Source organism: Ylistrum balloti, unplaced genomic scaffold (genome assembly GCF_031769215.1).
Source record: "Ylistrum balloti isolate Yb309-2 unplaced genomic scaffold, AGI_CSIRO_Ybal_v1 Utg369938, whole genome shotgun sequence".
In the NCBI taxonomy this organism is placed as follows: Eukaryota; Metazoa; Mollusca; class Bivalvia; order Pectinida; family Pectinidae; genus Ylistrum; species Ylistrum balloti.
Window position 1 is genome coordinate 370,343 of NW_026782047.1, and position 144,179 is coordinate 514,521.

At 34.8% G+C, this 144,179-nt stretch overlaps 2 protein-coding genes across 2 annotated transcripts; one reads left to right on the forward strand and one right to left on the reverse strand.

The window, feature by feature from the left end:
- Positions 1-53,256: 53,256 nt before the first annotated feature.
- LOC132547211 (vacuolar protein-sorting-associated protein 36-like) lies at positions 53,257-55,603 on the reverse strand. The gene is made up of 3 exons (XM_060210976.1): positions 55,461-55,603; positions 53,708-53,794; positions 53,257-53,626 (listed from the first exon to the last, which is right to left on the reverse strand). The coding sequence occupies exons 1-3, from the start codon at positions 55,601-55,603 to the stop codon at positions 53,257-53,259; spliced, it is 600 nt and encodes a 199-aa protein (XP_060066959.1).
- Positions 55,604-58,169: 2,566 nt separating this feature from the next.
- LOC132547212 (corticotropin-releasing factor receptor 1-like) lies at positions 58,170-115,906 on the forward strand. Its single transcript, XM_060210977.1, is given in 12 exon segments — positions 58,170-58,605; positions 92,378-92,494; positions 105,759-105,868; positions 106,194-106,294; positions 108,672-108,792; positions 109,864-110,017; positions 111,491-111,575; positions 112,501-112,585; positions 112,747-112,832; positions 113,215-113,350; positions 114,022-114,063; positions 115,673-115,906. Coding segments are annotated over 12 exon segments (1,707 nt in total).
- Positions 115,907-144,179: the final 28,273 nt, after the last annotated feature.

The window sequence follows — 144,179 nt, forward strand, 5'->3', positions numbered from 1 at the left end:
ATGAAGATCTAGTGGTTAAGCGACAGTACTCTTCTAATATTAGGCACTGAATGAAGATCTAGTGGTTAAGCGACAGTACTCTTCTAATATTAGGCACTGAATGAAGATCTCATGGTTAAACAGTACTCTTCTAATATTAGGCACTTAATTAATTTCTTGTGGTTAAGCGACAGTGCTCTTCTTATATTAGGCACTGAATGAAGATCTGATGGTTAAGCGACAGTACTCTTCTAATATTAGGCACTGAATGAATATCTAATGGTTAAGCGACAGTACTCTTCTTATATTAGACACTGAATGAAGATCTGATGGTTAAGCGACAGTACTCTTCTTATATTAGGCACTGAATGAAGATCTGATGGTTAAACAGTACTCTTCTAATATTAGGCACTGAATGAAGATCTGTTGGTTAAATGTACTCTGACAATTTTAGGCACTTAATGAATATCTAGTGGTTAAGCGACAGTACTCTTCTAGTGCTCTTCTTATATTAGGCACTGAATGAAGATCTCATGGTTAAGCGACAGTACTCTTCTAATATTAGGCACTGAATGAAGATCTAGTGGTTAAGCGACAGTGCTCTTCTTATATTAGGCACTGAATGAAGATCTCATGGTTAAGCGACAGTACTCTTCTTATATTAGGCACTGAATGAAGATCTGATGGTTAAGCGACAGTGCTCTTCTTATATTAGGCACTGAATGAAGATCTGATGGTTAAAAGTACTCTGACAATATTAGGCACTGAATGAAGATCTAGTGGTTAAGCGACAGTACTCTTCTAATATTAGGCACTGAATGAAGATCTATGGTTAAAAGTACTCTTCTAATATTAGGCACTGAATGAAGATCTAGTGGTTAAGCGACAGTACTCTTCTCATATTAGGCACTGAATGAAGATGGTTAAGCGACAGTACTCTTCTAATATTAGGCACTGAATGAAGATCTAGTGGTTAAGCGACAGTGCTCTTCTTATATTAGACAATGAATGAAGATCTCATGGTTAAGCGACAGTACTCTTCTAATATTAGGCACTGAATGAAGATCTGATGGTTTAAAGTACTCTTCTAATATTAGGCACTGAATGAAGATCTGATGGTTAAAAGTACTCTTCTAATATTAGGCACTGAATGAAGATCTGATGGTTAAAAGTACTCTTCTTACATAAGGAACTGAATGAAGATCTGATGGTTAAAAGTACTCTTCTTATATTAGGCACTGAATGAAGTTCTGGTGATTAAAAGTACTCTGACAATATTAGGCATTGAATGAAGATCTGATGGTTAAAAGTACTCTTCTTATATTAGGCACTGAATGAAGATCTGATGGTTAAAAGTGCTCTTCTTATATTAGACACTGAATGAAGATCTCATGGTTAAAAGTACTCTTCTTAATATTAGGCACTGAATGAAGATCTGATGGTTAAAAGTACTCTTCTTATATTAGGCACTGAATTAAGATCTGTTGGTTAAGCGACAGTACTCTTCTTATATTAGGCACTGAATGAAGATCTGATGGTTAAAAGTACTCTTCTAATATTAGGCACTGAATGAAGATCTGATGGTTAAAAGTACTCTTCTAATATTAGGCACTGAATGAAGATCTGATGGTTAAAAGTACTCTTCTAATATTAGGCACTGAATGAAGATCTGATGGTTTAAAGTACTCTTCTTATTTTAGGCACTGAATGAAGATCTGATGGTTTAAAGTACTCTTCTTATTTTAGGCACTGAATGAAGATCTGATGGTTAAAAGTACTCTGACAATATTAGGCACTGAATGAAGATCTGATGGTTTAAAGTACTCTTCTTATATTAGGCACTGAATGAAGATCTGATGGTTTAAAGTACTCTTCTTATATTAGGCACTGAATGAAGATCTGATGGTTAAAAGTACTCTGACAATATTAGGCACTGAATGAAGATCTGATGGTTAAAAGTACTCTGACAATATTAGGCACTGAATGAAGATCTGATGGTTTAAAGTACTCTTCTTATATAAGGAACTGAATGAAGATCTGATGGTTAAAAGTACTCTTCTTATATAAGGCACTGAATGAAGATCTGATGGTTAAAAGTACTCTGACAATATTAGGCACTGAATGAAGATCTGATGGTTTAAAGTACTCTGACAATATTAGGCACTGAATGAAGATCTGATGGTTTAAAGTACTCTTCTTATATTAGGCACTGAATGAAGATCTGATGGTTTAAAGTACTCTTCTTATATAAGGAACTGAATGAAGATCTGATGGTTAAAAGTACTCTTCTTATATATGGAACTGAATGAAGATCTGATGGTTAAAAGTACTCTGACAATATTAGGCACTGAATGAAGTTCTGATGGTTTAAAGTACTCTGACAATATTAGGCACTGAATGAAGATCTGATGGTTAAACAGTATATATTAGGCACTGAATGAAGATCTGATGGTTAAAAGTACTCTAATATTCTTATATTAAGCAGTGCTCTTCTTATACTGAATGAAGATCTGATGGTTAAAAGTACTCTTCTTATATTAGGCACTGAATGAAGATCTGATGGTTAAAAGTACTCTTCAATATTAGGCACTGAATGAAGATCTGATGGTTAAAAGTACTCTTCTAATATTAGGCACTGAATGAACTGAATGAAGATCTGATGGTTAAAGGCACTGAATATCTGATGGTTTAAAGTACTCTGACAATATTAGGCACTGAATGAAGATCTGATGGTTAAAAGTACTCTGACAATATTAGGCACTGAATGAAGATCTAGTGGTTAAGCGACAGTACTCTTCTAATATTAGGCACTGAATGAAGATCTGATGGTTTAAAGTACTCTTCTTATTTTAGGCACTGAATGAAGATCTGATGGTTAAAAGTACTCTGACAATATTAGGCACTGAATGAAGATCTGATGGTTTAAAGTACTCTTCTTATATAAGGCACTGAATGAAGATCTGATGGTTTAAAGTACTCTTCTTATATAAGGAACTGAATGAAGATCTGATGGTTAAAAGTACTCTTCTTATATAAGGAACTGAATGAAGATCTGATGGTTTAAAGTACTCTTCTTATATTAGGCACTGAATGAAGATCTGATGGTTTAAAGTACTTTTCTAATTTTAGGCACTGAATGAAGTTCTGATGGTTTAAAGTACTCTTCTTATATAAGGAACTGAATGAAGATCTGATGGTTAAAAGTACTCTTCTTATATAAGGCACTGAATGAAGATCTGATGGTTAAAAGTACTCTTCTAATATTAGGCACTGAATGAAGATCTGATGGTTAAAAGTACTCTTCTTATATTAGGCACTGAATGAAGATCTGATGGTTAAAAGTACTCTTCTTATATAAGGAACTGAATGAAGATCTGATGGTTAAAAGTACTCTGACAATATTAGGCACTGAATGAAGTTCTGATGGTTTAAAGTACTCTTCTTATATAAGGAACTGAATGAAGATCTGATGGTTAAAAGTACTCTTCTTATATAAGGCACTGAATGAAGACTGTTAAAAATGACAATATTAGGCACTGAAGATGGTTAAAAGTACTCTTCTTATATAAGGCACTGAATGAAGATCTGATGGTTAAAAGTACTCTGACAATATTAGGCACTGAATGAAGTTCTGATGGTTTAAAGTACTCTTCTTATATAAGGAACTGAATGAAGATCTAGTTGTTAAGCGACAGTACTTTTCTATCATTAGGTTCTAAATTAAGATCTCAGATTTAAACATGAGACCTTTTCAAACAGGTACTGAATGAAGATCTCAGATTTAAACATGAGACCTTTTCAAACAGGTACTGAATGAAGATCTTAGATTTAAACATGAGACCTTTTCAAACGTTAAGTACTGAATGAAGATCTTAGAATGATTTAATTAGGTTCTCAGTCTAGATCTGGAAATTGTACTGCGCCTCTCTGAAACTTTTAGTACGTAACACAATCTGGATGTAACGCGATCCCTCTTGAAACATATTAGGTACTGAATGTAGATCTGGGAGTTACTGGGGAGTTCTTTTCGGAACATTGAATAATTAATGCGGATCTGAAAGGTTCGCCGCAGTTTCCTGAAACTATATCTTTAATTTATATATAAATGTTATACAATCATCCTTCAGAAATACACACTAATATGTTGTAGTTACTCGAAATCACACCAATTAAAACGTACACGATATGACAAATATCATTCGCTGTTCTAATTGTACTATTGGATTTCATGAGCAATATTAATCCACGAAATCAAACGCCAACGAAAATGTACATTTTTGTAAAACTACGAAATTTGAACCCCTCGAAAATGAATGATTTAAGAACATGTGTTTTGTTCGCCGGTATCTAATACATGAATATTGCGCCATGCTCCTGTTGTTATTACTATCTCTATATAAAGATGAATTCTGATCCTAGTCTGGAAAACAAAGACAAAAATGCACTGTCGGGGTATCCTTTCCTTTTGCAGTGTATTTTAGAGATCACGAAACATCATCAAATAACCTTCGCGGGAAAAATTCTAGCGCCACACTTTCTAAACCGCGTGTGAAATCGCCCAAATCGGTGAGCGAGATATAATTTTATAAAGCCCAGTCAGTAATTCGGATATATTGGCCTGGTATGTGAGAAAGCTCTCCAGAAGAATTACCCTAATCGTTTTTTCTCGAGTAAATGAAGGACTCCCCGTAATCAGTATAACCCGTAACTTAATAAAGCCATTTCCTTTCTGTACCTGAAAGAGGTATTTAACATGACAATGTTATGTGCCTCATAATGCCTCAAATGGTTTAAAACCCGTTACTAGTTATTTACGCTATTTATAGTAGTCCTAGCAGACACTGAACTGTTTATAAATAAATATTTATTTGTGTTTATTCAGGGCTATTGATTTGAGATTTTAAGATAGATTGTGTAGGTCGTACTATTGTACAATACAAAATACGCAGTGTTGACGATGCCGTTCTTTATTTGGACCTAACATCTGTTATTGTTCGGATGGACGGATATAACGATGTACTTACGACCATCATCTTATAGCTTCCTAATAAATATCTTCAATTTTGGACACTGACATTATTGTTTTCCAATCTTCTATTTCTAAGAGTTGTTTTCAATAATATGGAGGTAGATGTTGTTGAACACAGGGTTTCAGTTGATGTGAATTTAGGACGACTATGGGAACGCTTAATGGTTGTTATCATCAAGGAATACATTATTCCGGGAAATGTTAGCCCTTGAAAATAATATAAAAATATAATCCACATGGGGCGAATTGAACATGGGACGAATTCATGTATAATGGTAAGGGCGAAAATAACGATGAGGCGAAACTATCCCGATATACAGTAATGTTGGGGTATGATGTATTCATGCCAGTTGGTATATCTAGTACTAGTTAGTATATCTGATGCGAGTTAGTATATCTGGTGCTAGTAAGTATATCTCGTGCTTGTAAGTATATCTGGTGCTAGTAAGTATATCTAACTAGTAAGTATATCTTGTGTTAGAAAGTATATCTGGTGCTAGTAAGTATATCTGGTGCTAGTAAGTATATCTGGTGCTAGTTAGTATATCTGGTGCTAGTAAGTATATCTTGTGCTTGTAAGTATTTCTGGTGCTAGTAAGTATATCTGGTGCTAGTAAGTATATCTTGTGTTAGTAAGTATATCTTGTGTTAGTAAGTATATCTGGTGCTAGTAAGTATATCTGGACTAGTAAGTATATCTTGTGCTAGTAAGTATAGTGCTAGTATATCTGGTGCTAGTATATCTGGTGCTATAGTATATCTGGTGCTAGTTAGTATATCTGGAGAGAGTAATAATATGTGTGATAGTTATAAGTATATCTGGTGCTAGTAAGTATATCTTGTGTTAGTAAGTATATCTTGTGTTAGTTAGTATATCTGGTGCGAATAAGTATATCTTGGTACCAGTTAGTATATCTGGTGCTATGTACTATATCTGGTGCTAGTTAGTATTTCTGGTGCTAGTTAGTATATCTGGTGCTAGTAAGGATATCTGGTGCTAGTTAGTATATCTGGTGCTAGTAAGTATATCTAGTGCTAGTAAGTATATCTGGTGCTAGTAAGTATATCTGACTAGTAAGTATATCTGGTGCTAGTAAGTATATCTGGTGATAGTTAGTATATCTGGTGCTAGTTAGTATTTCTGGTGCTAGTAAGTATATCTGGTGCTAGTAAGTATATCTGGTGCTAGTAAGTATATCTGGTGCTAGTTAGTATATCTGGTGCTAGTAAGTATATCTGGTGCTAGTTAGTATATCTGGTGCTAGTTAGTATATCTGGTGCTAGTTAGTATATCTGGTGCTAGTTAGTATATCTGGTGCTAGTAAGTATATCTCGTGTTTGTAAGTATATCTGACTAGTAAGTATATCTTGTTCTAGTTAGTTTATCTGGTGCTAGTAAGTATATCTGGTGCTAGTTAGTATATCTGACTAGTAAGTATATCTGGTGCTAGTTAGTATATCTGGTGCTAGTTAGTATATCTGGTGCTAGTTAGTATATCTGGTGCTAGTTAGTATATCTGGTGCTAGTTAGTATTTCTGGTGATAGTTAGTAGATATTGTGCTAGTTAGTATATCTGGTGCTAGTAAGTATATCTGGTGCTATTTAGTATATCTGGTGCTAGTTAGTATATCTATTGCTTGTTAGTATATATTGTGCTAGTTAGTATATCTTGTGTTAGTTAGTATTTCTGGTGATAGTTAGTACATTTTTATCTAGTGGTTTCAATGTTGTTAATCTAGTTCTCATTGACGAACGTGACACTGATATCTTGTATTGTCCAAGGTTTTCCTGGCAGGTTTGTTGATGAGAGGTTCTCAGATTTCACCAACCTTTGAGAAAAGGTTAGGAGGTGTGTTAAACCTAAGAATAACACGATGGAAAGCTTCAAAATCTTGCAATGGGATTATCTAATGATAAATGATGTGCTGAAACCTAATCGTAATTAGAGAGAGTTTTGGCTATTTTAATTGTCAGTTGATATTCTCATCCAGATAACCTTTCTCCATTCTTCCACCTGGCCCACTAATGAACTCGGTCATAAAGAAGAACAAAGGATTAACAGATAAAAATGTATCGAAATTGAAATAAATTATGAAAAGACAAAGAGAAAGATAGAAAAAGTTGATTAGGTCAAAATAGAAAAAATGTAGATAACATAAAATATCACTGAAAAATGATTCCCTTTTAATTCTTTCTCTCTATTTTACTTTTGTGATAAAACTAAAGGAATTTAAAATAAAGAAAAACGCACTCGCTAAAAACCAGGAATATATACAGCATTCCATAGATATGATATAATCCTACAGTGCATCATTATTTTCTTAAACATGTTTCTTAAAGGTGTCAATGTATATCGTCAAATATTAGTAACGTTTATCTTTTAAATTAAACAAAGAAAACATTGACACGACACGCTGTGCTGATAACCGATATACTATGTATTTATGTTAGATTTTAACTTGGTTACACAATTCTCTCTGCACCCATGACGACCATACAAAGGTTGTATATTTCTAGTTTAACAATCATATACACTATAGACAGACAATATGAAGAGAAATGGAGTTAGGAGCCACACGTAATACACAATAGGTAAAATATATTCTCCATTAAGCGCCACAGGAGAAAGCAACTGTAGTTTATTCAGTTTAAATCTATGACATAATTTTACTTCAATACTTTTCATTATATCTATTTTTGGTAACGTGTGTCTATACTATGTTCCCATGGCTGTACAACACAAACTGCCTTGTCACCACGCAACCAGTGCTGATTTTCTACAGCATAGTTCACAAGTAAGTAAGTAAATACTCTTACTTTAGATCTATGTCAAATAATCTAACTTAAACCTTGACTTTCAGGATACATTTGTTCAATTTACAATTTTGATAAATTACCAGTATTTAATCACATTCATTAAAGCGAAATGGCCATTGAAATAATTCAAATCTGTGAATTCAATTTTATTTTAATATTCATTTGCATGCCTATTCTACAGTTTCCCTTTCATATTTTTATGTAGTTTTAATGCATGAACAGGCGTTGTGGTGAAAGTTCACCTAATTATGTCAGCCATGTTTGTTTGTTTTCGTCAGATCTATATTTACTCGCTTGTGCGAGAGCAAAATGTGTGAATTGATTCAAGATTAACAGAGTTGTCTCGCTTAGATCGTTCAAGCCATCATTTGAGAATTTAGAAAAATGATCAAAGTTATTTTGAAAAGTATTAAATGAACTAGATAATAAGCTTGCTTAATCTCATTCAGACAAAATTTGTGTATACTTGTTATTTTAATCCACGAATTTAAGAAAAAATATTGAATGTTTAAGCGTTGACATGACTGGATTTTTACAGCGTGGTCGTTGTTGGTGATGTTACAGTAATGGTTTTAACTTATTCGTGAATAAAATGCATTTTATAAGAATAAAAAAGATCGATGTAAACAAGTCTAGAAATTTTAACTTTAATTACGACTGTACGATCTACGGCGGAAGGTATTTACAAATTTACTGGGTATGAAACCCTTTAGATTTTGACGTTTCTTTCGATCACACTTATTTTCCCCTTCAATCGCCTCCCTACTCTTCAAACTTTGGGTCTTTAGCATCAGTGACGAGTCCTAGAAGGAGGGAACAGGTTAAGATAAAAATTATTTCATTGTTCGGCTGTATTTTATCGTACTCTAGATTTGCACTAAAAGCTATACACTTGTATGTCGTTTGTTCATTCATTGAAATGTTTCCGACTGTTGAACTTCGATCAAATTTTCAAAGCTGTACTTTAGTCTGCTTAGAAATTAAAACATTTTGCCATTAGACGCTTTACAATACAGATAAATGTTTACATATGTGTAGGGGTATCTTTGTTTGGTGGTGGTGGTGTGTGCGTGCGTGCGTGCGTGCGTGCGTGTGTGCGTGTGTGTGTGTGTGTGTGTGTGTGCGTGTGTGTGTGTGTGTGTCTGTGTGTGTGTGTGTGTGTGTGTGAGTGTGTGTGTGTGTGAGTGTGTGTGTGTGTGTGTGTGTGTGTGAGTGTGTGTGTGTGTGTGAGTGTGTGTGTGTGTGTGTCTGTCTGTCTGTGTTTGTGTGTGTGTGTGTGTGTGTGTGTGTGTGTGTGTGTGTGTGTGTGTGTGTGTGAGTGTGTGTGTGCGTGCGTATGCGTGTATGTGTGTCTGTCTGTCTGTCTGTGTGTTTGTGCGTGTGCGTATGCGTGTGTGTGTGAGTGTGTGTGTCCCCGCGGTTTATAGTTTAATACGACTTGTCTTTATCAAGTCCTGTTAAAAATGACATTTTGATCTTAGTCCTTATATTTTCCATACAAACACTTGTAGACTATCTAGTGTAATACATCTGTGAATCTACTGGCAATTTTTTCTTTTGGTTTGCGTGTTTCAGTATCCAGTTTTGCTAGGAGATATATATAATTTTCAATTAATGCATTTGTGAAGAAAACAAACTGTAGAACCATCTACATGTAAAAGTGGAGAGTGTGAACCAAGCGAGATAACTCGTAGTCACATAGAGAATTTGTGTTAGGTTTTCTTTACTTCCCAAAATCACGGTCGGTGTCGTGTAGGTGATATCCAAAACTTGTTTTCTATTTCCAAACCACACTAAACTTTAGATATAAAAATCTTTATTCTATAAGTTTTAACATCTCCTGCTACACATATGACATGTGTTATACTAATTCACTGGCACTTACGTTTATACAAGCCTTTGGTCTTGTAACAGAACATTTCAAAAATCAAAATATTTCATTGATTGGAAGCTTTTTCCATTACCTCCAGTAATTCTGACTCTTTAAATCGTCTAATTTTTGACAGTGTACAGTATTTGCCTCTTCTGGTCAATGAATTATCACGAATTACGCTCGCAGATATATATATATATATATATATATATATATATATATATATTTTTGTTTTTTTTTTTTTTTTGTTTTTGGGGGGGGGGGGGGGGGGGTCGTTACTAATATCATAAGTATATTCTTGAAACTGAAAAAATCTGGCTTTGTAATGATTAATATTCAAAATTAGTATTGTTACACATATGAAATATACAATATTTGCAGTATCAATGCAAAGATAAAAATTACGACCTTCTAGTTTTGACTATTCAAAGTGAATTACAATGTCGAGTCAGAGGGTCAATAGATTTTGGCGTCTAGACATACTGGTCCTACGGAGTAGTTTCATGCTTTGTTACTCAAGGTCAGGCAACAACACAATATGTCAAGTGGTTTTGTCATGTCGTTTATAAATTCTGATCACGCCCGCTTGCAAACATTCAGGAAACAAAACAGACCCCGTGAGTTCAATATCGGTTAGAGATAAAAATAAAAAATAAAAAAAAAATAAAATTTTTTTTTTACTGACTGTAAGAGTTTCAATACTACTGTGTTTAATTTTCACTCTGTATTAAAGGTGCTGTTTACCTGTGTGTTTTTGTACTATCCATATATATTATTTTATACAACCCTTTATTTTGTATACATGTGATAACTTTTTACGGTCTTTAATTTATAGACTGTTTTGATATACTGCTGGATATCTCAAGCAGTATAATTCAGTGTGATAACACTACATATTGATCTTTAGTTCAGCACTATAACAAGGTTTATATGAACATATTGCATCCATCAAAAAAACAAAAAAAAAAAAAAAAAAAACACCAAAGCATACCACTTTTCTCGCATACATAGGGAGATTGTCCTTAAATTAAAAATGATTACGATAGGGCGTTAATTAATATAAGATTATGATAAGATTAAAACTTAACTTTGTTACTATTTGAAAGTAAAAAAAGTAAAAATAGAAAATTTGAATGGGATTAAAATTAAAAGGTAGAATAGAAAAACATATTGAAGAAGGTATGAACAAAGGTTAAATGTATATAACGATTGTAAAAAGTACTAAGATAATATGACAATTGGTTTCGGAAGGATAAACGTCTTTTGCTCAATCGACGACAACTGTCGTATACATCTATGGCTATCCATATAAATGCATTGTTCTCAGATAAGAACCATGTGTGAAACAACGAATTGATACCAAACTTCACAACGAATAAGCAAATAAGGTATTTCTCAATGAAGTCAAGAATCAGCCATATTTTCCAACAGTCTTCATCAACCTCCATCTTTCGAACCTCAGATTTTAAGTGTATTGGTGAGCTGGTGACATCCATCACGGCCATCGTGACATCGGAATCGAAATGCGAAATTTACATGTTCTAATTTAATCGATATCGCATTGCAATAATACGGGTAATCACATGTACATACTAGTAGTGTGTAATAGATAAGGTCTTCATAACAATAAAGATTAAAACCGTGATTTGAAGTTAGGAGAATGCCGATGAGTAACGTGGTAGTTTCAAAAGCTTTACAGTTGGTTGGTCAGGTATGACTTTTATTTTAAATCATAAACTTAGGGTAGAATGTAAGCTGATGAAAATTAGCTTAACCTTTAACAGCGAGCACTGACCTTACTTCTTAAATACTGATTGATCATCACAATCGATGGTCAATTGCCCGGCCCCCGGGACATGCGAGAAGAATAGTTTATTTATAACTAATTACGGCAACACTGTAGAGAAGCATTGTAGCAGCCTCGCATAGCTGCGGGACACGTTAGACGACAAGCCGACCTCATAACTAAATACTAAATTATAATCCTTTCCTAGTTAGGTAGAATCTGCCCAATCTATTTCCATTCCATACTGTAGAAGCAACATAGGTTTCCCAATAGAAAAAATGATGTATTGACCTCCCATACAGAAAGTGAAGGGCCCCTCATGGCTAGGTAGCAATTACTTACATTCAGATAACTCTTGTAGAACAATATCAAGACTCTGTTTCCTTGAACAATTATCTTGGCATCATGCGCGGAGAGGAATCGACAATAACACGGCGTGCACGTTAGATCGTTTTCTACTTATCGAAAGATTGACAGTGCTCTAAGGTATGATGTTAAACGTAGGATTTCTAGGAAACAGTAATTGTACATAGTTACCTGAAGCCTTAAACCAATTTCCAAGTACGTCCGAAGTAAGATACGAGCGAAGTAAGATAGGTGTATGTTCGTTTAAGCATTCAGCTCTATTGTTATTGCATCCATGGTCCTTGGTGATAGGAAGATCTTCCCGGCAAACATCATAGAGCACCAGCGCCCAATATGGTACGTTATGTACATGCATGTTTGCCCGCAAAGTTCTGTCTTTATAATGCCCATAAATGCCGTAGCACGAGAGTTACAGTTTATCTATGTTTATACATAGTATATACATTCTCTTTGAATGTTGCTGTCTTCATAAACATATGTATATATGACCTAAACCGAAACCAATCGGTAGTGTAATCAGTCATGTGGAACAGCCATTTTGACGGTGAGCGGTTGCCTTTTCCAGCCTGACATGCAATGGTGATTCGTTGAGCGATATATTATATTAAAGATAAAATAAAATGGTATTCCGTAAAAATACATAGGTGGATTCAACTGCAAAAGAAAGTCACATTTAAAACACCAACAATAATCATTATCCAAACTCAAATTCAATAAATCGAGGACAAAATATGAACTAAAGACTCATGAAAAAGTACATAGAAAATTAGACCAGGTGTTCCCGAAGAGTAAGCGTCATCTGCTTCATCGACGACACGCGCCATATAAATCTTGCTCTATCCAAGTACATAATGTGACGATCTCAAATGAGAATAAGGTATACAAAAACGAACTTATAAGCAAACTAACGAGCATCTAGTTCGACCGTAACATTTCAGAATTTTGACTATAGTTGATACAAAATGATAGCTTACTCATACAGGTAATTTGCGATTCCGAATTAGGCTGAATGATTCTTAAAGCGCGTACACGTAAAATCTTTTCAACGCGTCACGAGGCTTGATATATATTTAGATGAAAGGTGTGCTTTTGAACAGCTTTTGCGATTGTGGCTGACAATAGTCGTGTACCCCAAGGTTTGATGTAGCCTGCGTGTTACGTAATTTTTGATATCATTTCGACCGATTTAGAATTACCTCCTTGGTTTAAAAGACTTAGGTGTTTACGCCCCCATCGTCGTACTTATAATGTTATTGATTATTTGTTAATACTAGATATAGATCTACACAAATAGAAAACTGTCCTGGCGTGCTGTAAACAAACTTATTGTGTGTCGTAAACAAAGAAAATATGTATGAATACATGAGTCTTTGTTTTAGCAGGAAACAGGTGGGGGGAGTGGGGTGGAGGTCGTTCTATTCTATTCCAGTGATGGACACTGATTCAGGGCGCATAACACAGTAGCACAAGTGAAAATAGGGATCAGAAACGTGTGCGATAGACGTTAACAGCACGGTTAAATAGTCTCTAATTTTATAGATGTCAGCTGTCAATAAATAACATCCATCCCATTGGTGATACTGTAATTCTGCCACTTTGTGTTTTCTATGGAATACTTGTTAAACGATTAAGTATACTTCATTTGTTTTAAGTGCAAACATTTTTACAGGGTGGAGTAAAGAAATTGATCCTTTTTTCTCTTAATCTATCTCAATCAATTGATTTATTTTGCAATTTTGCAAGAGACAAATCATTCTCTGTCAGCAAAATTAAATACAGAGAGGTCTTCATTGAACACCATCCTTTATAAAACCAGAGATATGGCCTCACCCAATTCAAAAGGAATTACTACAGTTATAAAAATAACTTAAGGCATAGCCTTGGTAATCTGAGGAGAGCACTATTGTAGCATAACTGCATGGTCAGCTGTATACGTGCATGTATATGTATTCCAAGGCTTCTGATGATCTCATATATAAGTTAGTAAGCTTGGTAAATGAATCATTAAGTAATTATTGAACTCAGTTTTCTTTTTAATTCTGATTAACAGTATTCACATCTCTATTTCTAAACTTCATATAGATGGTAGAAATAGCTTGTACATGTATCTATTGAACTGCACTTTATCAGAGTTGTATATCATTTACTTTCCTCTCTTAGGTTCACATCTAGGGGTACAATATTTTTTCTGTACTTAGCAATATATTTCAAATTATTTCTATATTGTTCAAATAAATATGAATATTGGTTTCAATCAGAGCAATATGTGTTATATATACACAAAAAATACGATAATTATAATAAAAACAGCGACCTCCTTTTCATGGTAGATATCGGTAGGAAAAATGCTCCAGTGTGGATCTGTTGTTTCTGTATGCTTTGTATTGTATTCTGTTTTTGAGATTTACGACTCAGTACAACAGTACTTTGATTATTACTGTACATCGCTTGCTCTCTGAAATACACTCCGAGAGAGTTAGGTCGTACGTACGTCGCTTTAAATAGCCTATTGATGACTTCCAATTTATTTCTGTCCGGTGAACTGGTGCTTATATTACATCTCATGATTAATATAGCCATAAACACTAATTTGAACAGGTTACTCGCAAAACCGCAGATGTTTTTTTTTTTTGTTTTTTTGCGGGGTTTCCTATCTGTATTATACAAGGCACAACCTTTACTCTCCATTATATATATCATTGATTGTCTGACCGACGTCAAACATCGATTATCTTTGTAATAGTTCATCCAAACATTATTATCCTTACTTTGGTGTCGGGATAGATATATATTAAGAAGATTTTTCACTCCTTGTGTCACTAGAGTTTGCTTCACAAGTGTTTACATTTGTAAACAAATATGCCTTCATTTCATCCTTGTTAGCTTTTGTAAGAAAACTGAATAAAAAGAGTTTTCAAATCGATCTGATGTCCGCCGAACAGCTCTAGGTACCGAATACAACATGCTTAATGTAGTAGTAGAGGAACCAAGAGTTTGAATAAAAAAAAATTAAGGTAGTCAGTCAGAGGGAAAATAAAATGTGTTCAGAAAGAGGGGGGAAACGTGTTCAAACGGAAGGAAGATAAAAGGTGTTCATTCAATGGGAAAATAAAAGGTGTTCAGAGAGAGGGAAAATAAAAGGTGTTCAGAGAGAGGGAAAATAAAAGGTGTTCAGAGAGAGGGAAATAAAAGGTGTTTAGAAAGAGGGAAGATAAAAAGTGTTCAGTCAGAGGGAAAATAAAAAGAGGTGTTCAGAAAGAGGGAAAATAAAAGGTGTTCAGAAAGAGGGAAAAATAAAAGGTGTTCAGTCAGAGGGAAAAATAAAAGGTGTTCAGAAAGAGGGAAGATGAAAAGTGTTCAGTCAGAGGGAAAATAAAAGGTGTTCAGAAAGAGGGAAAATAAAAGGTGTTCAGAAAGAGGGAAAATAAAAGGTGTTCAGAAAGAGGGAAAATAAAAGGTGTTCAGAAAGAGGGAAAATAAAAGGTGTTCAGTCAGAGGGAAAATAAAAGGTGTTCAGAAAGAGGGAAGATGAAAAGTGTTCAGTTAGAGGGAAGATAAAAGGTGTTCAGAAAGAGGGAAGATGAAAAGTGTTCAGTTAGAGGGAAAATAAAATGTGTTCAGAAAGAAGGAAGATCAAAGGTGTTCAGTCAATGGGAAAATAAAAGGTGTTAAGTCAGAGGGAAAAATAAAGGTGTTCAGTCAGAGAGAACATTAAAGGTGTTCAGTCAGAGAGAAAATTAAAGGTGTTCAGAAAAAGGGGAAAAAACCCGTGTTCAAATAGAAGGAAGATAAAAGGTGTTCAGAAAGAGGGAAAAATAATAGGTGTTCAGAAAGAGGGAAAATAAAAGGCGTTCAGAGAGAGGGAAAATAAAAGGTGTTCAGAGAGAGGGAAAATAAAAGGTGTTCAATCAGAGGGAAAATAAAAGGTGTTCAGAAAGAGGGAAGATGAAAAGTGTTCAGTCAGAGGGAAAATAAAAGGTGTTCAGAAAGAGGGAAAAATAAAAGGTGTTAAGAAAGAGGGAAGATGAAAAGTGTTCAGTCAGGGGGAAAAATAAAAGGTGTTCAGTCAGAGGGAAAATTAAAGGTGTTCAGAGAGAGGGAAAATAAAAGGTGTTCAGAAAGAGGGAAAATAAAAGGTGTTCAGAGAGAGGGAAAATAAAAGGTGTTCAGAGAGAGGGAAAATAAAAGGTGTTCAGAAAGAGGGAAAATAAAAGGTGTTCAGAAAGAGGGAAAATAAAAGGTGTTCAGTCAGAGGGAAAATAAAAGGTGTTCAGAAAGAGGGAAGATGAAAAGTGTTCAGTCAGAGGGAAAATAAAAGGTGTTCAGAAAGTAGGAAGATCAAAGGTGTTCAGTCAATGGGAAAATAAAAGGTGTTCAGAAAGAGGGAAAATAAAAGGTGTTCAGTCAGAGGGAAAATTAAAGGTGTTCAGTCAGAGAGAACATTCAAGGTGTTCAGAAATAGGGGAAAAACGTGTTCAAACAGAAGGAAGATAAAAGGTGTTCAGAAAGAGGGAAAATAAAAGGTGTTCAGTCAGAGGGAAAATAAAAGGTGTTCAGTCAGAGGGAAAATAAAAGGTGTTCAGAAAGAGGGAAGGAAAAGTGGGCGGGGGAAAAATAAAAGGTGTTCAGTCAGAGGGAAAAAACAGGTGTTCAGAGAGATAAAGGTGTTCAGTCAATGGGAAAATAAAAGGTGTTCAGTCAGAGGGAAAATAAAAGGTGTTCAGAAAGAGGGAAAATAAAAGGTGTTCAGAGATAGGGAAAATAAAAGGTGTTCAGAGAGAGGGAAAATAAAAGGTGTTCAGAAAGAAGGAAGATCAAAGGTGTTCAGTCAATGGGAAAATAAAAAGAGGTGTTCAGAAAGAGGGAAAATAAAAGGTGTTCAGAAAGAGGGAAAATAAAAGGTGTTCAGAAAGAGGGAAAAATAAAAGGTGTTCAGTTAGAGGGAAAATAAAAGGTGTTCAGAAAGAGGGAAAATAAAGGTGTTCAGTCAGAGGGAAAATAAAAGGTGTTCAGAAAGAGGGAAAATAAAAGGTGTTCAATCAGAGGGAAAATTAAAGGTGTTCAGTCAGAGGGAAAATTAAAGGTGTTCAATCAAAGGTATTTTAATGTTTTAGAACTCAATACTGGCCACAGGTCCGTGGAACGCCGGCTTTCCTCAAAGTCAATTAGACAAAGAATTGGTAGATGATGAAATTCTTCATAAAATAACTGCAACGAGTACGGGATGGTTGATGAATTAAATTCAATATCTATTTTTTATTTATTTATTTTTTTTTTTACTTTCTCTTCATAGATTAATAACAATATAAGATGATTCAAATTGTAATCTGAATATTTCTTTTTATTTACAAGTCATAATATATAAACAACTGACTCGAGATCTTATATATTATAGAACCTCAGAAGTTCCTTTAATAACAAATCGATGTAAATGTACAAGATATGGCCCTAGTCTACACTGATCTGGACTTTTGACGTCTAATAGAATATGTCATTACAATTTCATTACGGAGACCTCACGTGGTGCATGCTGAACGTCAAATGATATTGGTAATATGAGTTTAACTATTCTTCCACATTGAAGAGTATTTATCAATTTAGTAAAAAAAAAAAACAGCATGGTATAGGCTCCCCTGGATAGAACTCTTTTGTGTTGTACACAGAAAGGATACTTCCTGTTTCGAATAGCAGCATAATTTGAATTTAACAACAGGGGTACTATCTCGTGGATTGATTACTTACAATACAAAGCGGTGATTAAGTGTCGCGCGTTCGATTCTGTGTTCACCGGATCATCATTCCTTTCAGCTATATAAGAAAAATCTGAATATTTTCAAAATCTATTCAAATATTTTCCATATCTCTCGGACCTTTTTTAAAGAGCATACATTATTTGTCCTAATCATTTCAGCACTTTGGTAGGTATGGGACAGCGCAGAAACAGATCCGTTTTCGACAGATAAACGAAGTTTTATATCATACGATTGGTGTATTTATGCATTAACAAGTTTCATCATGTCAGATCTGAATATCTTGCACTATTGAAATTATCAGGACAGTGATTCCGGTTTTATTGACAAGATATGACTAATAACCACGATAGGAAATATCTAGTGGCGTTTTCTACATGTTACACAACCCTACTAAATGTTTTATAGACATCTGTATAAAAATGTGTATCAGATTTCCCGAACATTGAACTGTTTAGTGTGAAGATAAGGTTCGGAAATATGACAGTTTATTATGGTATTCTCTTAAATATACATGTAACGACCTATTTAGCTCAGTAAGACATAACACCCACCCATATTTATATATAAACATATCACGCTTTGAATATCAACACGGTGTTTTGTTAACAATAAAATCTGTTTCGTGTGCTATATATTGTACAGTACTCTGACCTTCTTGAAGAATTAAATGATAAACCGAATTCATCATTGAAACAAACATTTTCTCGGCTAAAACACTTGTATAACGTTACAAGTTTATCCTCACAGGGGAGAGTTCTCAATCTCCAAACACATCGTTCACACATGATAAAATACGTTTCAATTTTTTAAAATCAGAATAACAATTTTGTATACAGTGTGTATGTATTCCTTAATGTATTGTACGCACCGTCGTTATTCCTAAATACAAACATTTTATAGGTAGAAAATTTTACGATTATGTACACCAATACACAACATAAAAAAGAGGTTTTGCTATCTCGTATTTGAACACCACCGATCCTTATTTCTTATTTTTTCAAGTTTGAAAACTTGAATAATGAAACTTTAATCAACAGGATTCTTAGCACAATGTTGTAGGACAAGATTCCGTTGATGATAGCTGGCTGATGGACACATTAGGACCTGATAACAACCGGTTTAGATTATGATGGCATCATTATACTGTCTGAGTAGCGTGTTAGCACGTTATAGTTAATAGTTCCGATAACCAGCTCTATCATTAAGCGCCGTAATTTACAGTAATTGAATTCGTCTTGAGACAGCGTTGTTTAACGTGCAGTGGAGCTTTTCTTAGTGTTCCAGAAAATCTTACTCTCCACTTTAGACTAACAGACAATATCAGATTGCTTAGATATTTAAAGTTAATTTTATTCGTCGATAAATAGATAGTTTTCTTGATATATAAACTAAATGTTATCCAGTGAGTTTATCTAGCCTACTTATAGACTGCTTTAGCCTGGCACGAATCACGGAAACTATTTTAACAACGTCAACAGTAAGTCGGTGATTACTATTCCGGAGTAGGGTATTGAATAATGTTTACTAATAGCCTGTTTTATGTCTTATTGGGAACTGTATCCAATAGGTCGACGTCAAGGGCAGATGTTCAGGATACGTGGGGGCGCCACGTAAGCTTAGAATTATCACACGGTAAAGGTTAGTTTACGGTATAGGCTGGCTAGTCTAGCTGTTCAACCATACCTTTATACAAAGAACTACCATTCTTAGTAATATCAATTGATGTTAAAATCTTCTAACAGACTATTGGCATATATATGGGAACTAACTGCGCCACTCTGTTGGCTGGCTTGTTTTTGTTTTCATATGAAGTTGAAAAAATATCAAAATAGGTCACAACGGCTTTGCAAAATAGTCGAATACACTTTTAGATATGCTGATGACGTATTTTCTTTTATGAACGAGAAATTTATTGACCACATCCATCGTCTATACCTACAAGAATTGGAAATTAAAGACAAGACAGACTCTTCTACATCAGGTGCTTATCGCGATCTTTTCCTACAACGAAACCAAAATGGACAGTTTGCCACCACGCTGTATGATAAACGTGATGATTTCAATTTCGCTATAGTGAATTTTCTATTTCTGGATAGCAACAACCCTACATTTTCAACCTATGGTGTTTACATGTCGCAGCCACTTCGATATCTGAGAACGTATTCGCATTATCATGATTTTTGCGCAAGAAGTCGTCAACTGACGGACAAACTCGTAACATAGGGTTTCAAAAGATACAGGTTGATGAAAGTAGTGATCTCATTGAGAAATAACTTATTTCTTTTTTGCTGTATAAAGCTGGACGTGTTGATGGTCGTTAGTTTGCCTGTTGGTTCCGTTGTTAAATACATTGCTCTCATTTGAGAACGTGACATTATTCACTTGCATTGAACTTACAGCACTTGAACAAGGAAGGATGCATATAAATTGTCTGTACCTTTTTATAATATCATATTCAAATTTTTGTATTAAAGATAAAAAAAGACACGCTAATGAATCACCTAATCCACATGTTCACGTACAAATACAGTGGCAATATGAGTATATATAATGTTGGTATATAGCGAGGTGTTCCTGACGATAATACTGACCAGTCTTAATGAAGATGTTTACTTCATGCAGTAAAGCGCGTGTAACGTCACATCTTTACACATCACCTTATTGAATTCGATCATAGTATACATATGGCTCTATAGGTGAAAAAACATACAGATTTAATGTTCTGTTTTTCGACGGCATTTGATCGTGTTTGGCACAGAGGTGTGTTATTAAAACTTGATAGATAAGATATCCGAGGTCTATATTTACTTGAAAACTACTTATTACAAAGAATACAGTCCGTTGTTTTGAACAATACTCCATTATCTGAAGCAGATGTGAAATATGGTGTCTCACAGGGTTCTGTCCTTGGGAGCTCCTTTTTCTTTTGTACATAAATGGTATTCTGACACCCTCCTTTCTGCTACGAGACTGTTTGCCGATGATACAACACTATGACATCCATCAGAAAATCTTCTTTATATTAACTGTGTTGTTGATTATGACATTGAAGAGATAAACATTTGGTCTAAAACGTGGCTCCTGAATTGTAATCTTATGAAAACTGAAGCAAAGATTATACCAAACATAGGTTTTCATACAAATCCACATCATAATTTGATAATACTGTAATACTTATTGCCACAAACAATCTGCAAGGTGGAATACTCATAGAGATAAATTACTAGTTAAAATAATTGTTTATTAATAACAGACTAAATCAGTATCAGTCCAGTTTATCGTGTTTTTTTTTTTTTTTTTTTTTTGTTTTTTGATTTTTTGTTTTTGTTTTTTTAGTTAATTAAAATCTGACCATCCTCTAAAAAGAGTCAAACGAAATTATAGCGTTGCTTGTGATCAGAAAAATGAAAATTACGAAATCTATTGCATAATATACCTAGTTCATCCTAGTGCATTTTGTAGAATCACTTCAGAATCTTGTAAAAATGCATCGTTTTACTTAGGCATTGACTTGGAATCAATCATTCGGTAAAATGATTTAGATTTTGTACGATGATAGACCAATACACGATCCCAGAACACTAGTAATCGATAGACTTCAGGACATTAAGCGTTTGCTATCTTAACCTATATCTACTATTTAATACATGTGTGATGCAAGTCTCGTCCCTTATTTCTACCTCACGATACACCTGCCTTTTGATCGAAAACAAACGCGGTAAGACACATGTGATGTGTAAAATGGTGCCTAAAGCGTCAGGAAAGAGTCAAGCTAAATGAAAGAAATGATCGGAAGAAAGAATACTCATCAGGGAAAGTTGCTTATATACCTACATGTGTTTCACGTGTTTTGACGAAGGAAACAGTTCAATTTTGATACTTTAAGATTTCCTCTCAATCGTGATTCTGAAAATTGGTGTCAATATTTGATGAAACTTACGACATTCATAGACATAACGCAGACTTTTTTTGTTCGAATCCTTAAAAGCTGAAAGCCAACAAATTTGATCGTTTTATAAGGACAAGGAAAGGCTCAGTATTTTCTTGATACATATACTTATTATACCATATGATATTACTTCTATTAAATTAATCTTTTTTTTTAATAGAGAAATTTAAGTTCAGCATAACTGTACGATTTCATAGTGTGTATGCTTTGTGACAATGATTGAAGGAAAACAACGTCATAATCAAAACAAACATCAACTTTATATCATGAAACACGCTATCAGAAAATGCAAAATGAAAAAAATGTATGAATTACATTCAAGGCAAATCTCAATGACATGTCCTCCACATGTCTCATTTGCATACAAAACAAGAAAATACAAACATGTAAATAGAATCATAATCTAAACTCATAGGCAATAAATCTAGGGCAAAATATGAATAGAAAAAATATTTATTTGAGACTCTTGAAAAAGCACACGGAAAATAATAAGCGTTTCGGAAGAGTAATCGTCCTTTGCCTCATCGACGACAACCGCAATGTTAAAGCAAGAAATGAATGTCAAGTTCCGAAAAGAGAACAATGTATACAACAACGTAACCAACATCAACTAACGAGCACCAACAGGTTTGACTTCCTACACATAATAATACAAAGCCACGTAGGGTCCAATCAGTGTCTCGGAGCCTTTAACTACTGATCGATGAATATTCCATATTTCTCACAGATAGACCGACGAGTGCCACACACTGAGTTCAGTATATACAAGAACTAGTAATCCTCTGTAAACCAAGACAGGCCTACATTTCCGGTGGCAAAACACTTATCCGAACAGAAATAGAAAGATCTCTTAACAATCGAGAGTTTGTAGAATAATACGCTGTGTGAAGCTAGCTTTTAAATCGACACCGGGTATAACATTTGAAGAATAAGACAATTTTTCGCATTCAATCAGCATTTGCTATGTTTTCTCTTTCCGCAGTTAGAATACAAATATACACAAACAATCTCGAAAGTAAAAATGATGGAGGATCAGTTTTAAAAAAGACTTAAGTATTTTCTTCTTTCTTCATGGTAACCTTCAATGAAGCCTATATTCACCAAATTTACATCGCATGATCATATATATTTGATGATAACTTTCTTCATTTGTAAGTGTTCTATGATGTGCTCAAACAAGTATGTTCACGGCATACTCGCGGGAGACACAGAGCTCTCAGTAACTATTCTTCAGCATACGATACTTCCCCAAGGTTGTACAAATGGCAAACAAGTAAATGGTCTCTTTCAATACACATTAAGAATTAGATACACTAGAGACAAACAATTAATCAAACCTTCATCATACATTTTTACTGCTAGGCAGCATCAATGGAATGCTATAGACATCAATTTTAAAATCCAGGACTTTCTATGAATAGTGCCTACAATATATACTTCATTCTATGGACTTTCTATAAATAGTGACTATAATATATACTTCATTCTATGGACTTTCTATCAATAGTGACTACAATATATGCCTCATTCTATGGACTTTCTATCAATAGTGACTACAATATATGCCTCATTCTATGGACTTTCTATCAATAGTGACTACAATATATGCCTCATTCTATGGACTTTCTATCAATAGTAACTACAATATATGCCTGATTCTATCAATAGACTTTCTATCAATAGTAACTACAATATATGCCTCATTCTATGGACTTTCTATCAATAGTGACTACAATATATGCCTGATTCTATGGACTTTCTATCAATAGTAACTACAATATATGCCTGATTCTATGGACTTTCTATCAATAGTAACTACAATATATGCCTGATTCTATAGACTTTCTATCAATAGTGACTACAATATATGCCTGATTCTATAGACTTTCTATCAATAGTGACTACAATATATGCCTGATTCTATGGACTTTCTATCAATAGTAACTACAATATATGCCTGATTCTATGGACTTTCTATCAATAGTGACGATTATATGTCTCATTGTATGGACTTTTTATCAATAGTGACGATTATATGTCTCATGGTATGGACTTTTTATCAATAGTGACGATTATATGTCTCATTGTATGGACTTTTTATCAATAGTGACGATTATATGTCTCATTGTATGGACTTTTTATCAATAGTGACGATTATATGTCTCATTGTATGGACTTTATGATCTTCACTCCTAACTGGAAATTTGTATTGTAATTGAAAATTGTCTCCAGACGGATTTTATTTCTTTACTAATAAATTGTAACATGAAGTCGTCTTTAATTTGAAATACTCAAATTTATACCTACACCGCATAGTGCGTTTTCCTTTGGGTCTATTCAGTGTTGTAAGAAAATATTGATAGTGGTTTTATAGAACATGTATTCCCTGAAACAATACTATGGGGACACATTCCATTTAGAAACGACCATTAATAGGCTAATTACAAATATTATTACGATCTAAGCGTGTCTAGACTCTTGATCATAAACGTACCAAATTACTGAATACTTACTTTGTAGCTCCTACCACAGGTGTTTTATAGTGAAAATACAACACCATACATTTCTTGACAGAACGAATCCTTCTGTCTGATAATCATCGGTTTTTTTTGTTGATCTCTTTTATCCAAGAAAATGGTATGTGAATACTCATTAAGCCATTTCTCACCTAGGTTGAATATAAGCGACATCATAATTCCATAGGCGGCAACATTTTATATCATTCAAAAATATTCTATTTCTGTACATGTTTAATGGTGTCGTATTACCTTGTTCTTATTTGGGAACGTTACATTATTTATTTTTATTGGCCAGACAGAAAACATTCGAGTACTTTTGTAGATGTCTGTGTATAAATCTGTGTTTTGCTCTTAATTTGATCAGGATTTCGAAAACATGTCGGTATATTCTTTATTGTTTTTGTTCGCTCGTGGGATTTCGAGATATAATTCATCTTTACGAAATCACAATGAATTGTATGTATTTGCTGCAATGAGGTTGGATGGTATTGACGTTATGCATGAGTGACGACGAGACAGTATCCGATTGAATTGTCCATTTTAGGCACTATCAAGTTGTTCTGTGTTATAAATCGTTTCGAAACTTAAGTATGATATTGGATTTGAAGATATCCTGCAATGTACACAGCAACGTTTTGGTGGAAAACTAACACACAACCTTTAGTATATATGATGTTATTTTTTTTTTAAACTGACGTCATTTTTTATTTCCCAACAAACCAATAAAATCGTTGTTAATATCTTCATTGGATAAGTCTTCGTGATTGAAGATCTGTGAACTTAGGGAAGTTGGGAACGTTTCTCTTAGGTTATCGTATCCCTTCTCCTCCATATCCTCATCCAATACCTATCACCTCCCCCCACCCCTCTTTTAATTTACCACCCTCAACCTCCTCCTCTATCAGCTATCACTTCCTCCATCATCAACCACTCCCTTGAAGAATACAGTTTTTCATAGCCTGTCCGTTTTAAGGGGACATTGTTCATACCAAAATACATGTAGCTCTACTACCTATATAGCAACGTATTTCAATCTTGATATTTTTCTTTCCTGACTGTCCTTTGTTATGATTTTTAGTTTTGATGCTAATAACCGTCCTTATTGGACACTTATCGTTACGAGGAAGTTAGCTCGTGTGATAAAACGGACATCTCTGTAAACATGAACTTGTTACCTTCATTTACTAATACGCTATTGACCTTCACCAAGAATGCTTTTGGATATGCGCCGGAAGTGAATGAAAGTGCGAAAAAAAATAGATATACAATTAAAGCAGAACGTCGTGAATGTATGAAACAATCAAATTATACAGGCTTCTAAAACAAATTTCATGTTGATACGAACATAATGTTGATCTCATGTGAAGGATCTGTGAGCCCTTTCTCCCCAATTGGTTGTTTGGTCTATCAATTCATCAATCACTGGGGGCTACGACACACATTCCCTTATCACTAACACCAACTGTCCTTTTACTCAGGAATTGATGGGATTCTCCAGGACGTTTTTCTCACTGATATCCGATCCTATTACATTTTACCTGGTATTGTTTCATTAAGGTTGACAATGCTGCGAGATAGAATGTCATCGCATGATCTACGCTCTGTGAGCCCATTAGCTTTGTGTGCTTACTTTGCGTGTTTGATAGCGAATTCCAACACGGTCTTGCTCCAAATGTTGTGTTTTTTCTTTGTCTTAGTTAATGTACTATTTTTGTAAAGAATTTGAATCGTTTCTTTTTTCTTTCTTTCACATTTAGACTATAAATGCTGTGTTGTGTAGAAAGCTTTTGTAGAATGTGCGCAGATATCAGAGGTCAAGATGGACATATTCCGGCCAAAGATATATTGTAACTCTAAACAATGTATCAATTTTGTGTCTTCACCTTTCTGTACCAAATAGCATAAGTCTTCGAGGCTATTGGTTCGCACAGTCCAAACTAAATTATTTTAGATGTCAATTACTAGAAATAATTAATTTTCATTGAGGATTTATTTTCGTTACTTTTGTGGGAACTTTTAATGCACGAATGTTCACGAACCGATAAGTTGTCTAAAATACATGTAGTTATTGAACTATATGCAGCCATGAAATTAAGTGCCCACGATAAAGAAAATTTATAAAAACACTCTACTTGAGTCCCGCAAAAATATGAATTGACAACATGACATTTCGTTATCGTAACACATTATCACTAGGCCTACATGTACCACCTGTGCATTTGTGTTAAGTTTAAATGTTTTTAGTGCCTACTATTTTTGACTATTCTGTGACTATTGAAGATAAAAGCTAACGAGATAAAACACATCTAGCTTTTATTGTTTGATTTAATTGTAACAGTTAACCTATCACACAAGGGATCATATTCTTTGAGAGGTCCCAGGAAAGCATACATCATGTATTAAAACCCTGTTTATATATTGATGATAAATACGATCACAATGTTAATGACAACAAAGTATTACAATGTTTGTGATATTTTACCTATTTTTTTCCCTTTGATTGTTTTTTGTTTTGATTATGCGAGATTTATTTGTTACAGTAGATATGCAAAGTGGCTACAAACTACAATATTATTGATATCTTCGATCTGTATATATATAGAATAAGTCAATAGTCTACAGGATGGCGATTTTTGTTTTTGTTTTGTTTTGTTTTTTGGGTTTTTTTTTTTTTTTTTTTGTTATTTTTTTTTGTGCTTTTTTTTCTTCTTTTTTCGTTCAAAGTATATATAGATACCAAATATAAGATGCATTCGTTACTTTCATATATATAAAAGTACAGTAAATAGCTTGTGTAAACATCGCAAGAACACTGCTGACATATCCCGCGAGGAGGTATGTACTGCTGACGAGTGCCGGTAAATATTTCCATTACATTAAGTGTCAGTATAAACAAATGGATTAGAATATCCATCACATTGACCAAACACTTACTGATTAATAGGAACTGCTTATTTGTTTGCCTCCGTTTTATCGAATGATGTTGAATAATAAGGACAACATTGAAGTAATTGTGACAAATCCTGAAGCGTAAATAACTTACACACAACTATATGTCATATGTCAATATTATTAATTTTTGTCGTGTTCAATTTTCGTTAATTCCCTGAGAAATCTTAATCGACGCATTCATACGTGCACAAAAAAACATTCTAGAGTACAAATTATCATAGAACCTGTGGATTTGGTGAGTATTAGTTATCATTCGCGAACACATTGCCAACGGAAATATATTTTTGTGAAAAACAACGAAATTTCTGACTTTACGATACTAGTGAGAGCGTAAATAACGGTATTTCGTTCGCACTCGATGTGCACGAAAGTGCCCGAGCTCCGAGATCAGACAAAATGATAGACTGCAGCGTGAGCACCAGCTGATGTTTCCATCAGCCAACGGCTGTTAAAGCGGATAAATTTGATATACCCGCTACAAAGTCGATGCGACGCCCAATTTAACATAGTACAAAACTTTTCTAAACAAAACCTCGGCAATAGCAGTGAAAAGTAATATAATAATACATATATCAACAGGTTTATGTAATTCTTGTTGTACACACTGTCCCCTTCATATAGTTCATAAATTCGAAAATATTTATTCTACAAGTTTATCGTTCATACAAATTTAAATAGTGTTTGTTGCCTGCGCAATTGACAACTTCATAAACATTCAAATTGATATATTACATTTCTTTCAAGTTTCTGAATTGCATGAAAGCAAAATTGATTACTCAAAAAACCTATCAAATGTGTTTTGTTCAAATCATTTCCATACGATGTGATTGATATTCACCAAACATATGTCATGTTTTGGACCTGAAAAAAAATCCCTGCCGTTATCCAGACACTACACACTACGGGGTTATCTCCAGTTGTGTCTTATTAAAAATTTGTCCGAAATTTCTCTCTTACTTGGGAAAACCACCAAAACCATTCTGCTATCAACGCAGAATGATATGTGTATCGTTTGACGTGACACAAACACTGGTTGTGCTGTTTTCTCCAGTTCTCTAGCAAGCTTCGGATAATTGCCAGAGAAAAGATGAATGGCGGAAGTCAGGGAACCCGTAGTTCATTCCAGTCTGTCATTATTCCATAGTTACAGCATCTACTCAATCTGTCACCTTCAACGTCTTTTCTTGTCTATCATCATTTACTGTTCAAAATTGGTTGTCAATGTTGGTATAAGCTTATTGATAATATAACAAACTATACGTCCAGACTTTGACAAGACTTTATCAAGCAAAAAAAACTTCTTTTGGAACGAATTGAAATGGAAAATCAAGGCTGTATTGAAGCAAATTAAAACGGGTTTTTTTTTTCAAGTAACTCTCCACTTTATACATATATGTATATAATCATTGAAGTAATAAAGACAGTACGACAAGCGATTTGTCAAATTTTCCAGGCAACTTGCCCCTTTATCAAAACACAAATATGGTTACATACATTACATCACATACGTTGAACATAAAACAAATACAAAGTTATAAAGTAAACTCGAGAGCGATAGTGTAAATTTAGGTGTGTTAATAAACCCTTCGACCGATGGACGCCGAAGGCCCTTTATAGCGGACAAAATCACCTTAAGTTGTTGTATGTAAGATGGTGATTAAAATATCAAAATGTTTTATATCAATCTCGGTATGTTTTGTACTGCAGAAACTAAGCGTTTATGTGATCGCAACGAAGACAATAGCATGTCACACATATGGTGCATAGATATGTGTAAAACTGTGTGAGGTTTACATCGACGACTCATGCAAAAAAGATAATTCGGAAAAAAACTCGTGAGTTAGAAATAAAGAAATATCGGTTTGTCATCACATAATCAGTTAGAATAAAACCCACGTTTACTTTACTTTAGGACAAAACAAACGAAAACAAATCGCCATTTAGCTGTATCGAAACCGACTTGCTTTCAATTTCATTGTGAATTCCTCATTCTGTACAGTATCATACCTACTTTATTCACTGACGGTTCAAAAATGTCCCATTTGATTTGACATCCAGGAACTCATTCCCAGCACCATAACTTTCTCATAAGTGACACAAAATGGTTGGATGTGAGGGGAAGTTGGGAAAAGTTATGGGCTCCATTCAGTTGTCATTAGCTGAGTGCAGCTGAAATACTTCGGATTTTGACTCATTTCGCTGACACAGAAGACACATACCATTATCGCATATTACGGATTTGCTTATTGTTTGTAGTTTCTTCAAGGTTAACCGTGTAGATCATTCTGTCGTTCATCGATTTTGAAGTACTGTATTGTGTATATGTTGGCATTAAGCAAGGTGACGTTAAGTGTAGTGGTCTTGTTTAAGCTTCATTTAGTAGAATCCAATTTGTAGGAACAGCAACGCTATGTTAAATGTACGTCATCTTGAATAAAACAAACAGCGCGAACTTACCCCTCTTATACATAACCCTTTATAGTGTTCACCTCGTATCTGCTCGTGTAAGATACTCTTAATGTATAAAAAGATTGTGTAAAACAAAATACATGGACTTATGTACTGTAAAATCAATGATTTTCGTGGGGATTTATTTTCGTTGATTTCGGGTTTTTTTTTTCTTTTTTCTAAATGAACGATTTAATACGCCAAACGACTACGTAACCGATGACGCTGTAGTTTTTTATTGGTTGAATGTAATATTGTTTATCCTCATATTCAAAAATCTATGAAAAAACAGCTTTTTGAAAAACCACAAAATAACCTATTTCACAGTATACAATGACGTAAGCGCACAAGGGGTCTAAATATGGCAAGAGATAAGAATATCTAGAGAACATTCACGTAGTCAGGCAGATGGCTAATTACATTGTATTTTTACGTCATACGGGGAATTGAACACCGGTCACCTTGGTGAAAGTTGTGTGCGTTCCAGTGAGCAAATCGAATATCACTACGGGCAGGTTATGTGGCCTGTCTCTTTACGTATAGCAAAACTTACCTTCATAATAATTATCATACCCTTGTTATCCATGTGTTGTACTTTAGAATTTATTTTAAGTTTTCTTCGTTTTTCCTGATGTAGGAACTCGGATGGATAGCTGCTATATTACCCATGGACGTGACGGAGGATATGTTTGCTGAGCGGGAGCCGTACCGGATTGAGTGCGAGCAGCTGATTGCCAATCAGACCAATCAGACACTTGGTAAGTACATCCAACCACCAATCAAACTTGAGCTTATATGTCACACCCCAAACTAAGTGAGTTTATGTTCAGAACCCGTATTTAAACTTCCCTATACAATGTAACTTTTTTTTCCGATACATATAACCTACGTGATTTCGTAAAATAATTTTATGTTGGTAGATAACACTTGTTACAACTATAGCGGTATACACTTCTATACATGTATTTGATAATTCACAATGATAATATATGATAAATATATAGCAAGACTTTAACATGTCGAGAGCAATGTACTCTACGATGTGTATTGTAACGTATTGTCACTCAATTCATACGACATATACTACAGATGTACGTGTAGCCCTATGACACAGAAAGCCAGTTTGCGTGGTCACTGACAGGTTTATCTCATAGATTACATGTTTATGTATAAGTTGTAAGACACACGCTTACTGATACCTTCCCATGATTGTTCATTATTCTTCACCTTTGTCGTTTTGAGATGGCATTCGCTAAAAGATAATGTTTCAAGAATCCTGAAATGGAACTCTTTTAATCTTTCCCGAACAAACATTCACAAAGCTCCCTATTGTGTGAATGTACGATAAAATGGAATCGAGACGTATTTGACACCAGATTAATGTTCAAGCTACGGAATCTTTTCTGTAGTATGACTTGCATTTTAAGTGCATATTAATGCGCTTGCTTGGTTACCCAACTTTCAGTTAATATACAGTAAAAGAACCAATGTGATACCACGGTATTCAAAGGTATACGCAGCTTATGGATGTCATTTTAGACAATGATTTCAAGTTTATCGTAGAAATGTCCGTTTTTATTTAATATTTCTCTGAAAAAAAACCCCTAAATTCGTTTCCATTTGATATGTAATTTATGCAACTCATTACAAATTGTTTCATAAATTCACAAATCAAATGGTAACTCATTTAAGATATTATATATAGCTGGAACCTGTGGCTGAGCGTGATCTAATGGTGAACTGGAAATTCACAGATATGAATTCATTTTGAGATTATTGACTGAAATCAAGTTCCGCAATGCACAATTAGTGTTCTAATTTGAACTTTGTTAAAGGTTCGGCTACATCATTGCATTTGCATTTTGGTTTGACAGGTGTATAACAGTAAGAAAACAATCATTTCCCGAAGTTATTGCGTTAACAAAAGGAGTGTCTCAAAAAGAGCGTTGGGAATTTCCCATGGGAAGTTTACCTGTCTAAGACACTTAGTCGTGGAAGCCATCTGTCTGGTGTATTGTCCCTGTGGCGTGTAATTGTCTCAGTTGTCGTTACCCTGATTCTGGCATCCCTCTGTAACAGGTTGTTGGTGTAATCGATAGTACTGACACAGATCTCCGTGATACCATTAACAATTTCGAGCAACATCCACGCCAAAGGGGTATATGATATCCGTTCGTTATTTTATGCGATAATTTTTATCTGTGGTATAACAAACATTTTGGTATCGCCTTTACAAAAGATATTTATGGAAGGAAATAAATCCATGTTATGGAGTTTATAGATTTTCTTCAGACCTAGACACACAAACATGTGTACAATGGATATGGACGGATCTAACAAGCTGACGTCGAATCTCCCATGATCGGTGAGGATAAGGTCGTTGTCAGTTAGTATGGCATAGTGGGTGGAGTGTCATGTGACCTTGTTTAGGTTTAATTCCTCTAGTATCACGAAATGTTAAAGGTCACCGGTCTTCCATTGGTCTTTACCAAATAAATACCATACCCTCTCCAGTGACAGTTCCAGTGCGATTGAAAGTGTGAATAATTAATAAACTTTATTCATTCTTCAACAATTGCGAAGCAAGTTTTTCCAACTTATATCAATCACTCTTGTTGACTCCGATGGAAGCGCGCGATGGGTCTTAATGTGGGAGGAAATCGGAGTACCAGGGGAAAACCCACGTGGTCGGGCAGGTGACCCCATACCTTTTCACATCCATTCCGGGAAGGTGTGAAAGCAACTTGTACAATGTATCCCACTGCAGTTCCTTATGAAATCATCTTAAAGTGATTTGAATTTAATTCCTGTCCTTAAACAACAAACTAGAATACGTAGGTCCATTCTGTTTCCAAAATCTAAACTTTGTTTGATTCTACCTGACTCTGTATAACTTTTTGGCCTCTGAACTAATATAGCATGGTAAGATATGATTAAGTATATGTCTTGGTTATATTGGAGTGGCTTGTGGTTTTGTGTTACTATTACTTTCGAGCACTTCCTCGCGAAAGTCTGTATCATCATACGTTCGTGAGGACAAACATGATCGAAAGACTTTTGCTCAACATTTCTTCACACTTTCAGCTGTAGGAGCTTTCGCGACGCCCAGTAAACTCGGATATACACCTGGGGTTAAGTATGTCAACGCCCTACCGACTGAGCTTTCGCGACGCCCAGTAAACTCTGATATACACCTGGGGTTCAGTATGTCAACGCCCTACCGACTGAGCTTTCGCGACGCCCAGTAAACTCGGATATACACCTGGGGTTCAGTATGTCAACGCCCTACCGACTGAGCTTTCGCGGCCCCAGTAAACTCGATGTACACCTGGGGTTACGTAGGTGAAATCTGCTGACTGAGCTATCGCGATCCCCCGTAAACTCGGATATACACCTGGGGTTAAGTATGTCAACGCCCTACCGACTGAGCTTTCGCGGCCCCAGTAAACTCGGATGTACACCTCGGGTTACGGATGTCAGATCTCTGCTGACTGAGTCATGGCAACCGCGGTAAAAGCTTACCTTTTAATTCATAATTTAATCTTCGTTGACATATGCTGTATATTTTTGGAATTCCAACAAGCAATGTAAGGGCATATCATAAGATATATATAACATGATGATAGTTCTTACATAGTCTCAGCTTCCTTCAATCTTCTGTACATTCGAAAGGAAACTTGATGAGAGGAAAATTGTATATAAATAGCTAAATTCTCTAGCTTACCAAGTCAATGACTCTTCGGTACACAACAGGTTATTGTTCTACATACTACTGAATGTATATATGGTCTACCATTTCCTACTGTAGGACTCATGGACTGGTGTTTATATATTTAGATGTGGTGTTATTTACCGAAGTTGATCTTTAGATTGAGAATATCGCCAACTGTAACTGTCATCGCCACTATCCACATTCCGACGTTATCGTCAAACTGGCCAGAAGCGGAGAAATGCAAAACATAACCTGTCACAAATATTATCATCCTCAGTCTCTCCACTGCATATGTCGATGACTCATTTGGGTATGTCGTGATAATACATGTATACAATGTCGATGTCGATCTTATTTTCACCCGGAGATGGCCGCCATCTTCGGGCTAGCGTCAGAATTCACGAATATATCAGGGATGATGAAAATTGTCCAATAAAAATGAAATACATAATAATTATTCTAGAATAAGGAATTTGACGGTAAACTTTGATTATTCATACTACTCACATGTTGTCTTAACTTTATTTAAACAGACGTTTCAGTAGTTTCTTTACTGCATATTATCAGGTCGAATGCCGCATTGGTAACGTACTCGTCTTTTACCCAGGCAACCAGGTCTCAGTTGCTCAAAGCTTGGTAAGAATTAATGTGTCTAGTGATTTTTTTTAAAGAACGGACTTTAAAAGCAAAATTGACACTCAGAAATATCAATCTGACTTGTCTCAACATCTCTACAGCTGTGGTATACTAACTTTGTTAATTTTACATGCAAACAAATTACCTAGCTTACGTCACCTCTACTTTAATTTCGAATAGACGCGGCTAGGGTGCAATTACCGGATCGGTCGTTAAAAGTATGAGGTCTATTTTCTTATTACGTGAAATACTAAATTTCAATCTTGAAATACAATTGTAAATAATTTTGAAATGGAATTCCTTTGTAAATGTTTTATTTGTGATTATTTTATTTGTCTTAAAAACATCATTTTCAATGAATAATCAACAATATTTCAAATGTGCAGAATTTTATTAAGGAGGAGATCCATATTGCAGTAAGACAGCATACATCCTTAAGTCTCCATATCAGAATGAGGTAGCTTATACCATTAACTCTCCAGGCACAGTACAGTAAGATGATATACATCCTGAAGTTTTCATGTAACAGTAAGATAGCATACACCCTTAAGTCTTTATGTCACAGTAGAGTAGTATACATTCTTTAGTCTTTCTGACACAGTAAGGTAACAAACACCCTTAAGTTGTCATACCAAATAAGGTAACATACATCCTTAAGTCTTCATGTCACAGTAAGGTAGCATACATCCTTAAGTCTTCATGTCACATTAAGATAGCATACACCCTTAAAACTTTATGGCAGAGTAAGGTAGCAAACATCCTTAAGTCTTCATATCACAGCGTTTACACATATTCTTATGTCAACATGTCGTTTGAAGGCTGAAATTTGTGTTACAGTTTACAAAAATACATGGAAGTAGCGACATTTACGTGCACCACAACGACATACACTGATACTAATTGTAACCTCCAATTACAGAAGTGACATTTCTCTGAATGGTTCCTGTGAGAGAACATCGTTACCTGCATAATGACACTTGATATTTTGTTGATCGTAGGTATGGAAGGTTGAGTTACATATAGACCTAGCTATAATTTTAACACCCCTTAAAAGTTGAAGTTTAATTCCAAACTATCAAGTTTTGTTGTGCTTAAAGGAATGTATCTCTAAATAATCTGACAAAATTACGGTAAATTGCCTTGAAATTTGATAGCTATAAAAGTTCATGTTAAACTATTTAAAGTTAATTTAAATCCACCTAGGTTTATAGGTAACTTACAATATCTGCAAAAAAGTATGGGTTTTTTAATCTGTTATATTTCTGAATTCTTCTTTTGAGATTGCAATTGATATTTCTTTTAATTTATTTTCAATCACAGAGTATGAAACATAAGTAATATTCAATTCAATGAATGAAACGTGTTATATGTTTTTTATTGTTTCCTTTGAAATTAAAGATGTCACTCGCAAAAATAATAATGATAACCAACTAGAAGGTGTATGAGAGATCGCCTCAATATACATGGACACTAACAGCGTTTCTCTGTACAGGACCTGGTTTGTCACCTAAGGACTTGAAAGTTTAATACATCATTTTTATTGAAGCACTCTGTCTGCTGAATCCCCTATGCCCTGTCTTAGAGTACATGGTTATTGTGAGTCTCTTTCGATGCGTGTTATTATCTATAATTGTAAACTACACGTGATATTGTATCATCAGCGCATTGCGTACGCCTTGTTATCACGTGGATGTACTTTGTGGTAAAATATCACTTCTGTAACACGGCGATCCCTGGTCCATGTATAAATATAATGAAACGGTAAGGATTGGAATATCTGAAAAATAAAAGGCTATTCTTACATCAAGATGTCCTGTTGTCTTATCCAGTTATATTTTGAACTCTAAATAATTGGATTCTGTAAAGTTATATTTTGTTGCGGTTTGTAGTTTTTCCTTATTGTTCAAAATTTTTATTCGATTGTACAAAAATTCAACACGTGAATCGTAGTTTCCATTGGAAATTTAAAATCCGACACGGCAGCGCAAGCATGCAAGAACAAAAACCTCAAACTGTCCTTTTGTCCAGCTATGACTCATCACAGGTTTTAAGGACGTTAGATACTGAAACCTAGGAGACGACTCAGGGAAATCAAAATTGGTCGAATAAATAATGAAAAAAAGAGGGACTTCAGATCCGGAATCCATTATTGGATTATTTCAAAGGAGAATAAGGTACGTCTATTTCTTATTAGAATGTTTTCAATCTAATGGACGACAGTTTCAACCAAATAGTTGAACAAAATCTTCACAACCCTGTGGGAACATGTCCTGGTGTAAACACAATAAAATTGATTATTGATTTTAAAAAAAATTAAAAAAAAAAAAACAAAAAACAGAAAACAAGCAAACAAACAAACAAACTTTTGTATGTAGGTTAAGTTGATATATGGATGGACGCTGGAGTTAGATACTGTATTTGGTTGCTCAAACTTTGCATAACATTTAGTAAAGCAGATATTTGACCAACAAATTACATCGTCCAATCTTTTGTCCACATAACTCATGAAAATCAAATGTAAACTTCATAAACAAGATCAAAAATAATATGGAATTATGCAAATTTGATCAATCGGCCCAATGTTAATATAATTTCTTCACTTGATCAGGAATGATAATGTAAACAGATTTATAAGTTTGTTGTTTATTCTAACGCCAGTCTTTGTAACTTTTAAATCTAAAACAAAAACAATTGTCGCAGCACCTGATTACTCACTTTTACTTTACCACCTCTCTGTATTTTTTCTCATTTGAGAGCGTGACATTACTTACTTGGCTTGACCGAGATTTACAATGCGGATGTCGTCGATGAGGGTGACGTTTACTCTTCTAGAACACCTGGTCTTAGCCTCCTTGTTCTTTGCCAGGAGTCTTGGTGTAAATCTCTCTTTTATTCATAGTTTGCCGTTAGTTTGATTGAATTTGAGTTTGAATTACGACGGTGTTGACGTGCTGGTATTTGCTTGTTGTTTAAGTACATTGATTTTAAACTATTATCAAGCATAAGAAAGGAAAAACAGGAAAAGTAGACTGTACTTACGTGTTGGCATTGTATAACTGATGCCATGCTATAGAACTGAACACGACGTATGGTTTACTCGTTACAACCCAGCCGTAAATGAGAATAAATTAATAGCCAGTCTACATCAGAGGGTCTGATAACCAGTCTACATCATTCGGTCTGTTAGCAGGTCTACATCAGACGGTCTGTTAGCCAGTCTACATCAGGCGGTTTGTTAGCCGGTCTACATCAGCCAGTCTGTTAGCAGGTCTACATCAGACGATCTGTTAGCCAGTCTACATCAGGCGGTTTGTTAGCCGGTCTACATCAGCCAGTCTGTTAGCAGGTCTACATCAGACGATCTGTTAGCCAGTCTACATCAGGCGGTTTGTTAGCCGGTCTACATCAGCCAGTCTGTTAGCAGGTCTACATCAGACGATCTGTTAGCCAGTCTACATCAGGCGGTTTGTTAGCAGGTCTACATCAGACGGTCTGTTAGCCAGTCTACATCAGGCGGTTTGTTAGCCGGTCTACATCAGACAGTCTGTTAGCAGGTCTACATCAGACGATCTGTTAGCCAGTCTACATCAGGCGGTTTGTTAGCCGGTCTACATCAGACAGTCTGTTAGCCGGTCTACATCAGCCAGTCTGTTAGCCGGTCTACATCAGGCGGTTTGTTAGCCGGTCTACATCAGACAGTCTGTTAGCCGGTCTACATCAGCCAGTCTGTTAGCCGGTCTACATTAGACAGTCTGTTAGCCGGTCTACATCAGACAGTCTGTTAGCCAGTCTACATCAGGCGGTTTGTTAGCCGGTCTATATCAGACAGTCTGTTAGCCGGTCTACCTCAGACAGTCCGCTAGCCGGTCTACATCAGTCGGTCTGTTAGCCGGTCTACATCAGACGGTCTGCTAGCCGGTCTACATCAGACAGTCCGCTAGCCGGTCTACATCAGTCGGTCTGTTAGCCGGTCTACATCAGACGGTCTGTTAGCCGGTCTACATCAGGCAATCTGTTAGCCGGTATACATCAGACAATCTGTTAGCCGGTCTACATCAGACGGTCTGTTAGCAGGTCTACATCAGACGATCTGTTAGCCAGTCTACATCAGGCTGTTCAGCCAGTCTGTTAGCAGGTCTACATCATCTGTTACAGTCTACATCTGTTAGCCGGTCTACATCAGCCAGTCTGTTAGCAGGTCTACATCAGACGATCTGTTAGCCAGTCTACATCGGTTTGTTAGCCGGTCTACATCAGACAGTCTGTTAGCAGGTCTACATCACAGATCTGTTAGGTCTACATCAGGTGTTGTTAGCCGGTTTGTTAGCCGGTCTGTTAGCCGGTCTACATCAGACAGTCTGTTAGCCGGGTACATCAGACAGTCTGTTAGCCGGTCTACATAGTCTGTTAGCCGGTCTACATCAGACAGTCTGTTAGCCGGTCTACATCAGACAGTCTGTTAGCCGGTCTACATTAGACGGTCTGCTAGCCGGTCTACATCAGACGGTCTGTTAGCCGGTCTACATCAGACGATCTGTTAGCCGGTATACATCAGACAATCTGTTAGCCGGTCTACATTAGACGGTCTGCTAGCCGGTCTACATCAGACGGTCTGTTAGCCGGTCTACATCAGACAATCTGTTAGCCAGTCTACTCCAGACAATCTGTTAGCCTGTTTGCATCACACGGTATGCTTGTCTGTCTACATCAGACAATCTGTTAGCCTGTATACATCAGACAGTCTGTTAGCCGGTCTACATTAGACAGTCTGTTAGTCGGTATACATCACACGGTCTGTTAGCCGGTCTACATCAGTCTGTTAGCCGGTCTACATTAGACGGTCTGTTAGCCGGTATACATCAGACGGTCTGTTAGCCGGTCTACATCAGTCTGTTAGCCGGTCTACATTAGACGGTCTGTTAGCCGGTATACATCAGACGGTCTGTTAGCCGGTCTACATCAGTCAGTCTGTTAGCCGGTATACATCAGACGGTCTGTTAGCCGGTCTACATCAGACGGTCTGTTAGCCGGCCTTCATCAGATTGAAGCGTGGTAGGAGTCTTACTATGGGAGATAATCGGGATATCCGGGGAAACACATGTGGTGAGGCAGATGACACAAAAGTCCATTCCGGAAATCGAACCCCGGACGCCAAAGTGAAAGGCGAGTTCGTTGCCACAGAAGGAGTTGATGTAGAAAAATCTTTGTCGTGATATTTATATAGGAGGGTATATAAATGTATTTAATGTACACGATCAGTGTAGGTTTTAATGTATAATACTAACACTATAGATGGTAAGGTAAAGGGGAATGCCTCCACAAGGTATTTGTTACTTATCCTTATAAGTTCTACGAGGAGTTCAACCTCGGATCTGACGAAGATGTTATCAACTAAAATACCTAGTACAATATCATTACCACATTTTCATGATAGTGAACATATCTCTACATTTCATTTTGGAATGGCGAAGTTTCTCATTTTGATAGTTATCTCATTTTCAGGGACGAGTTGTGCACGTGTTTTTATTTCTATTTAAGCATTAAGCTCAGCTACTTTGAGTTAGATGCACATTTTTCACAATACGATACGTCCGATTTCCTGAAACTTTAAACGTTAAACATCGCTAGAATCTCTACTCCCTATTTATGTGTAGACAAATTGATCCAAATCTCGGAACACAGCTCAACGTTCATAGAAGCGGTCTATTAACATGCACTGATCTCATAATATAGACTGATAAAAAAGATTTTATACCGTTTGTGAAACGGACAGGGCTGTTAACGATTCGGTTCTCGATGTGTGAACACAGACACCAATAGTTTAAAATAAAGGAGTTTACGTGATTTCGAATGCATTAAGATCTGAAGATTTCACATATAAGTTAGCAGAAAAAATTCTAGACTAGACGATGAAATAGATATTGATCTGAGTTAAGGTTTGTTTACAGTGTATTAGATCTCTTCTATTATCTACCAAACTGTAGAAAAAAGCTTATTAAGATTCACATTTCACTCAGTTAAAGTAAATGGTATTACATATATGACGTAAGGAATGCTACTTGGGTTCTGTGACGTTACAAATGCAACGAACGTGAAAATCTCCATTCAGGCAAAAATACGCCTTCTCCAAAATAGCCATACTCACAGCATTCAGCATTTGTGTACGGTTTTTACATGGATTACAATTCGATATGACCTAATTTCTCTGTTGCAGAAAAAAAAAGTACATTGAGAGTGAAAACGTGAGAAGCACAATTATGTCAAATCATTCCGTTTATGATGCCTTTTTGTCTCGTTACTGTTAATCAAATATAAATCTCCATACATATCATGACTTCAACATGTTCTAAATGGCAATTGCAGTATAAGCACTTTAACATTTGCAACGATGCATCTCAGCTGCTATGAACTTCGACAGGCATTTCATTTTCTAAAAAGAACACAGATTCAAGTATATAAAGCCTGAGATTATCACGACGACATGGCTGTTTTTCGTGTCATTAGATAAAATATAGACACTAATTGATTGATGGACCATTACCGATACTGTTCTTTTAATATACTGTAAAAACGATGCTCTTTTTCTTCATTCGAGCATGTCATCAATCGCAAAAAAAGATACCCCAAAAATATCGATAATGAACACAATAGTCTGTTCCATGTTTTCCGCGAAAAAGATATTCGTTTTGCATCCATGTTGGATAAAACCGCGAAAATTTTAATTATCGGAAAATGACATAACATTATGCAAATCTTCTAAACATAATAAACTAGCGAAAGGAAAAGTGTTTTAATTCATTTATTATATGATTCATTTAAGATAAACCTATTCCATTTCATTTGCTTGATGTACCTCTGTAAATGCAGAATTAATCAGTTTCTTTAAAAAAAAAAAACATCGTGTACTGTCTTGATAATGCCGTCATGGCGTATACAAATTGAAATCAAAGAAAAGTGACTCAAAAGTAACAGACTACAGAGCAGCGTATGTTCATTTATCACGGGCACGTTACCGTCGATCAACATACAACATCCAGCCCTGACTTAATGTAAATATCCGTAAAATATATACAAAATGGCCGCAGTGTTAATTCATCAAACGTGTAACATACTCAAGGCGTGTGGTTATCAAATACAGTAGACGCTTGGGAAATTACAAACATCCATGTCATTTTGACCGACATCCAGTTCTTTCACGACCTGTCAGTGCTTGTTGTAAGTGGCCGAAGCCTAGTGGAAAGTACAACTATACTCTCCTTGGGAACAAATGTTGTCATTAATCTGACCTCTCATAATATTACTCGCCTCTGTAGTCTGTGGCGTGTTTGAAAAGGTTTGTCAATCATCTTTGGCTTACTCAGTGTATTTGATAATAATCATGGGTTATGTTCATCCTTCTGTTACAAATGCTTGCACTAAGTCTTCTTAAAGAGGAAAATGCTTTTTTCATAATTGAAACCTTATCGATTGACAAGATTAGTGCATCTGTTCCATTTGGCTTCACATGTCTAGCTGTTTCTCAGAAGTGACATGCGTATCAATGTTTTATTGTTATAAAACAGTTTGCCTTTCTATGTATTAAGTTTGTCTTGGACTTGCCATCTGTTGCAAGCATCGTGTCAATTTCGCTGAATAGGCAGTTTGATGTTCCCGCTATATCTATTCAATTGTATGTTTTAACAGAATAAACATTTAAACACACTGCTGGTCATTTCCTGTTCTTTACGAATACGGGCAGTCTTGTATATCTGCAGATTCCGATAATTGTAAATTATCTGTAGAAAACAATAAGATGTAATCCATATAAGGAAGATACCTCCCACCCATACCGAACCATTCTATTATGCAAAGCTATCTTAATATACTGTAAAATATAATATATTCGCGTGTCTCAATTTTCGCAGAAAAAAAAAACAACAAGAAAATATAAACATGTCAATACAACCATGATGCAAACTTAAATTCAATTAAAGCAGGCCGAAATATGATCAAAAGAAAGGTTTACACCGAGACTCCTGAAGAGAATAAGGCCAAGGGTTCCGGAGGATTAAGCAGTTTTTGCTTCATCGACGACATTTGCCATGTAAACTTTGGTCAATCCAGGTAAGAAATATCATGTTCTCAAATATATAAGGTATACAAAAAATGGAACCAACAGGCAAACTAACGAGCATCAACCACTTTCAGCTTCATATCGCATAAAGAAATAGAACATTTCTCAGTGAGGTCACTATGACGACCGTGAAAACCTACCCGTAATATTATATATACCATTCTTATGAGAGTGGTGAGATTGTTACCATCCGAGGAAACCTGTAACCTACCTTATTTTGCAATTTCTCTCACACTATTGAAGGTTTAGTAAGGCAGTCGAATCCCAGTTGCCTGAGTTAAATGAAAGTGCAGTAACATTGCCCCAAGTGGCCACCATAAATATCTACACACACAATACCTGCACAACGTTTCCCATTTTAACTAACTTTTTTTTTGTAAAAGCACTTCGTAATTCTCCATATAACTTCGACATTGCAATGCTTTTAAGTAAATGACGTTTTTGCAGTTTAAGAATTTACTGGCAAAAGAGTAAATAGTGCCGCGACATTTAAATGAAAAACCTATCCGTTTTGTTTATTGGAAGCGGCGAGCAGTTGAGATGTTATAGACCGCAGCCAGGGATCGGATGTACTCTACAGATAGGAAAGCTTTTTGTAACTCTTAAGTGAATCGTTTTATCATGTCACACAAGGTGATTGATTCGGCTCAAACGAATCATACAATGACATACAGCTCTGTAAACCTAGGTGAACACGTGATATACCAATATGTATATCTACATTGTTTTAATAACTTAGTTCATGATACGTTTGTATATTAATCATACGAACTGCAGTGGTGATATAAGAAATCTTATGCCATCACAGCAATGTCACTTTTCTAAATTTGATCAACCAATGCGGCGTTTTCTATAACTACATTAAAGCATTGTCTGTTTTCCCGTTCTGACGCAAATGAAGGGAAGATTGAGTAAATTGGTTTTTTTTTTCGATCTGTATATTTGCCAAGTAGGGTCCTGCAGGACATGTAATGCAATGGAGGAGAGATGCGTGCTACTCATTGTTGCTAGCGACCACTGACTGAGGACATAACGGTCTCCACTGTGGCACTGTTGACGGTTTTGTCGTCAAGCAGGTTCCAGGTGATAGTGATACAGATAAAGAACGAGTTCTTAAATTCTTCCAATCTTGCTTCTGGAACTTTGTGTCCGCTTTTATTGTTACATAAATGTTGTTTCTATTGTTATTCTATAATCGATGAAAATTATTCGGGTGTACATTTATGATTTTATCAAATTTGGTATAAAAAGGTTTTGTAAGCAATTCTTACCACATGACAGTATAAAAGGTAGAACACAACATAAGGCAGCCTATTCAAAGTGGTGCCGTCTTGCTGTCATGCGAATCATCAAACTGTCTGACGTCCTTGAACTTGTTAATATTCCCCCAACTCTTTTAAACATCCGATTTATTTATTTTTGAATCTGCTTCGTTTTTCATTTGATTTTCCTTTAGAAAAGTAATGAAAAAAATAAACGGTGTTGTGTTAGATATCATTTATATTTCACTGGTATGACAGAATATATCAAGTGCGAAATGGGAAAGCATTAAATGTCCTACATGTATCCTCTGTTTATCTTTACATCAGTACGAAAATCATCAGACATTTGAGAAATTCAATATTTAACACTTTATCAGACTCTTGATATTCGTGTATAACAATATATATCTAAAAATACTTGAACCTAAAGTGGATTTTGCCGTTAACAGATAATAAAATGAATCAGTGATAACATATGTCTTACCTAAGTAAAAATTGAAAGTGGAAAACTCTTTGTTATGAAACATATCCGAGATTGTAAGTAGGAATGCGATAATGGCAAACAACACTCAGTTATTTTTATTTACATTTTATTTTATTATTCTATTTATCTGCCTACCGACGTATCGATTTCTTTTTTTCTACCTCTTTGATTGGTAGAAGATATGAATATATACCAGTAACATTTGCAAGTGAAAGCACAAATGTCTAATGGGCAATGATGTTTTTGTATATAAATTTTCAAAAAAAAAAAAATAAATAAAAATAAGAAAAAACAGACGATTCAATGAATGAATAAAAATATGTCATATATAAAAAGTTTGTGTGACATGTATGTCGCAATACAAAAATTATTCGGAATTTGAATTGAGCTGTTCTGTGCCAACGTGTTTTACGTCATGAATAGGTGCATAATGATATGATCTTTAGTGAAATTCCGCTGACTAATGTACAATTTTAGAAATAAGAAGAGATATTGTAACTTTTTACAAATTATAACAAGATACAGTCTCTTAACAATACTGCATTTACGGTTTAGTTGTTGCATACAAGAAACGTTTAACCCTTTAAAGCATTGACATAGTACATGGACAGGAACACATAACATTGCACAGAGAATAGGACAAATAATCCGTGCAACACTCTCATCTATTCAAACTTCTCACATCGGATTTCGTTCAAGTACGAACACTTGTCCGTTCGGAACTCATCTGTGACTGGCACATGATTTGTTATCTTCGAAGTTAAGCACAAGATGGAAATCAAATATTCATGAACTATTTATCGCGCGTTCATACTTCCGTAAGTACGTGAAGCGTCTTTTCGGTCAAAGTTTATCATGTCAGCAAATCAAAACAGGTTGAAGTAATATTACCATATGTGGTGTAACTAGTACTGTACAACCGTTGGAGTGATTAAACGATACCTTTGATGTTCAATAACACCCACCTATTATGGTAGAAACTTGGTTATCTTAATTGTCAAGGGAAAAATGTATATGGAGATAATGTTACGATGTTAATAAGAATTCGGCGACGTTTGAAAATATAGGTTTGGCGCCAATTGAAGTACATAAAGGTGAAATCTGGCCACTTCATCTTTTCTCAGACAAACATGCAACACTTTATGTTTCCAATAAGGAAATAAAAAATGGAAAACGCTGCCTCACAACACGATACGAAATCACTATCGGCAGCCTGAGATGTTATAGTAAATGATAACATCATATTATCTCATCCAGGATCGGTCCCGAAATAGACATCTGTGTTAACACCTCTTAGATCCAATGTGAATATAAAATTTAAAAAGAATCCATTTAAACCATTTGAATGCAAAAATCAAATCTTTTTCTTGACTTTTCAGTTGGTGTGAAAGAAATAATTTTGTTGTGATAGATGTAGTAATTTTTTTGTAATTCTTTTAACGAAATAGAAACCAGATATATTGTCTCGTGATTTTCATTGCTTCTAAGATTTAGATTTTTTTGAAACATGAAAGAAAATGGAAACAAGAACATATAATTTGAAAAAAAATATAAAATAACTAGTACCACTTAAGTGCCTGTCTGTTTCATTTAACAGTCACATCTTGTAAATCACTGAAGCCTCCTATCCACACGATTTTCATTTCTAGTTTTGATAGTTACAAAGCAAATCAATTTCACAAGATTTATACAAGCCAGAACTGTAGTTTTAATTTGATTAATGACACATGCTTTGGTTAGTAATTGATTTATAGCTGCTAAAGTAAATGTCTGGCGCCGAGCGTTCTTGAATGATTACTCCTGGATCTAATTAAAACTGAAGTGATGGTAGAACAATCTTAGAACATTCTTTACAACGGCTTTGGTTAAGTTTGAAAGCAATAAAATATTTTGCTCGAAGACACTTATTAATATATTTAATATCTTCACTTGTGAGTGACTTGTTTGAAGACAATTTTTTTTGGTCAAATCTAGAAATAAACCAAACCAGGTAAGGCTACCTGATCATCTACAGCATCTTAATATGATTTAAATATAATGTAAGTTTTGAGACACTATGCAAGTTTCTTTAATTTTTCATAGATTTAAGAATCAACTATGTAGATATGACATTGTCGAAAAAATGTTGATTTACGGTATCGCATCGTCGCTATTTGGGATAATCAATACACAAACATTTATCAATATAAACTAAAGCGCGACGTCCATTGTGGATTGATCCTGTGTATGCTACTGAAAGATACAATTAATGATTGTTTTCTACAACTGATAAAAAATGAGAAAATAAAAAAACACATCTTAAGAACGAACGAACTTTTTTAAATGTATTTTTTTTCTCTCTTATTTTCGAAAAGGAAATGCCGAAAGTGATGCATTTGATCAGTTTTATACGTGTTCAAATCAAACAAAAGATATAAAAATCTGCGTTAGTCTTTCATCTAAGATGATAAGACTTGGATTTATCAATAGCTAGCGTTCAGCAGCAGTAACATCTGAAGTAATCGCACACCTTTACTCTTTGTTTTTGTCAAAATGATTCAATTAATTTGATCTGAATAAAACGTGAAAGATTTATCAAATCACAGCCTTGATTTTCCATCACTCTGGCCATTACAACCTCTCTGAAGTCTCTGAATAAGAGCCTTTTGCATAAAGATAAAATATCTTGTGCGATATCAAAATGTAGTTTGAAATAATTACTTTTCACTGGAGGTTTATTTTCATTTCATTCGTGTGCAATCCACGAATTTTTATGTCACTGAAAAGATAAAGAGATATAAGTGGTCATGGCTTATAGTGTTACTGGATTTTGTGAAAAAGATTTAGCCAACGAAAAGTCATATTTCTTAAAAACTATTAAACTATCAAACGGAAATATATGATAATACAATATCACTAAATGTCCGTGTTATAAAAGAAATGTATTAATATAAAACACACATTTATATATATACTTAAATACAACGTATATTAAGTACACGTGATGAAAGAATTAATTTCACCACGCCAGCGTTCTCATGTCGCTTGCATGTTTGATGTTAGGTGATGAAATGACATTGCTTGTGTGATATAGGTGATTACAGATCTACCAATATCATGTCAAACATTCAACTGAAATGAATCGTATGTTTCCAAAACGATTTATCACATAGTTCCGACCAGACTATTGTCCATTTTGGTATTACTCTAAATAACTTGTGCAGGTCGTATACAAACATAAAAACAAAGACTGGAACGCAAAATACGAAATTTGAATAATGGGAGTGAAACTGCCAACTCTCACCGTAAATGAACATATTTTTCATTCTCTTTCGTTCGTTGTACTACTGTTTGTGTCTGAGACGTAATGCATTTTTCTGTCCATCACTTTATTCTAACAGATGATTCAAGAAAGGGTGATTAACTGTGAGAATAAAGAATCTAAAGAAAATAAATTTATATCATGTTTTATTAGTTGATACTGTAATGTCATTAGCTGGTCTAGTTGAATTAATTTATATAAATGTGAAGAGACGCGTCTACACTTTACAATACTGTAGAAGAAAAATGACGTCATTCGTGTCGTCAGTAATTACTCAAACTGGGATACCCGCAAAAAACAAAAATGGCACTTCAGTACCTGGTGTGGGCACCTCTTGCACGAATCCCTGCACGGATTTTCCTGTGCATTGAATTCATGAGAACATTAATTCGCCTTTAGATAATGTTGTTCCATTCTAGTGTTAATGCTGCAATGCGACAGCAGTTTGACTATGACCATCCATCAATATCGCAAAGTGTGGCATTTCGGTCAATGACGAAATAAAAATGCCAACGTAGAAAATTAATATGGCTGAATTTAGAGTATCCGTTGAAATTATTTGTTTGAAAAAATCCAACTTGACTTGGTCACGCCGCATGATTTTGACTTAAGAGGCTCACAAAGTCAGACAATGGCATTGTCTCGCTCAGCTGATCTTAGGGTAGATTGTCAAGAGATTATTCTTGATGTTATACCTGACCAAATATTCCATTATTTCCATATAGCTAAGCTGTACTGCAGGGGTGAACTTTGTGCGTTTCTTTTTGTTGAGTTTATATATAAATGAGTTTAAGGTAGGTCAAAATAAAACTACTTCGTTAACACTTTATTTCGTCGGTAAAAAATACTCAAAAATGTAATTGTACGAAAATTAATATAATTTTAACTGGTCGTCATTACATGTACAGGTAAATTCATAGAGAGAGCGAAATAGAGAGATTTAACAGTAATTGAAAGGAAAGGTACTGGAAGTGAGAATTAATTTTTTTCGGACTTGTGAGGCAGTAATTGATGTTCCGAAGGCATCAGCATATATATAGAGAGATGATATATAATAGTGTCTTCTGTAATAACAAAGCGGGAACCTAGTTTACCTAACAGTACAGTTGATTTTACCCTTAATTCATTATGGTCTCATGGTGAGCGGAAAGCAATAGGCTTAAATGAAATCAGCTCAAAACTTCTTAAACTAACAGGAACAAAGATTGCACCTTCGCTTCTTTAGAATGAAAATGAGTATCCAAAGTGGCAAATTTCCGAGTGATTGGAAGCTTGCAAAAGTTAAACCTTTACATAAAAGTGGTAAAACTTCAAAGTTGTTCAATGGCAGGCCTATTTCCGTCTTACTTGTAATTTTGAAATTATGGGAAAGACATATTCCCTTCATGTGAAAATGTTCTATTGAAGGTTGTAGATCCGTTGGCAGGGGGAATTGATCATGGTAATGTAAGTGTAGTAACCTTCCTTGATTTTTATGAAGGTTTTCGATCTTGTAAACCATGCTGTACTGGGTGAAAAGCTGAAACTTGATCAGTATGATAGTACTGCTCTGTTTTAGTTTACATCTTATATACAATATATATACCAAAAAGTGTGTACAACGGGGCAATCTGTCAGAGGTCAGATAATTTATCCCTTGGGTACCCCAGGGCTCTATACAGGGACCTCTGATGTTTCCTGCTCTCATTAATGATCTGCCATTGAAAGTTGCTTCCAGAACAGATATGTATGCAGATGATTCTACATTGTCTACGTCTGAAACGACGACAGTAAGCATTGTCAGAGAAAAAACTTGGGTATGATTGAAAAATGTAGAGGAGTGGTGTACTGAATATAAAATGATAAATTGAGGTTTAATGGTTAGAAAATTCAACAGGTAAATACTGCGAGAATCTTTGGTGTAGCATAATATAACGTAATATGATATTTTGCTATGTTTCACTAGCAAAACTGTTATAAATCCTATTAACGTACATATGAACAGGTACTTCAAATAAGAAGACCAAGAGCCATGTAGTACACTGAAGTCTAGATAGTTTTCAGATTTTTTTTGGTTTTTTTTTTTTTGTTTTTTTGTTGATAACTTAGTCGCCTCCTAGGCTTAAAACTTTAGGCCCTTAGCATCACTGACGAGTCCTCGAAGGACGAAAGAGCTGTATGATGGTGTTATATTCATTGTATCTGGATCTAAATTATTGAAAGGTGTTTTTATGTATGTAAGATATCTTTGGTGGATTCGATAGCAGGTGTCCACAATGTTTTTCAAAGGGTTGTTTTTCACAAGTTTGCATCGTACATATAAATGTAAAAAAAATATATCGTATATCAATTTTTTTCATGGAGATCACACTTGTCTCCACAAATCATATCCGCATCACATCTATTTTATCATCCTCACGCCTATTTTTTCAAATCATATTAGCATCATATCAGTTTTTGAATATAAGTAGATTCAATAAGTTCTATTTATCCACGAAATAGTAATTTTTTTAAATACGAAAATTAAGACCCACAAAAAATGTGTGATTTTACAATATACGGAAAGGTCTTAAGAACTGTTATCGTCATGATACACATTACCTCCAGGTTCATAGATAATAGAACAGAGAACAGCTCTTTATGATCCCAAGGGAGTGAAACAACATATCGACAACCTCTGCATACATAGGCTTCACCTCAAAATAGTGACATGTATAGCCTTCAACGAATGTTTTCTTTCCGTCTTTTTTCTCTCCGTTATTGGTTAAATGTCTGTTTAAAACATTGTTACGAATGGCCCTGTCATTTCTACTGTTGGAAATCATTTATCAACGTCAGTTAACATTTGGTCGTACACTTAGCGCTGTACTTACTAATTAGATTGCACTGTGAATGCTTCCTTAAACAAATGAAAACATCTTCCTGTTAATGAAAACAAAGGAGGCTAATTTAAAAAGAATTGAGGAGTTTTACTAGTTCTTTCTCTTCTTAAATGTATACATTGCCAATATTCTGGTCCATTTTCTTAGGTAATTTCATGACATTTTATTTAATCATTTATTTTAATTTCTATTTGATCTCACAGATCTAACAAGTGAAGTTGAGAAGATCTGAATTTTTTTCTTTCTGAATGGGTTAAGTCCATTTGGTCCGTAATTCGCAAAATATTTTGCAGCTTGAAGTCGAAAATGAAAACAAAACACGGGTCAGATTTCCTCGGTTCTGTTGTTAAATCCACTAATCATGCTTTGGTATTCCAGTCATTTAGAGTGTCTTTTTTTCACAGGAATACGGACCATAAACTTCACAAAAATCCATAAAAGTCAATGTTTTATTGCTTGCTCGTCTAGGTGTTCAATAATGCCTTTGTCAAAACTACTGGCCACCATACTAATTACAAATCGTGGTTATGGTTATTGTGATACTGTTTATTCAAGAAGCGGGATTAATATTGAGTGGATTTTACAGAACGCAAAAATGCTTTTGAAAAATCCACAACACCCTCTTCTAAAAACATTTGTTTTGTATGATCATTTGATTGTTCCACCCTGTTCACCACCTTACCCCATTCTAAACTGAAGGAAAACCTTCGTTCTCCTGTTAAGGGAGTTTTCTTCTCAAAGAAAGGTGAAAGGCAGTATAGATGTAAGGTTGTGAGCTATACTGAAGCGTATTTCGTTAAAAACAAATACGTCCAAATCAAAGAAGAAATATATGGTGGACGAAAAAATTATCGAGTTTCTGGTTGACAGCATCTTCGTCGAGGTGGTGGTAAGAACTTCCAACATACTATTAGTTTACCTATTGGAACTAACGGGCCCCTCTGTTGGCGGACTTTTTTTGTTTTCAGGCGAAGTTGAATTTATTGAAGAGCTAATTAGAACAGGTCGAACAGATTTGCAAAGTCGTTTAATTGTTTACCCTCAGATATATTGTGGTCTTTAATGACAAGAAATTTATTGATCACGTTCATCGTATATATTCGCCAGAACTGGAAATCAAAGTCAATATTGACTCATCTATATCAACTGCCTTTTTCGATCTTACGACGAAACCAACACGGTCAGCTGTCCACCAAGCTGTATGATAAACGTGATAATTTTCTTTATTGTGAATTTACCAGTTCTGGATGGCAATATCCCTGCATCCCAACACATTTCACAGTAGTTTCAATATTCAAGGAGCTGTTCCCACTATCACAATTTTCGTTAAAGAAGTCGTCAACTGACGAATAAACTCGTGACATAGGGATTCAAATGATGCAGGGATGTTCTGGGGAAATTTTCATGGTCGCCAAAGTGATTGAGATTGAAGCTGGACGTGATTGATGTTTGTTAGTTTGCCTGCTGGTTTCGTTGTTGTATATCTTTTTTTTCAAATTTGAGAATTTGACATTACTTACTTGGATTGACCAAGGTTCACATGGCGGTAGTCGTCGATGAAGCAGAAAACGCTTACTCTTCAGAAACACTTGTCTTATTCTCCTTTTAGCATGTAATTTTTTTTATGGAATTAGAGTTTGGATTATGATTGTGTTGTCTTCATGGTATTTTAGGGATGTATTTTTTCAACAGATCTTGCGAAAATGAATTACAATGTATCTTGTGTCTAATTCTAAGTTTTGTATATAACGGTAATATTCAAGTTATTTTACAATCATCAATTTCAAGTCATGGATTTTTAGTTCTCTGAGGTTTGTAGTAATCAGCAAGCCAGGTTTAGTGACGAGTCTTAGAAGGACGAATTAGCTGTATGATGCAGTTCAATTCATTATGTGGTTCTATTGAGCCTGTACTCCAGTCTGAAAAGAGACAGTGACAGTTCGTTGTTTAAGTTCAGGATAGCTTATCGTTTCACTTGAAACGGTACATACTAGTCAACCCGGTAAATGAAAGGCGACAACTGTCTATTCAATTTTGCAAACATGTTCCAATTGTGCTTACTTGGGATATTGTTTATTAATTCAAATTCATTCTTAGACAAAGTTTGAAAAAAAAAAAATCAAAAATGTAATTCGAAAGATGTTGTGCAAAAAAAAAAAGACGCAAGAAGTCTCGTCATTTTGGTGAACTTGGATAAACAGTTCTTGTAATGAAGACATCCATAGCCACCATAGATCCACGTGTAGTGAAAGCTAAAACGATAATGACAATCTAAAGCACATCCTAGCGGAAATTGATTATGATCATCGATATTCCGTGTCGAAATAGGATTATTACATCCATTGGTTTGACATTTCCCGTAACACAGATATATGTACTGCATTAAGCTGTACAACCTGACAACCAAATCATTGGTTTGAAATATCAAAATCGAAGCAGAAAAAAAAAAATAAACTTCTTCGCTTCTTTATCTTTTTTTTTCTTTCTCAGATGTAGATCAAATCTTCAAATACAAAGGCAAAGTTTCGTGGAGAATTTATTTTCGTATAACAAATGGCCACTAAATCTACGAATGTTCATGTCCACGAAACGAAAAAAAGATAAATGGACATTGATGATAGTACTAGTCGATTCTGTGAGCAAAATTTATATGCGTAATCAGGCGAAAATGTATGTTTTTGGAAATCCTATATGTCTGTGCAGTAGTGGATTTTTTAACAATACAGTATAAAGTGGGTATATGTATATATTGCAGAGTGTTACATTCGTAACGATTCTTTACTGCTTTAAATGTGATCTAACGATCATTTTAAACGTTTGTACTCAAATAACGAAATCTTAAATATATGTTAGTTGGACTTTGAAAAACGTAGATTTGCATCCAAAATCTTAAATCAATATTCTAAATGTTTTCGAGTATCGACCAAATATTCCATGTGCGTAATTAAGTATGTAGTATATATTCCTGGTGAAATAGTTTTTGTGACTCGGTTTACACTTAAAGAACGTTACCTTATTTGGGCTGAAACTGGTTTAAACTGCAGGCGCCGTTAGTGTTGATTGGGTGCTTTCCCTTCCCCTTCCTTCTCCGTATCAATCTGCACTTTATTATATTCTTCCTTTCGGAGAACGATTTTCTTCACAATGTCGGTAATCTGTTTGTGTATTCGCAAAATTGTCGGATTGGAAACCAAACAAAATGCTAACACTATGCAGTACATCATGGTTTTGTTCATGGTCGATACATGTTATGCATTTTATCGATTAATGTCTTCTATGTAGAATTATGCAAATGCATACCTGACAGATTTTTTTTCTCTCGGTTCTTCTATTGATTAGTCGTCATTAAGGGATCGTGTTATCTTCTTTCGCGACCGTTTCCACGTTTTTTCTATATCAAATGTTTCTTAGCTTTTCATAGCTGCTTGTAGTTATTGTTGCTACTGTCGATGCTAATTATTGTTGTGTTGACTTTGTTGATGCTGCTGTTCATGGCGATTGTGATGATTGTTGTGTTGGCTTTGGTGCTGTTGTTGTTGCTGCTGTTGTAGTTTTTGTTGATGCTGCTGTTCATGGTGGTTGTGATGATTGTTGTGTTGGCTTTGGTGCTGCTCCTCTGTTGTTTTTGGTGCTGTTGTTGTTGCTGCTGCTGTTGTCTATTTTGTTGCTGCTGTTCATGGTGGTTGTGATGCTTGTTGTGTTGTTTTTGCTGCTGCTGTTGTTGTTGCCATTTTTGGTGTTGCTGCTGTGTATTGCTTGTGGTGATGTTTGTGTTGTTGCTGTCGCTGGTTTATTATTATTATTATTTATACTGCTGTAGCTGTATGTTGATGATGTTCTGGTGGTGATTGTATTATTGCTTCTACATCTGTTGTTGTTGTTGTTGCTGCTGCTGCTGCTGCTGCTGCCGCTGCTGCTGCGGCGGCGGCGGCGGCGGCGCGGACTGTTTGCGACTGAACCACGTTGATTATTTTACATATATAAGATATATTCCTACAACAAAATAAACATACAGTTTTTTTGTTTTGGATTTTTTTCGCTTGAAAAGCTCTGAGATTTTTAATCTGAATACAAATATCTGGTCCGTTGACTTTATTGAACTGCTGAGTGTTATTCTATGTTTGGGTTTGAGTTATTTTGATTGATCTCGCCTATGTGTGTTTAAGACGCTGTGTACAAACAGATTAAAGGTGACTTTTAAAATGTCACGAGCAGACGCTGTCCGTATTACGACATCAATCACATGTAAGACCAGACCACTTTGTGTCAGGTTTGAATGTAGTCGATAAATTGCTACTGCTGAGCCGGATATCCTATAGTGACAATGAAGCGATTGCGTGTTTACAGACTGATATTATCGATTACTTTTACCTGATTATTCACATCTGAAAGGAGAGTAATGAAAATTGAACAATATTTGAACTGTAAGAACACAGAATGGAAACTAGGTTTTACTTTCATTTTGATAAGAAAATGGGACTGTGACATTCTATTTCGTCGTAAAAAAAAACTGTAAAAACATAATACAGAATCATGACAAAACCGATAACAAAGAGAAATTTTAAAAACACATTGCGCATCGTGTTCATAATTACCTTTCAAGCTGGAAAGACATGAACAAAGTCTAATTCTTATACAAAATCAATGTTTTAGGTGTTGTTTATATATATATGTGATATATTATACCGAATTCTTAAATTATGGCAAATGTCTAAAATGTATTGATCACGAACATGATGTTTTTTTCTGAATTTACCCCTTAATTCAAACGCATGGATATCCACATGTTTCTGAACTTTCCCAAATTTCATTTATTTTTATCCACGCGTTCTATTTACGGTATCTAAATGTCATTTGTTTTTATCCACGCGTTCCATTTACGGTGTCTTAATGTCATTTGTTTTTATCCACGCGTTCCATTTACGGTCGCATTCCATTTACGGTATCTTAATGTCATTTGTTTTTAATCTACACGTTCCCTTGACGGTATCTTAACGTCATTTTGTTAATCTACGCGTTCCCTTGACGATATCTAAATGTCATTGTTTTTATCTACGCATTCCCTTTTCGATATCTTAATGTCATTTGTTTTTATCTACGCGTTCCCTTGACAGTATCTTAACGTCATTTTGTTAATCTACGCGTTCCCTTGACGATATCTAAATGTCATTGTTTTTATCTACGCGTTCCCTTTTCGATATCTTAATGTCATTTGTTTTTATCTACGCGTTCCATTTTCGATATCTATATTTCATTTTTATTAATCCACGCGTTCCATTTACGGTCGCGTTCCATTTACGGTATCTTAATGTCATTTGTTTTTATCTACACGTTCCCTTTTCGATATCTTAATGCCATTAATTTTTTTTCTACGCGTTCGCTTTTCGATATCTTAATGTCATTTGTTTTCATCTACGCGTTCCCTTTTCGATATCTTAATGTCACTTGTATTTATACACGCGTACCATTTGCAGTATCTTAATGCCAGATGTATTAATCTACGCTTTCCTTGTGTGGATTTTAAGTGATATTTGTAAAAATTCATGAGTCCCAAGTAAGGTATCTAAATGTTCTTATGGTGTGTGAACGCTGCCTGCAGCTGAAATGTTCTATTCTGGCGTCTTTGTGCTACTTCCGTTGACCACGTGTGTCTCCTCGTGATCACATGGGTTCTGTATACGCCAGCGTGAAGGCTTCTTCTCAACGTTCTCTTGCTGCCCGTATCTGTTGTATGGCTCGGACAAGTTTCTCATTACAATCATTGTTCGTGGAACTTCAGTTTCCTGTGTGGATGTTCTTGAGTATAATGGGTGACATATATAGGTGTCTGAACACTCGCATAGGATTTCATTCCTTAAAGGTCACCACAATATCCTGATCAAGCATTGCCGCGTACTAGCTTCGGGAAAAAATGCTTTTTTGTCTAATCGCGATGGGATAATACAAAAGTGTAACCAAATCATTTCTGAAGAGTTACTGAATTGGTGGCGTGAGAATGAATGCAGTTACGCGTAAAATGATAATCTTTAATTAAATGTTGGAAAATACATGTAACGTAAGCCTTGTTGCATTTTGTACTGTTCTTTCGTTTAGCTGCACAAGAACTTAATGGTTTTGACCTAACGTTAATCACGTTATATTGTCATAAAGGTTTGATTATACATCAGTGATACAAAATAGATAAATATCATAAGTTACCTTAATCATTTACACACAATAAGCCAGGCCCCGTGCAGTTGTTCTAAAAAAGATTTAACTTTCATCATTAAAGGTCAATGAATTTTATCATGTATATAAAAAACTAGAAACGAGGGAAACCTTTCTACATCTGGTAAATATTTATCAATGTAAAACCATGATACTTATACGTCAATGCTACATTTGTATTAAACCTTATCGAGAAATAAGTATGAATTAATGTGGGAGAATTAATGCATGTCGGTGCATGGAAGTAGGTGACTCTCATGATGGGAAGTCAATGTATCTCGGTGCGGGAAAATTAATGTTTTCCAGTGTGAGAGTGTCAGTGTGTCTAAGAGTGAGAAAAGAAGTTTGCACTTTAAATCTTCAATGACACCTCGTACATCGAGCGGACAACTAGCTAAATCGGCAGGGAGCCATTGTACAGTGTACATATAATCGCCATACAAAGACGGGAATATCTTAAGGCGACAGATAGGGACATGCACAGCTTGTTTTGTAGTTACATGATGATCAGGATCAATATTATTCGTATTTACATATATTTGTATGTAAACCATTGACAATATGTTTAAACCATTATAGGTCTCATGTTGGTTTACCGTGATAACACTGTTATAGGCTGATACATGTACACTACACTTATGTTTCTGAAGAGTTTCAACATCGCTGGCGAGTAGCAATTCTTGAAGACCGGGTAAGAAAAAAAAGAAATGTGAACTCATTTTATGAACGGAAGACCAGTATCTGGATTCGCTCATGTGTGACTGCTGCCGTTGTACTTTTATGAAAAAGAAAAGAATGTTTTTACCAACAATTCAACACCAAAGTTAACATAGATATCACTAGATATGGATGTTTTTAACACTCTTGTAATTTAATCACTAATATTATTTTCATCTTTTTGTTTTCGAAATGTTCACATATAAACACAATCTTAATATACACAGTTAAACATGGAACTGTAATAAAGACGTCCATAGAGGACTAATGAATGTCTCCAAGAAGACAAAAGTCACGTGATTCATCCCAGTGATGCATTACAATAATAGACATGTATGGTCTGGTCATTTGTGTGAATGTCCAGTGATGGTCAAGTTGATGACCATTGATTGTTATTGACCTTTCTGGCTATGTGACAGAAGCTTTCTGACAGGCCTATGTAGCATTAAGGGGAGCGAATTTGGACATTGCGTTAAATCTTACATCTTCAAATAACGGGAGCGAACTTCAAAAATATTGCATATTTTGCAGAACTTATTAACAGGTTACATGTATCAACAATTGATAAAGTTTCGTCCGCAGTATTTCATTTATACAACGCTGTGTTGACTTTCGAATCATGGAGCAACATCGGAGCATTTAATTGTTGTGTAAAAATTTCGAGACACTGACCAGACATTGACCAGACACCTGACAAGAGTGAAAAGGGTGCTTGATTCGGTAGTACGAAGTACTTTTATACAAGAATAGTATGATACCACGTGATCAATATGCAAATGATGACAATTGTAAAAAGGCCGTTATTTGTTTACTTATTTGTCTATATTTACTACAAATTGGTTTTGTTTGTGCAATGACCAGGTGCTTCTAGTGACACCGTTGTACTAACTGGAGCAGGGATTAAAAAGTCAAGATTGTATAAGGATTACGTGTGTGTAGCTCTTACACATTTAATTACATATAAGTATTCGTGATATTAGTTCATCGACAAAGAGGATATCAAGGATTAGGTCACGTACGATAAACTTCGTATACGATTGAAGCGCCCAATCAATAGCTTCTTGTCAAAACCATGCAAATATGACAAACAATGGAATCCTTCAAATCAATAAACAAATGGACATACACAAATGTCTTCTTGGATAATGTACAGAAACACAATCTCGTAAAATCTAGAAGTGATCGATATAAATCAGAAGTGATCGATAGTCGATGAAATCGACCAGATCAATCTGAAATATCGAACAGATAGATTAACCAATATTCCTTACAAAGTTCGCTGGTAAACAGTCAGTTTGAGATGTGTCTGTTGAATGTTTTGAAAACAAACTAAATGTTGGAGGATTTTCATTGGTGGTTTTAAATATCACGTGTCGTTGATTTCAAAATGAATTAAAAAAAATTATGGGATATCACAGCCTCTATAAGAAATATCGTGTACGCCCGTTGAGCCAGTATTGCGGTCGAACTTTGACTGGCGTGGCTCTGATAGCGACAGTTTTCGTTATTTTCACAGGTTATTCTAGATCGCGAACAACGCGGTGCAGCACCGAATCCGATGACTGCATTACTGGTGTAGTGATTAAAGCTGCATGACGTTCGTTAAAGACCGTTGGTACCGAAGATGATACCTACGAAAATAGTGCGTTGGATTTATCTGAATCAGAACATAACTTCCTGGAGTCCTTGTCTGTGAACTTAACAACTAACGACAACGTTGTCGGGGACTTATTGAGATTTAATTCTAGTCACAATTCGGACTTGTGGAATTCTACTCGGAGTTCATTAACCGCGGACAATAACAATATGCCGTGTTTGAACTCCTCAAACGGAACAAGAGGTATGGTATTTATTTAGTGTTACCACTAATCTATCCAAGATGAGTTGATTATTTGAAATATTTTTTTAAAAAAATCAGTGTCATAAAAAGTTCTTCTTTTTATGTATCACCTGTAATATATATTTATTTATTTATTTATTTATTTATCTATTTGTTTTTTTCTATTTGAAAAGGTAGCTTGTTGATAATTGAACTAGTCATACTGTGATTTATGTCGTTTTATCGGTCTGAGTGTACACATCATACTTTAGGTTATAAGTTTACATGTCATAACTAAATATTAAATATGATTTAAAATACAAAGATAATTAACGGATATTGGTTAAAACGCTTGTCAACTTCATCCAATACAGTATAAATTAAAGGATAAAAAATAATAATGAAAACAAGAAACAAAAATCAAAATCAAAATAATGATCATAAAAAAAATCAACCAATCAAAAACAAAAATGCAAAAACAATCCAATAAAAGGCGAAGAAAGAAGAATAGATAAGAAATTATTATCTATTCTACATAACGCATTCATGCATACATAAACGGTATTTACATGTAGCTTGAAAATAGACATTGGACATGTCTCGGACATGAATAATTTACGAGTCTTTCACCACGCGAAATTATTCATTATATAATATTTTATTATATTACATTATGTTATATATTATGTATATCAAAAGTTAGACGAAGGTCAGGTCTAGTGTAGAGAGTCAATTATCTCATGCTAACTACGCGGCAGTTATTTCTATAATAGGATGATCTTCCCAATAATTCAGGTATAGAAAACGAAAGTGATGTTTATATGTATTACATTTAATAACAGAATTTCATACAAGCTGTCAATAGTTGGTTTAGATCCTTACACCACATATTGTAGGGGAGTTATAGTGTCAGAGGGGCGGGGTCCAGAAGATGGGGGAGGGTAAAAAAAGAGGCAGTCAAAGGTATCCAACTGGATATTTTTATAAAATAGTTAGAAGGGATTGGGGTTTTCGTCTTTTGAATCATAGTAAGCATTTAAATATTAAAAGAAACAGGTATTGATTTTCCATCCCACTTTTCCATTTTATACACATTAATCAGTTTTTTATAGCCTACTCTCTGTGGTTGAGCATTAATGTCCTTGACCCTGTGTTCCGAGTCGACTACATCACTTTCATGATAAGGATTTCTGAAGGTGTACATTTCATTTTTATCAACCATATTACTACCAAACATCAATTTCATTTTTATCAACCCTATTACTACCAAATATAAACGTCATTTTTATAAATCAATATTAGTACCAAACATAAATATCGTTTTTATCAACCCTATTACTACCAAACGTAATCGCCGTTTTTGTCAAACAACTTTCGTCATAGACATCACAATAAAAATGTATCAACAATTTGTTGAAGGTAAGAAACGTTCAAGCAAATAAAAAATGTGGGCGAGAGGATTTGAAGTTTTCAGGAATAATGATATATTTATTTTCTTTTGTAAATAGATTATCATATGTTGTAAAATATGCTAAGAAACAAATATCAGCTGGTTACATAATGTTAATAAGTAATAAATGAGAAATTGTGTACGAGGAATGACACTATACTGCTTACAATGTGCGATACTTCACCAGCTCACTAGCTAAGTGTACGTATACGAGTGTTGTTTTGACATTACAATTTGAAGTCGTTTTGTTTTTTCGCATATACAGAGACATCTGTGTATTGTGGTCGTATGACAGGGGTTTTATAGTGTGTGTATTGTGGTCGTATGACAGGGGTTTTATTGTGTGTATATTGTGGTCGTATGACAGGGGTTTTATAGTGTGTATATTGTGGTCGTATGACAGGGGTTTTATAGTGTGTATATTGTGGTCGTATGACAGAGGTTTTATAGTGTGTATATTGTGGTCGTATGACAGGGGTTTTATAGTGTGTATATTGTTGTCGTATGACAGGGGTTTTATAGTGTGTATATTTTGTCGTATGACAGGGGTTTTATAGTGTGTATATTGTGGTCGTATGACAGAGGTTTTATAGTGTGTGTATTTTGGTCGTATGACAGAGGTTTTATTGTGTGTATGTTTTGGTCGTATGACAGGGGTTTTATAGTGTGTATATTGTGGTCGTATGACAGGGGTTTTATAGTGTGTATATTGTGGTCGTATGACAGGGGTTTTATAGTGTGTATACTGTGGTCGTATGACAGGGGTTTTAACAGGGGTTTTATAGTGTGTGTATTGTGGTCGTATGACAGGGGTTTTAACAGGGGTTTTATAGTGTGTATATTTTGTCGTATGACAGAGGTTTTATAGTGTGTATACTGTGGTCGTATGACAGGGGTTTTATAGTGTGTGTGTTGTGGTCGTATGACAGGGGTTTTATAGTGTGTATATTTTGTCGTATGACAGGGGTTTTATAGTGTGTATATTGTGGTCGTATGACAGGGGTTTTATAGTGTGTCAAAGGAAATACCTAAATCATACATGTTGCTATTATATTGGGTATCATGGCATTCTCATTCAGCAAACGTGCTAAACGGTTTGATTATCTCATGAGCATGTTGTCTTAAACCAATTCTGTCACAAGGTTTTATTTGATTGTGCCTATTCTGATTTCCGATATAGATTGTGTTGCATTGCAAGGTGCTTGGCGATGATGACGAAAGAGTTAAAATGGCAAGCTAGTTTTTTTTCTTTCTGTCCAGCCGCGTTGAAATTTGGCTTAATCATTTGTAAACGACGGTAATGTAATTTACCTTAAAACATTTATTGAAAATTCAGATTATCGAAACTCGAACAGTTTGTTGTAAAAGCTGTGTTTTCAGGCGTTGCCTTTATTTACCAGCCACAGGACGTACAATGTACCATCATAATTTCTCCGCATGGATACATATGACACAAACACGTACACACACTCTCACACACAAAAATCGGTGTCTAAATGATCCTTGTGTTATTTCTCACTTGCTGAAAGGTCGAAAGTTTCTTATCAGTGACGGATGCCGTCACAGTCGCAAAGGAAGCATACTGAGTCTCGTTTTGAAAACCGGAAGTTTGCTCATGTTAGTAGAGGTTTAAGGTGTTGTCACAGATTATTTCAAGCCAAGTGGGACAATTCTGGTTTCACATTTAATGTGGTCGCCTTCTGATCGTGACTATGGTTTACATAGGATTGACAATACGATCAGATGATGTGAAAAAATTATTAAACATATTAAATATATCATTTGTCAAATATGTCAAATGAGTGAAGTGTTTAATTACTTGATAATTGGTTAGGGTTGGCATATATACGTTATAGTGAAAACAGTTGACGTCATCGTTAAACCGAGTCAGATATATGTTCTTAGTTATATAATTTAATCTACGTGTTCTTACTATTCTTAACAGAAAACGCATTCTTTTGATACTTAAAAAGCTTTCACACTAAAATGCAATATCCCCTCCTTTCCTGTTGCGCCTAGAATTATTTTTATCTCAAATGCGGTTTTTCCACCAACATTATAGTTAATTTACAAGGACTTAATCCTGGTTTCACAATTTCAGTAAGGGATGAGGAGAGCTTATAGGAGCTAAGTGTTTCTGGCGTTCGAGCGATGCTTTTTATCATCAACATGTGCGAGAAAGTTCGTCTGTACAACAGGGAAAATTTTTCCGGAAGTGGGAAGGTTGGGGTATAGGTTGTCTGTACTAGTCAAAGCTAATGGTATGATGTCACAACATATACACAAGCACATGAAACGTGAAGTCACAATGATTATGCAATCAATCGCTCACTATAGCACCCCTCCTTCTCTCCAATTCCTGAGGTACTGACGAAGTTAACCAAATTTCTTTGTGTTTTATTTGTCTCCGAACAGGAACTGGAGGGATAATATATTTGCGTTGAGTCCTTTTGTCCTACCGTTTGTCCTTCCGCTATCTTGTTCGGGCTCTATCTCCTATACTTGGGGCACGGGTTCACCTTGATAAAACGATGTGTCATATATCAAAAATAGGTCACTGTGATCTATATTTTGACCTTTCACCAATATATCAAAGAAAAATGTTTACTTACTCTGACCTACACTTTCAACTTTAAACTACATTTAAAAAGATGTTCGATTTCTTTCTGGGTTACTCTTACGCGAACTGATGAAAATATCACCATTGCGAATGTGTCGGCTAAGTGGTATTTATTTTTTTATTTAATAATTATTTTCGATATCACTTTTCATATTCCTGTTTCAACTGCTTTCATGTACTATTCGCTTTTCACATACATCTGTCTATATTCCCTGGTATTGAAGTAACTGATCTGGGCTAACTCTCTCTAATAAACGACACGTATAGACTCACAAACGGATACTTTGTTTACAAGGCAAATTGTGGGTAAAAGGCCGGAAGATATTATTTTAAGAATTTTGTTGTAATTGTGCAATAAAAACAACACGTGACAAGGGAAGAAAATTGTGATTGAAGTTAGCATCCCTAGGAAATTTTGCGAGATTTGTATAATGAGAAGTTCCTGCCTTTTCTTATGTTTTCAATCAACAATAAAATGAGTTGGTGTAAGGTGATCAAATCTATAGTTATGACATTGCGTTATCCAATTTATTTCGATATTTGTTTTCTTTTTCAAAATATTTTATTAAATCAAGAAAATCAAACGTGAATTGGACAACAGGCAATGCCTATACCAGCCTTCTCCCTCAATTAGATGTGATGATTTTGTCGAAATTCGATATTATCTGGCTATGAAAACTGTCTCAAAATAGTATATTGCTAGTCTAAAGTTGCTTCAGAACCAGGTCACCAACACAACACTCTACATTTAGCGTATATTTTGCTCAAGCTAAATATGGCTTGACCATTTAGCATGGTTTCCGGTTATAACGCCTCCACTGTACTAAAGTGAGGTTATCATTAGATCTCATTTTCCTAAACGCTTGCCCGAGATTACTACAAAGTACATCATAACCAGGTGATTGACCAAGATTTATCACAAACCCACTGAGAACTCTAGAATATTCTCCATTGCCGAGATAGAATTAAAACTAGCAAGTTGTCCGTTTATAGACGTGTTAAATGTGTCTATTTAGACTGATCCGAGACTAGCTTCGTGTAATCAGAGTTGCTACTAAGTTATTTACCTAAAGTATTCCGGAAATAAATTGTTAAAAAAATAGCTAGTCGATCACTTAGATTCAATCCGAATCTGCAAATCTAAATTTGATGAAGTCGAATGATTTTTTATATGGAACTTCATATCCCATAACTGGTTCTGCGAGACAATAGTTTCATGATAATACAATATGGCGGTATGCATGGCAGAACCTTTTGTATCCTTGCGTCGTACATAAAAGCGAGTGGGTATGCATTATACATGTGTATAGAATGTTATCTGATCACGGCACTAATCTGATATGATAAATTGTCATTGCCAAACAACATACACTTGTGCCATAATTGACATTGGTTAATTGAGACCATGCGTTTTCCATAGACAAATAGAAATAGGCTTAGTCGAGATAAATCAGACACCTGTTGTATTATGAAGTTCGTAATTTAGCCTGTTAATTATACCGAAACAAAACGTAGAAATACTGATACATGTGAAACAGTGGCTATACATATATATGTCTAAACAGCTACAATAACGTCTTGTGTCGTGTGCACATTTTAAGTGTGCTCAGTAACAAGCTCTGCCACGTCTTGTGTCGTATACACATTCTTAGTATGTTCGATATCAAGCTCCGCCACGTCTTGTGTCGTATACACATTCTTAGTGTGTTCGATAACAAGCTCCGCCACGTCTTGTTTCCTATACACATTCTTAGTATGTTCGATAACAAGCTCCGCCACGTCTTGTTTCCTATACACATTCTTAGTGTGTTCGATAACAAGCTCCGCCAGGTCTTGTTTCCTATACACATTCTTAGTGTGTTCGATAACAAGCTCCGCCAGGTCTTGTTTCCTATACACATTCTTAGTGTGTTCGATAACAAGCTCCGCCACGTCTTGTGTCGTATACACATTCTTAGTGTGTTCGATAACAAGCCCCGCCACGTCTTGTGTCGTATACACATTCTTAGTGTGTTCGATAACAAGCTCCGCCAGGTCTTGTTTCCTATACACATTCTTAGTGTGTTCGATAACCAGCTCCGCCACGTCTTGTTTCCTATACACATTCTTAGTGTGTTCGATAACAAGCTCCGCCACGTCTTGTTTCCTATACACATTCTTAGTGTGTTCGATAACCAGCTCCGCCACGTCTTGTTTCCTATACACATTCTTAGTGTGTTCGATAACCAGCTCCGCCACGTCTTGTGTCGTATACACATTCTTAGTGTGTTCGATAACCAGCTCCGCCACGTCTTGTGTCGTATACACATTCTTAGTGTGTTCGATAACCAGCTCCGCCACGTCTTGTGTCGTATACACATTCTTAGTGTGTTCGATAACAAGCTCCGCCAGGTCTTGTTTCCTATACACATTCTTAGTGTGTTCGATAACAAGCTCCGCCAGGTCTTGTTTCCTATACACATTCTTAGTGTGTTCGATAACAAGTCTCACCTCTCGAATCTCGGTGGAAACTTCCGCCCGAATGTAACTGTTTTTGTTTATTTTAATTATTACACCTGGTAAAGTGTGCCATTCTGGTCACCGCATATATACCCCTTCCTGCGATAGAGCTATGTCCGCCTACAACTGTAAATTAATCGTATCAGTTCTTCTCACAGTAATGCTGGTGTGATGAATGATGTTTAGCTCACGACGATATCTCTTCTTGGCGGAACGTCCCTAATCCAATGGAGGTGGCAGCTACTCGACAAGGAGTAGGAAGCATTAAGGCGTTCTTATGATATACCTTGGGAAATGTGGCTAGTGATCAAAGCAATTTGGGTTTCCTTCCCTTTTAGAAAGATAAATATTTAAATTGATAAATACGTTTATAGCATTGATCAGCATTTTCGTTTGTATTCCTGATCAATGACTGTCAACTGGCTAAACCAAATTCAACTTGAAGCGCTATTTCATATTGCACAGGAATGCCCACGAAAAGCGGTTCAATACTTTAGAAATATGCAGTTTGAAGCAGGAAGAATATGAGTCTACGAACAGAAATCAGAAATCAAGGGAAACGTGGTTATTTTTACTGAAATTTTAATAATTGTGCCATCTTAGTCATCTCGAAGATATGTGACACGAAAAAGCGATTCCTTTCTAACTCTGACAATGGGAGATTACGAGTTTACTTTAATCGGCAGTTAGATGATAAAAAGATTAAATTACTCTACACAAATCAGACCTTTCCTCTACGAACCGACAATGGTAGGACTCTAAACAACATGTGTTTCCTCAGTTCATTATTATCTTTATATACCTGAAACTTACTACTCCAATTTCAAACGCATAATTGAATTTATTGAAACCTTATAAACAGGATCTGGTAAATACAGTATTTCATTTAAGGATTAAGTGCACTGTAGCTTATATGGGGAAAATGAAACGTCACCAAGACACTGATGTTTGTTGGTGAGACAAAGTCTTTAAGAAGAGTCGCGTCGACGCAAACCTGTTACCTACCAAACGACCAACCTGGGTCAATGCATGCGGTTAGTACTATTTTATCTCTATCATATACGTATTATAACAAGAAAGTTTGGCAGTGCCAATAAAGCATAAATATTCTTTATATTTCATACGTTTATAAACTATGGCACTGACAGTATAAGTTGTCTTTATTTCTAGGTATCCGCTTCATATCATAAATCTTGATAAAGCAACTTGATTAACCACTTCGATCAACATATCCATTATAGTAACATTTGGCTTGTAGTTGTTGATAAGGTATGATTTAACAGCCACGTATACATGGTACACAAGAAAATCGTTCCTTTAACTACTGACCTGTCTGAATCATATCTTACTTGGTACATGTATTTGTTTGTCATGTGGCATGATTCATGTGTCATGTGACATGGTATGTTTGTCACGTGACATGATACGTCTATCAAATGGCATGGTGTGTTTGTCATATAACTTTTATGTTTGTCATGTGACATGGTACATTTGTCATGTGACATTGTTTATCATATGATATGGAATGTTTGTCATATGACATGGCATGTATATCGTATGACATAGTGTTTGTCATGTGACATGGTACTTTTGTCGTATGACATGATATGTGTGTCACATGACATTTCATATTTGCCATATGACATATTATACATTTGTTATGCATCGTGAGACATGACGTATCTATTATAGAACACAGAAGCTTTCCGGACTTGCAGCTACCAGCCGTTCTTTAAACATACTTAATCAATTATTAGGAAAAGGCCGTTTCATATTCGTATATATGTATATGTGAAGATAACCTGCTTCGTCGATTTCAATTAGGTGTGTTCATATTCTTAGCATAGGGACAAATTTGACCATATATGAGCCCTGTAACCGAGATTGGTATTCGGTTAGTCACGCTTACTTGTAATCCCTATCCGCTGAAACGTAAAAGACCATGACGGCATATATAAAGCTGTCAAACAAATAAGAGTTTTTCATATAAATAACCATGATATTTCTTTGAAATGCGTCAGTTGGTTTCACAGCTATCAGAGCAAATCTCGGCTTCCGAGCTAGTATTATTACAATCTGCTTAGTACAGTTATATTACATTGGAAGAGGATTATGCACTTAAATGTATTGATTTTGAAATGTAGGATAACAATTCAGGCACAAGTCATTGAAACTTTAAAAGCAGAATTATTGCATTAAAAAACATAATAAACAAGAAAATTTATCATAATTATAGATAGTTTATTGTTGTTTTAAGTCCTAATAACAACAACTGTAATTTAGGGACGTGCCAGGTTTGGGTGGGAGGGAAGATCCGGAGTTCAAAAAGAAAAACGCCCAACTCGATGCAAGTACATGTACCTACACTGTCCACTATGGTCTCGAACCTGCTACCAAGAGATAGAGACGTCTTAACCACTGCGACTCAATCGATCATTCGGCGAGTTGATAGGATCAGATTAATGATCTTACTTCCGACAAACAAAAGATGCAGATTGATGAAAATAACGGGGACGTTTTAGGGTCGTCCTAATGATATTGTAAGAAATGCACTCTTTGAGCGATATGATACTGAAAGTGTTAGTTTATTTGTTGTTTTTTTTTTTTTTTTATTTTTGACAATACCAACACGTCTTTGCGGTTTTGCAGTCGTTACTGTATGCAGCTTCCATATATGTTTTCTAGGAGCTGATTATAGAGGAGAAACGTATATTTCGAAAAGTGAGAAGTACGCAGGCCTTTGTGTACGTTTCATCTTAACTCTGTTATGAAACCATCGAAATAACATATTCAAGTTCATAACTCCATAAAACACATGTATTTAACAGAATTCGATTAGGTTAAACGTCACTTAGTCGAACCTTTATTTAAAAATGAGTCATCAAACAAAAACAAAAACAGAAATAAATAAATACTCAGAGATAACTTATTTATGATATTCAAATGGAATGATTTCTAGAATTTCTGTTTTATTGAACATCACTCTTAAATAATTTACCGAAAAGTTTGCCTCTCTTCCATTGCAGTGATCGCTCGATTCGAGCGAAGACCTGTATAACCACGGTTTCGGGGTCCGTAGTTCGACGTGTTTATATCTTTAAAATCTAAGTTTTCGATTGAAGCTTGCTTTCAATTTTTTCCAAAAATCATTGATTTTTGTCAAAATTGCTATTGATGTCTAAGTGGTTAAGACTGGATGTCCAAATGACATTCGAAGATGTTGTCTGATGCGAAACAATATGGAACAGCCAGTGACTGAAACAGGAGCAACGTCCACAGGCAGATCAACGTGGTTCGTCAACAGAATGAAATCAGTATAAAAATTAATGTCACACACCAAATAGTTACATCCTGCATAGAATATACATATTATATAGATATATAACAGGACGAAAATATCGTGATATGTAAAGTTCAATACATCAATTTTCACTTATTATAACACTTCGTGTGCATATGCGTTCATTAACTATAAATACCCACCAAATTAATGGAAATAAACACCCTACGAAAATTAAAGGTTTTACAGTAACTTGAGGCGCGCTACATCATCTTTACGGTAGTAATAGCTTTACCGTGTAGCTTTCAAAATAAGACACATTCATGGTTACATATTTACACAAAAAATGATATCTAGTAGTTGGATTTGATCGAAACAAACGCTAGCACCGTGCTTTATCATTCGATTTTACAAAGTACAAGAAATGTTAAATACAGTAGGGCCGACATGACAACCGGTTCCCTGACACCAATACTTGTGTTGCTTTTAGTTGGTCTAGGGATAATTTACAGAAATGAGATGTCAAATTAGATAAATGTTTTTTACTTTGATAGAAATTATGGTTTCAATAAAATGCTCGGCAAATTTGAATTTTGAAAGTCGTTCATTCACATTTGATGTCAACTGAATAATGTATAAGTAGGCTTATTAAATAATCATTATACATGTAACATATCAGAATTCCGCCATCTCGAAAGAGAATCGGAATTCGTTTGAACACGCAGAGTGAAGTAGCGGTTGGCGTCAGTCTTCAGATCAGGTGGAAATCCTGGTTATAGATTCTGGCACTCATTGTGCAATTTTTCCCGCACATAATCTCCACGCCGTGTCAATGGCAAACTTGTGTTTTGTTTTTATACGAGATTGATTTATCGAAGTGCTTAGCCAAACAGGTCACAAAAACCTTGCAAAGTCGTTTAATTTCACTTTCAAATTCATTGTTGACGTCTTGTCTTTAAATAACTTTACAGAAAATCATTAATCCTGTCTATCGTATAAACACTCTAGAATTGGTTATGATTCGTGATGATTCCGTTTTTTTTATTGGAAATTTTCCATTTCTGAATAGCAGCAACCCTGCAATCCGAACCTATGGTGTTTACATGACGCAGTTGGTTCGATATTCAAGGAATTGTTCCCATTATCACGATTTTCGTACAAGAAGTCGTCAACTGACGCACAAACTCGTAACACGGGGTTTCAAAAGATGCAGGTTGATGAAAATTAAGAGGAAGATTTACGATCGCCATGGTGATCTCATTGAGAAATATTCTATTTCTTTGTGCGATATGAAGTTGGGCATGTTTGATGCTCGTTAGTTTCTCATCTGAGAACGTGACATTACTTTTCCTGAACACCTATCATATCGTGCCCTAGTTTAATTGTATCTGAGGTTTAGATTCTGATTGGGTCGACAAGTTTGACGTAAATAGAAAACGTGTAAATTCAAGAAAAATAAAAAAAAGATACAAGTTAGTGGTGGAAAACTTAATGAAGCTTTTCCAATCATACAGCGGTTCATGCTTGATTGATTTTGAGACATAAACTCTCGCTATTTTCTTCATTTTAGAAAAAAAGTCATTTCGTTATCTCTCATTGACAATATTAGCATTCCCTTTAACCTCGTGATGAATTCTTTCAGCTTCATTTGCATCACTGGTGGTCTGTTCAAAATGCCTCCATTTCCAAAGTGCACATCAGAACCGTCTTCTTGTCGACAGCTGACGGATATACTCAAAACAGTTTTTGAGAGATGCTGATTAATGAAAACTGTGATAAATTGTTGGGTCGTCGACATGGTTTCATTGAGAACTTTCCTTTTTCATGAGTGATAATAAATCAGTTGTGTCTGATACCTCTTACTTTGCATGAGAAAGCGACAACATTTACCTGAATCTACCAATACCTACATGGCTAGCATTGTCGATGAAGCAAATGACACTTATCCTTCCAGAACGCCTGGTCTTATTTATTAATTTCCCATTCCTCGGACGTGTGACACTAGTTGTTTCTGAATATCCAAAGTGAGGACTGAACGGTCAATGATAGAAAAAAAAGGTTTTTTTTCCCTAACGTTATCTATCAATGTATATTCCCACAAGTGACTACGAGAAAAAGGGATAGTGCGTGCATTTTTTCATACCTACATAGTTAACAGAAAACTCCCATCTATATATAAATCGAGATCTATCAGTGAATAGCGAAAAAGAAATATGTTCTTTTTCACAACGACAAAAGAAAACATCACATTCTTCATCAGGCAGCCAGTAGTAAGAGTCACCATTGCAACGATATAATAAGTCTTTCTTCTTTTCAACAAAACTGGTATGTCAGTGAAAAGAAAAAGGATAATGTGTTACAATAAATAGCCTGTGTACCGTACAACATATCTCATACCATGGATTATATAGGTGATTCGGTCAAAAAAAAAGATTTATTTAGAATAATGCTTGTGGAATTTTACTTAAATGATCATTAATATGACTGAGCCGACTTTACACTTTTGGTTATGTGAATAACAAGTATTCCTATTACCGCGTGTGAGTTTGATGGATGGGCAAATGTCAAAAGAGTCTTATACGTGAAGATAAAGACTTCGTTATTGTCGTATTTAACACAAGGTGTTGAAGCTTTTGTCGATTTTCATTCACTGTTTATTTTACGTTTTGAATATCCTTTGACTGCAAGGCTAATAACTTTATCAGTCGGGCTAGAAAACAGCTGTTAACAGCCAGATGCCTTGTAGCATGCAGTTTAATTTTTTATTACATCGGCACGCCTCTATGATTGACAAAGCAATGATTAATGCAGAGCGGCTTATACAGTATGTATAGAATTCTCGGTTATTGTGCAAGCTTTCGTTTGAAAGTCAATCGTTTAAGAATAATGGCAAATGTATCATCCCAGGACCTTAAGAGTAAGACATATGCGTAATTGTAAGGGGCGACAAAACAGGGGACCTTTGATTGTTCCATCTTTCCTGATAATCATATTTATCTCACCCCGAGCGAAGGTTCCATCCGTCTGTTCGTCCGTCCCCTAGGGGCGTTTCCCAATCTATATAAAAATGTTCAAGATAATATTCTACACACATAAACCAATAGGTCTAGTTATGACTTTTTCTCTGTGTCTGTTATTTACTATGTTAACAAATAGTCAAAATAGCTTATTTCAATCTTTCGGGAGTATATCTTCAAAATCGTTTGAAATAACACCACGAAACATTCTGCAAACATCAATACAGTTGTGCCGTGGAAGAGTTTCTAATTTAAAAGTTGTTCAGTTACCATGCAAACAAAAAGTAAAATGCACAGTTTTTAGCATTTCCAGTTAATACATTTTGTATCTCCATGACTTCAAGTAATTCTACGGAACTTCACACACACATCAATCAACTGCTGTAGTAGTGACTTCTGCTGAATAGGAACTGTTGATGTGTCTTTTGTTACCATGGAAACAAGTTGGCTGATTCCTGCATTTCAAGAGCATATCTCTAAAACCGTTTGAATCAATTAAACTAAAATGTCAGTTCCATTCAATCTATCATATCAACCGTTATGTCTAAATACCCCCTTACATAATTACTTAAATTAATTAATTAAACCATTAAGATATTACTATAACGTGAACTCAATAAGCAAACCACACCAAGCATTTAATGACTTGACCAAAAATGTATGTTTACCAAATATCTATTGTTTACAACTTTATTTATTGTCTAGAAGTAAACAATCGGAATCTTCTGAAAAAAAGTATATATTTTTTTGACGGTTACAATGCTACAGAATTCTGAGAACGATAATTTTTTTTATTTATTTCTTTAACTCTCTATAACAAAGTTATTTAAACGGAAGAACTGCAGTTGAAATCAACACTGAATTTGCTTTCTAGAAAATATTAGAAAGGTGTGAAATTCATGGTATTGTAATAATGATATGAACATCCAAAATTCAAGACATTGGTTTCTTCATGTTTAGAGATAAACATCATTTATTGGTACTTTATAGAACAGTCATGTTTTCGTAATTAATGTGAATGTATTATTCATCCGATGAATGCGAATTAAAATCGAAAAACACGACATGATCTTATATTTACGCTGTGTGGGGCCGGCATGTCTTTAAAATCACACACAAGAGGGAATTCACAAGTCTAATGTGATTTTTCTTGGCTGGTAATTTTGTTGCAATTATATGCCCCTGAACCGATTGTGTGAGAGGATGTTTAAAAATGGGTAACAGCACATTGCAGTCTTGGATAAAAAGAAATAAAAACTCAGAAAAGAAACCGTTGTAAACCTGATCAGAACCCTAAAGGAAGAAAATCGCCATTCTTCATCTATTACTGAAAATAATCATTGATACAGTGACAGTAACGAGACAATCCACTTGACATGATGAAATTATCTTCCATGCAAGTAAAACTGATCATAGAAGAAAGTTATTATATTATTCATAACAGCATTCATTACTGATTTGATATGTGATATTAATGACAGAAGACGACTATAAAAGCGTGATGTGCCTTCTAAAAATGATCTCGCTTTTATTTTTGCCTGGAAACCAAATTGATAAGGATGTGGATGATTTTCTCTCAATATCAGATATGCAGATGTTTTTTTTTTTTTTTTTTTCGCCGGTCAATTTTTTTCGGTGGTGTTGGACGTTATATTTGAGAGAAGCATTTTGTAAGGGTGTTGGACGTTATGTTTGAGCGAAGTATTTTTTCAATGGAGTTGGACGTTATGTTTGAGAGAAGCATTATATTTGAGAGAAGCATTTTTTTCAATAGAGTTGGACGTTATGTTTGAGAGAAGCATTTTATCAGTAGAGTTGGACGTTATGTTTGAGAGAAGCATTTTTTCAGTAGAATTGGACGTTTTATTTGAGAGAAGCATTTTTTAATGGTTTTGGATGTTATCTTTGAGAGAAGCATTTTTTAATGGAGTTGGACGTTATGTTTGAGAAAATCATTTCTTCAATTGAGTTGAACTTTATATTTGAAAGAAGATAATTTGTTGTAGGAGCATTTTCAGACTTATTTCATCTTTGACTGTGTCATCGGTGGTCGTAGCAGTTCTGTTTTTGTGTATGGATATCATACTGAATGCCTTACAATGATAAAACACCTGTTGCAATCAAAGCTGCCCAATTGCGATAGCCTCCAGTATGTTTGCTTCCTGGTAGTTGTTGGTAAAAGTCTCTTTCGTTACCCCGTTTTACAAGGCATATCGAATATTCCGGACACCATTTAAAAACCTTTCCCATTGATCAAATTGTTACGTCTCAGAATTTGTAAATTAGTTAAAATACGTTGAATAATGTATTGGTATTCATGTATTTTCTTGAACATTTGAAATGTCAAGGAAAAAACCTTAAATGAATGGATCAATCCTTACATGTCGTTCAATAGATTGATTCTGTATTGAGTATATTTTTTTGGGCAATTCCAAATGTCAAATACTAATTCAAAAGCTTTGGCTAACGGAGAGTTCTACGTTATAATTTCAATATATTTTTTATCTGTAATCAATTATTTGTATTTAAAGACGTTATTCACTCGTGCTTCTTTTCATTCAAACCGACTTGTGCGTTTTCTTTGGGATTCAGATAGATCGAGTGGTGTTAGATCAGGGAAACCTTCACAGCGGCGATTCTTCGTGCGCGAGAATCACCATTGTTGTTTTCGCTTTAGACATCTTGCGTCATGGTGCTCTCGTCTGTTGGTTCGCTTTGAATAGATCGCGAAAATGATAGGTGTCGCAATCTGCCACCGTCATAACATTGTATCAGTGCTGCTATCTATCAGGGCTTTTTATTGCCTCTATCCATCAGCAATCCACTCAATCGCGCAATTACACAAACTGTTTCGGTATCAGAATGTCACAGATGTGTGAAAAATGTCACCTGTCGCGTTTCATGAGAGAAGTTGAAATCCTGTCTTTTTGTATTTTTTGTTATGTCTCTCTCGTCATCTAGTAATGAGGCGTTTGGTAGGAAGAGCCGCAGACTAGCAAAGAAGATATATCAATATAGAACACGCGCCTCCACTTGTCGATCTGTTTTTTATCGTGTCAGTAGATGACATTTATGATAATAGTACCAATGCAGATTTACGATATTCCCAGGCACCGTAGCGACATACAGATAAATACAAGTTATGGCATGATTAGAAAATATCACAAACTTCCTGGATACATTTTTATATCAAGTCCTTGTTTATCAGAGTAGGGCCAAGCGACCAAATAGTGATGAAAATACATTTTTGAAATGTAATTTGAAAATATTTTCAAATAATGTATTAAATATTATCTAATTTACATAATTACACATGGGATGGGAAGAACAAGTACTGATCTTATATGAATTCATTTAGAAGCGTTAGGCTACATCAACAGCTTTTTTGTAATAAATATGCAATACCCTGTCTATATTTAGTGCATGATTTTGATTGTTGTTGTATAACAGTGGCATAGTTTCATTATAATAGGTGTCCTCGCCTCACTCTTACTTAATCATTCTAATTTATATCATCTGTTTTGTACTATATTTCCCATCCTTTCATTAGGTGGATGTTAAACTCGAAATCATATGTTAAGGAACTGTACAATAAGTAGAAAATCTATATATAAGCTAAGTTTATCAACGAAATCTAGTGTTAGAGGGAAAATAACACGAAAGTTGGGCCTCACAAATTATACAGTAAAATATTAATGATATAAAAAGAATTACAAAAACAAAACAAAGGAATATCACCTTTCAATACTGTCAAGAGTTAGATACAGTAGAATCAAACAATAGATGAAACGTCATATTACAGCTCCATTACATTCTATATGTATTGTATTATCCACTGTTCCTTGAGTTTCGTGGTCTTTATTCCACCCTTTGTTGATACAATCTGAAATGAGATACAGAGGAAGGGCAACATAATTAAATAAACTGCATCATACAGCTGTTTGTTCTTTAAGGACTCGTCAGTGAAGTTAAGCGCCTAAATTTTCAAGCCAAACTATCGAATGAGGGAAATTCATAGTGATAGAAAGAACTGCCGAAACCTAGATAAGAAAATGCACTATCCCTGTGATTCAATATCTTTCATTATTTTCATAAATCTTGTAATTTCAAAAGAACAGCAATTTCTTGTTTATATGTTCATGTTTTAGAGTTTATATATTATCTGATAACGTATCGTATCGTGATGACCTTTCGTTAGAATTTATCTTTAATACGAACAAAAACGGCAAAATGATTGTACTTTGCGGATGGCTACGGGTATTGTGTTTAAAACGTTTGTCTTCTCCGGACACTTCGGTATCCCCCCACAGTGACACCCCTTCAATGCTTCAGCGAAGGCCAACAAGAGTGATTAATGTTGATTATTATAACTTGTTGCGCAACTGCTGTAAAATAAGCAAAGTTAGCTTAACATTCAAAGTACAAATCTCATCGACTATAAAGTTAGTGTCTAAGATTTTACATTTCTATGTGAACAATGGTTATCTATTTAGTTCAGTCAGACTGGTTACAGAATGCAGATGTGATTACGCAATGATGGACATGCATTTCGCCCTATTTTGCTCCTTAATTGGCCGGATATCTTGATAAAATGCTTGCTTCTCATCGATATCTTTTCTCTTTGTTAACATTATCATTACATTTTAATTACTCTAAATGGAATTAAATTATGATTGAATTGATTTCTACAGAATAAAACTTGAGTAATGTTTTAACATCATTTATACAATATTAGCTTTTTCCTGGATATACTGCTACAGGCGTTTCTAGAAGATTGAAGCATAACACAATTACGACTTAATTACCCTATGTTTAGTGAATCCTAAGGAGCGTACCAATCTACACCAAGGATATTTCCTCTGGGTCTTATACATGCTTTAGTCATATTGATAACAAATCCGTCCCCGTACGTTGGTTTCATTGTGCCATACACGAAAAATACCTTCCTTATCAACTCCTATTATGAATTTCAAACAGTTATTGAACCTACAGTTTTTTTCAGCTATTGGTGTTGTATTATTCATAAATCAGAATGACTCCAGCTGACATGCCTCCTACCGGCCTCTAATGATCTTACACAAACTTGTAGACTATCTAAAATCGCCAGATGATTAAAACAAAACTTATTTAATCGTTCATGCCTCGAGAGCAAATCCCTGAAGGTTGTCTTCTGATGAATTTCATTTCCATTTATGCGTCATAACAGGAAATAAATGTTATTGTAGAACTGATTCTCGTATCGCAGTCTAGGATTGGCAGGATGAAGATATGAAATAATTACATATGGCTAGCTAATGTCGACTGATTTAAGGTGGTGTAACGTTGATAAATGTACTTTGTTTCTTCAGTCGTCGCGTTACATCGTAATAATTACATATGGATTAGTAAAGACTGCAATTTCTTTATCGTTACATTATAAATGTTACATTGTTATACAAATCAGCCTTTATTTCTACAGTGAACCACACAACCTAAAGGTAAATCAATATAATATCATCGGATTTCCACAAATGATCATTGTCCTCATGAATATTCATAGTAATTAAGAGGTAACTACTATGGCAGGGGATATCAGGCTAGGATTCCAAGAATATAATGACTATTCTATAGCATAAAGACAAAGCCGCCATATGTAAAAGATTTGCTTTCCATATGCCCTGGATCATTTCAATGGATACATGATTGTTATCCTGTCTTCATCTGTGCCTTGTTAAGGTAACATGCATAGTTGTTGTTCAAGGTCGATGAAAAACCAGAGAACACTGAATGTCAATATTAAAGCTTCCTATCTGTTGATTTTCCCTGTTACACTGGGTGTTGTGTATCTTTGGGCAAGTCGTCATGAAAGGACGCGAATTTTGTCGCGAACGTTCAGTGTGTGAAAACTTTTGTAATCTCAGATGAATATATGAGGTACTTGTTTGTGTTTATTAGGAAGCTCACACGAACCGATCTATGATGACGAAGTTGAACAAAACAATTAACCTAAGTGCTCTTACAACGGGCCTCCGGTATGTTGTTCAGTGTTGTTGCCACCAGTTACTTCAAGGATGCCCGCCTCCCAATGATACTGACTGTCCTTTGAGGGAGGGGGGTAGGATGAGGGGGATACGACTAGCTACCAACCAAACAAAATCACAACGTTTTCTCGTTTTTTTTTTTTTTTTTAAACTAAACTCGAGCTTTTGCCAAAAGTGTCTCTTTTGGTTTCGGGGTTGTGTTTGAATCAGTCGAAAATATCATTAATATATAAACAAAAATCAGACGGCAAAAGCTGTTGACATTTCATAGGGATTACTCTAGATAATACATACTCGAGGACGACAATTCTACATACATGTATCACTTCACATCGAGGAGATCAGCAGTCTTGTCAGTAGATTTGGAAGAGATAAACTAACAGTAGCAATTAAAACCAGCAGACATTTTATGATCTTTAGAATAGCATGTTTCGTTGAAATTTCTCCGGTTCTCACTTTGAAAAATTGACATTTCTTGGAATAACTTATTCTTTGATCTTATGCATAAAAGGGAATGAAGATTAATGATGAATGATTCAATGACGATTTCATTTTCGTAGCGGAAACATTTAGCAGAGTTTCGCTCAATCTGCCATAACAACATCAAATCGGCGGGTAGATATTACGCCACCTGGCTAATGCGTGACTGTTAAGAGGAATTGAAAATAGCTACCATCTACCAGAACAATGGAAACAAAATGACTCGATAAAGTCAAATATGGTTTTATTTTCACAAATAATAATAAGTATTCTTCCACTGAAAAAGTCCCCCTTATATCTGTTAAAGAAGTCCGTGATGAATTTGAAAAAAAAATATTTACTTACTTTCATCTTTTTCTATTGTGAAACCAAGATGGGCGGTTTTTTATCGATCGGTATGATAAACGAGATGACTGTAATTTCTCTAGATGGTACATAATACTACTTCCGTGATCTATGATGTGTAGCTGCTAAGAGTTGTAAGTAAGGGACAAGTTAAATGTTCATCATCATGATCTCATGGGGAAATATCATGTTTCCTTGTTTGTCATAAAGTTTGATAACTCATTCAACGAATCTTGTTACTATGACTGATAATTCCGTTCTTTTAACCTTTGTGTTTATATATAATGTAAAATAGCTCACACAGATTTAAATTGTAGATGTCGACGATGATGAAGAAGACTCTTGCTCATCTTTAACACTTGGTCTTATTCTCCTTGTACTTATTCTATTATCTCTTTTCATATCTTTATTTTGCTCGCTCTGAACTCATTTCACCAATGTCGTGTTTGTAGGCTTGTTGGCATTCTCTCGTTGATGATATATGGTTACATGTTCGTGTTAGTATACTTATCTGATATTGACACATGTTCGGTCATTTACAAGGACATTTATTTTAAAAAAAATTATCATATGGAGAAATTGATATCACCTGTTGGCTTCATGACTAATGTTATATAATCCGGTTTTTGGGTCGTGATTTACAGTTATCAAATATCCCTAATGATTTGCCGAGGTCACAAAAACCTCGTGAAGTTCTTCAATTTCACTTTCAGATATATTGATACGCCCTGTTTTTAATTAAAAAGAGATTTATTTACTCTGTATATCGTATATAACCATCAGGATTGGAATTTAGGAACTCGGCATATTCTCCCCTTTACATCAACTACTTACCTCGGTCATTTCCTACAACGAAACCAACAGCTTTCCTCCAAGCTATATGATAGGTAAAGTTTCGGTTTTTGGATAGCAACATCACTTTTTAACAACAAATGGTGTTTGCATGTCGGAGGTGATTCAATACTACGGGACTTTTTCCAGTGTCATGGTATTCGTGCAAGTTGTCGGCAACAGATATTGTACGCTTTTATTTTGTTTATATTTTGTCCAATATTTGTTTGAATTAGGATTTCGTTAACAAGCTGGTTGTTTTTGTAGACTTTTCTATTTGTACACAATGCGAATCCATAACTTTAGGTTTCAACACAATTTTTATATGTCCACTACGCCTACATTTGTCCATACTTTTAGGGTTTCAACACAATTGTCAATGTTCCCTACGCCTACATTGAACCATACCCTTAGGTTTTCAACACAATTTTTATTTGTTCGCTACGACTACATTGTAAAATTTTAACACAATTTTCAAATGTCCGCTATGCCTATGACGTAAGAGTTGTTAATAATAAATATTTTGTCAGTTTACGAATTTGACAACTTGGTGATCTTTAAACCCTAGAGAATTATAATTAAGTTATTGTTTCCTATGTATGTTTTAAATAATTACGTACAGATATTAAAAGAGTCGACCGTGTTGCGGTTTTGTAATGTAATGTGTTGATAGTTCTTGGAATTATGAACCTGGATAGACCTTGTACATTATATGAAGCATTGACGTATTCGCATGTTGTCTGATTGTATGATTCATGGAAATATGCCTTGCTGACGAACGGTTTAATAAGATGAGGCCCCTTGAGGTTTCCCACTAGTTTCCTAAGCTTACACGATAATTATCAGATGAGATTGATCTGCTTCTTCCCTTTGCCTGCTTTAGTCACCCAACACAAAGGAGTGGTATCGTCACAAATTAGTCGATACAAGAACCGTATACCCGGCCAGTATAGTACACTGCATGATATAAGCAAGAAACACCAATGGCGATATCGCTCACCTGTTCTTGAGCTTTAACAGAGAAAATTAAATCGGTAGAACTGAGGTTTGTTTTTTGTAGGGATGCAATAGCAAAGTTAGTCTATGTAAATGAAGATCCTAGGTGCGTGGTTCGATGCTCTATATGTATAGATTAATTTTCAAAAGAAGCTGCGAAACGGATCGGTTTATGCTGAATTGTTTGTGTCCTTGAGCAAGCCCTGGTAAATGTAGAATAGACCTAGTGGAACATGACACAGTGTTTTTAAGACGGGTGTACTGCATCTTGAATTGTCTCATAAATTCTGAATATATAGTTTTCATATTTTATATTTAATACCCCGATGAGACTTTCTAATATCAACTGATATTCATATCAAGTGAAAGTTCCATCTCATCTGTCTACTCAGGAACTTTGAAAACTTAAACATACACCTCGGTAGATCAATTGTGAAGTGAATGCATTTACGGAGATGTGATAATTGTTAATATTTACAGTAAACTATCGGGAGATTATACGGTAAACGAATAACTTATTCATTCATATTTCATTTATTTGTCCCCTCCCATTTTTGCTGTCATCACCTAGTGTATAACAGATTGAAAATGCTTATCACCTGAACTGTAAGTTGGTAATGTCACAGAAATAACTGCAATAAATGCAAGGATATCATTTTTCTATGTATTTAACATAATGTTTATCATGACTTTTAATGTCTCTTAACACACTATTCTATGACTGCATCAGTATAATTATACCGAAATGATATTGATTTTCAAATAGTTGAGGATGAAATGAAGTTTGCATTATTTTGCTAAATGCTTTATCAAAGAAGATTTTAAATGTAGACAAGGGCAGTAAGTGGGATGTTTTAATATCCGACCGTCGGAAGAGCCTCTGGCTGGACATCAATTAAAATTTTTACCCCTCGAGTTGAGATTTCTATGTTACATCCTAATAGTAGATAGGCCACTATAATGAATGACTTAACCCTTTGCTTTGCTATTGAAGATTGGACATGGGACGCATAATATTGTCTAACAATGAGGGCCGTTGTTTATTGTCCATCAATGTTGTACTCGATATTGGATACATCTGCCAGGTAATAATGTGTTTCAAATATCATACAACGCCAAAGTTCCCTTTTCGATTTCTCTGATAAGATTTTTCCCTTGGTATTCAAACTATTTATAGCATCCGTCTTATTCACCTGATCTCGCTCCATCAGACTTTCATCTATTTTCAAAATTAAAAAAGGCCATTTCCGGTACCCACTTTCGGTTAAATGATTGCGTAATACATGCATTGGGTGACTTTCTGAACGGTTAAGAAGAGGAATGCTTTAAAAATATCATCGAGACCCTTAAACATCGCTGGCATAGCTGGTATAGATACGGAATGTGATAATTTTGAAAAATAACGCAATACGTCAAACCCTTAAATATGGACTCACAACTGAACAAACAACCTTCGTACATGTCACATGGTATCATTCCTTTTATTGTCATCCCTTACATGGATTGACCTAGATTTACATGTCGTCGACGAAGCGTAAGACGCTTACTCTTCCGAATCCGAAATTACCAGGTCTTTACCTCTTTTTGCTTCCATGTAAAATTTTCTTTGTTCATATTTTGCCCTGGATTAATTGAATTTGTGTTTGGATTGTGCTGACATATATATACATTTTTTATGTTAAGATGGCCATCGATTAAGTCAAAGCTATATTTCGCAAATTCACTAAACAATGACATTCATGTACAAGCGAAAAGGTCCGTGTCACAGACATTTCAGGGTTTTTGTTATTGTCATGCAGAACGACGTAAAACGATGATTCTATCTTTCCTCTCACGATTTTTTTCTTTCACCCTTTATACGTTTTGCTGCAACAGGATACATTTCTTATCTGCACAACGTGTCATGTATCTCGTGCTTACCTCGCCATCAAAATAACTTGCTGCATATATTAAAACACTGTCTAATACGTTTCCGTGACATACTTTAACTCACAAATTGATATTCCTTGTAAAAGATTCTCCCAATGACCTTCAGTTGGACAAAATCAAATTCAAATTGAATTTCTCAATCAGGAAAAGGGAAAAATCCATATACCCTGACATTTCAACACAATTTATTCACACGCTTTATATTTCTACGAACAGATTTCACACATGCCATGTTTTGATCAACACATATATCAACATTAGGCGATAGATAGCCGGTAAATACACAGGGACAAATTACATCTTGCCGGGCTTTTTACCCAGAATAGATACGGAAATTAGATTTCAGAGGTCCTGTAAAAATGTTGACGAGTGTTGTCGGTTGAAGTACACGGGAGGTATATTACATGAATAGAGGATGGCAACATCTGTTGGACAGCATGTATGTATTTGTATCCAAGCTGTTATTTGGTGTACCAGATTGAATCGGAAGTCAGAAGCGTGGTCAATAGACAGAGATTATAATCAAACATCATCTAAATTCAGGATGTTGAATATGTATGAACTAAATCCTTCTAGATTAGTAACTGTTTCGCGTTAGAATGGTATTGTACCACATATGGAAAACCACGAATAGTCTCCTTTTAGAAATACTCCGACTTATATATAGAGACAGAAATCTGGTCAATCTTCTTATATTAACTTTCCTTTTCTAGTTAGCAGTTTATCGTAGCGCATTGATTGTACTGATGACATTTTCAAGAATCGCTAACATCTTACAGTTAATGTTCAAACTGTGTAATTTGAATACTATTTAAATACATGATAAGAAACAAACCGTATGATAGTTATACACAATTCTACCACTTTACCCACTGTGTGAAAGGAATTATGTGTTAAAGGAGGCACGCTGTACGATATAATTTCCCTCCGTATACTGTAAAACATTTCATTTTTGTGATGCTATTATTTTCCTTGATTTCGTAGATTTTCCTTATCTAACTCATCAATTCATGGGTCTATTTTTTATGTCAGTATTAGTAGAGTTAATGAGTTAAATATAATCACAAAAGCAAATATCCACGAAATGATATTCATTTTTTAATCAAGAAAATTTAGTTCCACGAAGATATACGAATTTACAGTATAGCATGTAAATAGAATATAAAAAAATCTAACAGAATCATGGTTCAAATGCAAAACCAGTGAAACAAAATCAAAATATGAATGATAGAATCATTCATACTAAAGCTAATGAAAAAACAGATTCAGACCAGGTTTTCGGGAAAGGTGAAAGAATCTTTTTATATTGCCAAGATCTAAAACGACAGCAAGGCTCACAACAACGAAAAACACCAGGCTTATCAAAAAGCATTAAACACATCTAACTTGATTACGAACAAGGCAACAGCATCTCAGTATTTCAGAAATTATTTCTGATAAATCAATACACGTTCTACAAAACAGTTGTTTCGTTACTGCAGAATATTGCAGCAATGTATGAATGACGTATTCTTTAAGAGGAGTAATTATCTTGACAAAATTTTTCCCTAACCTATTTGTTCTGAAACGTCTTTATAGATACAATATATATCCCAGTAGAGTTCACTGATCACGGAGCATCACAAACAGCAGGAATTCAACACAGATTGTTCCATCAGCCAATATCCTCTTCTGTGACTGGGAACAATCATATTTGAGGGGTTATGGTAATAGAAGTTGGAGATTTCGTCGTGTAAAGATGTTCACTTGCATGTGCGCGCTATGGAGGACATAGATAAATATTGATTTACTGACTACTGTTATCATAAAAGTGACAGAGCTTGATCTGATTGGAATAGTTGTTTATAACACAATTAATTGCATTATAAATCGGATAATTTTTTTCATCGAATTTTTTTAAAATGTTCGAGGATTATTCCAAAGGATGACTTTTATAGCCAGTCTGAAACTCCAGTCTGTTATGATGGAAACTATATTGCTCTGACGAACTTCAAAGACGATACACTTATAGTAAACAGGTTCCCGATCAAAGGATTCTTGTTCCTTATATAGAGCATTTTTCATTTTTATCATTTGCCACCTGATATGTTTACGTAAAACGTAGCCTGTTTGTACGGCTATACATTTATAGATATCGGCAATGACGGAGAAGGGGATGGACATCCACATTTTAAATGGAAAAAATAGCATTTTCTGCATTGAGAATTTTTGTTGTTCTTGGTGAAGTTATGTGTAGGGCGACACAGTAGTATGGTGCATTAGAAAATCGGTAATTTTCCATATACTGTATCCGGTATAATTATTGTAACTGAAATTTGTTCGTGTCTGATGTACAATCACTTAAGCAATTATGATATGCATCATAACAATGAAATTATATATTTCCCATGAAAACCTTGACATACACTATAAAATCAATCAATATGAAACTAACAGAAATTCGATTTTGCCTAAAACACAGCTGTTAACTACAAAATTGTAGCAATAATAAACAAGTAAATTGCTCACCTTTCAACACAAATTTAGAAATAGAAGAGTCAAATGATCAGCTTAACTGTATCTTATAGCTGTTTTGTCCCTCCATGATTCATCGGATAAGATTAATCCAGAGGCTTATATTATTGAAAGATATCTAATTGATTATTGAAAATTAGAATTGTTTGAAAAATCCTTTTAGAATACCCAACATGGTAATAACTGATTTTAATTATTCATATCTTAAAATTCACACTCAACACATCTCGCATAAATAGGGAATGATCATCATATTGTTTTACACTACATCGCGTGATTGCAGTGACGAGATATGTCTAAGAACATATTTTTGTATTGAAATGCGAAGAAAAGAAGGTCATATTATATTCTGTCTAGTGCTTTCAAGTCTACTGTAAGATTTCATTGTACGTAAAATTTTAAATTCGTTCAATTTGATAATTGTTTGACTGAAATTATATATAGAGTTCATGCTTGGTCAATTCCGACAATTAGAACATCCCTAAGCTCTTTATTTTGAAATAATTTTGAAAACTATGAAATTTATTGCAATTCTCGGCACGTGACTCTCCCCTTCTGTTCATGCCATTCTTAGTCGCCTCCTGGGTATTATCATTTCAGTCGCTTAACGCCAATGACTAGTCATATATAGATGAATCAGCTGTATGATGTAGCATCATTAATGAGTCCTAGAAGGACGAAATAAATATGTGATGTAACAACACTGATAAGTTTTAGACAGATAAAACATGTGTATGACGTAGCATAACTGACGCGTCATAGAAGGACGAAACAGCAGTATAATGCAGTTTCATTCATTATTTGGCTCCAAGTTATCTTATTCTATATTTGTATTTATTCCTGTTCCTAGTTTACTTTTTGAAGCGACACAACATTTTCGATTTTACCGAATGTATGTTGTAGATATTTGAAATCATCGGAAAATGCATAAGACCTTAAACACCAATGATTTTTTCTTAATAACTTACTACATATTTATTCCTATTAATTTATTAATTCCATTTATCTATTAAATCATTTATGCTTTTATTTATCTATTTCGAGGTCTTAGCAACAGCAATTCTGGCATATTACTTTGAAAACAATAAAGACAAGTTACTAGAGTTTCACTGTCATAGTATTTTCATTTAAACCTATTTTACAGAAATTGCGAAAAGCGTCTGTTGTGCAAAGAACGAAAATGTTATGTCATATTTGTGTCTGAAATAAACTAAATACTCTTTCAATATTTGTACACACAAGACACACAAGTGAAAAGTGCATGTGTATACTTTTCAACACAAATTTTTTAAGGGATGCCGTAAACCAAAATAATTAATCAAACTGCATAATACAGTTATTCTTTCCTTCTTAAACTCGTCAGTGATACTACATCAAACAGCTATTCTATCCTTCTTAAACTCTTCAGTGATACTACATCACACGGCTGTTTCGTCTTTCTAAATCTCGTTAAGGATTCTACATCATACAGCTGTTTCGTCCTTCTAAACCTTGTCAATGATGCTACATAATACAGCTGTTTCGTCTTTCTTAACATTGTCAATGATGCTACATCATACACCTGTTTCGTCCTTCTTAAACTCTTCAGCGATGCTGTATCGTACCGCTGTTTCATCTTTCTAGGACTCGTCAGTGATACTACATCATATAACTGTTTCTTCTTTCTTGAACTCGAAAATGATGTTATATCATAAAGTTGTTTCGTCCTTATAAAACTCGTTAGTGATGAAACATCATACAGCTCTTCCATCCTTCTAAACCTCGTCAGTGATGCTATGTGCCAACATTTGCAAAATTAGAAGTTGACCAAGGGAAATTACAAATTGAGCTAAAGAAATATTAAAATCTAAATAAAGAAAAGTGTGTAGCCTCATCATTAGATAAATGATTTATATAGATAAAGAGTGCAAAACAAGCAATTTGAAAACGAATGCCAGAGATAAATGTAAGAACACTGTACACGAGGATGCGTGCCGTGTGTATAAATGTGTGCGATTTATTTGTTATTCACCTTGTTTGAGAAAGAGAAATCCAACATTATATCATTTATTTCCTACACTTATAACATCGAGATATATGGATCTTCCACTTTGACGACATCTTCAATGACCACAGATTTTCACAAAAGTAGCGAGTACGCCAACGGTTTTACAGTCATTTCACCACTTCATTCGTTGCACTCTGCTACATAGGCCATCCACCTACGCACTCGACAATGTCGCACAAACATTGTTAAATCAAATGTATCCCCACCAGTCACCCTCTTCATTTCACTCTTTACCCATCTTCTATCGCGAGAAATATCATCTAGCTCAACGGTTTCGCGTAGAAGAAACCCCCATCTGCTTTCCAATAATGACAAGAGGTCTTTCCGACTAACAACAGACGTGATTATCCTATTCTGTCCACTTAAGTAATCCGTCCACGCAGAGTCCCTTACCCTTCTTGTCAATCCGTCCGTGACTTGTTAAAAGCTAACGTTCTGAAAACGCGAAGGAAATTAGCATGCGCTTTGTTTGTTAATGTGTCTTATCGGTTGTATATTAATTTGGCATGGTCAGTCAATCAATTGATCATACGATGTTCTGTATGGCAACTATTGTTCTGTCAGCGTTGAGGAACGCGTGTTAAGTCCATTTTGTCTATCAGTGAGAATTTAAGACCGCCATTGACAACTATTGTGCAGACCGAAGCTTTCATGTTTGTGAAAAAACATTTTGGAAGATAATCCACTCCCCAATATCAATCGCAGGATTCATTTTGCAGCATATGTATTTCATAGCATACGGCATGACGTAAACACGCAAAATATTGAATAATTCATAGATATCTCACGGTAATGTCCTTTATCAGCAAAACTGTACCTTTCAAGAGGTCTCACTGTAATGCCCTTTATCAGCAAAACTGTACCTACCAAGAGGTCTCACTTTTATTGGAAACGTTTACAGCAACAAAAATTGTACCTACCAAGATATCTCACTGCAATGTCCTTTACAGCAGCAAAATTGTACATACCAAGAGGTCTCACTATTATGTCCTTTATATCCGCAAAATTATACCTACCAAGAGGTCTCGCGGTAATGTCCTTTACATCAGCAATATTGTATCTACCAAGAGGTCTCACTGTAATGTCCTTTACAGCAGCAAAACTGTACCTACCAAGAGGTCTCACTGTAATGTCCTTTACATCAGCAAAATTGTACCTACCAAGAGGTCTCGCTGTAATGTCCTTTACAGCAGCAAAACTGTACCTACCAAGAGGTCTCGCTGTAATGTCCTTTACAGCAACAAAACTGTACCTATCAAGAGGTCGCACTGCAATGTCCTTTACAGCAGCAAAATTGTACCTACCAAGAGTTCTCACGGTAATGTCCTTTATAGCAGCAAAATTGTTACATCAGTTTAAAAAAGTGCACAAGATCTAGCTAAAATTATCGAACGAAATGAACACAAATCATTTGACATGGAAAAGATAAGAGGTTCAATCACGCTCTGATTAACAATGGCATTATGTTTATAGAGGAAAAACAATCTATTACTATGGTTATAATTCAGCGCCGGTTAGACAAATTTCGACGGATTTCTCTGATTGCGTTTCTGTGATCCATTCGACGCTCTGGTTTTAGAACACTTCAATATCATGGAATTGACTGCTTTACGTTAAACTCAGGGCATTACTTTTTATCGGGCCATCCATACTAGGTTAATGTAATGAGCGATTTTCTCACCCAATTGTGAAATTATGAAGAAGGCAATTATCTCAACATCCAAGCGTTGATATTGCCGATTGCTGCAGTTATATTTGTTGCTTTTCAACTATATTTTGTGTGTAACGTAAGCTTATTTATGTTTGCTTTGAAATGAAAGATATCAATATAAACCCAATTACTTAAAAGAGCTAATAGTGACAAACTGACACATTTTAATCTGTGACTTTAGATATCTCTCAATTAAGTATCGGAGAGAATTAACGCAGGATATAGAAGACAAAATGACAGAGTTAATGGTCTCTCACGTAATGTTTAATCAGGCGTGCCCGCACTTATAAACGTTTAAAACAATGTATTAAAGTAAACCTTCGCTATCCTAACGTATATAAAGGTTGTTGAGAGAGCATACGTTATCAAAGAGATCAGTTATAAGATATCACTTTGTTCAAAGATTGTACAACGACACGCACGTGAATATCACTTTTCGATGCATATATGGAATGAGATACAGTATAAATAATGTCTTAAACTACACCACACAGCTGTTCGTCCTTCTGGGGCTGCTCAGTGATGTCCGTGGCTGAATTGTTGGAAACGTAGTAGGTGACTGAAAGAATAAAACAAATGTCAAATGTAAATTAAGAGACGTTATCTTCTAAAAGGATAATGTCAAATTCATGAATTAGTATTTGCATATTTACTTAAAACTTAAGAGCACCATTACAATTGTCACGTCTGATCTGTTTTAATGAAACATAAATATTTAACTGAATGTACGGGTACATTCAGAAAAAAAGGTCCATCTAAAATACTAATAGAGAGAAAATGTTTAAATCCAGCTGAAGTATCAAATGAAATCTTTATATCGATGAAGCAAAACTTATAATTGTATTGGAAGGCTTTGTTTTCGCAAAGGGGTTGCAAAGCGATAATACAATAATTTAAAGTTCCAAACACGCTGTTTTTTACGCGGCGTCCAAGTCAAACATTCACCTTTTATATTACAGCGCTTCTGACGTCATCGCACATTCTAGAACCAGCGCTTTCAAGATGTCGGGATATTTACCATTATCACGCGCTTTATACGACTGGAACTGAATTACAACGATTCTTTATTTACTGATATGAATATTTAGAAATAGATGTATATTTATACCTCTCCTTATCAATACTTTTGACAACAAATATAAACTGCAACATTACAGAACAAAAAAGTATTTTTACGATCGCGTTTATGTGACTTGGCACTGCTATTATGATAAAAACATCTAATATCATGCGATACTATGTGTATACATGTACTCCTTTGAGGCTTTCATTGTGTAGCTGAATCACTCATCTTTTATGTTTTTAAGCTATATATGGGCCTGTTGATTAATCTGGTTCGAAATCAACGGGAATGCATATTGGTAGACTGCCCTCGTGGCAAGATGGACGCTTAAGAATAGAAAACTACAGCATCTTCAGCCTAGACATTTGCTCTCTTCCATAGTTGGTTACTCACATATCGATTGTTATAAATTACAATAAAAAATGTCTGTAATTAAAACTAATATTCCAATTCAGCGGAATGCATCTGGAACTAACTTCATAATTACCCGAATTGTAGAAATCATTGTTTTGCATGTTTATTTTTTTTTCAAATATGAAATAAATGTTGAAAAGTCATCGAAAAAGAGATATTTGATTTATGATATTTTGATGTCTTGGTTAGAGGAATATGCATTCCAAAAATATATATGTATAGCACAGTTGTAGTGGTATACCAAGCAATGTCGAGAACAGGAGGTAATTTATCATAATTGTAATTTGTCAAATTCCTGACTACTCCAAAACTAAATATTCTTAGAATATTATTTGTAGGTGTGAGCTAATATTGTGTTGCAGCATTTGATTAGATTTGATTTCACCCAATATTACAATTTATTACGAATAATTTGATTGCAAGGAGGCAACAATTGTAACTCAAGTCATTGGAGAGCAATGCGCTTATAACGAATACATTCAGTAATTGAAAACTCAAAAAACCAAAACAAAAAGATTATACAATGAATTAATGTCATTAAACGGGAAAGAAATAATGACGTGTGAATATTATGCATTGTAACAAAACATCAATCAGTTGTTCTTTTTAAACGACCTGGCGGGAAGATGTAAAATTTCTCGCAAGCAAAAAATCATAATGTAACACAATATTTGGTGCGTGGACAATTTCAATAAAACTAAAACAAAGTAATTATGTGTTTATGTTAACTAACTGTTAGCTGTTAATGATTTCTGCTTTAAACCTTGCAGAATTAATCATTGTCAAATAATCAATATAATTATAATTGATCATCTATAAACATTCGTGCCTATAAATCAGGCAGGAAAAATTTGAACTTGAAAATATTTGAATGATGAATAATTCAGAGCGTTGATTTTCGAGAGGTAATCGACTTTACTTTCTTTTTTGTTAAATGGGACCTTGAAGTGATTTAGTATACTTATAAGAGTCTAACTTGATTTAAATTTTTAAGAGATTCGGACTGTTGAAATGCTAATAGTTGCCTTGGCAACTGTGGCATTTCATATACGCGACAAACAGTGAAACCCCGAAGACCTCCCCAACCCATATGGAAGCTTGAAATTATCTATGAATCCTGATCAAATGTATCTCATTAAATCACGTTCGGTGTCGTTTAATCGCTAGGATTTTAATGTTAATCATCTAAAAATTGATTTATGCTACTTCTGAAATGTTTAATTTGTTTCAATCAAAATGTCATAAAATACTTTATGATTGATCCGTTGATACTTTTTACTCCCTTCACGAGCTAATTTCTCACTAGGACGTGTATTAATGCATTATATTTTGGATATTACTAGTATTGAAGAAAAACTGGGCGATTGATTACGCAATTGTGATCTCTTATTTTTTTTTAAATTCATTTAAAAGCAACTTCGATGAAGATTCCAGGAAGGCATAAAATTATTCAAGAGCCGTCAACACAAAATACAGAGATTGCTACTCAATTCCATTGTCTCTATACAATAGCATTATGTTACCTGCAATTAGCATGTGTGAGAAAAAAATTAAATATGTGATATGATTATTAAGACTATTATTGTAAGGTTGACATTAAGAAAATACTAAAGGCATTATTAGTCTTAAATGTGTCACTGCTTCCCCAACCAATGTTGTTTACCTGTCGCACTTGATTTGATATTCTTAAGCTTGTGTCAAATATGATTTAAGTGATAACTACACATGTAAGAGATGTGTATTCCATTTACATGTTTCATATCGCAGTTTCGACGTTGTAAACTTTGTCATTTGAAACCATGACACTACCTTACATAAACTGATCCAGACATGCACTTTGGTTTTACATATCTAAAGCTTGGCATAATTTAATTGAACAAGGGCATAAATTAAGTTCTGGGGTTGTTTTCATTGATATGTGCAGTTAGATATGACAATGGCTATGAGTTAAATGGGAGACAGTTTCTAGAAAATTGTAGCTATGTTGTATGATTTGGAGTTAGTCTTATCAGCAAGACTGTCAATTGGCATAAGACACTAACAATAAGCCTAATATCCACACAAAATGGGCGAAACAAAAGTTTTTCGCTTGCGAAACTGAAAAAAAAAATCAAAACTCGTCTCAAATATAGAATGTGAATGGAAAGCCATGACAGATCAGATCCTCCACATCTTTTCGACATTTAGACATCCTGTTTTGGTGTCTTGTACAGAGTTGAAGTGCATTTCGGATATTAAGTTGTGATTTGTTATGTTGTTTACCTATCGTGTATATGGTAATACATACTATGCGGTTAGTACGGTGGCTGATTGATGACATTTCGTTATTTTTAAGACGAGCATTGACGACCACCGCACGTGAGTGATATTGTTTGTCAATTAGAGACAGAGGAAGTTAAGAATCAAGAAAAGTGATGGTGATTACAGTTTTTTTCCTATTTTTTAAAGGACAACATCTAGACTCATTATGTTATAAAGTTGTTGTTCATGTCCTCGTCATATATTTCGAACTTAAATTGTTATTTTACATATAAGTATGAATATCAAATTATTTTTTTTTTCTCTTCTCTATTATAGATGCCCGTCGAGTCTATTGCGATATGACGTGGGACGGTTTGTCATGCTGGCCAACAACACCTGGTGGACAGTACTCCATAATAGCTTGTCCCATTATGAAAAATATCGATGTCACAAGTAAGTTTGTTTGAAAAGTGTTTTTTATTGAATTACAATCATAGCTAATATTAGTTATGTAGTTTGATGTAATGTCTGTAGGGGGTTGCAAACTACATAACGAATTTATTAACTGATATATATATAAGTCATCACATTTCCTGGCATCCATGTAAAAACACCTAGTCGGACGTCAAAATCTGGGTTTTGCTGCTTTTCCACCAAATAATCTTTGAACAAGCGGCCAACTTATAGCTTTTAACGTCTTATAGAGTGCATGCGTTTTTTTTCCTTGTCTGCAGCTGTCGTCTGCCCGAACAGCGTACTTCAAAAAGCAACGCCTACTTCTTTGCGCGTAGCACGATTCGACGTTAGTTGTTTCTTCCTAACACAGTTTACTACTTACCTGACATAATCTAATAATAATTCATTCATCTAAAAAAAAATAGAAAAGCATTGCTCTATGCATCAGACAAATTAGTCTGGAAGAAAAACAGTTGTTTTTCGTCAAATATTAATTGAAAACACAGACATGAAGAAAATATAACAATTTTAATCCTGAAGACATATTAAGAATATCAAAATGACTGAGTTGAAAGCATTAGTATTCGGGACATAAGACCGCTTGGCTTTCATATCTTGAAGCCATTGCTCTACCAAAATTATTGTAAATCTTACAGCACTAGCACATAGTAATGACAGAACAATGAAGCCAATATTTTGTATAGATCAATGAAATAATGGGAACGAGATCATGAGTGGATTGCAGAGGGGGTCAGTTTAATGTAGACACTATTTTATAGATCAATGAAAGGAGGGCTAATACAAGACTATGAGTGGATTGTAGTGGGAGCCAGGTCCCTGTAGCCACTGTTTCGTATAGATCAATTAATTTAAACATATTTCGTTGCACATAAAAATCAATAGGATTGGGCACAAGTTTTACAACTTATATAAAGCCTTTTCCAAACATATTAGTACACACACATTACATGTACAAGGTGGCAGTAGGATATAATAACAACGAAACAATCATAAACAAGTTTAGAGAGAGAGGAGGGAAGTGTATAACACGAGCTTTATATGTTTAGAATATTTTGTATATATGTAGATTATGCATTCTTCTCCATGCAAGCGAAACAGGTAATACACTGACCACATGCCTAAACTCTCAACTTGTAATACACTGACCACATGCTTAAACTCTCAACTTGTAATACACTGACCACATGCCTAAACTCTCAACTTGTAATACACTGACCACATGCCTAAACTCTCAACTTGTCAATGTCCATGACTTCCTCTGCTTTGCTTACTTTCTCCTTGTCACTCGTTGCTTTCTTGAATATCCGTTTCCACTTGTTCGCTTGCACAGAGAAGGAGTAGGTACATGGTACACACATACAAATGCTTTTCCTTTATAAAAAAAATAAATTAATCTTAGATGTTATATCGCATTTCATTCGTAAAGATATCAATGATATCATTCACATATATTTATAATAAAATAGATGATAGTTTATATATCTATGGTTGTAATGGTTTGGTTTTCTTGATCAGAAAGTGTCATCGAACAGGAGTAAATTAAAATTTAATGGTATGTATCTATTATGTTGACGAAACAACTTTATTAGTTGGTCAATTTAATTGTCACAGATAAAAAAAGATAGTTATCTTTAACAGGGGCGCCACATGTACAACATTAGTTAGTAGATAGATTTACTCGAAAAAGATCACTTTTAAGGGCACTATCATTATTTCTTAACTTGGTGTTCAAAATTTTATTTTTTCTATCACCGAGTAGAAAATAACTTGCAACATTTGACCGAATTTTGTATAGAACGATGAAAGTGTTTCACTATGCCGAGAACTGAAAGGTAATTGATTCCATAGCTTAACAGTAGACGGAAAAAAAGTATTAGGCAATTGAAGCCTATTGGTAGGTAGGATATAATTTTCAGCGTTTCTGAGGCCATAAGGAAGTGAAGGGAGTAGAGTATTAAGGTAGTCAGAAACTGTTTTATGATGAATTTTGTAAAAGAATTGAAACTTTTTAAGGGATCTCCTGTTGGCCAAAGTTTCCCAGCCGGTTTCATTATATAAAGATTGTCTTCTACAAGACCATGAGCAGATTGTTGAGGGCGTCAGTACACTGTAGCCACTGTTAGGACAAAGCCGTTAATAAAGAAACTATAATTGCACTATTTATCGTTGTCTGCATGTTGTAATTTCTTCCGGGTTCTGCTCAGTAGCAGCAAGTAGTTATCGACATCCGTTGACCTTCCGTCTGACATCTAGACTGTCTTGTCAATATAAACAGTATTATGCTGTGCTGAATTTTACAGGATGGCAGGGATCATCTATAAAATATAACAAATGTTTGGAAAAACTGACAGGTAGATAGTAAACTGTCAAGGTTGTTATTTGTTAGAAATGTTATTTTTCGCTATTTTAAGGAATTACACATGTATAAAATTGCGGAAAGGGAAATATAAAAACAAAATAAAAAATTCATATTAAAATATTCTGTTTCTCTCACGACATCAGTTGGCTCAATTTCGAATTTGCAGTGCAAATTCTAAAGGAGGAGAAATGCTCTCTGCATAAGCGCATCCGGAGAGCACTTTAAACATTGTTCTGAATAACTTATGTCATCGCCCCAACAAGTACCAAGTTGCATTCTGTGATTTCCGTTTTTGAGAGCACCTCTCTATTAGATATCACATATTTGAAATCGTATTGGGTGGTTAATAAAAGCTTTAACTTACTGAATGCAAGAAACTCGTTAATGAACTATTTTTAGTTGATTTGTATTATCACCTTACTGTAAATAACATTATTTTGAAATATTTACCACCAAGATGTACGTCTTAGCTCTAACCTACATTTTATCCTTGTTACATTTTTCTTATTTTTTTCCAGTGGATTCATATTTCCTTTGCGGCTATAATATGATAATCAACAACATGTTTGTTACGGTTATATAGAATCAGTGTCAGTAGTACATGTTAGTTAATAACTACTGAAAATAACAATCATGTAGTCCTCTGGTATTAAAATAACTTAATTTCAATTGTTTTTCATTTCGTCGACGTATAAATTTCTTTCCTGACAATATCCACATGATTAACGAAAATACATCCCCACCAATATTAATGATTTTAAAGTAACCATACTTAGAAATAGATATACAATTTAAACAAAACATTGGGTTGACAAAAATAGGTCCTAAGCATCTGTGACCAGTGCTAGAAATAGGAAACAGCTGTATGATACATATTACTTAATCATTTGGATCGACTGTGTTTAGCTATAAATGTGTATTAAAACGTGCATATCAATTGTGTTTCTTTTGTACAAAAACATATTACAGAGTGATTGTATAATCGAAATGTTAAAATTATGTTCTTTGCTTGACAGTTATGATTTCAATAAGAGAGATTAAAAGTACACGTATCCGTATTTTGATCCTGACAATTAGGAGTGTTTCTCATTCGTATGATATAAGATGTCAAGAACACGTGCATTGTACTTTGACACGCTGGTGACCGATTTCTGAGCCAGGAGTGTTAATAACATGTGCGAAATACATTTGAGAAACTGTTGATGGCACATAATCAATTATGTCAATGCATATGGTCACCGACATAGATTATACAAAATGAAACACAAAACAAAGAAAACCCACCATTTCTGGGACATCATTTAACTCAACTGTAAAGAAAGAATATTAAAGATTGTACACGAGTGAATAGCACTTTAAACATAGATATAGAATTAGATACAGCAGAGCCAAACAATGCATTTAACTGCATCAGACAACTGAGGAAAATACAATGTTATCGTTTGAAAAATTGTCAAAATCGAAATGGTGATGTGCACTAGCCCGATAATTCAATAACTTTGTAATTTCCATGTATCTTATAATTTTAGGTCAAAGTCAGGTGCATGTCTATATACAAACCCGTGCCGCAATTCGAATGAAATATAGCATGGCATGCAGGTTACGGCAAACCTTAAGGGCAAAAAGTCCACGTGCAGTGTCTACCATCTGCAATCTTTAAAATTGTACAAAAGACACAAACAAAATAGCACATGAACTGAAAACTCAATACAACATAGTCAAACCATGAGGTAAACTGCATCATACGGCTATTGCGTCCATCTGGGATCCTTATTTGAAGCTAAGTGCCAAAAAGTGAAAAAGACAGAAATATAGCACTTGTTTAAAAACAACGATCATTACCGCAGATGATTAACTGCATAGTAGACAATAGGTATTTTACTGGTTTTAATACTACCTTCAGATCCTGCAGATGCCACTTGCAAAGTAAGCCGTAAAGATAACAATAATTAAGAAATAAAGTGATTTTTTTCACTTATATTATCATTCATAAAGTTGAGACACGGCATAGGAATGCCCAAGTGTTGCTTTGCGCTCAACGTAGATAGCAACATAGAGACACACCCCACGTAATCACTTGACTACTTACTTTTGTATCTTCAGCACAAATTATGACGGAATTTCAATTAATTCGGTTTGAATACAGTTGTAAAATATAAAACTATACATCTGATCTATGATGACACAAATTATGTCGAGATTACAATAAATTTGTACACATAAGAAACTAGACAGCGGTGATTTTATCTCAGAAATCGATCGACATAGACGAACAAAACATACCAATACCGCCCATCCCTCTCAAGCTATAACACTATCCAATGTACCATCACTGACCTTGACCCAAATAATCTGAAACTCGAATTTTGATATCTTTATGCTTAATAAGTCTATGAAGTTAGGTGACAGCTTGAAACAGACCATGGATAGATTGATAGAGAGACTGAGAGAAAAAAAAACTAAAACACGCCCCAACTCAACCTCTTCCAAGCCACATCCCCCATTCGGTATAGTATCAACAACATGTCAAGCTATACATGATACATCCATATCAATATCATAATTTATTAACATTTCAAAATTATATGTCTTGTTAGTATATAAAGACCACGCTTACATGAAAAGTAGCATAATGCGTAGGCGATATAGTGTCCCCTGATTGTCGTATTCTTAATCAAAATGATAGTGAGTTTGTTGTACGAGATCTTCAAATGAAATCTTAGAGGTGGATAATCTATCTTTATTGGTTAGTTTCACGACTCTGATAACTAAGCAAAAATGATTTAATTGTTAGTCGTAAAGATATATCATAAACAGTAACAGGTATTATTTTCTGATTACTAGGTTCGTTAGATATATATATATATATATAATTTGCTGGCATTGTGATTCTCTTTCATGAATCACATTAATTGACAATAAAACCAAAAGTGTTCACAAAAATCGTTCATCAAAATTAATAAACTGAAGACAGGTTATGTAAATAAGATTTAATGAAATAGACCAGGTGTTTCAAAAGAGAAAGCATGTAAGTAAAGTCATGTCAAATGCGAATAAGACATACATGACAAACTTTCAAGTATAAAACACTTCTGACTTCAAACCGCACATGGAAATGGAATATAAAAAAAACCAATAAAATACTAACTTTCTCATAGAATCTTGTTTCAACCTCAACATAGAGGCAAAGATGATAAAGTGTGAACAAACAGATGACTTACCGGGACAACCTAATTAAAGTACACGGATAATAAGACCATGTGTTCTTGAAAAAAAAGTGTGTGATGTAAATAATGGTCACTTCAAGAAAATGATTTCCTTTAAAACAGACCAAACAATGTCATTGATGTATATAAAAAAAACATATACAAAGCAATCTGAAATTCAGATTTAGAAAAAGATACATGTTATGCCGGTATCTGACCATATTTATCACCTCGCCTTCACCTCTGGATCGCGGGTTCGAGACCTACTAAGCCAGATACTTACCGCAGGTTGGTGGTCTCTCTCCAGGAACTCTGGCTTTCCTCCAGCACCAAAATCTGGCACGTCCGTGGCTGTTAATGTAGAGTAACAATAAACTAAACGATACTTAGGATTCCTTGATTCTTTAGTGTATCTGTGGTTCCGCTGTACGCCTTGTAAACGTTCAACTACTATCAAATATAATTCATACCCTGAATACATCCAAGTGTTTTTTGTGTCGAAGAGATCTCGTTTGTTTTGATTTAGTCTCCATATGCCTTAGAAGTTTTCAAAACATGTTATTCATACTAGATTGAAAATGTGTTTTACTTCGAAATATAGTGTGGCATTTAAGTATGAAACCGCCTAGTGTACTCTAAATCCGGCTGTTAACCAGAGTCATCTGCAGTAAACTACAATTGTACCAAATTATGATGTCTTTCCAAAGAAACTTATGTGAATGTATGTGATATTCTAAATGATAGGAATCTCCTACACTATTTATTATCTCAAGGGAAGTATACATTGAAATCGTATTCTTGCAATATCATGAAAGTAATTGGATAAAGTTAGCGTTCCAGAAAAACCCAGATTTACGCCTGCCTCTATTTAGATAAAACGAAAATCAGTGTTATCCATTATCCGGCGAAAACTATAATTCAAAGTGTTAGTAAATTCAATATTTTGAAGTATGCTTTATCTCAGTGATATTCAAATAAATACAAAATACTTGAAAAATCATTGTCAAATTTGGTTTGTAGTTTATAAATCTTCCAAATTCTGCCACATTAATAATCTCTATACTTACAATACCTAATGCGGTTAGCTAATTAACTAGATACGTAGATGAGTGTCTGTAGATCAATTAAAAGAAATGTACATGATGCAAATTGTTTTATTGATAAAAACATTGTGCAGCACTTATATCCAAATGAGCATTTTTCAAGTTAGATTCTGTAAGCTAATAATATCATTCCTTTTAAATTGCGAAAAAATTCACAGAAGGGTTTGTACGGGTTCGATAGATGTTGTCTGGACATATTTACAACACTTTAACAACCCTCACATTCGCAATTGAAACCGCATACATGGCCCGTAATTCTTAAACAGTACCAATTGGTGTCATTAAATCCACGACACAGCGAATCTATCGAACGGTCGGTACATGCGACCCGATGATTTACACAACAGAGTGAAAGGTAAGCCGTACGTATGCTGACTTATTCTGTGTACCATTTTAACGCTGGGAAAACGACAAATTGATATCCAAATAAATTTCCTGGAGTACCCTCTTTGTCAAATTGCGTGTTCAAGTCCTGCTAAATTCAGAATACAACATGTTGAAAATAGATTTAAAGACTGGTTTAAGACAGCAGAAAAACGTTTTTCTTTATTAATATCCACTTAACATTACTCAATGAGCATTTCCATGATACTACTATAATTTCTTTCTGTCTAGTTAAGATAGTAAGTAGAAAATAATTTGTGTGGTTGTTGTAATGATGTCATTACGATTTTTCCCCGGAATAGCTAGTTCCATTTAAAGCCAAATGTACACTTCAAATTGAAATTTAAGATAGAGATCATGTGGCGTAGAACAAAACCAGCACAGAAATACTAACAGACGAATAAAACATAATCCAAATTCAAAAACTAGGGAAAACCAGGTGTTCCGGAAGAATGGGAGTCCTCTGCTTCATCGACGACATCGGCCATGTAAATCTAGGTCACTCAAAGTAAGTTCTCAAATCAGAACAAGACATAGTGACTATACAACTTTTTTAGTGATGACAAAAAACATACATAGTGTCGACCAAGCAGAGCGGTCGTTTCTAATTGCTACTTTGAGATTCCTCAATATTCCTGATCGGACGCAATTGAAAATGTAAATTGAATGAGTTGGCCTTCCATCAAATAATTCCTGTGTACATTTCTAGTCTTCTCTAATTATGTATATAAACAGATTTGTAAGCGATTTTTACCAGATAACACCTCAAAATAACAGAATAAATGTTAAGCTGTCCATTAAAATAACACTGTCTTGTTGTTGAAAGTAAAGTCAATCTACTTGACTTTTCTTTCTTTTATTTCAAGTTTTTCTTCAAATCTTTGTCTTTTTTTCAGAATGTAATGAATAGAACATTTACTGGTTAAATGGTTTCCAGTTAACTGTCGTAGAAATTTCACTCGAGTAACAGAATGTATTCAGAAATTGGAAACCATCATACATCCCCGCTTGTACAAATTATGAAACAGAACTAGTATCTTCAGTTCAGTGCCCATGTCAAGAACTCACTCTTTAGCCGTTACGGGGTTCGACATTAGAGAAGATCAAGAGAATACCAACATATCAACATAACAATTATCCAAACTCAGGTTCCGTAAACGTAGGGCAAAGTATGAACAAAAGAAAGATTAACACCGAGACTTCTTAAAAAGAACGTGGAGAATAAGACCAAGTGCTCGGAAGAGTAATCGTCTTTTGATTCATAGATGGCACCCGCAATTTAAACAATGGTCAAGTAAGTAATGTCATGTTCTCAAATGAGAACAAAGTATACAACGGAACCTTGAAGTAAAATAAGGGACATCAATCACCTCAAGCTTCATATCTCACAAAGGAAAAGATAATTTCTCAATGAGATCACAATGTCGACCATAAAACTTTGCCATAATTTTCATCAACCTGCATTTGAAACTTTGTTTAAAGAATTTGTTGTTTAACGAGTTCGTCCGTTAGTTAACGACTTCTTGCACAAAAATTGTGATCTTTTTTAAATAGCAGAGCATTTGACAAAACGTAAGTATTTTCCCGATTCCTCGACATATGACTTAATTCTATTGTGAAAACTAGTTACCTTTTGCATTAAGTGTTCCCGCATCATTGGCAAAGAGATAGGAAGTATACTTTATTATTACATAATTTTAATTCACATGTACATTAATTATTTGAATTTTCGTCATGAAGTCATTGTTGTCCATTACACTTTTTAATGCTCACGAAACATTACGCATTGTGTTCACCCTATTTTTTTAATTAGGTTAATGGAATGCCATGTCAGGATTATCGTATTCGAAAAACATTGTTGAAAATTCTCTAATAAAGAATTGCAACCAGTTCGCAGAAGTTATATGTTTTTAATATTAACATAAACATAACAGAAAGGTGGCAGTATAAAATCTCAGATTAATGTCACTATATCTGTTGGACGGATACATTAGTTTTTGTGAGAGCGTAATTGACATTTTCTGGTGATTGAGCACAATTCTTTACGAAAGATGATCGTAATTATCTGACATCAAATTCATAAAGATGGAAATTTGTGTCCTATACGCGTGTTATATTTGTCGTATATTTGTTATTTTCACTGATATGGTGCTTTTAAATAATGATTCATCACCACCATCAATTCAAACATGACTCCCTCTAGACACAAGCCAGTGACGCAGATTCTACTGAATTTATTTATGCTTTGGAAGAGGTTGGAAATGTGGTTCTTGTGCCGCTAGTGCATTATAAATGGGTTACAATTTCTATTTCTAATATAACATGATTACATTGTCTGATATGATGGAACTTTTTATGTTAATTAATCAACGGACCATAGCTGTTATTGGCTTTCAAAAAAGGCAATATACGCAAACACATGTCTATTTGAAGTTTGTCAAAATACTATCACAATGTGACACTTTTTAGATTTTTTTTTATTAAAAAGATTATGTGGATGGTTTCGATAAGATCGAATATTTACTGTTTAAATATATATAATGTGTTGTGATTTAGTTAGAAAAATTGAGAACGTTTTTGTCTAATAGATGTATGATTAACACTGGAGTGTCGTTGGAATGACGTTATAAATGTTTTTGGTCAATCCAAGTACATTGTACACATATCGTACATATATTGTGTGCACATCGTCTGATAAAGTGATAATTTCACACCTCAGAAAGTGGCGAGTGGTCTACCTTGGGAAACAAACATACCTTGATATGGGTATGAACGTGATAGAACCGTACCGGCTAGATCTCGTGTATAACAAACACAACATGAAGATAAATCATAATGTCCAAACAAACAAAAAATCCATTTAATGTTTACATGTATGATGTATATACATGCATGATTGGTACATGTACATTAAGACTGGTCGCGTGTGGCGCATTGAACACAAAACACCCTTTTTTCTAACGTGTTTAACACACGTGTTATATGCTTAGGCAATAAATAAACCGTATCCTACACTTCTTCATAAGCCATTCCTTAATTCATATGAACTATCATATAATTGCACATCTTAGCGATAGAACTGCACACTGTGCACACAATTGTGGATGGCCAATTTCGTTCAGTATCCATATCATGCACACATCGTGCATATATCACGTCCTGTAATGTTGTGCGATCCCACAGCTGTAATTATAGACTCACATAATCGCATATGTGTATGTTTATATAATTACAAACTTCTAACTATAATGAATCTACGAACAATTTTTACATTATGTTTAAAGATGTATTGGATTCCCTGGTATCGTTTCTGATTGATTTGCGTATCTCATCTAGGACACAAAGGAACGAAGATTGGAAGAGCCAAAAAGCAGAATATTAAATGCCGTCCTCTGAGGGCAAAATTATTAAAATTGGGGAAAGTGAAATACTTTGATGAAAGGGCAAATTCGAAAGGGCAATGAACGCAGTCTTTCAGAGGTGAAAAGGGCAAAAGGAATTATTCTTTTCATATCTGGACGGTATTGCTTGCCCAATTACAAGGCAATGAATTAACGGTAATCATTCTCGATCTCTTACGTAGATGTTGTCGTTCATTCATCCCTTTCGGGAAAGAAGCACATAAGGACGATATGATGTCGTTCCTTTTTCCAAAATGAACGAGTATTTAGAAACTTTAAATGTTATCCTTTTCATTTAACTCATATATTATTGAATAAATTGGATTCAATGTTAATTTTTCATCAAATGATTTGTCGTGACTAAAGGACCGAATGTCATCAATCTAACACAGAAAGTAAGTTAAACATAGAAATATGAAGCTTACGTATACAGCCTTGCAATGACAGAATTAAAAGAAGGTTAGGGTTAGTGTAGAGGTTGGCCTTGTGATGTAAGATTCCCTAGTTCAACCCCCTGCACGAACACCAGGATACATTACTGTGCGGTAGATAAGTACCTGTTTAGGCAGTACTGGAAATGTGTACATGCTTTTACAGCCATCCGAATATTATACAATCTTTGCTCCCCAGAGAGCGAGAAAGATTATGTTTATATTATGCATATGTAAAAAGGGGCGATTACCACAAAAAATATTCTTTACAAACTTTTGAAAATGTCCATGAAAAAGAAGTTTCTAGCGAAACCACGAAAATTGAGCACAATAAAAAGATGTGATTTTGCTGTATAGATTTACTAACTGAAGATTTTTACAAAAATAAAGTGAAAAGTGCAAGAGCATGATGCATGAATTCAGAGCAAATTTGTTCCTCTTTGGGAAAACATTATATGGTTTGAGTACTCTATTGGGGACTTTGGCTTTCGGTGATGTTAATGCTAGTTTACTGATTTTCTTTGTGTTTGACCTTAGTGTGCAGTGTTCGATAGAATTGGATTATTATTTGTCGTCTGTACTAATTCGATGACCAGACAAGCATGACACTAAGCTTACTTGATGACCGGGATCAAAGATTTTTGTCTGACCGGAATCATAGTCTTTAGCTCTCATCCATCTTACCGTGATCCGATAACTTTCTCCGACACTGATTGTTTGTGTAAGGCTTCAATTATTTGTCTATGTCGTATTTTCATCAGTGGATCTTTGATAATTTAGTGCTAAGTAGGGGTCTGCGAGTCTTAATGTCCTGTTAGTGACACTTTGTCGCGTTCATTAATGGGCATATAAGTTGAATTATTTTTTTATTATTAAAATGATAGCAAGCTTTCTGTACGTACTTACTGTTTTCAAACCTCGTGGTTTTTGTTAGTTTGTGTTGTAAGTTCAGTGAACTACATTAACTTCACAAAGCATTGTAATTTTCTTAACTTCTACATCGATGACCGAACTCGGCCACTTTTTCCCTTGAATGATATCCATCATTCAAAATTTCTACAGCTGGAATGCAATCATTTAATAAGCCCATTCGCATCCTCAGGTCTAGTTTTAAGATGTATGGTTACATCGGCGTTGTTACTTTGAATAGGATGCTACGGGTTTCTTTCTAATGAAAATTAGGAAATTTATTGAACTTCTCTTTTGACCACTTTTATTTTTTCCGCATTCGTCTCCTTGGATTCAACATTTAGGCCCTTAGCATCACTGACGAATCCTAGACAGATGAAAAAGCTGTATGATGCATTTTTATTCATCGTTTGGCTCTATGCTACCTACGTCTAAACTTATATTGAAATGTGCTATTCACTTAAGTGTATTTCGTACAATGTTCAGTGAGGAAGGCCAAACTTACAACAAGAATAGCATTATGACTCTGATAGATCATGGGGCAATAGGTGAAGAAAACTGACTCAGATAGTGTCTTTTAATATCACTGACAATCTTGTTTTAATTAAGGCCAAAGGGAGATAATGTAGGTATCCTACATTTGTTATATTCCTTATCTAATATCAGGCAAACTAACGATGCGTGATGTATTTACACAGTAACCTGGGACTAAAGGCGAAATGTGCCACGCCTTCGCTATAAATTTACAGCTGTTTATTTACCTTAATACATCATTGTATCATTAATGAACAGCATGTTTAAACATGTCATAGTCAGAACTTTGAGCGTTAACCTGACTGGTATCTTTTATCAAAAACTTTTTTTATTCTTATTTTTGATAGGATTCGCATTTGCTGCTTTCTTGTATCCCTGATAAATATACAATATAAATTCAATGCGTAACATATTTGCATTGATAATTTTAACCTGAAACTTATCCAACAGACAACATTTAACATATTTAGCAAAGATGAACAGTAATCGCGGCATCACTGTCAATTGGTGTATATATATCTCTAAAGTAATTAGATTAAATGTTATATAAAACACTTACCAGAGGCAATATTTTGTCGATGATTTGTGTAAAATCCTCGCTTTGTTGTGACAATGTTTTATCACAGCCATTTTGTTATGTATATCATAGAAGATCATGATTATAGACGCTTACCAGAAAACATTGCAATGTTGCATTCTAGTATCATCAGGTTTGGGAACGGTAGTTATTTCAGTTTCCTAAAATCATTTATTTTTTAAATTATATGTCATTTTATTCTGGGACAAATTTCGATAAAAACTGCAAATGAAATTATATGGTTTCGTGTATAGTTGCCAATTTACTAAGACAAAAGATAACGTGTTCATGGTCTTAAATATATAGTTTGTCTGATGTTACATGTTTCTGTTATAGAAAATGCCAGTAAGTTTTGTTACGCGAACGGTACTTGGGAGGCCTTGGCAAACTACAACAGCTGTATCGCTGCGCTGTCTAATCCCCCCATCAGTGATTGGACCTCCAAGGTAAGGTATTCATACCAACAAACCAACATCTCAATTTTTCAAATACTCTATACTAATATGTATTCAAATGAAATCTATATTGGCTATGAATTTAAAATTTCTGATTGGTTGTAGTTTCGTGTTTCAACGAAATATTGCTATTTTGTGGGCATTCGATTTCGTGGGAAATGTATTCAATAAATCTACTATTATATGCCCACTTTAACGGTTAACTTGTTCTCAGTATGAGTGAATAAATATTATCTACGAAATTGACGAAAATAAATTACTCGCGAATAAATCATTTTTACAGTATATAATATCAATTTTTCGCATTTTCTTACAGGAGCAGGATTCGGACTATGCCAAACGAATTATCTACAACCTAGGTTTCATAATTTCCTCGCTTGCTCTTGGTATTGCCCTTTTCATCTTTTTATACTTCAGGTAATTAAAGCATAAACAGTATGATACCAGCTTTATTCATATTTTACTCTTACATTATCATAACTCTTTTAAATTTCATTTCAAACAATAAATACCCTCTGCTTCTGCCTTATATTTTCAAATCAACTGCGTGAGTAACACAATACATTCCGCAGGTTCCAATATTAATTCTTGTTAACCTATGAAGCAATAACGTAAGAGAGAAAACCTTTTTCTCTGAATAAATCTAGAATGACAAAAAGTATCCAAGGCAATGGTTTATCCTATCGCTATTGAGATCTTCTATGAATACGTATATGGTTTCCATGTTTTTCGTTTAACGGTTGCAGTACCCCTTTATTATGGCACCATATGTTTACGGCCTTTTAGCGAAGACAATAAGCATGGCAACGAGTGAAATAGTATTGTAAATAGCAGGCAATGAACAAGGAAATAAGATTTATCTTTTATTTTTATTTGAATTCGCTTGCAGTATTGTCAATTTAAAAACAAAATGTATTTAACTGATTTTTTCTGTAACCTCTGTAATTTTGGTTTTAATTTGTATATAGCCGTCACAACGCCGTTTCACACGAGGAAAAGAGACTAATATCAAATACATGGTAAAATATACCTACGAAAGAGGTGTCGAAAGATAGAATAGATCTTGTTTTTGGAATAAGTTCGAAATTAAACAAAATTTTAAAAAAGCAATAAGCGAGAATTCAAGCATTGAAATACGGAAATGGCGTTTTAAGCGTTCTGTTAATCGACACGAAATCTATATCAGCATATATCATGCCCTTCTGCAGTAAACATATGAATTATTCTCGTGTCCTTATTGAAGGGAAATGTGTGCAAATATACTCTTACAATGTCAAAATGAACACTACTCACTTCCTGAATGCAGACGACATTTTCCGTTCGAAATACTTTTTTCTGCAAAGGATGGCAATGATTGAATTCATTTCACTAGAACGTTCCGGTTTATTGACCTGTCTGGTTCCGGAATTTCCTGGTCAGTGTTGTCATCCAATCTGAACACCGTCTATTCATTAACGTAATGCTTCGCAAGTTTCTCTCAAGTAAAATGTAAATTAGATTGTATGTCATCATTCAGAATCTGTCTCGTCATAAACGCCATATCTTTTATTGCCATTGAGTGTCGCCGCCGCTAATTTGTATATATGTCAAGTGTACGTAGAGACAGCATTATTGATTGCTAATAAACAGCAAGGTTGACGTGATATTAACGTGATTTATCAAAGTTTCTTGTCTCCCTGGAAACAACTTGTTTATCAAACGTCACCCAACTATTATGAGTTACATTGAACAGATTAAATTTCCGCGGGTTAAATATTTTTCGCATTTTAGTTGGCATATTCTTCATTTCTTATTTATTTATACCATTGCGAAATCAAGTGTTGTTATCGTAGGAGAAATCTTTATAAAGATTTAGTTAAACAGAACAGCGCTGACAGGGATAAACGTGTGTGCCGCTGTCAGATCTATCGATAACGTTATGCTCAAAAGACGGAAATGAACAGGTAATAAGCCTTCCACGTGTTAGCTACTCGGAACTCTCGTATATAAACTGTACAATGCATTTCAAGTCAATACCATCCATCGTCTCATATTGTCTGATTCTGGTTTAACTGCAAGTAAGATATGTGAGTGTCATCAGTGTTCTCAATTTGTTATTGATCCATATGTGAATCATGTTTTGCTATTTAAGTTCGCACCTTAAGAAACGTGCTGTATATGTATTCTAGGACTCATCTCGAGTTGATTTGAAAACATTTCATCTTTATCCATTTTTGTAACACATATCATTCATGGCTGATAACCAAAATGATTAACCGACAAAAAGCTGGAACGTATGATTTGTAAATAGCTCATTAAAGCATCTTTTAAAACGTTTACATTTCTTCTCCCAATAATTTCCATGAAAAAACATTTAAGAGTTGAGCATAAATCTGTCTGAAATGTAAAGCATTGACAGTATTCTACAGGGGATAAGTGACATTGTTTTATTATTCATATATCTGTCTCTTGTATCATACTTTTTCCATAGAATCTTAGTTCTGACGTCGTCCTTTGGTACTTATCTGACGTTCATTCTGTAAGTTTGGTAATGTGTCCACGTTTCAATATCGCTTGGACGCATCTTAATTTTTACGAATTGTAACAACTCATTATTTTTATATCACATTATTAAAAACAAAACGAAAACGAAAGAAAATAATAAGAAACAAACTATAGCAAAAAAGAAAAATAATGAAAACAATCAAACAAAAACTAAACAAAAAACATCAATAAATAAAAACCACGTTTCATTTATTTCAACATTCGGAAACATGTTTTATACCTTTATGAATAACAAATACTTTCATTTCAGGAGTCTGCGCTGCCTACGGAACAAGATACATTGTCAATTAATCATTACGTTTCTCTTGCGGAACTTACTATGGATTCTGATGCAGCACACCCTTATACCAATTGTCTTCAGTGAACACAAGGTAATTTACACGAGAAACAAATCCTACTTGTTTAGTTGAAAAAATATATTCTAAAATACAATCAAACGAAAGACTATATAGAAAATTACCATAGTTGATAATTGCTTTAAAAACACATTTTCGTTAAATCCAATTTGTGTTAGTCTTGTCGCAACGGTAAGTGTTTTTGTTTAGCTTATACTTTCAGAAAACTTAACATACAAAAAATTGTTATTTCAAAATGTAACGTTCATTTCATAATAAAGAGTGTGTTATGAAATCAACAAAGAAAATGTACATACCAAGATGTCAACTGAACCACAATCCAAATTCCTTAAGAAATATTTACGTAGAGGCTCGTAAACAAATACAAGAATAATATATTACCAGGTATTCCCGAAGAGTGAGCGTCTTCTGCTTCTTCAATGACACTCCTCATGTTAAACTTGGGATTAAAGCCAACAGCTTTGGCAGTATTGCTAAATAATGAGAATTACCCCTGAAACAACTTTGCTTTTAAGTTTCCTTATTTACTTCAATGAATATGGAATGGAATTAAATGACTTAGGATTATTGCATGTATGATGTTCTAAAGGTCAGTGCAAGTGCTTTTATTTTTGACCCTCAACATTTCCAAAATTAATGGGCAGTTTTGTTTTAGGTATTCCGCAAGCAACTAGGGGCAATTAAGGAGTTTCTCTCCGTTTCGCATGTTAATAGTTCGTAAATGACTAATAGGCACATATATACATAAATCTTGTTAGAAAGAAAAACAGGGATTTTTGTCGTGACAGTCTAATGGTATTTCGTATGTTATGACATTTACCATAAGTACCACTAATGGTCTGAAAATGGAACAAAAAAGAAGGGAAAATATGGGAGCAAAAGTAAAGAATTTCTCGGTGACTTTGTAATGCTTGACTGCTCTAAGAATTTCGTAGCGCCTGCCGATAATTGTTTTATATTTCTGAACCAACACAACGTGTAGAATATTATTCCTTTTGCAAAGGACTTGTTTAACAAACGACGGAATGTTGTAGACGACTCCATTTTAAAAGAGTCTTCAGCTTATTTCATCTTTTGTATTCACAGTGGGCGTGTAAGCTAGAAACATCCATCTTTAACTACGTACAGATGACAAATTTCTTCTGGATGTTAGTGGAAGGCATGTATCTACATATCATTATTGTCTGGACGTACTCTGCGGACAAAATCAAACTTTGGTACTTTATGGTGATTGGCTGGGGTAGGTACTCTCATGTCAAATTATTGCATATTAATTTTGATGTACTATTTGTTCTTTTTGTTGTAATCTGTCTTTGCGATTTTCGAGGATGACGCAAAATCGGAAAAATAAAAAACATTGAAAGTAAATTTCATAGATAAAATAAGTCCATTAACATGACTTTTGTTACTGATTTTCCCGAGGTTTTAATGAGAATACGAAAACTTGAACTATTAAATTACAAATTTTACAATATATAGCTATGAACTAAGGAATTGAAATTTATCGGATACACTTTATTTTTCTCTCATAAATTAAAATTCTGGACAATCTTTTCGAATATAAAGTAAGAAGTTTTAGAAGAGTTAAAATGCAGACAAATGTGTGCATCAAAATAGGTTTTACACCAGTTAACTTTAGTAAATATACGTTGGATATCTTGGTAAAAAAAAATCGTCATTTTTCAATAGTTTCACAACAACGCCTTAGGTTTCAAGTTCTTGATTCTGGTCAGGCTTAGTGAGCATTCTTGTGACAGCTGTTCTTAAACTTATGCCTTAAAAAACTATTTTTGATTTAGCAGTAAACTGACAACGTGAAATTCTCTTGGCTCAGGCATTGAACATTTTAAAGTAGTTAATTCTCACCCTCATTTTCAGAATATTTACAACTATTTTTTAGCGATCATTCAACCTTCTTAATTTTCATATTTTCTGATGTTTTATACTATTTGCCTTTTTACTAGAGATCCACCAGCGCATCTTCTTTATTAACGTGATACATATTTTTAGATAAGACTTAACTTCCACACCCAAATGTTGCTATTTGTAAACTTACCAATTGATTATTTTGTATCTGATACTCAGATCCCACAACCTTATCGTTTTAAACGCTGACCTCACATTGATTCTTGATATATTGAAATGAGACGAATTTTCTTATGGTTTCTGAAATTTGTGTTTATTGATATTTCCAATTACCACTGTTTCTGTGTAAAGCAATTATGTTTATTTCTTGAATATCAACTAATGATATTAATATTGTCGACTTTTAATTTGTTCCAATACTTTTATTTCATATCAACATAAATTGATTTATCCCATTACCTGTAACAATGATTATGAAAATTTTATTATTTCATGTGAAAAAAATAATTCAAATGTTGGAACGTTTTATTTTTGTTGTCACAGAGAAAATAGGAGGGGCTTACTTTTTATGAATGAATGTTTCATATGGCTTAATATGACGTCGAAATCATTATAACCATAGATTAAGAACATAAATAGTGTATCTGACTATTTAAATGGCGTTTTTCTTAATAGAAGATATTGCAAATATCCGTTATCAATGGAGCGTGGGGTAAATTATTCGTAAACGCGAATCTACCTTGTTCTCCACTGGATTTATGTCCTCGTAACATTAACAAAATAAAACGTTCATCCATAGTTATACAAACATGACATGTCTTATATACTTATCCATTGAATTTCACAGGTATACCCGCCATTATAATAACGGTGTGGATTTCACTACGGATCCATTTTCAACAAAATTTAGACGAAACGTCGCATTTACTAACGTAAGTACAGAGTCAGTTTTATGAAAACGAAATGTTTGTAACCGAACAGGATTTCTTCCCAGCTGGTGCTATTTTTAGCATGGTGTATTATATTGAGGATACATTATTATCTTTACACACCTTGAAATTTAGGAAAATTACATGCAGAGAAGCAGGATAGCTATCCAATAAGAGTTTAGGATGGAAGATTTTTTCGTTTATATGTTTGTCTTGCACTGAGAACGTACATATTGATTATGTAAGCAATTACTCCCATTTATGTGGATGAAAGTTAGTGTCACGGCTGCTGATGTGACAATAAAATTATTCAACATGAAACATATAAACGTTCTGTCTTGTTATCTTCTGAAAATCCAAATGAGTTGAAATGTGAAGATGTAGAATAAGGATTTTGCAAAATAGACACTGCTGAAAAGTAACTTTTGAAACAAAGTGCCGTGTTGATGAATCCAGTTCCACTGTAATGATCGGTCACCAGCCTAGCAAGGTGCATTGCGTACGTCCTTGACATCTCATATTACACTGGAGGGAACCATTCTGACGTGACATGCGAACTTTTGATATAACGTTTTGATAGTCAAACACTAAACTGACATGCAGCGTACATGGTGATGTCATAACATTTGGATAATTATATCACCTTGTAAATGGTGAGTATACAAAGGAACAGCAACTTTTGATACATATTTAAAATTAGTGTAAAGGAATTAGAACAAAAATCATGAATCAAACTGCATTATACCGTTGCTTCGTCCTTCTAGGTAAGCGCCTACATGTAAATTATGAAACCTAATGGGTGACTGAGAAGATTCAAAACTGATAGAAAGAAATATAGATTGGAATGGGCACTAGCTCGATTATTTAATAAACTCTTAATTTTAGTAGATATCTTGTAATATAAAGTTCTTAATTTTTATTGTTTTAGTTGCTGGATGTCAACAAATGGTAGCGCTACCCATGTTGACCAGCTTGACTGGATTTACAATGGGCCAATACTCTTTGTTCTTGCTGTAAGTAGACAAACAAGTATCATTGTAGACCTTGTGCAAAGTTATTTTCATATTTTTTTTTTTTTTTTTCTAAAAGTATTTGCTTATGCAAGCGATCTCAATTATCTGTTATAAAAGGTTCCAAAAAGGAAATGAAATGTATTTCTATGTTTCTCTTGCAGACAAATACGCTTTTCTTAGCCACAATCATATGGGTTTTGGTGACAAAACTAAGAGCCTCACATAGTCTGGAGACGCGGCAATTACGGTATGACTACATATGGTAGAAAACCAATCTAAAATATACATTTTATTTATACAGATATTTCACGATGTATTCTAAGCCTTAAAGCAAATGAATTTGACACCTTTTTGTTTTTATGCTGTTTCGCTTGACTTTGAAATTCATCGTTATGGGAGAAAAATAAACAAATCTCTGTAACAGAATAACAAGTATCTGGATTATAAAAAAATATGTAATGTGACTACAAAACTCAATATAGTGGTTAAAGATAACATGGACTTATGTTGTTTACTAACCAGGATACTGATAAACGTGATGACTATGTGTAGCTTTTCATTTTCTGATAACGCCAATCACTTAGTCACGTATGTGTGTTCTTAAGTAATTGTGACGTTTTATTTTACAGGAAAGCTGTTAAGGCTACACTTCTACTGTTCCCGTTACTGGGAATCATATACGTGATCTTTATTTGGCCTCTAAGCGACGCACCTGCCGTCGTCGACGCCCACGAATTTATCAACGCCGTGTTACAGTCATTCCAGGTATGTACGGCAATATAAACAAATCATCAAAAGTAGCTCTTAATAATGAGAATGAAAGTGTTGGTGACAAGATTCCCTTCAACGATTATTTTGAATTTGAATATTAATGATAAATTATATCTTGATATAGTGGAAATACAATGACACCACTGTTTAGAGATAAAGTCAAAATGGAGAGTGAACTTTTTCTGTTTATTATCAAAAATATTTTTTTTTAATAAAGGTTTTGTTTCCATTCACAGAACAATTAGTAAACTAGAAATCTTATTTGATGACTTACGTCCGAGAGGAAAAATGACAAATACATTATGATATATTGTTACATTGGTTCTGCCGTGGTTTCCATGTTCAATAACACGTACTGCTAAATCAGATTTTTTTGTGTCACTAAAATTTCTTGGTTGACCAAGACACAGACAGAATTTTCTGCAGAAATCTATCAATACTTAAAATCCATGTAACTGTTTTGTATTTTATTTTCGAAAATTCCGTTATAAATGGTGAAATGAATACTTATGAATTAAACAAAAAGGAGAAAAATTACATAGAACCATGACTTCTAATGATTTTACACTACTTTTTTTCACAGGTATGAAATACATTCGTATAATTGATGAGAAGGAACTGCCTTTCGTTGATATATGATAACTGTCTTTATTTGCTCTTTCCAGGGTTTCTTTGTGGCTTTGTTCTATTGTTTCCTGAATGGAGAGGTACGTTATATAATAAACATTTGTCTCATTAGTTGAAACCGAATGCAGTTAGTTCAAAGATTATAGGTTGGTCTAAAACATCTTTATAATGTCATCCTCATATTCCGGCTTTTCCAACAATACATATTAGAATTTATACAGTATACAGTTTTTATTCGGCGGTTCAAATTTTCACAGATTTATGAAAATCTTATGAATTTCTCTGTCCATCTTGTTTTTATTTCTTAATATTTTTTTATTATTATTATATATATATATATATATTATCAAAAATTGGGGAAAATTGAAACTCTTGAAAATCACTTTTGCAACAGCAGGCTAGAAACAGGATAATAGAAGTGTAAATATGTATTAAAATTCCGTAGAAAACATACTGCATCTCTGATATTGATGTCGTATCACTGCAATAGCGCTGTTGGTAGGACGTTTGTAGTATCAAATAAAGACACTCCCCCTGACCGTGGCAATTTGTGTCTCTCAGGAAGCTACGGAACAAACTAATCTGTGTTGTTTTTGGTTGTTTACCCTTATGCTATTTACTCCAATTTCTTTACATGGCCTGTACTTGCCTCCCGTATGTTGTTCAGTAAGGTAACATCAAACTTATATATTATGTGTATTGGTAGACCAGCCTCAAAAAGAACTTGACTGTTCAGGTGGAGATATAAACACAGCAAGAAATAAACCAATGGCCTTAAATTTAGAAAGATTCATTTTAGAATGTATTGTTTAAACATATTTACGGAACTATCCATCAGCAACATCTCGGTAAATATATGACATCCCTTACTAATATTGTGACTTTTCTTTCGTTAATACATACATCACGATTTTTCTGAACCGTTGTTTAATATGTCAATATCTCTATACATTATATAAACGTTTTTTGATTGCTTGGAGTGAAAGCTAGATGTCATCAAAGTAACAGATGCTTTTTATACAATTAAAAAAGGGATATTTTGTAAAATTTAATCTGGATGTTTGTTTTTTATTGTTCGTATTTATGTTTTCAATGCGAATAACTGGCTGTTGTGTCATTTCGTACATATCGTTAGACAGCTGTTAAATTAAATTATATTATTGTGACGTCACATAATTGTCTTGGTGCTATAAAAACGTCCGCGTGGATATAAGTCTGTCTGAAAGGGGAAATTTGTTTATGTTTTATGATTACGGATTGCATGATGAATAGAATCTTACACTAGTGCCAATGTGATGTAGAATTCCTTAGACTTGTGAAATAATTTGATGTCACTTGCCTAAAGGTTGTTGAAATTTAATTTAGTTCAATTATTGAACTCATTTAATAAATTCCATAATACATTGACACTTGTGTAAGATCGTCTATCTATCTATACATGTATATATATGTGTATACATATATTTATATATCAGCGGAATTGACAATAGTTAAGAAGATAAATCATATACATTTAAATACTGTGTAAATCAATAAGTAAATTATTTGCTATTCACTATGATGTATATCCATGTTTAGTCATTATTTTTGATAAAGTATGTTGACGTCACTGGATTTTTAACAATTTTATTCTTATTATCTTTTTTTTTTTTTTTTTTTAACAATTCAACTTTTCATTACCATTTACAGGTCAAAGCTGTGTTGAAAAAGAAATTCAGTGTATTCCAAGAGTCGCGATCCCTTAGCGCTCGATATACCAAATCTACCATAGGCTGGGCAAACGACACGAGCATAGCGCCCAAAGAGGGCATCGTTCTAACAAACGGTCATCTGTCTCCTAAAAACAATGGAGCACGCCGTGGAAGTCCTTGGAATACTCCAACGATCGACCATCAGCCGGAGGAGACTGAAAACATGCTTTGATCTCGATGAAGACATGCATGTATTTATATACACTATACGTTACATGAAGTCTTGCTTTTGATCAAGGTCGTGACGTAGAAGGAAGTCTTCAGTTTACATCTTGAGGCATGTCGCAGAGTCACACACATTGGCATAAATACAGTTTGGTGACAGTACTAATCAAGTGTGTGCTTATCAAACAAGTTAGTTTGTCCTAGCTATCTAATATGCAGTTAGTTCAACAGACAAGTCAACGTTACACCTTAAGACGTAAAAGATAGTGGTGAATGTGACGGACACATCAACTTTTGACCAGAAGAATATACTACACCGGTCTGTCTTATCAACTGTACCTTAATATAGAGGTAAAACCGGCAGAATACATGATAAATCAACGTTACCCCTCCAAGGATACGCTATATGTGTTAATATGATGGATAAATAAACGTTACTCCAAGAGTGATATGTTATCGAAGTAAACCGAACGTTGAAATGAACATCTGAAAGGATTTCCTTTAGAAGTAAACCTTTAGGATATTCATTGTTACACATAAGAGGATATGATATGTGGAAATGGGCTAATGGACGTAACACATAGGATGATCTGATTTCCTGCTCTGACTGATAGGACGAATCAGCGTCACAAAGAGACGGACATCCAATAACAATCGATCTGATGGAAACCCGAAAAGATGTGTTATTGTATTTAAACTAATTGACATGTACACATAACACATTTACGGGTATTGTATAGATACAACACAACGTTACATCACTTCATTGGGAAAAGAAATGGACTGACTTGTCATCGTTACTCTTAGGGGATATACTTTAGTGGTAAAACTATCGGACATATCAACGATTCTCTTAGGAGGATATACTTTAGTGGTAAAACTATCGGACACATCAACGATTCTCTTGGGAGGATATACTTTAGTGGTAAAACTATCGGACACATCAACGATTCTCTTGGGAGGATATACTTTAGTGGTAAAACTATCGGACACATCAACGATTCTCTTGGGAGGATATACTTTAGTGGTAAAACTATCGGACACATCAACGATTCTCTTGGGAGGATATACTTTAGTGGCAAAAATATCGGACACATCAACATTACTCTTAAAAGGATATGCTATAGTCGATACATCAACGTTACACCTAGGAGGATATATTTTAGTGATAAAACTATAGGGCAAATCACATGAGAGAACTGCAGTTGAGGAAACTCGAAGACAAGAAAACGTTTACTCGTGATATCAGAGTCGGTTGATGAAAGGACAAGAGAACACAAATTATTGCCGTATGTTTAAGTACCACAGTATGTCAACAGAAAAAAGCAACAGTCTTCAGTGCAAGGATATCGTGTGTTGATGCACCCATTTAAACAACAGCCAAGTAGCGTTGTCAAAAGTCACATATGCTGCTATGATTAAGTGTTTTCATACAACAGGTGATTGGTGGGACGTTGTTTTCGCTAGCTGGGATGTACATCTATGCTTAGATTCACCAAACAACGCTACTTATAGTTGGGTTACGCTAACACATTTACCCTGACAACAACGCAACCTAACCTGAATTTAAACCTTTACATGAATGTGCTAAAATATTGACTGATAAACAATGTATTCTGGTAATTATTCCTTGCTTGGATTAAATAATGACAAAAAATCAAGAAAATACCAACATGCAGGCAGTATCATAATCCATAATTAAAATAGTTTCCAAAAACAATTAATGTTATCACAAAAATGTACGTGATAAATCAATTTCGCTTATATATAGCACGTCATTTTCCTTAACTGGAATTGACTGTAAGGTCAAAGGAACATGATACCTTTACAGTTTTTATTATAACGCTTTATATAACAATAAAATCTACCCGAGATAATCCACTACAGTTATTTTCAAATATTAAACTTTATCAGGTGCATACATTCTAAATTATAATCAATGAGTTGGCATGACAATATTAGATATTCTTGTATTGTTTATTTTAAGTCTACGAGTTACACTGATATATTTTAGCCCAGACTTCGTTAGCTGGTCTTGCCTTTCAATGTTCTGGATTAACATCCCGAATTGGACATTATTTGTTGAATGATTCCGGTAATGCCCGGTATCGTTTATACAGAAAGGTTCAGTCGTATCCGAAAGAGGACTTTTTTGTGTAGTGTTAGCATATAGAGTGTTTCACAGCTGTTTTAAGATTGTCGAAGGCAGAAAGTTAGTTGACCTTTAACATATATACATGTATGCATAATATTTTCTCGTCAAACAGCAAATTTAGGATGCCGCTTATGTCATTGTGAATAAGAAGCCGCATAGGTCATTGTGAAAAAAAGTATCAGCGTAACTTAAACTGTGATTGATTTGTACTAGTATTTATTTATTATTCTAAAGCACAGAATGCGTATGCATTGTACAGACTTGTTGTGCTTTGTGTCGTTTGTATCCTGAGAGCTCCTAGCGATGTGTGATAATTATTTATGTAAATAAGTTACATTATGTTACATTTTTTTTCGAACATCAATTTAATTCTGACAATTGATACTATCAACAGATTCTTTTTCTCTGAGACGTCAAGCACCGTATTTAGGCTTTTATCCACATGCGTTATATTGAAGTATTTTAAGAGTTATGTTAAGAGTTCACATGTTATAACAGAAATGTGGGTTTTGCAAACGAACTAAATTCGTTTACCAGGCAACGAATGCATTTCTTATGCCTCGTTAAGCGCTTAAGTAGTGTCTCGTTAAGTAATGTTTTATTTCATTTCCAATGTCTTTATATGAAAAGATGTCATTGCAAATTATACCATTTGAAATAGATTATATTAAGATTCATATCAAAACATGGATGATGTATGAAAAATCACTGTAAATGTATTTTGAATATATTTCTTTTCTCACTGTTTTGTCAATTACAGGGTATTTACATAGTGTTTCTAAAATCTCATGAATACTCTTCATTTATTCGCTGAATTTGTATTTTATTGACCAGTTTTTACTTATTCTTAACGATTTTAAATTTTATTTTTTCACGACAATTATTTGACGATATATCATCATAATTACTCTGTTATTAGCACGGATGCGATTTATGAGTGTATATATATGTGTTTCTATAGAATATCTCGAGTTCTTGAGCCTTTGTCGCCATCTTTCAGGCGTTCTTTAAATTTTACCTATCTGTTACTCATATTTTCTCTCTGTCATTTTGATTGGTCATTTTTATCACATGACATGTCACCTGACACATGGTTGTTACGTTTTTGTTACCTTGTGTCACAATTGACTTGATTGGTCAGTTTCATAGACTGTTAATATCACTGCACTCGTGATTGGTCAGTATCTTTGATTTTAATTAACATCTGTATGTTTGATTGGTCAGTTCCCCATTGGTGTTTATCTGTCGTATGACAAGGTAATATCCTGTTATCTTTGTTAGTTATATGTAAGTTTGAATAATTTACCCATACCATTCCGTCGAAGTTTTTTGTGAATTTCATCAGTTATTCACTTTGACTTGTTTATGTATTATTGACTATTTACGACAATAAATAGAATTACAAAAATACAATTTTCTTGTTTGTTTTGTTTCGTGTGTAGAATCTTTTAAAATATTAATTAAGTTGTGAATACAGTATATGCGAAATAATAGGGAAACGTCATTATACGCCATTATACAAAGTAACTTAAGAAAACGTCCTGTATGGAATCATTTGAAACTAAGATTGATATCGGTTAATCATCTGAACCCGTGCTACTCGTCATATAAAGACTTGGTGTGTAGAAGTACAAATGAGTATCAATGTAAAGTTTGACATTTATTCTATGTTAGGAACAACAATAACAGAGAAAATAGTGACATGTCAACAGAATATAACTCAAATGCAAATTCCATGAAACTATGGCAAAACTTAAACAAAAGAAGAAATCACGAAGAGACTCCGAAAAGATTAGATCAGATGAACACTTATTGAGATCACTATGGTTACCGCTAATTTCCCATTATCTTCATCAATCCACAAATGTATATATTTCGTAATAACAGTATTCTAATGTGACGGACATGATTTTACAATATATATAAAACGTTATATTAACAGAAAAAAATGGAGTGAATGAAGTGTTGCATTTATACCCACTAAGAACATCATAGTGAAGAAAAGACCTATTATATAATATAGCATGTCTCTGCTTGCGTGATACTTGTCACTGTGTGTGTGATACTTGTCACTGTGAGTGTGATACTTGTCACTGTGAGTGTGATACTTGTCACTGTGTGATACTTGTCTCTGTCTGTGTGTGATACTTGTCTCTGTGTGTGTGGTACTTGTCACTGTGTGTGTGATACTTGTCTGTGTGTGTGTGATACTTGTCACTGTTTGTGTGATACTTGTCACTGTGTGTGTGATACTTGTCTATGTGTGTGTGATACTTGTCACTGTGTGTGTGATACTTGTCACTGTGTGATACTTGTCACTGTGTGATACTTAACACTGTGTGTGTGATACTTGTCACTGTGTGTGTGATACTTGTCACTGTTTGTGTGATACTTGTCACTGTGTGTGTGATACTTGTCTATGTGTGTGTGATACTTGTCACTGTATGTGTGATACTTGTCACTGTGTGATACTTGTCACTGTGTGTGATACTTGTCATTGTGTGTGTGATACTTGTCACTGTGTGATACTTAACACTGTGTGTGTGATACTTGTCACTGTGTGTGTGATACTTGTCACTGTGTGATACTTGTCACTGTGTGTGTGATACTTGTCTCTGCTTGTGTGATACTTGTCATTGTTTGTGTGATACTTGTCACTGTGTGTGTGATACTTGTCTCTGTGTGATACTTGTCTCTGTTTGTGTGATACTTGTCACTGTGTGATACTTGTCACTGTGTGTGATACTTGTCATTGTGTGTGTGATACTTGTCACTGTGTGATACTTGTCACTGTGTGTGTGATACTTGTCACTGTGTGTGTGATACTTGTCACTGTGTGATACTTGTCACTGTGTGTGTGATACTTGTCTCTGCTTGTGTGATACTTGTCTCTGTTTGTGTGATACTTGTCACTGTGTGATACTTGTCTCTGTTTGTGTGATACTTGTCACTGTGTGTGTGATACTTGTCACTGTTTGTGTGATACTTGTCAATGTTTGTGTGTGATACTTGTCACTGTGTGTGTGATACTTGTCACTGTATGTTTGATACTTGTCACTGTCTGTGTGATACATGTCCCTGTGTGTGTGATGTTTGATACTTGTTACTGTGTGTGTGATACTTGTCACTGTGTGATACTTGTCTCTGTATGATACTTGCCTCTGTATGTGTGTGATACTTGTCATTATGTGTATGATACCTGTCACAGTGTGTATGATACTTGTCACTGTGTGTGTGATGTTTGATACTTGTTACTGTGTGTGTGATACTTGTCATTGTCTGTTTAATACTTGTCACTGTGTGTATGATACTTGTCACTGTGTGTGTGATACTTGTCACTGTGTGTGATACTTGTCACTGTGTGTGTGATACTTGTCAATGTTTGTGCGATACTTGTCACTGTGTGATACTTGTAACTGTGTGTGTGATACTTGTCTCTGTGTGATACTTTTCTCTGTATGTGTGTGATACTTGTCTCTGTGTGATACTTGTCACTGTCTGTGTGATACTAGTCTCTGTGTAATACTTGTCACTGTGTGTGTGATTCTTGTCACTGTGTGTGTGATACTTTTCACTGTGTGTGTGGTACTTGTCACTGTTTGTGTGATACTTGTCTCTGTGTAATACTTTTCACTGTGTGTGTTATACTTGTTACTGTGTGTGTGATACTTGTCACTGTGTGTATGATACTTGTCACTGTGTGTGTGAAACTTGTTACTGTGTGTATGATACTTGTCACTGTGCGTGTGATACTTGTCTCTGTGTGTGTGATACTTGTCACTGTGTGTGTGTGATGTTTGATACTTGTTACTGTTTGTGTGATACTTGTCTCTGTGTGATACTTGTCACTGTTTGTGTGATACTTGTCTCTGTGTGATACTTGTCTCTGTGTGTGTGATACTTGTCTCTGTGTGATACTTGTCTCTGTGTGTGTGATACTTGTCACTGTGTGATACTTGTCACTGTGTGTGTGATGTTTGATACTTGTTACTGTGTTTGTGATACTTGTCATTGTCTGTATGATACTTGTCACTGTGTGTGTGATGCATGTCACTGTGTGTGTGATACTTGTCTCTGTGTGACACTTGTCACTGTGTGTGTGATACTTGTTACTGTTTGTGTGATACTTGTCACTTTGTGTGTGATACCTGTCTCTGCTTGTGTGTGATACTTGTCACTGTGTGTGATACTTGTTACTTTGTGTGTGATACTTGTCACTGTGTGTGATACTTGTCACTGTGTGTGTGATACTTGTTACTGTGTTTGTGATACTTGTCACTGTGTGTGTGATACTTGTCACTGTGTGTGTGATACTTGTCTCTGTGTGTGTGATACTTGTTACTGTGTGTATGATACTTGTCACCGTGCGTGTGATACTTGTCTCTGTGTGTGTGATACTTGTCTCTGTGTGATACTTGTCTCTGTGTGATACTTGTCACTGTTTGTGTGTGATACTTGTCTCTGTGTGATACTTGTCTCTGTGTGTGTGATACTTGTCACTGTGTGTGTGATACTTGTCTCTGTGTGTGTGATACTTGTCTCTGTGTGATACTTGTCTCTGTGTGTGTGATACTTGTCACTGTGTGATACTTGTCTCTGTGTGTGTGATACTTGTCTCTGTGTGATACTTGTCTCTGTGTGTGTGATACTTGTCACTGTGTGTGTGATACTTGTCTCTGTGTGATACTTGTCTGTGTGTGTGTGATACTTGTCACTGTGTGATACTTGTCTCTGTGTGATACTTTTCTCTGTATGTGTGTGATACTTGTCTCTCTGTGATTTTTGTCTCCGTATGTGTGTGATACTTGTCTCTGTGTAATACTTGTCACTGTGTGTGTGATACTTGTCTCTGTGTAATACTTGTCACTGTGTGTGTGATACTTGTCACTATGTGTGTGATACTTGTCACTGTGTGTGTGGTACTTGTCACTGTTTGTGTGATACTTGTCTCTGTGTAATACTTGTCACTGTTTGTGCGTGATACTTGTCTCTGCTTGTATGATACTTGTCACCGTGTGCGCAATACTTGTCAATATATGAGTCCCACGTCGAATGAAATCATGTATGTCGATATTTTATAGCAGTTCATTTCGATATTCTCAGCTTTTATGAAGAAAAAAGTGTTGGCTGATAGTTCTGTGTCACATTGTATCAAACATTCTTGAAAATACATTCTTAGTATGCAGCAATCACGCGCCTGTAAGTGTTTGTTCTGATTTTACATTAGTTACAGATCTAAAGGATTTGATACTGTCGAATGTTTGGTTATCTCTAACAAATAACCGCCATTTTTTACGTTTTGTTGTCAAAAGAAAAAGTTGTTTTCATTTCATCTGTAAATTACCAGCGGAAGTTCATGTCTTCAGGTTATATAATATTTGGGAAAAAAACACCATGTAATGACTATCGCACGGCACAACACGGTTGCCATGGGATACACATGTAATTAAGATAACATATATACATTTGTACAACCGGCAAGGGGATTTCCCCGATATTTTCAGAGCAGTGGAATAATATATCAGACTGTTATAATAAGACTTCATGTATAAGATAACAAGTAATCGTGAAAGGCGAAAAATGGTGTCATAGTGTTGTAAAACCTTTCTTCTTTTATTTGTCGGGGCCGCGCTGGCCGGTTGATTAAGGCGTCTTACAATTCTTCATCACAAGCCTTCCAAATCTGGGTCGTGGATTCGAGGTCTACGTGGGGAGGTCGTCAGGTACTGGCCACAGGCCAGTGATTTTTCTCCAGGCTTAACACGTTTTTTCACAGGAGAAACTCAAATCACTTCCTTTCTTGATTTGACTGCAAGTAACATGGCAGATGTCGTCGATGAAGTAGGAGAAAACGCTTCCCCTTGCAGAACACTTGGTCTTTTTCTCTTTGTAATTCGTTCTTTTGTTTATATTTTGCTACTGTTTCATCGATTTTAAGTTTGAAGTTGGAACAAAAGACAAGAAAGTCAACAGCACCTTTAAATATAAATCTAGAGCTAGAACTAGCAGAGTCAATTGCTTTGAATTAATTAAAATGAATTTGTCATAGAATGAGGGAATAGCTGAATGATGTCATTTTCGATGTTTAACTCTATCTATTTTGATTTTGAAATATGCTTATACTGAAATTTCTATCTTCGTGTCTATTGCCGATGAGACAAATAGAACACTACATGTCATTCATGCTGTGATTGATTGTCGAACGTTCAACATAAAGAAAAAAAAGAATGAGCGGACGATCAACACGAGGATGACAAACACTATAGGCGAGGGCTCAACACAAAAAGGAAGAACTGAACGGCGCTTGAAATCGACTATGTTTGGGAGAGTTACTGCCCCTTGTTTTTATCCAGCTTGTCACACTTGCGCTGTCCATGGTCAATGTATCGTCGGTCCCTCCGTAAATAATTCTTTGTTATCAATATTTCTTGAGAAGAGCTCGCTAGATCTTTCTCTAATTTCAACTGCCCCTTGGTCCCCAATTGTGACCTTTTGATTTTGGGACTGCTCTGAAAAACCAAAATGGCTGATAGATGGCCATCTTGGATATTGACTATGAAAGTTTGTTATCATTATATTTTGAGAAGTACTCTATCGAAATTTCTCTCTTACTTTGTAGATTATCATTGATCCCTATGTGGTCCATCTGTCATCTGCCCGTCCGGAAATGATTCTTGGTATCAATATTTCTGGAGGGGTGCTCGATAGAGCTTTCTTAAATTTCACGAATATGTGTCCATTGGTCCCTAGCTGTGCCTTTCTGATTTCAGGGCTGATCACAAAACCAAAATGACCGACAGGCGACCACATTAGATTTGACATTTTAAGATTGTTAACAATTTTTCATTTGAGGACTTTTCAAATTTCTTATTTTTAAATGCAAAAACATAGGAAAAAAGAGAAAGGAAGGGAAAAGAGCCAACTTTTAAGGGAAATGAAGATCAAACGAAAGTTGGCTTCTAGATCCCTCTGTGATCTCTTAATATGATATAAATATTATCTTTAGGTCTTCTCTCTCAGTTTTCAACCGATTTTTTCAAATTTTGTTGGCTTTTTAGTTATAATATGATATTGTGTTTTCCTTACACCGCAATTCATTTAATCAAAGAGTTATTGCCCTTTGTGTGTGTGTGTTTTTTTTTTTTTTTTTTGTCATATATTTCTTGAACTTGTATAAGTATTTTTTTAATAATTTCATGACATGTTTTCTTTAATGGCATGTTGATTTTTACAAAAGTGGAAGAGTAACTGCTCCTTTTTACCGTACATTCAGATAACACCCTTCCTCCCTCTTTCTCAGATTTTCTTTTTTTCTTTTTGGGAACTTGATAGGTTCTAAGCCATAAAATGAGATTCTCGTCTATTGAACAACATTTTAATTCAACGATTTAAAAAAATATAGCCATTTTTTTAAGAACTTCAATCGCGATATTTTATTATGTTTTCCACCCATGTATTGGTATTCTTCAATTCATCATTAAAACTATAGCGTTTTCTTTCTTGAGATTTTGACTAATTACAACCATTTCCATATTTGTATTCTTTCTATAAAATAAATCAATAATATTTATTTGGCATTAGGCGCGCGTTGGTTGATCGTATTTAATGCTAATTTACGACCGAAAGATCTCACTGCAGGGACTGTGTCAAATCTTCATCCCCTGATAAATTTATAGCCAAGTAAAGATTTTAATGGATAGCGGGACAACTGATAGAGATAAATGTATTATGCATGTCTGGGTGGAGTAACCACAGTTATGTAGTTTAACACTGTATGGGCTCGGGAGTCACATTGAAAGAAAGATGAAGAGATGAGAAATTTAGCGTTGTACTTAATAAATAATAGTTAATGTTTATTAGAATAATAAATTTATATATAGATTTATATATAGATTTATAATATTTTTGACAATGAAATATTGAGAAATATCTCACTACAGAAAAATACCACTTTTGTATCACTTTTCGGTAGATAATGATTACGTGTGCATGTAATGTTTCCCAATCTCCTTTAGATGTTATGAATTGAAACCCAAAAAGAAACAGACAAACGGAATTATATATTTGTTTCCATTTCATGTGACATTTATGAAACGCATGACGAATGTAACATTCTGTTTATCATATAATATTGACGTTTTTGTTATAAATTGTCAAAACGGCATTTTACATGTATCAGGTTGGTACAATTGTAAAGCCGCTATCCATTGAGCATCTCCTTGCCGAAAACAGCGACAGCGACCACAATGGTACCGGGTATGTCCTGATCTGCGGGCTACGTGTCCGGCAAGCGTATGACGTAGATGGAACGTCATAACCGGAAACGTCAACCTTCCTCGACAGATGGAGCTTGCATTTTATTATTCTGTCTTTACAGATTGAGAACACACAGATATTTCAAGCGACGGAAATATGGTGAAAATGTTTGTAGTGTTAGAGCTAATAAGCAGCGTCATGACTAAAATGAAATTGGACAAATCAGGCCACTTTGTTCATGTACAAATTGCCCGAGATACTGTTGGTATTTTTGTCTGATTTTTGAATCCCAAAATTGCAATAAAACACCATAACGTGCCATGGGTATGGAATTATCGACAGAATGGACGAGTCACATAGGCTCGTCTACAACAGTTATCAGTGGACTGTAATTTTTTATTATTTTTTTCCTCGTCTAGACAAGCCACTGTGTATGGATGAGGTATGTTGAGATAAACAATAATTTCATCTTGAATTATTTGATTTTTCTTCTCCAAAGGTATACCAAATGACAGTGAAAAAAAGCGCAGTTTTCGCCGCAAAAATAGCTATTTTCTGTTAGAAGATCTGGAATGGCGGTTTTTCGTCAAGGAGATGGCTACCATGAAATCATCATCAGGCAAACCCATATCATTTACGTCAGGTTTACGATTAAGAAATTCACCTTTGTAATATTGTACATGCCATGTACAGCAAAACGTATGTGCAGATACGACACTCTACTAAAACTCGTGCATATCTATCAATTAATTTAAACCTTAATCCTATTATGCTTTACACACTCAAGTGAAAATCTGAGGTGTACAGTTCGACCCTACTCTGAGAGGTTTGTGTTTCTTAAGACCCTGATATCATGAACTGATCTGTGACTCGTGTTTGTATCCTTGACCAAGACACTATACCAACTCCTTTAGTTGGTACGCGATGTTCACTGAAATAATAACAGGACTACTAGGGAATTTTGCCTCAGAGAGACCTTGGCTGTAACAAACAACCACGCATGCGTGATAAATATAAAGATAACCTATTTGATAATGTTGTTTTCAGTATCTATATAATGAATCAAATCATTTCAAACATAACTTTCATCATCATAGATTTCGAAAACCTTCCATATGAGAAGAGAAAATGATCACTTGTCTTTAAAAAACACTTTGACAAACAGGGCTATCGATAGTTAGATGTAATTTAACAAGTCTATATTTTCTGACATAAAGATTATAATTAATATTGTTATATGACTAAGAAAATCTCTCTTCTGTGATTTGCACTGAGGTCTCCCATAGGTTGCGACAAAATGCAATGTTGACCTGAAATCGGCGAATTCCTGCACGAGAGGTCATATTGATAACCCAGCCTGAAAATAGTAGTAGGGAATTTCCATGACGCTTGTCCGTTTGATCAATGAGAAGTTTACAAACATGGCTGACAACAAGAACCTTAGTTGCGCACAGAATCAAGAAAGATGTTTTGCCTCGGTTTCTGAGGAAGATTTGCAGAAAATTGTACACGGTAAAGATTCCAAAAATAGAATCAGCTATTCGATGCTTTCGGGAGAAATTTGTCGCTGACTGCTGTTGCTCTGGCAGCGTCCTTGAACAATTTTATTTCATTTTGAATTTTTTCTTTTTTTTTTCAACTCTCATCTTAAATGCCGTGTCATGTAACAAACCAATCATTGACTTTCTAAGTTAATACGAGGATGTGGCCGGTGCCCTCGGGGAATATCTCCTTTCTCAGATTGACAAAAACTTACAAATCCTCGTACAAATCGAGAAAGTCAATAATTATATATTGAACAAATAATAAGCAAACAAAAATAATAACGACAATAAGTATTAAGATATTCCACTAGAGGTAAGAATAAAATTAATCTTCATGAATTCTTCGCGTTTTAGATGATTTACTTCAGATAATTATTTGTATATGTCTCCAGTGGATCGTGAAGAAGAGACTTAGAATGATTACTTGTGAAAATTACATGTAAAATTATAACTGCAAAATGTTTCAGCGAACAAGTTCTCCTGATATAAGATTCATCGAATTGCACTCTCTACCCAGCTTTACATTACTACCACACCCAAACTCTACCCAGCTTTACATTACTGCCAAACCCATCCCCTACCAAGCTTTACATTACTACCACACCCAAACTCTACCCAGCTTTACATTACTGCCAAACCCATCCCCTACCAAGCTTTTCATTTCTGCCACACCCACACCCACATCCCCTACCAAGCTTTACATTACTACCACACCCAAACTCTACCCAGCTTTACATTACTGCCAAACCCATCCCCTACCAAGCTTTTCATTTCTGCCACACCCACATCCTACCAAGCTTTATATTACTGCCACACCCACCCCTACCCAGCTTTCCATTACTACCACACCCATCCCCTGCCAAGCTTTACATTACTGCCAAACCCATCCCCTACCAAGCTTTTCATTTCTGCCACACCCACACCCTACCAAGTTTTCATTTCTGCCACACCCACACCCTACCAAGCTTTACATTACTACCACAAGAAATCTCTACACAGCTTTCCATTACTACCACACCCATCCCCTACCAAGCTTTACATTACTGCCAAACCCATCTCCTACCAAGCTTTATATTACAGCCACACCCACCTCCTACCAAGCTTTTCATTACTACCACACCCACACCCTACCAAGCTTTACATTACTGCCACACCCACCCCTACCCAGCTTGACATTACTATTACGCTCATCCCCTACCCAGCTTTACATTACTACCACATCCACCCCTAGCAAGATATAAATTCCTTTTGTAACACCCCACGCTCTCCTTAAGAACATTTAACCCACACCCACACCCTACCAAGCTTTATATTACTACCACACCAAATATCTACACAGCTTTACATTACTACCACACCCACTCACTACCAAGATTTACATTACTGCCAAACCCATCCCCTACCAAGCTTTTCATTTTTGCCACACCCACACCCTACCAAGTTTTCTTTTCTGCCACACCCACATCCTACCAAGCTTTATATTACAACCACACCCACACCCTACCAAGCTTTATATTACTACCCCACCAAATCTCTATCAAGCTTTACATCACTGCCAAACCCATCCCCTACCAAGCTTTACATTACTGCCACACCCACCCCCTACCCAGCTTTTCATTACTGCCACACCAACCCCCTACAAAGCTTTTCATTACTACCACACCCACTCACTACCAAGCTTTATATTACAGCCACACCCACCCCCTACCAAGTTTTTCATTACTACCACACCCACACCCTACCAAGCTTTACATTACTGCCACACCCACATCCTACCAAGCTTTACATTACTGCCACACCCACACCCTACCAAGCTTTACATTACTGCCACACCCACATCCTACCAAGCTTTACATTACTGCCACACCCACCCCTGCCCAGCTTTACATTACTGCCACACCCCTTAGCAAGCTATACCCACATTCAAGCTTTACATTTGCCACACCCACACCCCACTCTCTCCTTAAGAACATTTAACTTTAATAAGCAGACATTTTACATTATATTTGTTTATTCCGTATGTTTGTTAAGCTTTTTCTGATCCGTCCATGAAATTGAACCCTTTTCAGACACATAGATGTATCATCATTTACAAAACAGTGGTCATTATAGTGTGACAAGAACGACAACTCCGGGTAGAAATTGACCAAGTGTACGTGCTTTGAGGAATATAACGGGAATGTGCGGTAGAAACAATGTGTTGCGAGTCACGTGGTACATGTTAACGTATTTTGATTGGTAAATTTAACATATCTGGTATATCAGGTAAGACAATGGTACTTTCTGAATATCCATGGTTTGCAGTTATCACAAATAAACATACATGAAATGCTTTCGGCATGCGTCATTGTAACGGATCATTCCTCCCATAAATTGATGTTAAATGTTGCTTGTGAACATCAATAAATGAAATGTTGTTTTATCGTGTATAAATGTTTTACAAAAGTATTTTCTTATACATACATAAACATTTATAATTTGAACAATTTCAACATCACTGTTATTTAAAGAAAAAATACTGAAGGGTTTTCTGGGGAAAACAGAAAATCATAAAAGTTCAACATTTATACGATGTTTCCTAATGCCTAATCGTTCCATGATATAAATTTGGATTCTTGCTTCGGGGATCATACTTCGTTTAGATGTTTAGAGATTTTGGTTTCGGAAAAAAATAAATTAGCAGCATGTATTTTAACACCTTTGTTACTAATATAGTAATTAACCGAGAGCTAGTTTTATCAATCCTTTCATTAGCATTTAATGGAAAGCAGTCGGATTGAAGCACTGCAATAGTGCATGCTTTGTCTAATTATGATATTGGAATAATGCAATAGTGCAATAGCAGAACAACTACAGCAAAATTCATAAAACATTTTTATTGATAAAGAGATGGAGCACCCAGTGCGATTTCAAAAAAGTGCATACATACAATTTGTGGTATTTTGCTACTTTTAGCATCGAAGTTTTAAATTTCATCTATGCGCATGTGTAAAACGGTAAAACGTGACCCGTATCGAAATCTGCCTCTTTTTTTCAGAATAAAACAAACTGTTTCATTCATTTACATGTCGTTACAAGCTTTGACTTCCTACTCCTATCATCGATCCAGATTAAAAATCCGATTTATTAAGGATGATTGTTTTTGGATGAACACAAGAAACACTGCGTTTAATTTTCGAACTATGAGATTTCTGCAAACGAAAAGAAAAAAAATGCTTTATAAGATTATTTAAACCAAAACAGTTTTAACATAAGACTTACCCCCCTTGCTAAATACTATATATATATATGTGACGTCATGGTCTTTGTGACGTCATCAATGTATTGCCATTGATGTAATAAATCTACGAGAAAAATTAGTATGCTAATGCTTATATAAGTGTTTGTGTTTCTTTTCGCCTTGTATTGAAATTCAGAGTGTAAGAAAAATATATTTTGCATACGATGCAAACTTCATGGTGAGCAGAAGAGATTGTGATTTTAATCAAATGCAATTGAGCAACGAATCATATCAGACGAAGTAGTATCAGACGTGGAACATTATGATATAAATATCAGCCCCTTCATCCCGATTCATGGGGAACATCAAGAATCTCGTATTACCGGTTTTATATTTCTTTCCTTGTAGGCAAAGTAAATTCAATTTTCATTCCAATCATTACAAAACATCAGGTCAGTACTTATAACAGTACATTATCACAAAATATCTTCGGTAAAGGATCACTGCCCTACAAGAAAAGGACGTCGAGATAATATCTCCCAGTATTTATTGCGGTAACCTCCATTACTGTAGACCGCAATTCACTGTGGGAGAGACTGACACAATCAATGTAGTGATGACAGACCTGCTCCACATGATTCTGAACAGACAGACTACAATTTTGTCTAATTATGATATTGGAATACGTAATGTTTGGTGACGTCGATTTTGTACACGTGTGTACAGTGCTAACATAAAACAAAGTTTTCTTAGACAGAAAAACTGTAATGCTCATGGTAATAGGGATGCCGAAACCTAAAGGACGACAACGAAAACTGCAAATTGAAATATCAGGATAGCTAGGGTTTTTTTTTTAAATCATTTATTATTCAAATTTTTTTTCTATTTACAAAAGACGGATATAGTACCAAAAACATAAATATCGTGAACTTAATCCAGCAGATATCTAAAAGTCACATCCTTTCTCACTCTTTACTTATTAGAATTGATGTGCACAGTATTTGTAGTACAATGAAAAAACACATGACCTTTGCTGACATTGTGTGGGATATTTTATGGCGTTGTATGTTTACATGGCGTTGTTCGTTGTTTTTTGACGTTGCGTGTTATTTTTGATGGCATTGGACATTGTCTTTTCAAGATTTCAGACTCTGTAGAAGATAGACATGAAACATTTATTGATGTACGTTAAATAACTGTTAACTTGCACGTGTTTTTGATAATTGAATGTGGATCTTGTTAACCTTGTGCTTGATCGATGTTAATATTGCACATGGTCGTAGTTGACAGCGTATGATGAGTACTTTATTGACACTTCGTCATTCTGGAACTAGAATGTATTTACTTGCCCTGTGATATTAATAGCATGACCATAATGAAGGTCAAATATGTTTTGTTTACTGGTGTTTACATCAACAGCCAAGATCACTTTGAGACGAAGCCTCCTTGTGCTGAAGAACATCCGGTTGTCTCGGTGCATGCAATTCAGAGAATGAAGATGAAGTGTTTTGCCAATGGAAACCTTTAAGATAACACCGATCACTCGACTGCTAAGCTTTCTATGTAAGATTTTTTTACAACATAATAGACGAATAGATTCCGCCTTCTATAATTTACTACAATTTGAATCCAATCCATTTGTTTATTTACAGAAAGAAGATATGCTTGAAGAGACAATGAAGTGACAATTCATTATTTACAATGTTAGTTTTAACCTTGATTCAGTATACATAAAACAATACATACATAAGGAATAAATACAAAAATTGCCAGACAAAACGAACAGAACATCTGATTTTTTAAAACATGAAATTGTAACCTTACCATGCACTAACTATATACATTGAATATCACATAATCCGTTCAGACTAATAAATAGATAGATAAAGATCGGCTCAGAAGAAAATGGAGAACATAAATAGATAATACATAATCTTGGAGGGCAAAGAGTTCCAGATGAATTCGCTATTCCACGAGTATAATAGACTACAAAGTGTGTTCTTTAACACTGTAAGAAAAAAACTGATTTGAGAAAAGCGATGTTAATTACTCGGATGCTTTCAACAAAACACTTGCAATACTTTTTCCTAGATCTCTTAAAAACGCGAAAAAAAATGTTCATTCAGACGATTTTTCCCAATTTAAAAAGCATTGAATCAGGGACAGACCCTTTATCTCAATCTGTGTCATTAAAAAGCTTAAAGTCGAGCCAATCAGACGCGTTTTCTCAAACTGCGTCATTTGTGACATTCTGCAGCTGTGAATGTTTTAGTCAGCTTTTAGTATTATCCTTTATTTTCGTATTTTTCCTACACTTTCGGATGCAAAATTGAATTGCACGCCAATATTTCAAACCGAATATTACGACAGCAATTATTTCTCTGTTGATAACACTGGTAATGCATTTACTACAACGCTATGCTATTTCCAAATTAATGTTTTCCTAATTTCATGCAACTAATATGGTATCTGATATTTTTCCACACATAAAACATTCCTACATTTCTTTGAATCTTGACTAGTCATTAATAAGTCTTAGTTATATTTACGCCAGCTTGTTTTTCATGACTTTGTGACATAACACTAGTCATACAATACACAGTATTCAGTTTTCACGAGAGGTCTTGTGTACTGAACGTAAGAGTATACTACACTGGATTCAAGATATTGCATGCTATTCCCGCAATTCTCTACGATATTTATCTACTTAAAAGGTCGTTATCCAATGTGTTCTTTAGCAGGTCGTTATCCATTGTGCTCACACTGCCTGGAATAACCATGGATAACCATTCTTATTATTTGATAATTTTTAAAAATTACCACACAATGGAAACAAATGTGTTATATTACTGTGAGATGGCTGGTACCATCCGCATGGCTAAAATTGGAAATTCTACTTGGATAGCCTGAATGTGTGTATTTTATGTTTCTGTGGCATATATATGATAATATAGAGGAAACTCTATCACATTACAATAATATATTAATTACATTCAAATTATTTCAGACGCTCTGTGTGGTGTACATTCTATGTTATAAGGAAAGGGCGTTAATAATACTCACATTACTTGTGTCCAACCCTTTCGTCTTTTGGTACTGAAATATTTGATCTGGAAAAGGCAATTTCTTAACTGCACTTTTTAGAATGCATAGCAATCTTATACAATCCATGTATTGAATTAATAGTAACCCATAAACATCCTTAGCAGTTCCATATTACTGACCAGAGGTGTCGAAATCCTAGGGTTATACGAGAACCTATAGTCAGTAGTGCAGTTAATATGTTGAAGTTTATAGTTTAATATGCAGTCTCAAAGGATTTGCTTGCAGACATCTTGCTTTCAACGCTTGGAGACAAATGATTCTGTCACTGCATCCTTGGTAAGGCAACGTGGTGTACATGCATGAAATATTTCTCTGATCGGACTCCAAATTCATTTGGCACCGTACAAAACCAACACATTAAGTTTTGAAACAGAATTTCCTTTCCTTTTTGAAACTTAATGGTCATCTGACAATCGATGAATGGATGGACAAACCACATAATTCACTGATGGTCTGACAAATCTGGTGAATTCAAATTTTGAATATAATTTGAAAGTAGAAAATCATAAATGATAGATTCTGTGCAGTTTTGATCAGACTAAATAGAAACAACAAACCATATCTTTCTTTTCTTTAAAAATATCAAACTAAAAAATATTTCTCATTGGTGTGACTGAAACATGAGAAGAAGTTCAGACTACTTGTTCTAGATGAGTTATGTTTGATTTTGGACCAAAGCGTAAAAATAAAATTTGGTTGGTATCTCCAACGGCTCTAAGTGTTGAATGAACTCTCTGATTTTAAAAATTATTATCTACTGATGTCACAGTCAAAATCTGAATAGAATCTACTCAAGCATTAAGGAAGATTAGTGTTTTGTATTGTAAGTATTGTCTAATTACCCTTTTTGGGCCAAAACCCCAGGTTCCAAGGGGTCAAATCAAATTTCAGAATTTAAGAAATTATCTCCCATCCCAAATAATGTTTCAGACCTAATTAGGTTGAAATCTGTCTAGGTGTTAAACAGGAGTCGTATTTTAAAGGAAAAGTTTACGCACGGCAATTGACAATGCACAGTAGCAATAGGTCATCTCGACCCTCTGGGTAAATTTAAATTATTCAGTATTGTCTTAATATAATCATAGTCACTGTAATAATAAGATGCCCTTCCGATTAACTTTCCATGAAACCTAGGTAACTTGCAATCGTCAATAATAATAACATTCTGGAAACATTTACTTCACAAATTCCTTACAAAATTATGTTTCACATTAAACAGAATACAATAAATTTGCTCGTACAGTGCACACTTTTTTAGTTTAAGTGTCTTGTCAAAAATGGGGTGCATACTATACACTAGAATATGCCATTCGTGGGGTTATTCTCGAGTTCTCTACCCCCTTCAGCATAGTTAGAGGAATCGGTCATATATGATAGATTGAAGATAAAAACAAAGAATAAAACAAATTTTGAATGTTTTTAAGTTTCATTAATATTTATATAAATCTAAGTAACAAAACGTTTGAGATAATACTACAATTTTTAACAGAACAGGTGCCATAGTATTTACGACTTACACGAATGGAACAGTAGACCGATAAATATAGAGAGCACTACGTAATCATAAGCAGATCATAGTACTGAAGTCACATTCAATAAACACAAACACAGTCACTGATCACTTAACAAAAATTCTTCGAATTCCTCATCATCGTCACTGTTAAAGAAGGACGTCGCATCGAAGTCTGCCTCTATAGTATTCTCATTGTCATATTAAAAGAGGTCGTCATTCATCATCCTCCAAGTCAACATCAATGGTGGGTCCACTATCATGGGTCATCTCTTCACATAATGTCCCATCCTATTGATTGTTTGAAAGTGGTGACCTTATGACCTCTCTTGATCTGCATCTGTAAAACAATTTCATCATTTCGCATTCATTTATTAGATATTTGACTAAAAAGCCTAAGTATTTTTATCTTAACAACATAAATTAAACAAACGTCCACCATATACGACGTTAAGATGGAACTTGTTTTAAGTTGGGAACATCATGTACATTTATGCATGTACAGATATATGCAAACCGGTCAACTATTGACCACTCTGCAAAAGATTCCTGTAACCAAGCCTGCCCATGTTCCAGAGGTAAGCTTTACATTTCCTGTACTTTATCTCTATTAAATATAGATTAATACAATAAACAATAATGAGAACACTATGTATATGTGTCTATCATATGTATATAACAAGGTAAAAAAAGGGGGATTAAGATAATTTGATCATAGGATCATGTGTTGTCCATTGTCTACCTGAGAAAGAGAAGTGAATCATAAACACGATTAAAGATTAAAACTGCCATTCCTCATTGATCTCGACTTGAGAATACACATATAAATAGATAAAAAAAATATGACTGTTGCTTGAATAACTTGTAACTATATATTTACCTTTGATATGACCAAACTCTTTAGAGATTACATTCATTTTTGCATAACAACAATGATCTGATCACAGCAGCTGCACTGTACAGTACTGCTCTAAAAACAAGAGGCCCATAGGTCCTATACCACTCAGCTGGATTTTAAAGACCAGTAATTGTACACATGTCTATATGTTGGGTATTTCAAATATTTCCAAATTAAAACTCATCCACTTCAGCCCTTTCATGGTGAAAGACCAATGATTAAATTCTTATATCATTACTGTCTTTCTCTTTTGATGCCAAGTAAGAGTTCATATGGTTATTGGGTTGGTATCTCAGTTATGTCAAAAATATGATCCAGAAATAGTGTCCCTAAAGGTGTGTCATACCAAAGAGTCAATCCTTATATAACAAATGTATTGATATCTTAATATCAAGAAATTCTATATACATATAAGGTTATGAGGTTGAGATTTCCATCGTTTTAAAGGTATGACACGGAAATTAAGTTCAGAGGGGCCAGTTCTTCCTCATAAATGTGCATATCTCTTAATACCTAGCTTATGGTTAAGGGGTAGGAATCTCAACTGTTTAAAAGATATTACCAAGAAAGTGAGTTCCTAGGAGTGAGGCCAGACCCCAGAGTCAATATATACATCACGATTGTTTTTATCTCTTTATGCGCCACATGTTATCAAAGATATCACCCAGAAACTGTCTAAAATGGATGGAGCCAGGCTTAAGGGCCAATTTTCAATTGCCTGCTGAATCGAAACATAGAACATTTTCATTTGTATCGTAGTGTCCTAAATCAATGTACCTTATAGGACCATTTGTAACGAAGTGTCCTAAAACTTCCCCATAATCTGTATTATAATTATGAAAAATATAGAAATATAAAAATAGGAGTATCAAATGTTTTGATATCAAGCACTAATTACTACAAGAGTACTTTGAGTTGCTATCTTGGTAAAATGGACCTAGTATATTCAGTATCCCTACACACAGTGGCCATATACGTGATGTTGGATATAAAACAGGTACAATTATTGTATTTTATCCATAATATAAACACACAGGCAATTCAATATTCTAGAAAGTACAATATAAGTTACTGTGGCGGTATTCTGCTTGTATAAAGTATCAGATCACGGTACTCTGGTAATGACAGCTTGATTGTTTGGTGTTATATTAAATGTTGTGACATTTATTTACTCGATAACAGATAAACAAACTGATGACATTTAACTCCAGTCTGTTGGTCTTAATTTATGTGACGATGAACTCATAAACAAGCTGTAACACCGAGGATAGAAATAGCATAATGCCTTAACCTTAGGCCTCACGTGTAAATACACGCATCAGTATATAGGGCAAACCAGCTATTGATAATAGCCGAAGGGACGAGGTTTTGGAGAAAAGAAACTAATGTCAAAGTATTCTACCTTCATTTTTATTTCCGTCTCAATTTCATAGCAGATATCATTTAGTCGTTCAACCAAATGTCTGTTAGCGTGAGATACACTTCTGAATAAAAAATAACACCAAGAAAATACCAACATGGCAACGTAATTATAATTCAAACTCAAATTCCATCAATAAAAGATGTTCGTTAGTTTGCTTGTTGGTTCTTTTGTTTTATGTCTTGTTCTCATTTGCGAACGTGACATTACTTACTTGGGTTTACCAAGGTTTTCATTGCGGGTGTCGTCGATGAAGCAGAAAACGCTTACTCTTCCGGAACACCTTATACTTTATCAGGAGTTTCCGTGTAAATCTCTCTTTTGTTAGTATTTTGTCCTAGAATTTGAGTTTGGATTATGATTATGTTGCTATGTTGGTATTGTCTTGATGTTTGAAGACTAAAGCTCTGAAGCAAGTAAATCCAATTATCTCGTGACAATAAATCAGTCTGGACAAATTCAATAAAGGATGTCCATTCCGCGGGTAAAATTTAACAGATTTCTGGGATTGCCACTTGTAAATTACCTCAATTATTCCAAGGCTATTTGTTAATGATCCCTAAGTTGTCAAATTTCCAATGTGTCTCAGACAGACAGCATGAAATTTCTCATTAACCTTGACCTCATCAAACTACACCAAACGTGTTGGTAGATGATTTAACGTTCTCTAGGTTTTCTTTACTGCCCTGTGTCTACGAGACAAGTTAATCTGCAATACCTGAGGAAGCTATACAAACAAGAAAAATGCAATATGTTAACAGTCAGCAAGAAAACACCAAAATGTCAATAAAACTAGGGCAAATATAGAGTACAAGGAGAATAAGACCAGCTGTTCCGGAAAAGTAAACGTCAACATTAACACTATATCAAATGATTTACATCTAAATATGACTAGAGAAAGCGTGTTCATCTTCATCGACGATATCCGCCATATTTTTCAGTTTACGTAAAAAAATGTTACGTTGCCAAGTTCAAGTACAATGGAACCACACCTTCTGTCATTAATACATCTGGCGTACAATAAAACAGAAGAAAGCACCGTTGTTTTCTTTAAGAAATCCTAGCACGCTTTATCATATTTTGATGAAAACGATGTCCTTCTATAATGGCAGTTCCGTAGCGATTACATCTAAAAGGTGCATCTGCTGTGACTGCTAACAGAGGTAATGATAGGAGATTCGCTTTTCTACAGGTATATATACATGTATAAAGTATTTATTCTTTTAGATATGTTTAAGAGACATGGGAAACTAAATCAAGTTCTACAAACATGCAGTAATGTAAATATGAAGTGTGCAGAGTATTATAAAATTATCATATATTGAAAAAAAACATAATATGAATTATTTACCTGGCTGTTACGAGCACTTATTTTCTGTTTTATGCTTTCTGACTTAAGGCAAAGGATTACGAGTTGAACATTGTTTCATCGGAATCACAAATTATGGAAAATATCAAATGAATATTAAACAATAGTATGTTCAAGTAGCCATCTACATAATTCATTTATGCTGGAAAAGGAAACAAAATTTAAAAAAAAATAAATGATCGCAGTCAGGAAGGGAAAATATTAATACAAAAGACATATATCTCTTCTCTTGCGACACGTACAGAAATGAATTAATTTTTTTTCGCTTAACCGCTGGCGAGCATGGTTTGGGTATGTGGAGAAAGTATCATGACATTTGTACAGTAACAGATACTTCAGATTAAACTAATATAACCTCATCTAGAACGGTAACATTTTCCTTGAATTTATATTCAACAGGGTTATCAGTCAAGGTCCAAATTGCTCTTGGATGGTTATAAACAGAAATCTGCTACAGCCTTTTTAATTCATTTCCTCCTCTTCATGTCTCGTGTCCATTAGTCAATAAGTAAGAATGCATTTCCTGTGCCTTGCAATTAAGTTTAGTGACAGCTTCGTATAGCAGTTATTTCCTCTTTAGCCGCTTGTAATAAATTTTCAAGCTACCAACGCCATACTCTAGAAAAGACAAAGTGAAAATTATAGTTAATTGGGCTGTTTAACTGATTAGCTAAGGTGATTCGGCAGATTCTCTGATTGCTATCAATCAAATGAGAATCGAAAAGATTGTTTTGTCGCCATATATTTAACACAGGCGCCAAAACTAGAAAAAAGTAACATGATGAAACATGTTTATTTTGTCATGTGAATTTTTTTTTTCAATTTTCAATTCAAATGAAGTTGTTATAAACAAATTTATCAGCAGGTGCCTATACTTCAGGCAGAAACACGTGACAACATTTTTTTAGAAACTGGTCCATCTTTTCTGTCCTATCTAATAAAAAGTGACGTTTTGCGATAAACTGGAGTTGTGTAAATCAACAATACATTATTTTCAAGTCATAATATATCGACCCGTCTCTATTTTCCAACCATTTTTATTTCTCATTTTTATCAATAACATGGCAGATTTTTTAATCGACGCCTCGTCTCTTTCCAGACGATACGTCATTACTTCAGCAATCTTCATCTTGTCTAGAAACCTGAAAAAAAACAGATGTATTATTTATTTCGGATTCCATCGATATCGAAGAACACTTAGAAAAGTCTTAGATTTTACAAATTATCGTAAACATTTAGGTGTAACGTTTGATTCAAATGCAAATTAGGGGATCATGTAAATGAAATTTCCACTTCGGTTATGAGGTTTTGAAAAAATTATGTTTTACGGAAATTGAAACACTTATTAAGTAGGGATGCTCATTAGTAAATTTATAAGACATTTATTTTACCTATTTTAGAATATACTTGTGAGTTGTGGGACGGTTGTACTATATTTGAACCAGGAAAGTTAGAGAAGCCCGCATTATATTAGGACTGCCTTCATATATCCCAACAAGTACTAATTGTAATGGGGACCATTACAAATGTCCCCCAAACGACCCCTTCAGCAGTAAATGATCACAATAATCAGACCTGCAGTCATGCCAAACATGGACTACGCCATTTTGCTCCTATAGTGCCAACTAATATACATATACCAATTTTCACGAAAATCGGACAATATCTAAAATTTGGCCAAATATGGACCACAGCTGACCGCTCAGCTGACCGATCGATGGCCGAATGAAAAATGGACTACGCCATTTTGCTCCTAGTGCCACCTAATACATATATACCAATTTTCACGAAAATCAGACAATATCTAAAATTTCGCCATATTTTGACCACGGCTGACCGCTCGTTTGGGGGACATAACTAATAATTTCTACAACGAAACTGGTCTTAAAATCTTATCTAATCGCTGGAAAAATTAGGAAACTAAAACCAGTGTACAGGATGCATAATAGATTAACTCCTGCTTATCTCAATCGTCTTTTGCCGCCTTTATCTGGCGAAAATAACCGTTACGAATTACGTAACAATAATAACTATAGGATTCCTCCTTTCAGGCTGTCTCTTACTAACTCTTCTTTTCTACCGTCTACTCTTTACTGTTGGAATAACATAGAAAATTCGGTTCGATCCCAATCCTCTATTAATTCATTCAAATCCTGATTAACATAAAATATTAGGCGAAGTCCACCAACTTACTATAAAATTCGAAATCGTAACTTAATATATTGCATACTAAGCTCCGACACCAATGCAGTTCCCTTAATTACGACCTTTTTATTGCTAACCTCGTTGGGAATGCATTTTATCATTGTTGCCATCCTTGTGAGAATGTCTCACTATTTTATTGAATGTCAACATTTCTCAAATGAAAGACGTATTTTAGTTAAAAATTTGAATAATTGAAAAGTTGTGATAGATATAGGAATTATCTAGTTTGGCAACTTACAACTTTCTGTGAATCTTAATTCAAATATTTATAGATCTCTGTAAAACTATATTCAATCCAGCAAGAGTAAAATTGTAAGAACTATATATTTGAATTGTCAATATTGAAATGTCATTTAAAATTTATATTGGGAACAGGCGTTGATAAGTTACCACACCTTGTGCCCAATCCCTTGTCAATCTTTTGGCAATAGATATGTGTAAACTAATCGAACAGTTCATTTTCCCACTACAAACTGACAAGATGGAGCATGCCCTTTTCGAGGGACTGTGTAAATACTTCACAGGTCATGTATCTGAGACGTTTATGGACGATTGTGTATGTGGAAAATTCCCATTGTATTATAATATGGAAGATATCTTCTACTGTCTGGTCATGTATGTTAGACGTCTATGGACGATTGTGTATGTGGAAAATTCCCATTGCATTATAATATGGAAGATATTTTCTAAAGGTGTTTCTCTTGCTTTATGACAAGAATTGCTAAAATTAAAAAGCGGGACACTATGGAAATGCTATGCATGTTAGTCAGTGGTTGTTTTCATTTTAAATTAAGGACATTAGCGATATAATTGATTACAAGTCTTTACATGAAACTGGAAAACAATGGTCCTACCTTTGTGAAATCAGGCGAAAATAGTAAAATGTATGACGTGATCTTTAAATGCTTACAAACGCTCCATAAGAAAGGGACTTGCTTTACAAAACACACTGCGCCTAACAGCATAGCGACATGAACCTTATTTTAACAAAGAACAACACTAGTCGATGAAAAAATTGCACGTCTCAAAAAAAAAAACTCAAAAAATGTAATAATTGGATTTAAAAAATCAATGTCGAGAAAGTAGCCACGTGACCAGATAGAGCGACCAATAAGGCAATGTCATTTTGTATACACCTACATATATATGTATAACGTGTAGTAATCGACAATCACGGGGGATTAGAAGGGGGTGGGGAAAAATTTCGCTAAATTCGCGGTCATTGAGGAAATTAAAAACCCAGTCAATATTTAGTATAAATCAAAATATAGGATAATCTTTGGTATAGAACTGGATATCAAGGTATAGACACAGATGAATTTAAATGCCATGAAATAGCCCAAACTTTTTTTTCGACGCTTTGGTTTTCAAGGAAAAGGTGTTGAGTGTCGACATGGTTTTCTGACCTTTATGGTCTTTTCCCACCTTAAATCATCCTGACATTTCTCCTTTAACAAGAGAAAGTGACTGACTTACTTTGACACCTTTCGTCTGCACTTTTTTTAACCTCTCCCAGTTGATTCAATACTCTGGAGTTAGCTCTCCTACTAATAGACATGTATATCACCTATCCAGTTTCACGGACGTCATTAAGATCTTCGGTAATACGATATCCAGATAAATGATGCGATTCTCGAGGTTTTTTATTTTATTGATAATGCTTCTCGTTATCTCGATATCTTGTTGTATACCTTGTTGTCATTTGAGATCGTAATAATACGTATTTGAATGGATCAATAACTACTGGCGGGTGTCGCCTATGAAGTAGAAGACACTTAGAACATAACATCTGTTTTTATTCTGTTTGTATGATTTGGAGTCTTCGTATACTTTTGTCTTTTGTTCATGACTTCCCCGTTTTCATCGAATTTCGGTTTGAGTTATGATCATTTTAACATGTCCGTATTTTCTTTTCTCTTCTGTCCTTATTTTGGGTGTTGTGGAGAATGGGAAGGCGCTCACCATGTTTGAACAAGCACCGTTGTTTATTTACTTCTTTTAAAGTGCCCCATTTAAAAACTATCTTTTATTCTTACCTTATATATGCCTTAGGAAATCGTCAAAATTCCCTGGTTCTTAATTGAGAACTTGATATTATTTACAAAGAGCTGGTAGTATTAGCAGTGCATTTTATTCCCATTTTGCGGCCATAAAAGAAAACGCAAAATTAAAAATTAAGAGCATTTTTTACAGATCATAAAATCTCAACATGTTAATTGATATCATTCACAGACGTGTTCGAAATTTAATACCCGTGAACTAACACAAACCGGGACAACCTCGAAAACAAAATGCAGAATCCATCTAGACTTGTGCTTGTAATTCTACCATCACCACCAATCTCGCGAGAATTTACTTTTTTGTAGGTTTTCAAGCAGAAATCTAGAAATACTTGCTTAACAGCCCTTAATTCCTTTGACACATGTTTTTATCTTTCTATAAAATGTAGTTAACTGTATAAAACAATGCCTGAGTGCCGACCCTTGCAGGGATCGCTGCTATTTCGGGTTTTTATATAGGGTGGAATTGTCACCGTTGTGTGTGGAGGTTATATGGGTGTTACAAGATAGCATAATTGATTGTTCTAGGGGAGATAAT

Excerpts from the sequence above, each read along its gene's own strand:
- LOC132547211 (XM_060210976.1), bottom strand. The coding sequence starts at position 55,603 with ATGATTGTAATGAGAAACTTGTCCGAGCCATACAACAGATACGGGCAG. Across the intron at positions 53,795-55,460 it reads AACGGAAGTAGCACAAAGAC|TCGCAAACAGTCCGCGCCGC; the intron begins GCCAGAATAGAA and ends AACGTGGTTCAG. Across the intron at positions 53,627-53,707 it reads CAACAACAACAACAACAGAT|CGACAGCAACAACACAAACA; the intron begins GTAGAAGCAATA and ends ATAATAAACCAG.